General features: G+C 46.4%; 1 protein-coding gene and 1 pseudogene across 2 annotated transcripts; one reads left to right on the top strand and one right to left on the bottom strand.

Moving 5' to 3' along the window:
- Positions 1–578: 578 nt before the first annotated feature.
- On the bottom strand, positions 579–687 carry LOC133386343 (5S ribosomal RNA; annotated as a pseudogene).
- A 22,649-nt stretch (positions 688–23,336) lies between these two features.
- On the top strand, positions 23,337–103,875 carry STARD10 (StAR related lipid transfer domain containing 10). Of its 2 annotated transcripts, none has more exons than XM_061629158.1 (6): positions 23,337–24,769; positions 83,372–83,514; positions 85,789–85,892; positions 93,726–93,843; positions 98,071–98,123; positions 101,197–103,875. In XM_061629158.1, exons 1-6 carry the CDS (start codon positions 24,639–24,641, stop codon positions 101,422–101,424), a joined length of 777 nt encoding a protein of 258 aa, XP_061485142.1. In that variant the 5' UTR covers positions 23,337–24,638; the 3' UTR covers positions 101,425–103,875. The 2 variants fall into 2 exon arrangements, with proteins under 2 accessions (XP_061485142.1, XP_061485141.1); XM_061629157.1 differs by having other exon boundaries at positions 23,338–24,769; positions 83,367–83,514.
- The last annotated feature ends 8,631 nt before the right edge of the window (positions 103,876–112,506 follow it).

Here is a 112,506-nt window from a genome sequence, read left to right as displayed (position 1 = left end):
GGCAAAAAGGAGGAGCCTGGGAACTACAGACCAGTCCGCCTGACATCGATCCCTGGGAAAATTCCAGGGCAGATTATAGAGCAGTCACTCTGTTGTTGTATGCCTTCAAGTCAATTACAACTTATTATTTATTTATTTATTTATTTATTCTATTTCTATGCCACCTTTTGTTCAAAAGGCCCTCAAGGTGGCTCACAAAAAAATAAATACAAATACAAAATACACATCAAAAAAGAATATAGTGCACAAAAATTTAAATAACAAAATATTAACATTGTTTTGTTTTGTTTTTTAAGGTTCTTTACAGGCCTAAAGATAATCTGTCCCAAAATGTAGTACTGCCACTTCAAGAATTTTAGTCCTCAAACATTGAGCAGCTGTTGCAAAGGATTCGCTCACCAACATCGGTTTCGTCCACGAAATCATCGTCCATAGACTTGAAGTAGAACTTGTAGTCAGACTGGTTGAGGAGCACCTTGAAGTCAACTTATGGCAACCCTATGAATCTTTTTTGGATATATTCACAGGGTTTTCATGGTAAGAGTTGTTCAGAGGTGGTTTACCATTGCCTTCCTCTAAGCCTACAGTACCTAGTATTCCCAGGGGGTCTCCCATCCAAATACTAACCAGGCTTGAACCTGCTTAGCTTCCGAGATCGGGCATGTTCAGGGTAGTATGGCTGTAGGCTTGAATCAGTCTGTAAGCACCTTGAAAACAATGCAGTGATGACTAGAAGTCATCATGGATTTATCAAGGACAAATCCTGCCAGACTAATCTTATCTCGTTTTTTGATTGGGTAACCTCCCTGGTAGACTGTGGGAATGTTGTGGACATAATATATCTCGACTTCAGCAACGCTTTTGACAAAGGGCCCCATGATATTCTGATTAGCAAGCTAGCTAAATGTGGGCTGGATGGAATAACTATCAGGTGGATCCACAGTTGGCTACAGAATCAAACTCAAAGAGTGCTTATCAATGGTTCCTTCTCAAACTGGATGGAGGTAACAAGCGGGGTACCACAGGGCTCGGTCCTGGGCCCAGTGCTTATCTTGAATACTGCATCCTGTTCTGGACACCACAATTTAAGAAGAATGCAGACAAACTGGAATGGGTTCAGAGGAAGGCAGGCAACGAGGATGATCAGGAGACAGGAAACAAAGCCCTATGAGGAGAGAACTGGGCATGTTTAGCCTTGAGAAGAGATGACTGAGAGCACTCTTCAGGTACTTCTGCCACAATAAATAAATCTGGTAGTCTTTTGGGTGCCATGAGACTCCTTGTGGGGTTTTGATACATTTTTCTCAGGAGTACAACAACCCTGTGAAGAAGGCCGGTTTTCTTATCCTCCACATTGCCGAGATGAGGGGGGTTGCTGAAAGCCATGTAAACAGTTCAAGATGGAGAGGTGAGATTCTAATGGAGGCTTCTCATCTCATGGCTCATGTTCTTCACTCTGCTACACCATCCATCATCTCTCTCTCTCTAGGCCAGCCTTTTCCAACCAGTGTGCCTCCAGATGTTGTTGAACCACAACTCCCATCAGCCTCAGCCAGCATTGCCAATGGTCAGGAAAGATGGGAATTGTGGTCCAACAACATCTGGAGGCACACTGGTTGGGAAAGGCTGCTCTAGCCTTTAGCTCTGTCACTGCTTTCTCACTTTATTCTTTGGCATCACATCTGCCTCTGTCAGATTCCCCCCAGGTGCAAATTAAAGCTGACAGAGACAGCTGCACACACTAATGAGCTGCCTAGATCACAATAACCAGACTGCTTGGAGGGGTGGCGGCAGACCTGGAAAGGCAGAGCAGTATGAAGCAGCCTCTGCCTTGGAGGAGCCAGCTGGGCTGCCACGGAGACAGTGCTGTGCTGGGAGGGTGCATGTGCTTAAAATTCAGGGGAACCCTCCCTGCAAGGCTGAGTCACAGCTGGCAATGAGACAACACATTTTCCTGAAGAGCTGAGCAGAGGAGATTGCAGAGGTGAAGGAGGGATCAGTGTGTGGGGTTGTGTGATGTGCGGGGCGGGCACTTTGCTTTCCTTGCTGTTAGATGTTGCCATTAGAGCTGGCAGTTAAAGCAGTTGCACATGCAGATAAGCACCCCCCACGCTCACCATAAACATGCACAGAAAACCCTTTTGTTTTTTGCAGAATGTATTTAGGTGCCTGAGGGTGAAAATCCAAATGGTACCTCCATGCACCCCCATGCCCCAGGCAGGTCTCCTGGGCAAGCCTCATGCTGTTGTTGTTATGTGCCTTCAAGTTGATTACGACTTATGAATTAGAGACCTCCAATAGCATCTGTCATGAACCACCCTGTTCAGATCTTGTAAGTTCAGGTCTGTGGCTTCCTTGATGGAATCAATCCATCTCTTGTTTGGCCTTCCTCTTTTTCTACTCCCTTCTGTTTTTCCCAGCATTATTGTCTTTTCTAGTGAATCAGGTCTTCTCATGATGTGTCCAAAGTATGATAATCTCAGTTTCATCATTTTAGCTTCTAGTGATAGTTCTGGTTTAATTTGTTCTAACACTCAATTACTTGTCTTTTTTGCAGTCCGTGGTATCCACCAAGCTCTCCTCCAACACCACATTTCAAATGAGTTGATTTTTCTCTTATCCCCTTTTTTCACTGTCCAACTTTCACATCCATACATAGAGATTGGGAATACCATGGTCTGAATGATCCTGACTTTGGTGTTCAGTGATACATCTTTGCATTTGAGGACCTTTTCTAGTTCTCTCACAGCTGCCCTACCCAGTCCTAGCCGCCTTCTAATTTCTTGACTATTGTCTGCATTTTGCTTCATGACTGTGCCGAGGTATTGATAATCCTCGACAAGTTCAATGTCCTCATTGTCAACTGTAAAGTTACATAAATCTTCTGTTATCATTACTTTAGTCTTCTTGACGTTCAGCTGTAGTCCTGCTTTTGTGCTTTCCTCTTGAACTTTCATCAGCATTTGTTTCAAATCATTACTGGTTTCTGCTAGTAGTATGGTATCGTCTGCATATCTTAAATTATTGATATTTCTCCCTCCAATTTTCACACCTCCTTCATCTTGGTCCAATCCAGCTTTCTGTATGATATGTTCTGCGTACAGATTAAACAAATAGGGTGATAAAATACACCCGTCTCACACCCTTTCCAATGGTGAACCAATCGGTTTCTCCATATTCTGTCCTTACAGTAGCCTCTTGCAGCTCCCATTAATTTCTGGAGAGTCCTGGTGGTCCATGCCCCGTGGGTCAGATCAGCTTCCCACAGGATTGTTGTGATGGCCGTGTGCGGCTTTCCAAGGGGATGAGATCAATTCACCGAGGACACTGATAGCTGTTAGTGGTGCTAGGGCTGTGCATGACCTCCACTGTTGGAGTCAGCTGCCGGGAATCCTGAGTGAGGAGAGGAGTGCTCTTGCGCTCAGGTCCTGGTTGCAGGCTTCCCTCTTGGGGAATCAGGTTGCCCTCTGTGAGTCTGACTTAATATCAGGCCACTTCCCATGCCTCTATGCTCCAGCTTCAGAGCTCTTATGCTTGCTGTTGCTGCTAATGGCGGTCACAATCTGTGAGGGGGCTAGATTGTCCAGCCAATTCACATCTGGGTCCCTTGCCTGTGTGTTGAATGACAGGAGCCTTCCATGTCCTAGCACGGTGTGCCTGGAGAAGTTCAGGAAGGTTCCTTACTCAGTGGGAACAGGCCACGTGCTTCAGTTCCAGGGAGTTGGCACTCCTATGCACAATAATGGATATGAAAATGTAAATGTACTGCCTTCAAGTTGATTCTGACTTATGGCGACCCTATGAATAGGGTTTTCATGAGGCTGAGAGACAGTGACTGGCCCAAGGTCACCCAGTGAGCTTCATGGCTATGTGGGGATTCGAACCCTGGTCCCAGGTCGTAGTCCAACACCTTAACCACTACGCCACACTGGCTCTGAATAATGAATATGGAAAATGGACTGCCTTCAAGTCAATCCCGACTTACGGCAACCCTACGAATAGGGTTTTCATGGCAAGCGATATTCAGAGGGGTTTACCATTGCCTTTTTCTGAGGCTGAGAGGCAGGGACTGGCCCAAGGTCACCCAGTGAGCTTCATGGCTGTGTGGGGATTCAAAGCCTGGTCTCCCAGGTCGTAGTCCAACACTGTAACCACTACACCACACTGGTGTATAATGGCTATAGGTAGGCCAAAATAATTTTGAGGACTAACATGAGTCCAGATAATTTTGGTTATCTAGTTCACTAAATATAGGAAGTGAGCAACAATTCTGCCGAGTTCTCGAGTGATAACTTGTAATCCATGGGAATGGGGAAAGCTGCCTTGTACTGAGTCAGACCATTGGTCCATCCAGCTCAGTGCTGCCTACACGGACTGGCAGTGGCTCTCCAGGATTCCAGCCAGGGTCTCTCTCCGCCCTGCCTGGAGATGCCACTGGGGACTGCATGTGAAGCGGATGCTCTGCCACTGAGCGATGGCCCTTCCCCCCCAATTTCCAGGTCAGGTCTGGCTCCATTCTCCAGCATCAGATCCCTTGTTCTCCTTCCTTCTGTGCTGGGGTGGCAGTTGTGGTGTGTCAGGCCCCCACCTGTGGTCACCACCTTGGCACAGTCCCACCTCAGGGTCCTGCTCTCTCTTAACGGTTCTCTCACCGGCTCTAGCAAAGATCTCTCAAGATCCCACTGCTAGGCAGCACCACCAGACACTCCCTGTAAACAATATTGTCTTGAGACTGTGCCTTAGTCTCCTTCTGGTTTATTGATACGTTGTGTCTGGGTGCACTTGCAGGCCTCAACCCCCCCCGTATCTTTGTGCCTATAAAGATTACAGCCCTGGGTTGCTCTGGATACCTGATGATGTTACACCATGCCTCACCGCTGCCACCATTGATACTGTTTCCCAGCCTTGGTATATGCCCTGCCCACCCTTCTGGTCTGTGTAAACCCAGGCAAGGTAAACTAAGAAATATTTATTTATATACACAGGGAATAACAAGATTACTTAAAGGTATAGTCAACAAGCGTGTGGTTTCATAAGTTGTGTTACTCTTTATGTTTCTAGTCGTCAATAACCTGCCTCACTACCCACCTAATCCAATCCACCCTATCCAAAACCAACCCACAGAACCAACCGTCCCAACCCCCTCTCCACTGTCATCCTCTCATTTATACCTTCAGACCCTCAGTGGTGTAACAGCTCTTTTTGACAGGAGCATCACATTGTGCCAGGAGCACGCTGCTGTTGCTTGGATGCTCATCCCTGCCCCTCGCTTTGCATGTGGCTCCCCCGGGACAAAATCAAGATCCCTTTCGGAAGCCTGACCGTTTGGGAGTGCAGTTCCTCCTGATGTGAGCACCACAACTGTGCAATCTCTTACTGCTAGGAGATGCCACTTCATCACATAGCCTGAATAACCTTGAGGGGGCCAATTACTGTCAGAACCCTTGGCCACAAATCCTTTCTCCACAGACCCAACTCTAAGTAAACTGAAATATGTGAGCCCCAAATAAATGTATATTGTTTCTCTATTTAGCCTTTAGTCCCAGGCCATGGTCTGAAGGCACATAAGGCCAGCTCCCTGCTGAGGGTCAGGTCTGGTCAGTGCCTGGATGGGAGACCGCCTGGGAACCGTATGGAAGCCGCCTTGGGTTTCTAGCATGGAAAGAAAGGCGGGGTATAAATGGAATAAATAAACAATAGTTCCTTAACTCTTCCCTCTTCTGTGTTGAATTTTAGATTGTAACCTCCATGGGGCAGAGACATGTCCTTTTGTATTTTGCAAAGCAGAATGCAACAGTGATGGTGCTATATAAACAACAAGGGAAAAGAGGGCCATACATGGAAAAGTTGCCCATCCTTACTCTAGAGCAGGGGGTGGGACTTCCAGTCTCCTCCTCCCAGTAGCCCCTGCAGCTAGCATGGCCAACAGTGAGGGATAATGGGAGTTAGAGTTCTGAAGAGTGAGAGGTTGACCACCCCTGCTCTAGAGTGAGGGTCACCTCCTGGCAGTGTTCTTGTGCCTTTAATAGTTGTGCAATGGGCAGAAATTCAACAGGTGAAATTGTTCCTGAGAAGAGGAGGTGGGGGGGAATTTACTTACTGAGCTTTGACCAGTCACACATCTTATTATAAGGACAGGGGCCTGAGCGGCATGTGTGTGTGTCTTGTGGGGGTCGGGAGATGGTAACCTTAACTGCAGCTGACAAGCCTTCTTCTTGATGAAGAGTTCTGTGTAGCACAAAAGCTCATGTTCTTTTATACCAACCAAAAGCAGTTTAGTAAAAGGCCAGACTTCTCTATTTGGTGTTCATTCTCTGGTGCAAAAGACAACCGGGCCTTGGATTTTATTTAAATTTTTACAACCAACTCTTCATTGTTTGCACAGTCCCAGAATGAGGAACAATATTTAAATACAATGAAAGAATCTGTCAGACTGGGACCTGGGTTCAAATCCCTGCTCGGCCATGAAGCTCACCCAGTGGGACCTTGGGCCAGTCCCTGTCTCTCAGCCTAACCTACCTCACAGGGTTGTAGGGAGGATAAAATTGGGAAGGGAAGAACCATCTTTGGATGCCACCTGGAGCTCTTTGAGGGAAAGGTGGGATGTAAATGCAATAATAAATTAATGAATGAATAAGGAAAGCTCAGTTGTAGAGGATCCACTTTGCACGCAGAAGGTCCCAGGTGCAATTCCCCACAGCATTTCCAGGTAGGGCTGAGAGTGTTTCACACCTGAAACTTTGGACAGCTGCTGCCAGTCAGTGATGATAATACTGAGCTAAATGGACCAACAGCCTGGCTCCACATTCTATGCCCTTCATTCCTGACCACAGGCTTGTTCCTGGCTCCTGGCTTGCTTCAGGCAGCTCCAACACAGCCCAGCCCAGACAGCCCAAAAACTGCTTGGATGAGCTTCGGCCAGTCACTCTCTCTCAGCTTGGCCTACCTTACCAGGCTGGTGTGAGCATAACATGGGCAGAGGAAGGGTGGGATAAAAAGAATAACAAAAGTATTTGCATATGTAAACAAATATTGCAAAAGATACGTGGTCCTGTAGCAAAGGGGAGGGAGGGAGGGAGAGCGCGAGCGCGAGCGCGAGAGCGAGACTGTCAAAGCACAGCAAGATAAAGAGAGAAAATGCCAAGAGAGCCACCTTCGACTCCAGGCATGACTCATCTCTGCAGCCTCAGTGCGCCTCTCTCTTTGTTTCTTTGCCCATCTGCCTCTGTTTACAGAACATGTGGAAATCCAGACACTGTTTCTCCTCCTCCTCCTCCCACACAGACTGCGACAGTGAAACAAATAATGACAAAGACGAGGCTCGCCTTCTCCTCCAGAAGAACCTGAATAGTGCCCATGACCCTGAAGTCTTGGCGGCGTCCCCATCGCCACCAGCACAGTGGCGAGCGCTTGCTCTGCGTGCAAAAGGTCCCCGGTTCAATCCCTCATGGCATCTTGAGGAAGGGCTGGGATTCAGACCCCTGCCTGAAACCCTGGAGAGTTGCTGCTGGTCAGTGCAGAGGCAACGCTGGGTGAGATAGACCAATGGTCTGACTTGGGATAAGGAAGCTTCCTACTTTTCTAGATCAGCATTCAGCCCCTGCCCTTCCAACATGGAGGCAGCCACTTTCCTCATGTTGATCTAATGCTGAAATGAAGAGCATAACAGTTGATGCAGCTTGATGATGGCCTGAGGGATGAGGTGCTTGCAATGATGCGTCCACCAACTTGTCCTCTCGACCCTTGCCCTTCTTGGCTTATTAAAGCTTGCTGAGGGGGTCTGACTGAGTGGATCCAGGGTGTGGTCAATGCATCATTGCGGGAGTGGTTCCAGCCGCCCTAAAAGAGGTGATGATCTCACTGCTCCTGAGAAAGCCTACCCTGGACCCATTGGTTTGTGACAACTACCAGGTGGTTGAGAGTGTTGTGGCACAGCAATTACAAGTACTCTTGGACAAAACAGATTATCTTGACCCATTCCAGTCTGGGTTCAGGCCTGATAATTGCACTGAATCGGCCTTGGTCGCCCTGCTGGATGACCTTTATCATCTCTCTTCATAGGGCTTTGTTTCCAGTCCCCTGATCATCCTTGTTGCGCTCCTCTGAACCTGTTCCAGTTTCTGCATCCTTCTTAAAGTGTGGTGTCCAGAACTGGACGCAGTATTCAAGATGAGGCCTAACCAGTGCTGAATAGAGGGGAACTAGTACTTCACATGATTTGGAAACTATACTTCTGTTAATGCAGCCTAAAATAGCATTTGCCTTTTTTGCAGCCACATCACACTGTTGGCTCATGTTCAGCTTGTGATCAACAACAATCCCAGATCCTTCTCACATGTAGTATTGCTGAGCCAAGTATCCCCCATCTTATAACTGTCCACTTGGTTTTTTTCCCCTAGGTGTAGAACTTTGCACTCATCCCTGTTCAATTTCATTCTGTTGTTTTCAGCCCAATGCTCCAGCCTATCAAGATCCCTTTGAATTTTGATTCTGTCTTCTAAGGTAATTGCCATTCCTCCCAATTTTGTCTCATCTGCAAATTTAAAAAGCATTCCCTGCACCTCCTCATCCAAGTCATTAATGAAAATGTTGAAGAGCACTGGGCCCAGGACCGAGCCCTGTGGTACTCCAGTCGTTACCTCCCCCCAGTTTGAGAAGGAACCATTGATAAGCACTCTTTGAGTACGATTCTGTAGCCAACTGTGGATCCACCTGATAGTTGTTGCATCCAGCCCACATTAAGCTATCTTGCTAATCAGAATATCATAGGGCACTTTGTCAAAAGCGTTGCTGAATTCGAGATATATTACGTCCACAGCATTCCCACAGTCTACCAGAGAGGTTACCCAATCAAATAATGAGATAAGATTAAAAAACAAGATCAGACTAGTCTGGCAGGATTTGTCCTTGATAAATCCATGTTGGCTTCTAGTCATCACTGCATTGTTTTCAAGGTGCTTACAGGGTGGCCGCTTTATCATCTGCTTCTGTTGGCTTGCCCTATTGGCTCGCTCTCTGACAGCTGGCTCAGTTGTATACTCTCTGGACTAGCTGAGGCAGCTTCCTCTGCTCTGCTCTGCTCTGTTAGGCATCGGGAAACAGAATGAAACCCGCAGCACCCACAGCTGCTGCTAGGAGCTCTCAGCAGTTCTCAGGCAGAGGGCCTTCAGTACTAAGCCAGAGAAATTGAAATGTTCTCAGATCCTTTAAAGATTGCCAGGAGAGGCCCTATTCAGTCATTTGAGAGGTAAGAAAGATTTGCCAAATCTACCTTGAAGCGCTGAAGGCTTTGGACTAGGTGGGTTGACTCAGTGTGATACAGTTGTGTATATTCCTGTGTAAAATCAAATAATACTCCAGGCTGGAATGCTTGGATTATAGAATCATAGAATAGTAGAGTTGGAAGGGGCCTCTAAGGCCATGAAGTCCAACCCCTGCTCAATGTAGGAATCCAAATCAAAGCATTCCAGACAGATGGCTGTCCAGCTGCCTCTTGAAGGCTTCCAGGGTCGGAGAGCCCACTACCTCTCTTGATAATTGGTTCCATTGTCGTATTGTTCTAACAGTTAGGAAGGTTTTCTTGATGTCCAGTTGAAATCTGGCTTCCTGCAACTTGAGCCCATTATTCTGTGTCCTGCACTCTGGGATGATCGAGGAGAGATCCTGGCCCTCCTGTGTGACAACCTTTCATGTACTTGAAGAGTGCTATCATATCGCCCCTCAGTCTTCTCTTCTCCAGGCTAAACTTGCCCAGTTCTTTCAGTCTCTCCTCACGGGGCTTTGTTTCCAGTCCCCTGATCATCCTTGTTGCCCTCCTCTGAACCTGTTCCAGTTCAGAGGAACTGGATCGTACTGGATCGATTCCAGGATCATACGTGGCATTTCCCTCTGATGGTGCAAGAGCTGTTGGAGTGTGCGCCCATGAGAGAGCACAACAGACAGACTCAAAGAGGAGAGGGAAACGTACTCTGCACATGCTTCAGATGCATGTGATCTCAGCTTCAAGCAACAGGGTGCATTCTAGAGCAGAGCTCAGGCATCTTGGCCTCAGCTCCAATATAGGCCCATCGAAATCACTGTGTACAAAGACCACGTCCACCTTGGGAACCACAGCCTTCCAGGGTAGCTGGGACCTGGAGGAGGCGTGACTCATCTATCCGTCCATCAGGTGGCGCTGCTGCTCCACACACGTTGGCCTCAACAGAGATGGAAGAGGAATGGTCATGGCACACTGGGTCACTTAGGTGGCATGTCTGACCAAGTGCTACAGTATAAACTTTATACTGAGCCAGGCCCTCTAGCTCAGCATCATCTAAGGTCGCTGGCAGCGGCTCCTCAGGGCTGCGGGCCAGAGTCTCTCCCAGGCCTACCCGGAGATGCCAGGGATTGATCCTGGGACCATCGGATGGACTATCGCTGAGCTATGGCCCTTCCCAAATTGTGAATCATATGAAGAACCTGTTGGAATATGTGGTTCAACTCCAGCTTTCTTGTGGGTTGAGGCTGCATGGGGTTAAAAGGGTAGCTAGAGAGGAGACCTCCTGATGGCTAGGCTAATACTTATCCTTTGATCTCCTGCTGTCTCTCCCTTCCTGCTAGACTGATATGCAGAGGATGTTAACCACATCTGCTGGTCTCCTTCCTCCTTTCTCTTGAGAGGGAGAGCAGACATCTTCTCTTTGTCTCTCCCTCTCCTCCCAGCATGAGGGCAAACGCTAAGCTTAGTGTTTGCAGCTCCATCTTAGCTAGTTAGCTAGATGTAGAACTCTTTCCTATCAAGTACATACTTCCAGAATAAAGTAGTTCTTTCTTATTTTAAAGCTTAAAGTTTCAGTGACTAATTCCAGGGAAGGTGTAATCTTCAGCAAAGATTCAAATACACAAAGCTCACTCAGATGCTCAAATACCTAATTTCTCTACTCTGGGACAGAACCCAGGAACAAAGAATGCAACTTTAGGCCAGGGGTCCCCAAACCTTTCCCCCACATGGACCACTGAAAATAGCTGATGCTCTTGGAGGACCACTTAATTATTTTTCTGACCGTCACAACAATTGTCGTGCGCAGTGCTAGGTGCTGTACATTTTTTAATTATGTTTTTATTCCTTCTTTACTCTCTTATATTGCATTTTATGGCGTGACAATTTGCATCCCATAGAATTCAAACTGTAATACCGTATAAGACATATAGGGAGCAATAACAATACAATTAAAAATCTGTTTGAATATTTAATGCAGACATGCCACAGACCACCTGAATGAAGCTCATGGTCCACTGCTGGGAACCCCTGCCTTAGACCATTGATCCATCCACCTCAATATTGTCTACACCGACTGGCAGCTGCTCTCCAGGGTTTTGAGAACTGTGCAAAGAATGGCCTGTCCTGTAATTTCGGTGCCCCCATTCTGAATCGGTGCTGGAGTAAGTCACTGTGGACCGTTAAGGGCGCTGCAGCTGAAACAGCAAGTTCTCCCAGATAGTCATCTGCTGCTCAGGAGCTATTTTGCACACAACTCTTTTAGCGGCCACCTTCTAACCTGACATGTCTTGTCTCCAGTTTTCTGCTCTCCTTCCAGCAGTATTCAGTGGATGGCATGTCCTTTACCCTGTTAGGCTGCAAGAATGAGATTATTGAGGTTGCAACAGAGCCTAGCCCGCTTCCTCTACTAAGCCTCCAAAGAAACTGAAATCATCATCTAAAAATAATGCCTAATTTTTCTACACAGAAACAGTGCTGTCTGTTGTTGTTATTATTTGATTTATATCCCGCCCTTCCTCCCTGCAGGAGCCCAGGGCGGCAAACAAAAGCACTAAAAACATTAAAACATCATAAAAACAAACTTTAAAACACATTAAAACAAAACATCTTCAAAAACGTTACTTAAAAAGATATAAAAATATCTTCTAATATTAAAAACATTTTTAAAAAGAAAGTCTAAGAACATATTAAAAAGCAATTCCACACAGATGCAGACTAGGAGAGGTCTCAACTTAAAAGGCTTGTTGTCTTCAAAGAGGAAAGAGGAAAGTCTGTTGGATCTTGACTATTGAATTCAGGTTCTGCGCAGGTGCTGAAGGTTTATTGAACAGGGTTATACATACAGCTCCTTGGCAAGGCTCTAATCACAGGCCTGCAGCAAGGTCTCTCCTAGTCCAAAGGAACAGAAAGCAAAGGCAGTGTAGAAAGACTGAGTTGCCCTCAAGAGGATGGTGCAGTTTATTCACTGTGTCTTCACACAACACAGAAACAAAAATATTGCGTAACATTATTTCAGTCACTGCATGTAACATCATCTTTGATGTGAACTTTGTGCACCTGTTCAGGCTGTGCCTCCAGCATGTCTCTTCTTCCCCCCCACCCATTGCAGGCAGAGCTTTGGACCCTTCCTATGCATTTGAATACTGTGTATTAGTCTTCAATAGCGGTAGTACAAATCTGATAAGGAGAGGAATCTCCGACACCAAAAATCATCTGGCACACAATCCTCTCTGGACGTCTCCTGGAAAAGCTCCACAAATGAATGAGATCCCAGGGCACACTTCTCAATTCATGCGGCGCAGATACTTGGAGAAGCACAAAGGCTGTACACAGAATGCACCCTGCTGTAAACAAATGAAAATAAAAAATTGCCCAAGAGCTAGGAAACTTGTGGGAGGGGCAGTTTGTGCATTCTGCAGAGCTGTATGGTAGAGTTCCTCCTGGGGTAGGACTGTACCACTTCAGTTTGCAAGGGTGTGTGTGCCTGCGTGTGTAAACTTGGAATGTAGACCTCCTGTACAAAGGTAAGAGTCAGTTCTGTTGCTCTGCCAAGTTTTGTTATAACCCTCCCTGAGACCTTATGGTCAAGGGCATATAAGGAATCCAAAACATAAGTAAACAAACCAAAGTTTGCCTCTTGCCTGGCCAGAAAGTTGCCCACAGGGGAAGGTGGCCCTCAAGCTAAAAAAAAAAAGGTTCTCCAGCTCTGTGTTAGAGGTTTATACAATGATGCCTGGTGTGCAGAATGTGGCTAGATAAAGTGTTCTCTCCCTCTGTCATAATACTAGATGGGCAATGGACATGAGCCAGAGAAGGAAGTGATTTTTCACATTGTGCATAATTAAGGTATGGATTTTGCTGGCATAGCAGCCACAAGCACAGATGGCTTTCAAAGGGGAACAGGCAAATGCATAGAGCAGGATCAGTCTCGCCGCCTCTATTAGCCATGATAGCAAAATTAAACCACCGAAGACAGCAAGCTACTGAATAATAAAAATAAAAATGATTATGATGATGTGTTGGGGAATAGCAACATGGCTGGCTGGCTACTGTGCTAGGTGGGACTGATCCATCAGATCTCTTCTCTTAGGAAATAAATGGGAGCCTCGGACTGTGGCAAGGATGGGGAACATCTGTGGGGGCCCTCCAGATGTTGCTGGACTCCCAGCTCCCATTGGCCCCAACCAGCATGGCCAATGGTCAGGGATGGTCAGGGGAGCTGAGAGACCAGGAACATCTGGAACGCACCACTTTGGCTACAGGTTTTAAAAAATAACCAGTGTGGCGTAGTGGTTAGAGTGCTGGAGTACGACCTGGGAGACCAGGGTTCAAATCCCCACACAGCCACAAAGCTCCCTGGGTGACCGTGGGCCAGTCACTGCCACTCAGCCTCAAAGGAAGGCAATGGTAATCCCCCTCTGAATACCGCTTACCATGAAAACCCTATTGGTAGGGTCGCCATAACTCGGAATCGACTTGAAGGTAGTCTATGTCCATGTCACAAGTTTGTTAGGCTGTAGTGAAGCTTGTTGGAATCCACGTGGTAAAAGAAATGTCCACCCATCTTCGTGTGGATTTTTGGCAGGGGCACCTGCCTTCTCATGCAGGGTGAGAAACATCTGCCAGTATTCTGCCTGGCTGTTAAAGGCACAACAGTGCTCTGCTGGAGTCCTTTGGGTCTGCTGAATCTGCCGAACTTAGTCAAATCTCTCAGCATTTTCTTGCAGCTCAAAACTGGGGAGGCACTTTGCTAAGGAATCATCAAGGCCAGAACCTGGAACATAAACAACAATGCCTCTGTTTGTGTGCAGAGTGACTTTCAGTACTAAATAACCACAGTTGGTCCCTCTTCTCACTAATACTGCAGAGAGAGAAAGATTAGAAGCCAGGAATTGCAGGCTGGAGGTATCCTTGAGCTCTGGGCACCTCAGCTGTGAGAAACCAATGCTACTGGATAAAGGCCCCGTTGCAGGGCTATGTGCTGCTGGGGGGGGGGGACACGACACACCATGCCCACTCATAGCCAGCCTGCTTGGTATGGTTAGAGGCAATCCTAGGCTCTTGTGCCCAGAGAATTAGCCATGCTGATTGCCTTAATTATCTCTCCAACCTTGCTTGCCTCTCCCAGAACCACAATTAGATGCAGATCCGACAACACATGCAGCACAAGCTATATCGGAAAAGGAGCCAGCCTCTGGGCTGGGAAAAGAAACTCATTATGCCCATCAACATTTTATTAGCTGCAATGACTGCTTGAGAGGCAGTAAACATGCACTGAGGTGTATGTGCGCAAGAGAGTGAGCCTGTGAATCTTTGCAATGTCCCATCACTGATCCATATTTTGATGCAACCAGACCCTTTCCATTTAAGGGTATGTTTGTGTGCCAACCTTGGCTAAGGTTTATGTATATGAATTGGCCTTCCCTGACCTCGTGCCCTCCAGATGTTTTGGACCCCCCAACTTCTAACAGCTCCAGCCAGCACTGATGGGAGTTGTATTCTGAAACATCTGGAGGGCGCCAGGTTGGGGAAGGTTGCGATGAGACATGGAGATAAATAGATATATACGCACACAGCCTTAGGATAGCATAATTTTCTAAACACCAAGCTATGCTTTAACATGCCAGATGCATTGCTGAATTAAGAGCATGAACGCTCTTTTGAGAAATATCCACTGCTACCCAGATTACTGAAAAGATATCTCTGCAGTTATGAAACACTGTTACAACTGGGCAAAATTAAACTGGTGTGTAATTGATTAGCAGCCTGGGGATTTTGCATTGAATGTCTTTCCTTTTTTATAACGAGTGGGGATTGGCCAAGTTTTAGATTAAGTGAGGATTTCATCCAGGATCCTCTTCTGAAGGTCAGGAGTCAAGCGTGGAACATGAGACGCACTACAAAGAAAAAGCTTCTGAGCATGGACAAAATGCACTACCAAGCAAACTGTCCCAGCTGGTCCTAGGGTTGCTCGGTGTCCTGAGGTTCCGAGGATGGTGCCTGAAATCTCAGGGGTGGTGCCTGCCAGAAATCCCCCCTCCTTTTTAAATCCCAACCTGACTGATCTCCAGTGCAGAATTATTTCCATCCCCTGTATTTTCAAATAGATTTGTAAATAATGGCCAACAGAAAGAGAAAGATTCTGAGCCAGGGAGAAGATGCTGGGAAATGGGGATGGTGTGAACTTTAATGGGGGGTGTTACTATGGGTAGAACTTGTCAAAAAATCACCCCTTTTTTGCTTTTTGCTCCCTGTGCTGAGATTTTAACTTGCTCCCCTGAAGAATTGGGGACTAGGACCCTGCAACTTTGGCACAGTCCCTACAACCTGGCAGCCCTCCTTGGCCCCTAACCTAGCAGGGTGGCTGGGCTGCCAGGCCAGACAGGGTGTGGCATTGTAGGTTTGAACCCTGGAACTTCTAAACCACAATAAAACCCAGTGGAAGGAATGAGCTTGTGCAGTTACGGAGCACTGCATCAATCGCAATAGCAAGGTAGATTTCCAGGATAGCCTGTCCATCCCTGCTGGGTAAAGTTTGCCATTCCTCTTGCTGGAGAAATGCCCCCCAAAGCAGCACTCGTGTTGAAAACATCTGGAGGGTGCCAGGGTGGTGAAGGCTGTGTTAACTCTTAGTATATGAACGTACTCTTCCTTGTTTTTGTTTAAATTAGCTGCATTTTTCCCCAAGCAAATGGCTATTTAGGAGCCTGATCGAGCATCCTTAAACATAAGAACATAAGAACATAAGAAGAGCCTGCTGGATCAGGCCAGTGGCCCATCTAGTCCAGCATCCTGTTCTCACAGTGGCCAACCAGGTGCCTGGGGGAAGCCCGCAAGTAGGACCCGAGTGCAAGAACACTCTCCCCTCCTGAGGCTTCCAGCAACTGGTTTTCAGAAGCATGCTGCCTTTGACTAGGGTGGCAGAGCACAGCCATCACGGCTAGTAGCCATTGATAGCCCTGTCCTCCATGAATTTGTCTAATCTTCTTTTAAAGCCATCCAAGCTGGTGGCCATTACTGCATCTTGTGGGAGCAAATTCCATAGTTTAACTATGCACTGAGTAAAGAAGTACTTCCTTTTGTCTGTCCTGAATCTTCCAACATTCAGCTTCTTTGAATGTCCACGAGTTCTAGTATTATGAGAGAGGGAGAAGAACTTTTCTCTATCCACTTTCTCAATGCCATGCATAATTTTATACACTTCTATCATGTCTCCTCTGACCCGCCTTTTCTCTAAACTAAAAAGCCCCAAATGCTGCAACCTTTCCTCGTAAGGGAGTCGCTCCATCCCCTTGATCATTCTGGTTGCCCTCTTCTGAACCTTTTCCAACTCTAGAATATCCTTTTTGAGATGAGGCGGCCAGAACTGTACACAGTATTCCAAATGCGGCCGCACCATAGATTTATACAACGGCATGATGATATCGGCTGTTTTATTTTCAATACCTTTCCTAATTATCGCTAGCATGGAATTTGCCTTTTTCACAGCTGCCGCACACTGGGTCGACAGTTTCATCGTGCTGTCCACTACAACCCCGAGGTCCCTCTCCTGGTCGGTCACCGCCAGTTCAGACCCCATGAGCGTATATGTGAAATTCAGATTTTTTGCTCCAATATGCATAATTTTACACTTGTTTATATTGAATTGCATTTGCCATTTTTCCGCCCATTCACTCAGTTTGGAGAGGTCTTTTTGGAGCTCTTCGCAATCCCTTTTTGTTTTAACAACCCTGAACAATTTAGTGTCGTCAGCAAACTTGGCCACTTCACTGCTCACTCCTAATTCTAGGTCATTAATGAATAAATTGAAAAGTACAGGTCCCAATATATGTGTTAATGTTGTGGTATGAGCAGAGGTGTATTGGACTGATTCTGACTGAGGACATAATATGGTGCAGAACTGCAATTTTCTTCACCCAGGGATCAGGCCTGTATCATCTCGCCATGTTTTCAATCTTTCAGACTTGCAGGAGATGCATTTGGGTATAGTTGGGTGGGGACAGGAAGGAGACCTCAGGGCCAGAAGGCCACTCACCCTTCCCAAAGCCACCATGTCCACCACTGGCCCTACTTCACACCCTCCTCAAGTGGTTTTGGCTGGCTGGAATGTGTGGATGGAAGACAGAGAGGGCGGGGTGTATGTGAGTGCCTGCAGAAACTAGCACATTGTACCGTGGTAAAATTTGAATATGTTGCCCCCCCCAATTTTATCTCTAGCCCCGCCCACCACTGGCATGTGGCCCTCAGAATGTTGCCCAGAAGGGAATGTGGCCCTTGGGCTGACAAAGATTCTCCACTCCTGGTATAGCTTATGCTCAAGTTGTCCATCTTCTAATAATCATAAGTGTGTCCCCCCCTTGTAATGTGTCTGCATGCTCAGCTCATGTTTTGCTGAGGAGGGAGACTATACAGTTCAAGATGGTATTGCTTCAGTGGCTTTGAATTAATGGCTCACTAACTCATCACTTTAGGCCTTTTTCTGCGTGAGGATCTGAGGCGCCCGAAGTAAAGCTGGGATTAGGGATCTCCTGAAGCATCCTGGTAAGGAAGAAAAGGCACTTTCTTCTTGCACAGAGTTGAGGAAAGAGAGCCGGCCTTTCCATAAATAAATACATAAGTGTCCCCGGCTTTAGCTGATTGGCTGGGCTACCTCTTCCCCTTACCTGGCCCTTTGTTTCCTCTGGGCAAATAATCCTTGTCTTTATTATCTACTCTACGACTGCTGAGAGGCAACTAGAAAGAGCCTTTTCCCTCCATCAAGATCAGTGGATTTATGACGGCATCTGCTTTCCTCCTAGCGGAGGCTGCTGGCCCTGATATCAGCGGGGCAGTGAATCCGCTCCAGGATTTAGTCCAGACTTTCAAGGTGTTGGAATTCTATTGAGTTGCATAGCAGAACGGAGAGTATTGAGCGAGCTTACGTGTGTGTGTTTGAATCTTTGCTAAGATTCTACCTTCCCTGCAAATTAGTCAGACAGAGACTTTAAGCTTTAAAATAAGAAATAACTACTTTATTGTGGAAGTACATGCTTGATAGGAAAGAGTCCTATATCTAGCTAACTAGCCATGTTGGAGCAGTCAGCACAGCTCTCAGTGCAGCTCTCATGCTGGTTGAGAGGGAGAGACAAAGGAAAGATGTCTGCTCCCCTCTCGAGAGAGAAGAAGGAACTGGGAAGGCGGGAAGGAACTGGGATCAACATCCTTTGCATATCAGTCTAGCAGGAGGGGGAGAGACTGCAAGGATCAAAGGACAGGTATAGCCTAACAACGAAGAGGTCTCCTCCCTAGCTACCCTTTTTAACCCCATGCAGCCTCAACCCACCAATTTGGAGTTGAACCTCATACATTCCAACACAAGGAGCCGTCCTTGAAAGTTCGGACTAAAACCCGGAGTGGATTCAGTGCTCCACTGAGATTGGAGCCACCAGCCTCTACTGTTTCCTGTACATCCGGGCTGCAGTTCATAACCGGTGATGCCACAATCAATCTCTTTGACCTTAGACTTGAATGGTGCCTCAGGACAGGGATGCCATCAACAACCCCTTTCAACTTTTATCTGTAATTGTGTTTGTAGACCATTTTACAACGGTTTGCAGGCAGGATTTATGTATCCCTGCCATAGAAGACATTTTAATTTGTGGATCTGATCATAATCAATCACGCGCGCACTGTTTCTTGAATGTGCACTGATGCAAGAAAATTCCTCACTATTAGAAAACAATCAAACAGTGTTGACACAACGCTGGCCATGTGGGTCAGCATTGCCAACTTTACAAGAGAAAACAGACTGCTTCTGCTGTTTCTTTCAGCTGAGAAGATAATTGGCAGAGAAAAACATGGAACACAAAGAGGGGGAAAGGGCTGTGGCGTAATGGGAGAGCATCTGATTTGCATGCAGAAGGCCTCTGATTCGATTCCCAATGGCGTCTCCAGGAAGGACTGGGAGAGACTCCTGCCTGAAACCCCGAAGAGCTGCCGCCAGTCAGTGTAGACAGTATTGGCCTAGATGGACCAATGGTCTGACTCAGCAGAAGGTGGCTTCCTAAGTTCCTTTCAGGAAAGGTTGAAGGAAGAAGACTGAGGAAGGGATGGATCCCACTAGGGATGGATAAATCACTCCGTCTACGGACTGTGTCAATTTGCACGTGTTCGTTCATAAACCCATTCCATCCTGATTCTGCATTAATCTGTTCTTTTTAACAACAAAAAAAGTGTACGAAAATGCGTAATTTATCACAAAAATATGTATTTAAACACGTGCTTTATCTCAATGTATGCACTTCTAAATGTATTTTCCTCTGAAGTGGACCACTCTTTTTAAATGCATTTTGTTGCATTATTTTAGCCAAGAACTCTCTAGCAAAATGCAGAGAAGTGCAACATTCAAAAGATGATTGCATCCTGATCCATACCCTAGTCGTCCAGGAGGTGCAAATTAGGTCAGATAGCTTAAAAGGGCAGACCAAACCAAATTCTCCTCCACGTCACACAGAATAGGGCAAAGACTTGCTCTCTGTTGCTTTTCCAGACGGCAGAACTAGATCTAACGTACAGGAGGGGAGATTTTGGTTGAACCTCTTGTTGCAATAGGACAATGGAACCAATTTCCTAGGGAGTAGATCCAGTGGTGGCTGGTGGCTTCACAGCAGTGGGGCAGTGGAATCCACTCCAGGTTTTGGTCCAAACTTTCAAGGAGCTGTACAAGGTGCTCGACTAAAACCTAGAGCGGATTCCACTGCCCCACTTACATGGAGTTACCAGCCGCCAGTGAAGGGGCTGTTCCTCATTATAGGTCTTCAAGCAAAGTCTGGACAGCCATCTGGGGATGTTGAGGATGCTTTCAGCTCTGGATTTTCTATACTGAGCAACAGGTTGGATTAGATGGCCTGTAAGGCCCTTTTCAGTTCTAGGATTCTACAGTCTGGGGTGGGGAAGCTCCAGCCCATTGGCCAATCTTGGTCCAGTATTCCCCAGCCTCCAATAGCTGAGGTACACTAATTTTCCAAAGACAGAGCCCACCCTGCCTGTTTCTGTAAGAGTCCCTGATCTCTGTGTGTGCCATGACTGCAAAGTAGTGACTCATTCAGAGAGATGATGGGCAGCCTCCTCTGAGAATGAGTACTTCTGATGAGTCTCTGTATGAAGACTGATTGAATGCTCAGTGTAGAAGATGGGGCGGGATTACCTGTCTGCAGCAAGAGACCAATGATTAGGGCATAGGGGGGGCAAGGCAGCCTCCTCTAAGGGTGGGGACTAGCACACTGCCTCATCCAAATTAGAACTGCTTCTCAGGTTAGAATCAAGCAGCTGACACACATGTACAGTTCATTGATTTATTTAAGGATTTTACATGCCTGCCTTTTAGGGCAAAGCCCTCCCAAGGCGGCTTGCAAAAATGAGAGTAAACAACATAAAAATATAAAGTGTACAAAACCAAGCTAAAAATAGCAGCAGTCTACAAACCAACCACATAATACTGCAATAATAGCACAATAAAATGCATAAGAAGTTTTAAGGCCTGATGAAACACTGATATAAATGGGGCCAAGCACACCTCTTCTGGGAAAGAGTTCCAAAGATGTGGGGTCACCACTGAAAAGGCCCTGCCCTTATTGCCCACCAGTCTGATGAACTTTGACAGTGGGCTAGCAAGTAGGACAACTTTAAAACCTGAGCAGGACCAGGAAGGCACGGATGGAAAACCAGTTTCCACCTTGGCCTGTTTGCCATGTGGGCTAAAGCCCAGTCATGTCCACCCCCATCTCCCCACAAAGGCAGGCTCTTTCCCCATGGCAGCTCCCTCTCCTACAGGTTATGTGGGATTATCCTGCCAAGCAGTGTAGAATAACCCAGATTATTACTATACAAACAAGTCAGCGTGAGAGAACCAGGTGGGCCACCATGCCAAGGCAACAGCAGAGATTTGGGCAGGAGTTTCCAGCTCAAATTCTGTGTTCCTCTGACACCATAGCACTCCTTGTCATCAAATCCCCAGATGCTGAAAAAAAGAGAGTGTGGATTCAGTTGATGGGTGCCTGCAGAACTAACAAGCACATGTGCAAAACATCATTTAACGAATACAATAAAATGTGTACACACACCTGCATCATCAGACTCCCCCAGGGCGATTTTGACCCATGGAAAATTATTTCCTATCATGAACATGAGAGAATTGTACCCACAAATATTTCCACCCAAAGTAAATGCTTCCCTGTCCCCCAGGAGATCCCACAGAATTCCATGCCACTGGATGGGATTTAAACTGTAACTGTTTTGCCAGCCTGCGTGCTTGCTATATTGCTTTGTTGAAGTGTTTGCCACCCTGGGCTCCTTCAAGAGGAAGGATGGGATATTATTTAATAATAATAATAATAATAATAATAATGATAATGATAATAGCACCCTCTTAGATCAGGCCAGCAGCCCATCTTCTTTAGTGTCCTGTTCTCACAGTGGCCAGCCAGATGACCCCATGGGATTCACACAAGCAGAACCCGAGTGGTCTCTCTGCTTGCAGTTCTCAGCTGCTGGTATTCAGAGGTATACTGCCTCCAACAGTGGAGGTGCGGTATATAGCCACAGTCTACAATGGCTGGTAGCCACTGACAGCCTTTTGTTGTTGTTATGTGCCTTCAAGTCGATTACGACTTATGGCGACCCTGTGAATCAGCGACCTCCAAGAGCATCTGTCATGAACCACCCTGTTTCAGATCTTATAAGTTCAGGTCTGTGGAATCAGTCCTTGTTTGATCTTCCACTTTTTCTACTCCCTTCTGTTTTTCCCGGCATCATTGTCTTTTCTAGTGAATCATGTCTTCTCATTATGTGTCCAAAGTAGGATAACCTCAATTTCATCATTATAGCTTCTAGTGACAGTTCTGGTTTAATTTGTTCTAACACTCAATTACTTGTCTTTTTTGCAGTCCGTGGTATCCGCAAAGCTCTTCTCCAACACCACATTTCAAATGAGTTGATATTTCTCTTATCTGCTCTTTTCACTGTCCAACTTTCACATCCGTACATAGAGATCGGGAATACCATGGTCTGAATGATCCTGCCTTTAGTGTTTAGTGATACATCTTTGCATTTGAGGACCTTTTCTAGTTCTCTCACAGCTGCCCTCCCCAGTCCTAGATTTCTTGAATCCTCCATGAATCTGTCTAATCCTCTTTTAAAGTCACCCAAGTTGGTAGCCGTCGCGACCCATGTGGGAGTGAATTCTATAATTTAGATGTGCCCCATGTGTGATGTCCATATGAGCACATGAGAAGAGCCTGCTGGATCAGGCCAGTGGCCCATCTATCTTGTTCCCGCAGTGGCCAACCAGATGCCCATCTGATACATTTCTGTCATGTTGTCCCCCCCCCTTTTCCCTGCAAACTAAAAAGGCCCATCTCTAAGACAGTGGCTTGGTCACCATGGTAAGGTGGCCCTGTGTCCTACTTCACAGAAGGTGGCCCTGTGTTCCAGGGGTCGTCTAGTCCGCCTCCTGCCTAAAGAGAAGAAGCCTCGAGCAAGGAGCGGAGAGGCCTTGAAGTTGCTCTTCAGCTGTTCGCAGCACCTGGACAGCAGGCCCAGCAGGCGGAGCGGCCATCTGACCATTCTCTCACCCGTGACTAAGGTGAGACTTTCTAGTTAAATTATAGACTTTATTTATGTACATTTGCAGCCATATTGATATTTTATGCAAATGCACACCCTCTCCTGTGGTGATGCTTTTTCTCTCTTTTTTGGAGGGGGGGTAGGTGGACTGCGCCACTGCTGGCTGCTGATCCCACATGTGAAAACAACCACGGAAGGACAACGCGCGAAAAGAAGAGGGAGCATCCACCCTCTTGGGGGAGGCAGAGGGGCTCAGGGGCAGTCCCCAACAGCATCGCCGGCCCGGCCCGGGAGGGGCCGCTGCCGGCCCGTGTAGGCAGCACTGCGCGAGATGGACCCATGCTCTGACTTGCCCCCCGCAGCCTGCCTTGCGGCGTCCGGCCCCTGCCTGCCCGCCCCTCCTCCGCCGGGCCTCCTCTTGCACGTGCCGGGCTGCCTAGGCAAGGAGGCCGCCTGAAGAAGCCCCCTCAAAGGGGTCAGCAAGAGGGCGCACCGGGCCGAGTCCCCCAAGGAGGTTTTGGGGGTGCAACTCTGCCGCTGCCCACCATCCTGGACCAGCCCAAGCCCTGAAAGCGCCGGGCGGAAGAGAGCCGAGCGAAGCCTCCCCCCTCCTCCCTGCCCGAGACCGGGGAAAGGAGGGCCCAGCAGAAGCCTCGGGCGCCCCGGGAGGCGAGTGGCTGCGGCGGCGGCAGGCGAGCGGGCCTGCCACTTTCCTTCTGCCCGCTTGCATCACCGGGGCCCTCCCAGGACGGCCGAGCGGCCGCATCCGTTCCCGGCCCACGAGGTGTGGGGAGGGCTGTGCCGGCCTGCCGGGCGGGGAGGTGGGGGGCCCGGCCGGAGCGAGGGGCCAGCGGCGAGCCTTTGGGGCTGCGCCGCGCTCTCTTGGGAAGGGGCCAGGCGCCTTCTCTGCTCCCCCCCACCTGCTGGGGAGCATCCTCGGAGCTTGCCCCGCACCCCGCGGCCAAGGAGGAGCGCCTGCCCGCCTGCATCTGTGGTTGTCTTCTTCTTCTTCTTCTCCCTTAGGGGGGCAGGAAGGCCGGAGAACTTCCGTGGAGTTGGCGCCCTCCATGCCCAGCCCCTGAGAGGAGGGGAGGACGATTTCAGCGCTTGAGACCGGGGGGGTGGTGGTGGAAGGGAGGGCCAGTGCAAGCCCATTGCCGGAGGAGGAAGCCCTCCCAGCCCTCGCCTACCTCATCTGCCGCACGTCCACCTGCTCCCGCCCAGAGGGTGGCTCTAATTCCGTGACTCACCTGCGCGGCAAGAACGGGTGCCTTCCACAGACACAAGACCTTGGCAGGTGGCCAAAGCCACGCAGCCTTCCCTTCTGAATCTCCGCCGCCTTTGCCGCAAAAAGGAAGAGCTCCATCATTCAGGAGTGCTCTCCGGCTTGCCCTTAAACATTCTACATATCATATCCAGGTCTGTTTTCCGTTGGTAAAAAGAAGCATCTGGCTTTGTCAAGTCTCGTTGCTGTCGCTAACTTCTGTTTCCAGCCTGCACCTGCCTGCCTATAAACCGTCTGGTGTTCCTCGCGTCCCCCCCCCCCCAACAATCCAGGACAAAACCCTTCTTGTTCTTTCATGAGCGTTAGGAGTCAGTCGGACAAGAAAACCTGCCTCTCCAGTTTCGGCCTGGAGACAGAAGTAAGCTCTTGGAGGCTTCAGGCCGCGGACTGTTTTGTCTTGTTTTGCTGAGATACGGTAAAATTTACAGTTTTGGTTGCGCTGTTGTTTCGCCTTTGACACGATGTCCACCCGGGAGAGCGTGCAGATTCCGGATGACCGAGATTTCGACCACTTCCGAACAGAATGCAACTCCGAGGACGGTTGGAGCCTCACGTACAATAAATCCGGGATTGTCGTGTGGATCCAGATCCTCGAGGCGGAGAAGTCCCTGCACAAAATCAAGGTAAGGCAAGTGCCGTGGAGCATGGGAGCGTTGGCTTCACCGGCAACGATGTGCGTTGTCTCTGCATACCACAGGCCACAGCTGGTTTTTTTTATTAGCTTGTTTACTAAGCAAGTTCTGTTTCTCTGTTTCTTCATTTGCCACTTCCAGCCTTCATTATTTGTGTATGCAGGGAACCAGAGGCAATTTTCAGATGTGGCATTTGAGGTGTTTAATGACTGAGTTTGCAGCCCAGAGCAAATATGTCCTGCATAAACCTCATCAACATGAATGGGAAGTGTCCAAGTGTGCAATCTGTGGCCTTGCACCACTCCTGTGTGTTTCAGTGGGCCTTACGTGTTCCCCATGGGTTACACCAACTATGTCAGAATAGCAGTTTGGAGGACTGCCTTGTGTTCCGCCGTGTCACACGCCGATTGAAGCTGTGGCATTTCATTGCGGGCCATCCTCTTAACCTGATATTTGTTTGCCGCCTAAATATCCTTGATAAGTCGTTTCATTAGAAATTTAGCCACACAATTCTATGATACCACCACAAAACGAACCATATCCATAAATAGATTATTATTATTATTATTATTATTAAAGATATTTATACCCCGCCCTTTCTCCAAAGACTCAGGGCGGCTTACAATTAAAACATAGTTAGGCTAAAAACCAAAACAATTAAAATCAAACAAGAATACAATTAAACAGTTAAAAGTACATTAAATCCAAAATAGATTAAAAACAGATAAACGTTATTAATTAAAAGCCCGTCTAAACAAAACAGTCTTCAACTGGGTACGAAAAGACGATAACAAGGGAGCCGTACGAACCTCAGTGGGGAGAGAGTTCCATAATCTAGGGGCAGCCACTGAGAAGGCCCTATGCTGTGTCTGCGCAAGAAAAACTTGCGAAGAAGATGGGATAGAGAGAAGAGTCTCACCAGATGATCTCAAAGGTCGAGCAGGTTCATAAGGGGAGATACGATTAGACAAGTGGCGGCTGAATAACGCACAGAAGAGTAGGAGATACATAGCACTATGGAAGGATATCTTGAACTGGACCAAATTGGTATTGGAATATGTAGATTTTCATGTTTCACAGAATTCTTTGTCAGATAGAAACTGATGAAGACTTCTGAGAAAGTTGAACATTTGCATGCTATTATACCAATAAAGAAGTCAAAACCTTTCCTACTCTGTATCGCTTTCCCTGCATGCATTGATTTTTAATTTTGTATATGCATGTAAAACTGATTATCTTGGTTGTTTATATATTTGAACTTTTAAGTTATCTGAACTCTATCCCTGAGACTCTAGAGAGATTGCAGTACAAACAGAGACACACAAACACATACGCAAGCGGTTGCTAATAAAATCCTCTCTGACTCTGCTGTGAATCAGGAACTTCCTGGTTTAAATCTTGGCTTCTTCCATAAGCTCATGAGATCACCCTCCCTCAATCTCAGCACACACCCCCTTTCAATATGGAGAAAATGATACTGGGCTGCCTTACAGGGTGGTTGTTGTACTACACAGTCAGACTTGCAAAGTGTTCTGAAGACATGAAAGTGTTGTCAGGAGTACGATATTGACTCCTGAAGCACTACAGCTACTTCTCTCCCTTATCAACCCAATAACCCTGCGAGGTAAGCCAGGCAGGGAAAGAGTCCTTTGATCCAGTGAGCGTTCAAGTTCCAAGGGGACTTGAGTCTGGACCTCCCATGTCTGAGGACCACACACTGAGGACTCGATAATAACTAGAGGATGCATTACACTAATTATCCTTTAGGAATGGGAAGTTTATACAGAGACAGACCATTGGTCTATGTAGCTCAATGTTGTCTACACTGACTGGCAGTAGCTCTCCAGGCTTCAGAGAAGGGCTTTTCCCTAGCCCTACTTGGAGATGCCATGGACTGGACTCGGGTCCTTCTGTGTGGAACACAGATGCTTTTCCACTGGGCTTTGCAACTAAACACTGCTCTTTAAGGCTTCTATGTGCCTCATGTACATTTATTTATTTATTTATTACATTTATATATCGCCCCATAGCCGAAGCTCTGTGGGCGGTTTACAGCAATTAAAAACAATAAAAACAAATATACAAATTTTAAAACACAAAAACAATTAAAAAAAACAATTTAATTTTTTTAAAAAAACAATGCACATTTATTATTTTATTTATTTTTTAAAACTTATATACCGCCCAACTAGCAATAGCTCTCTGGGCGGTGAACATAGATACAATAAAATACAATATAATACAAAAACATCAGTCTAAAATCAAATTTCACAATCTAAAAACAGCAAAGGCTAAAATCAAATTACAAACATTACAATCATTAACAAAAAATTAAAATGCCTCGGAGTAGAGAAAGGTTTTAACCTGGCGCCGAAAGGATGATAGTGTCGGCGCCAGGCGAACCTCCTCGGGGAGACTATTCCATAGTTCGGGGGCCACCACTGAGAAGGCCCTTGATCTTGTCACTGCCCTCCGGGCCTCCCTATGAGTCGGGACCCGGAGGAGGGCCTTCGTAGCAGACCGTAGTGTACGAGCCGGTTCATAGCGGGAGAGGCGTTCCGACAGATATTGAGGTCCCGCGCCGTATAAGGCTTTATAGGTTAATACCAACACTTTGAATTTGGCCCGGAAGCGTATTGGAAGCCAGTGCAAGCGGGCCAAAACAGGTGTTATATGGTCAGACCGCTTCGTTCTTGTTAGCAGTCTGGCCGCCTCATTTTGCACCAGCTGTAGCTTCCGAACCGTCTTCAGAGGTAGCCCTACGTAGAGCGCATTGCAGTAATCCAAACGTGAGGTTACCAGAGCATGTACTACTGATGTAAGATCCTCCTTACTCAGGTAGGGACGTAGCTGGGCTACCAATCGAAGTTGGTAGAACGCATTCCGTGCCACCGAGGCTACATGAGCCTCAAGTGATCTTAGTAGTACAACAACCCTATCAGGAAGGCAAGAGATATTTCCTCCCTATTACAGATGAGAGGACTAAGGCATTGGTGTCTTATATCGGGTCACCTCCTGGGTCTAGGTCTGAGGCAAGATTTTAACCAGGGAATTTTATCCAGTGCAGCTTTTCATATAGGGCAGAAACAGTCCCCTGTTCTACCCAAAGGTGCAGGGGCCCTGCTGGCCCCCTCCCCCCCTGTTTACACTGCATTAACATCTTGCAATGCCTCTGGCTGCCCTGGGCTCCTTAATAATAATAATAATAATAATAATAATAATAATAATAATAATAATAATAATAATAATAATAATGATAGAAGGCTCATACTCAGGCTTGGTCAAATCCCCGGAGATCTTTTGCACATCATTCAGATACACGATAGGTTGATTCCCATGTGCATTTCCAATATGGTGGTGGTCAGCTTTTTTGGTCTTGTGAATGCTCTCCCATCTAAAGTACGTCAAGAGCACAGTTCTCCACCACCTCCTGGCTCAACCCACATTTGGAAGATCTTTTACAGCCTGGGGAAGCAGGCAGGTGGGTGAGTGGGGAGTGTTTCTCTCCACACACATCTGAACTGAGCATTCATAAGATCTCTCTCTATGCCAGAGGGGAAAACCAGACTGGAATGAAAAACAGTTGGTATGAACTGACCCAAAGTTTTTTCTGCATTACTGAAGCAAAAGCGTGCAAAGGAGATTCCTTTCTGGCCGGCATGCCAGCCCTTTCTCCTTCTTTATCTGTCTCCTTTTGTCTTGTGTGTCTCAAGCTTTTTAGCAGAGATCCTTTTTACTTAATCACATAAAGAGATGGAGCGGGGCAATCAATTTTCCGAGGCAAAAGCGATGTCTCCATCCCCATTAATGCTGCATGGCACATTGAGGCCAAAGGTCAATTTTTGCCTCCGAGAATTCATCTCTAAGTAGCAAGGATCAATGGTCCTTGCTATTTCCTTCCGTACCTTGCATCCATACAGAAGTATGGCTAAGTGGTGACAGAGAATAGATTGATTCATTGTGGATTTAAAATGTGGATTTGGAAAATGCTTTGAATCGGAACCATCTCTTGAGGATGAGCATCTTAGATCTTGTTAGCCTTGCCAACTGACGGGTGAGGCGGGGGGGGGGAGAAGGATATGGTGTGCCTTTTAACAGTGCTCTGTCTGTAGAAATCTCCAGATGAAGCTTATCGCAGCATGGGAATAAACATGAAGCTTTGTAAACATGAATCTGCCTGTGGAACGTGTGGATATCAAGCCCTTGTTAAAAGCACAGCAGCAGAGGCAATTTGAAAAGCTGGCAACTCTAGCACTCTGTTCTTGATCAGTCTGCCCATGTATCTTGATCCAGGCAAAGAGACGGATTTATTTTCTTCCTTTCTTTTTCTTTTTTAAATATCAAAGTCAAATGTTTTTCTTTTCTGAATTCGTCAAGAGAAATTGCTGTCCTCCAAAAGTCATGCCTGGATGGGGGATATTGTGACGTGTTTCCTCCAGTCAGTCAGTTCATCAGTTTAAGACATTGAAATGAGGGCATGTTTGCAGTGGTAGGTTATGAGGCAGCCAGACAGCTTTTACGATGCCCGGAGCCTCTCTTTCCCTTTAACAGCCCACCGCTTTTCATCTCAACCATTCTCCCTTCTGAGAACTGAGGAGGGGGAAACTTTGTTCCTGAGGAAGGCACAGGGGCGTAAAAGAAGGTGTAGCACCCCTCTGGCTAGTAGATTACTCTTGCCTTACTCGTGGTGGGCATAGCCACAGGGTCAGCACCTGACCTGCTGCAGCCTGGAGTCAGATTTATGAGTGGAGGCTGATGGAGGTCATTAAGAGGGACAGATGTGACTCATGGATAGAAATTATGGGGAGAGCTGCACACCACCCCCATGGCAAGAGCACAGCTCCCATCCATTGCCGGGGAGAGTGTGCAGGAGAACATCCCACTGGAGTCGTGCCCTCAATCTTCATCCAGTTCTAATGTGTAATTTTTATTACCTGTCTGACTTCCCTCCCTCCTTCCTCCGTTCCTTCCTTCTGAGCAGATTTTATTCTGGAATTCACAGTTACCTACATAATTTCTCCTTCGATAGGACTGTTGGGAAGAGCTGCTTTTAAAATAATAATAAAACATTTAAAGAAGGCGACACCCTCCTTGTTTTCTTACAAATATGTGTTCTTTGCACTGGTCTTTTGCTGCCTGGGTTGCCAACTGGCTGGAAAAGTACTTGCCTGGCGTGCTTTTGTGCCTTTAGCAATAGGTTGCTTTGCAGATATCTGCTGCCTGAGCTTTCTAAAGCATAGAGATGAGCTGAATGCCTGCACGTCGTCAAGTGGTTCTTTAATGCATAGCCACAGGGGCTGCTTGAAAAGTTGGCAACCAGAATGGTTTACATATACTGCAAAGTATGTCCCTGCTGTTGCTCTGGCATTTGCCCCTGGCCTGGCGTTAAATTACTGCTGGAAGGTCTAGGGGCAATTTAATGCTATTTCCCCTGGGCTGGTTGAAAGAGCATATGGCAGTTATGCAAGTGAATCCTGCCTTCTAAAAGGAGTGCTCCTGTTCAGGGTTCCCTCCAAGCTGGGGCATTGCTAGAGATACGAAAGCCCAGAGAAAAAAATGGGGGGGGGAGGAGTAATTTTTTTGGTGTTTCTGTTTTTTCCCTTTTAAAAAAAGAGATTTTTTAAAAAAAGATCTGGGTTTTTTCTAGACCCTCATATCTCTAGGCATCTCCCCCTCTCCTGTGTCCAACTTTCTTCCCCAACTCTCAGTCTACAGCAGGTAAGTGGAAATTGGAGGCGAAAGGGGCTTCTCCAGACTGTGGCTATTTTGGGGTGGAATCCAGTTGCATACTGCCAAATTCAAGTAGAGCACTTACAGCTGAGAGCCAGTGTGGTGTAGTGGTTAAGGTGTTGGACTACGACCTGGGAGACCAGGGTTCGAATCCCCACACAGCCATGCAGTGCACTGGGTGACCTTGGGCCAGTCACTGCCTCTCAGCCTCATGAAAACCCTATTCAAGGGTCGCCATAAGTTGGAATCGACTTGAGGGCAGTGCATCTACATCTAGTTACAGCTGAATTGGCGGTCTTGAGCACCAAACCTGCTTCTCTCTCTCTCTCTCTCCGCCTTTCCCCCAATCAGACTTTTTATGAGTAGGAAAGTGACAGGATAATGCACTGCTTTGATACAGTGGCATGTCAGAAGAGCCCTACGGCTGCCGGATCAAGCCAAAGGGGGCCCAGCTAGTCCAGCATCCTGTACTTCTCATGGTGCCCAACCCGATGCCCAGCACTGGAAGCCCATAAGAGCAGGGCCGGAGTGCAATATCTCTTGGGTTCCAGGAGCTGGTATTCCGACGCATCTGCCTCTGACAGTGCAGGTAGAACATTGCCATCGTCATCTGACCTCCCCATAAAGAAACCAGGATGAATGCTCAGTAAACTGGCCAACACACAACCAGAGACAGAGACGAGAGAGAGGGGAGGGTTGTTCCATTCACTTCGGCTCTGGCTCTGCCCCCAGACAGAAAAAAAAGCTCCCCACTCTTTATGCTCAGTCCTCACTGAGTTGGGGTGTTCCCCCCTTGTTCCCTCCCCCTCCCAGGTTTCCTTTTGAAATTCTAATATACAGTATATATATATAGTATTTCTGCAGACCTCGCAATTCTCCTGAGGTTGCTGAGACCCCTCTGTTGTTTCTCAGTGGACCTAATTTGGCTGCAATCCTGTCAGCACTCAGCACCTGAGTGCACTGATAGGAGTAATAAATGGGCATATCCAGCTGTGTTAAACCACATCAAACCACCTAGCCTAGCTTTATCTGCAGCTTTCGAAAGTCCCACACAGAGACATTTCTCCCAGCCCTCCTAAGTGTCTGAAATTTGCCTATTTGCTACCGGGCCAAGTTCAAGGTTCTAGTCTTGGTGTACAAAGCCCTATACATCTCGGGACCAGGATACCTGAAAGACCGTCTTATCCCTTACATACCCAGTCGCTCACTGCGCTCTGCAGGTGAGGGCCTCCTGCAGATACCATCTTATCAGGAGGTCCGTTCTGCACAACATAGGAATTGGGCCTTTAGTGTGGCGGTGGAATTCCCTCCCCTTAAATATTAGACAGGCGCCATCTCTGTTATCTTTTTGGCACCTTTTGAAGACTTTCCTCTTTCAACAAGCCTTTTAAGTTGAGGCCCATCCCAGTCTGCATCTGTGTTGGAATTGCTTTTTAATATGTTCTTAAACCTTCTTTTTAAAAATGTTTTTAATCTTAGAAGATGTTTTGAACACTTTTTTTAAGAAACATTTTTAAAGATGTTTTGCTTTGATGTCTTTTAAAGTTTGTCTTTATGATGTTTTAAAGTTTTTAGTGCTTTTGTTTGCCGCCCTGAGCTCCTGCTGGGAGGAAGGGTGGGATATAAATCAAATAATAAACAAATAAATAAATAAATAAATAAAAATCCTCTAGGACAGGTTTGTTGCATATACACCATGGACTCTGCCACTCTCCTGTCCTTCTGAACAGAAAGAGTTGGCGTCCCTACCTGTCCTGCAAAGCATAATGGGTCAGCTGCCATTTCTCACCCTGGGTCTGACACAGGAATAGTGCTAGTCTGCACTGATGTGACTATGGCTGACCAGCACACAAATGGAGTGTTTTACTGCTAGGTAGACCACTTGCCATTGAAAAGGTATTACGAAGTACATTTCTTCTTGAAAATACATACATATCTCATTTATTCTGTTGACAAAACTTGAGTGTCCTGTTTCTTCGAAATTGTTGCTTTGCTTTTTAGAAGAGGGATGATGAACTTCTCTGGCCCTCTGAATGTTGCTGGATTATAAATCCCATCATCCGTGACTATTGCCCATGCAGGCTCAGGCTGAAGGGAGTTGTAGTCCAAAGGCATCTGGAAGTCTACCGGTTCTCCAAATCTGTCATAGAATATTAAGCTGTTTGCATCAAGAAGGTTGCAGTCAAGTGGATTAGCTATGTGCTTTTGAACCTCTCTTCCCTAGAGGTCTTTAAGGTCTTGAGAAATGAGATGATGCCAGGCAGAGTCCTCAAGAGCTCATGTGCATCCAGGCTCCCCCTGATACTAAAAGGGGCATCTGAAACAACAGCAGCTTGTTGAAAGTGTGTGGTCAGTTTCAAATGCACAAAAAGCAACCAAACTGACTAGACATCTAATGTAACTTCCCTGTGAGAAGGGGTTTTTAGGTTAGAAAAATTGTGCCAGAGGAGAAGGCTATGAGAGAGGAATATAAAACAGTGCATGGTCTAGAGAAAGTGGACAGAGAGGAATCTCTCTTTCATAATGTAGAATTTGGGATCACCGGTTGAAATGGATGGGCAGGAAATTCAGGTCAGGAAAGAGAGAGGGGTTCTTCCCACAGTGCATAGTTACCTTATGGAATGCCCCTGCCTCAGAGTGACAGCCTCTCTTTCATATGATAGAAGTGTATAAATTTAGCATGGCATGGAGAAAGTGCATAGAGAAAAGTTTGTCTCCCTCTTTCACAACATTAGAATTTGTGGACACCTAATGAAGCGGAATGTTGGGATATTCAGGACAGACAGAAGAAAGTACTTCTTCACACAGAGCCAAGTTAAGCTACGGAATTTGCTTCCACAAGGGGCAGTGATGGACACCAACATGGATGGCTTTAAAAGAGGATTAGATAAATTCATGGAGGATAAGGCTACCAGAGGCTGCTAGCCACAATGGCTGTGATCTGCCTCCATAGTCGGAGGTGCTATGCTTCTGAGTACCAGTTGCTGGAAACTGCATAGAGGGGAGAATGGTCTTGCACTCGGGTCCTGCTTGCGGGCTTCCCCTGGGCATCTGGTGGCCACTGTGAGAACAGGATGCTGGAGTAGATGGGCCACTGGCCTGATCCAGCAGGCTCTTCTTATGTTCTTACATGGCTTTAAAGAGGGGTTATATAAATCCATGGAGGAGAAGGAAGAAGAGAGGTCTCTCAGTGGCTACTAGCCATGATGGCATATTGGAGCTTTCACCAACCTGGTGCCCTCCAGCTGTTTTGGAGTGCCTTGCATCAGTCCCAGCTTGCACAGCCATATGATGTTTGGGCTGATGAGAAGTACAGTCCAAAGCAGTCAGAGGTTGGCATATGGAGCCTCGGCATCCGGAGAGGATGTACCACTGAATGCCAGCTATTGGGGGCAAATGGCAGCAGATGGCTGTTGCGCTCAGGTCTGGCTTTCATGGGCTTCCCTTTGGGGCATCTGTTTGGCTACTGATGGAAACACCATGCTGGGCTCGATGGGCCCCCATTTGGCCTGATCCAATGGGAAGGCTCCGCTTGTGTTCTTAAGATCAGGTTGAAAAGTTCCTTCATTAAAGTAACTTTATTTATTTCAATTTTAATCCCACTTTTCCTCTTAGGCAGCATACATGACTCTCTCCTAATTTTATCCTGACAACAACCCTGCGGGGTAGGCTAGGCTGAAAGATACTGGCTGGCCTGGGATCATCCAGGGAGTTTCATGGCTGAGGAAGGATTTGAATCCAAGTCTCCTCAGTCTGAAGTCTGAGACTCTGAAGAATTCAAATGAAGCAGGTTTCGTTTGCTCTTTCCCACTGGCTCCCAGCCCTGAACATATGTTTACCCAGTGGAGACTGGTGGCGGATTCACTGTCCCACTCACATCAGGACCACCAGTCTCCACTGTGTTTACCACCGGCAGAATGTGGTGTATGCTGAATTACGCACATGTGTTTTGGTTAATAGCGGCCTCTTGGTTTTGCAGACTTTGTGCTTGCTTTGAGGTTGGTTGTTTGGATGGCACAATCCATGACGCTCAGAGTTGCCCAACCATTAGGAAGAGGAAGAGGAGGCCCATGTCAGGCAGCAGATGTTGGGGGCACCATCAGTAGTGTAGTGGCAAATTCAGAAGTATGGGGTCCCTTCATGATGGTCGCACCACACCCCCTCACAGCCATGCCCCCAGGATTCAGTCTCTTCTGCAATTACAGAATTATAGAACCAGAATAAAACTGCTATGTGCACTGGCTTCCCCCTGCTGAATCTATCATTCTGGGGGCTAAACGTTGCCAGGAATGTTTTGATTTTAAGAATTCTGAAATGGAGCCAAGTGTGGGACTAGGATTTTGGAGACCAAGGTACTTTGCCATGAAGCTCACTTCTCACTTACCCTAGGAGCCAATCAGCATGAAAAGGGAGGTGCCACCCTGGGCTCCTGCTGGGAGGAAGAGCAGGATATAAATCAAATAATAAATAAATAAATAATAGGTGTGTGTTAGCTACTGAAAAGAGGCTTCTCACAGACTGACTCACCTCCTTTCACTCTTTCTGCAATCAGCATGAAAGACAAGGAAGCATGTTGTTAGCCAAGTGAGAAGACTCTTCTCACTAGCGAACACACTCCCCTTTCATGCTGATTGGCTTGTACATAGAGAGCTCGCTGGGACTGTGCTCCCCCCCAAAAAAGGAGTCTATGACCCCATGCAACCCTAAGTACCATGAAAGGGTTAAAAGGGCAGAAACAAACTGGTTGAATTGATTATTTTGATATTTTGACCAACCAGGAGGGGTGGCATTTAGGTTTCATGCCTTGGGTATTAAAATATCTTGGCCCATCTCTGGCGCTGGTCTCGTGCCACCAGGAAGACTTAGCAGTGACCAGCGCAAACTGAAAAGACAAGTAAGAAGAGGCATGATACAGGCGTATAAAATTATGCACAGTGTAGAGAAAATAGACAGAGAGATAATACTCATAATGTTAGAACTTGAGGAGATTCAATGCAGCTGAATGGTGGAAGATTCAGGGCTGGCAAAAGAAAGGACTTCTTCATACAGCGCGTAGTTAAACTATGGAACTCACTCCCACAAGAGGCAGTGATGGACACCAACATGGATGGCTTTAAAAGAGAATTAGAGAAATTTATGGAAGATAAGGTTATCAGTGGCTACTAGCCATGACGGCTATGTTTATTATTTATTTTATTTATTAATAATATTTATTAGTCGCTTTCCCCCCAAAAAGGAACTCAAAGCAACTTACAAAAACAACGACACTGTACTCGAAGTGGTTTACAACAAAAGCAAACAACACTTACAAAAACAATTTCATAATAAAATTATACAACAGCAGCAATAAAACAACAACTGTTCTCCCTCCACGGCTGAAGGCAGCAAATGCCTCTGAATGCCCGTTGCTGGGGGCTGGCAGGAGGGCAGAGTGCTCCTCAGCATGCTGGACTAGATGGGCCACTGGCCTCATCCAGCAGCCAGTCTCCTCTGATGTAGACATAGAGCTGTCTGAACAAGACCAAGGAGTGAAAGGAGGGAGGGAGTTGGCAGAGAGACTTAGGTGTGGTGGGCAGCAGTCTCTTGGACACCCTCAGCCTAATGATCCCCTGATTCTCGACCACTCAGCCCTTATCTCTTGGCACATTCTCCTTCTTGTGGGAAGCAGAAAGTCTCTTGTCATTTCCTCTTTTTAAGACACGTGTCCTAAGGTGTAACATGTGGGCAAACATTATACAGGAAGAGTCCAGCTGCTTGTTCTCAAGCAGAGCTGGAATGCAGTTTTGCACAAACTCAAAAGTTTGGCAGCATTTCAAAATCTGCACCCCATTTCCTGGCTTTCAAAAGTTTTCAGATAGTGCTTAATAGAGTCTGACGCTGAGGGATTCTTACTTAAGCTCTTTGGTGACTTATGTTCAAGGCAGAAACATGCAGCATTAACTGTCCAAACTAAAATAGTTCTGCACCCCAACCGCTTTCAAACCCCTTAATCTGATGGCCACTTCAGACAGCTTGGCAAGCCTGATCCAGCCCACGGGACATGGGGTCGCCACCTCGTTGCTGTGCTTATTTCGCATCTGGGTTCACTTCACCATGCCCACGTTCAAGCTGTGTTGGCCAAGTCAAAGCACACACCCAAAAGAGATACTGTGTGGGCAAAAATGTTCAGGCAAATTGGTTCTTCAGCTTCTCCAACTGGAGAGAGGCAAAAGGTTGCTCTCCACAGGGTGGCACCTAATTTTCTGCCAGGGTTAACCACCTCTTTTCCAGCTGCACAACAGGCAGAAATTCAACAGATGCACTTTCCCCACACTGCCGGGGTGTGGTGCTTGGAAGCTTCACTTGTTGAACTTCTGCATAACCTGCTGCTGTAAAAGGCAGAGGAGCCCTACCAGAAAAGAAATGTGGCAATTTGAAAGCAGACTCAAGAAAGCCGTTTTGAAAGCAATTCTTTGCAGTCCTAACTAAGACCTGATGAGAACAGGGGGTCTTTTTTTAGAAGCAAGAGCCTCCATTGTGCACTGCTGACAGCTTTCTTTGCCTCAGCATTGACACTTTGCAGATACAAAGCTTCCCACTCTCCACGGGGGAGGAGGTTTTTTAGCTCATTGTTGGATAAATGAAAAGCTTCTATCCGTCTGTGCTGGCGGGTTGACACTTTGCACTGGCACAGGATTCACACTCAAGCAAGAGAGGTTTTGGGTTGCTGTTTCTCCCCCTTTTTTTATTTGAAGAGGAGGAATGCTGTATCTACGTCAGAGGCCCAAATTCAGGCTTCAAAGGAAGGCAGCAAAACAGCGCGACTCAGGCTGTGCAGGACTAGATCTTCTGCAGAGGAGAAGGCCCAGCGTGGTCCTGGGTATGCCTCCAGAGGGAGACGGTTGCTCATCTGCACGTTCTCTCTCGGCATGCGTGTGCCTCTGTTTCCTTTCAAGGCCCTTCTCTCTGCCTGCTCTCAGCATCTGCTGAGCTGTTTTGGTCTGGCTGTGGCTGTGCCAGGATTCAGTGTGAAGGAGCAAATTCAAGTACTGGATTTTGGGTGCCACTGAGGGTGACAGAGTGTGAGAGCAATGGATGGAAAATGAAATTAAGGGCACAATGTGCCGGAGGAAAGTTAACCTGTACAAGCCTTGTGGAAATAAATGGGACCTGCCCAAGTGCACCACGCTGTTACGCAGCTCCAGGGAGTTTGCACAGGAGAACGTCTCCATGGATTGTTGTGCCTTAATCTTCATCCAGTTTTCATGTTAATTTTAGTTCTGTCTGTTGAGTTTCCTTCCTTCCAAACCATCAAACACATTTTTACAACACTTTGTTCAGAAATGTGAACTAATTTTGCTTCTGAAATTAAGAACATGAGAAGAGCCTGCTGGATCAGGCCAGTGGCCCATCTAGTCCAGCATCCTGTTCTCTCAGTGGGCCAACCAGATGCCCCAGTGGGAAACCAGCCACCAGGTCCTGAGTGCAACAGCATTCTCCCCTCCTGTGGTTTCCAACTGCTGGAATTAGGAGGCCCAGCACTGGAAGCAGAACATGGTCATTGTGGCTCTTAGCCATTGATAACCTTTTCCATTTCCATGAATTTGTCTAATCCTGTTTTAAAACCATCCAAGTTGGTGGCCATCATTGCTTCCTGTGGGAGTGAATTCCTTCATTTAACTATGCACTTTTCTCCATAAAAATACTCACTTTCATGCTTTTAAAAATAGGTAATTTAGGACATATTTTCATGTTAACATTACCTATACTAGGAAGAATATATTTGACTCCAGACAGCCACAGCTTGCAGAAAACTGAGGCAGGGTGGTGGTGGAGGAATGCAGGTGGCTGAATCCTAACTTATGTTGTTAGGTGTAAATGCCAGCTTTGTGTCTTTAGATAAAAAAAAAGACCTTATATTTTAAAGATGCTTCAACTTCAATTACCATTTATAACAAGGAAGTTGCCATCCACCTCAAACAGTTGCTGTGAAGTTCAAGATCTATTTTGGAAGATAGAAAGCTGCCTTATGGAGAATCAGACCCTTGTTCCATCTAGCTCAGGAGCTCTAAAAACATCTGGAGGACCTCAGGTTGCCCACCACAAATCTAGCTCAGGATTGCTTACAGCATGGCCTAGTTCACACACAATGCTAAACCACCATTCTTTTAACAAACCATGAGTTAACTACAAGTCCCACAGACGATCAAACAAATTGTAGCTTGTTTCAAGAAAATGTAGCTTGTTTTCCAGATGATCACACCTTTGTGGCTTAACAAGGGTCTGGGGTGAAGGTGGTGAAACAAACCATGATTAAGGAAGGGTGCTGGGTTTGCACATAACACCAAGCCATAGTTAAAACAAACCAACGTTTATAAGCCAACAACAAACCATGGCTTATTGTGCTTTGTCAGCAGCAAACAAACCATAGTTAAGAATTTGAGCAGGGTTCACACGTAACACTAAGCCATAGTTTAACAAATAAACCTTAGTTTAATAAACCATGGCTTAGCATTATGTGGGACCAAAGTAATAGTGTAATAAACCTTAAACAAAACAAAACTATGCAGGTAAGAAGCCAGCAGGGGTGTGGGGGCTTTCCAGTGTTTTTGCACCGCCTGCAGCATGTACGACTATCTGCCTGTTGGACAGAAGTCGTGGGTGTGCTCTCGGTGCAATGAGCTCCTGGCTCTCCGGGAACGACTTCATTTCCTTGAGGCCAAGGTGGCGGACCTGGAAAAGCTGAGAGAGGCAGAGAGGTGTGTGGAGGAGGCCTTCAGGGACGTTATAGCTGTGTCCCACTCCAAGGATGATAGCTCTCCTGCTATCATGGACAACGATGGTCTCGGGGAAGGAGAGCATCCAGCTGAGGAAGAGGGAAACGATCCCTTAGAAGGGACCCATTCCTTGGGGGATGAGCAGCTATCCTCTCGTGCCGAGGATATATCTCCAGGGGGTGGAGGGATCCTTGTAGTGGGTGATTCAATCATTAGGAACATAGACAGTGGGGTGTGTGATGGGCGTGTAGACCGCAAGGTGTTTTGCCTGCCTGGTGCGAAGGTTGCGGATATCGCCCGTCGTTTAGATAGTTTGGTAGACAGTGCTGGGAAGGAGTCAGTGGTCGTGGCGCACGTTGGCACCAACGACATGGGGAAATGCAGCCGTGAGGTCCTGGAAGCAAAATTTAGGTTGCTAGGTAGGATGCTGAAAGCCAGGACCTCCAAGGTGGCTTTCTCTGAAATGCTACCAGTTCCACGCGCAGGACCAGCCAGACAGGCCCAGCTTCGCAGTTTCAATGCGTGGATGAGACGATGGTGTCAGGTGGAAGGGTTCGGATTTGTTAGGCACTGGGGAACATTTTGGGACAAGCCGGGCCTGTACAAAAGGGACGGGCTCCACTTGAACCAGAATGGAACCAGACTGCTGGCACTTAAAATTAAAAAGGTAGCAGAGCAGCTTTTAAACTGACTGAGGGGGGAAACCCGACAGGAGCTGAGAAAGGTCCGTTTCGGAATAAACCTCCCCCCTGGGATAAAAACCAAAGAAATGATGAAATTTTAAAAGGGGTAGGCCTAGAAGTAGGCATTGTGAGAGCAGGGGCACAGGATATAAATTCAGAAGTGCAAAATTACCACAGGCCTAACCACAAGTGCCAAAGACACTTGAAGAGAGACACTGCTTACAAGTGCCTGTACGCTAATGCTAGGAGCCTCCGAACCAAGATGGGAGAACTGGAGTGCTTGGTCTTAGAGAAGAGCATTGATATAGTGAGCATAACGGAGACCTGGTGGAATGGAGAAAACCAGTGGGATACGGTTATCCCTGGATATAAACTATATCGGAAGGACAGGGAAAGACGTATTGGTGGCGGAGTCGCTCTATACGTGAAAGAAGGCATTGAATCCAGCAAGCTCGAAACCCCAAAAGAGGCAGACTCCTCCACAGAATCGTTGTGGGTGGTGATACCGTGCCCCAGGAGGGACTTAATACTGGGAACGATCTATCGTCCCCCTGATCAAAATGCTCAGGGAGACCTTGAGATGAGATATGAAATTGAGGAAGCATCCAAACTAGGAAATGTGGTAGTAATGGGTGACTTCAACTACCCGGACATAGACTGGCTGCATATGTGTTCCAGTCATGACAAAGAAGCAAAGTTTCTAGATATTCTAAATGACTATTCCCTAGACCAGTTGGTCATGGAACCGACCAGAGGGACGGCAACCCTGGACTTAATCCTCAGTGGGGACCGGGACCTGGTGCGAGATGTAAGTGTTGTTGAACCGATTGGGAGCAGTGACCACAGTGCTATTAAATTAAACATACATGTAACTGGCCAATTGCCAAGAAAATCCAACACGGTCACATTTGACTTCAAAAGAGGAAACTTCACAAAAATGAGGGGATTGGTAAAAAGAAAGCTGAAAAACAAAGTCCAGAGGGTCACATCACTCGAAAATGCTTGGAAGTTGTTTAAAAACACTATCTTAGAAGCTCAACTGGAGTGCATACCGCAGATCAGAAAAGGTACCGCCAGGGCCAAGAAGATGCCGGCATGGTTAACGAGCAAAGTCAAGGAAGCTCTTAGAGGCAAAAAGTCTTCCTTCAGAAAATGGAAGTCTTGTCCGAATGAAGAAAATAAAAAGGAACACAAACTCTGGCAAAAGAAATGCAAGAAGACAATAAGGGATGCTAAAAAAGAATTTGAGGAGCACATTGCTAAGAACATAAAAACCAACAACAAAAAATTCTATAAATACATTCAAAGCAGGAGACCATCTAGGGAGACAATTGGACCCTTGGATGATAAGGGAGTCAAAGGTGTACTAAAGAACGATAAGGAGATTGCAGAGAAGCTAAATGAATTCTTTGCATCTGTCTTCACAGTGGAAGATATAGGGCAGATCCCTGAACCTGAACTAACATTTGCAGGAAGGGATTCTGAGGAACTGAGACAAATAGTGGTAACGAGAGAGGAAGTTCTAAGCTTAATGGACAATATAAAAACTGACAAATCACCGGGCCCGGATGGCATCCACCCGAGAGTTCTCAAAGAACTCAAATGTGAAATTGCTGATCTGCTAACTAAAATATGTAACTTCTCCCTCGGGTCCTCCTCCGTGCCTGAGGACTGGAAAGTGGCAAATGTAACGCCAATCTTCAAAAAGGGATCCAGAGGGGATCCCGGAAATTACAGGCCAGTTAGCTTAACTTCTGTCCCTGGAAAACTGGTAGAAAGTATGATTAAAGCTAGATTAACTAAGCACATAGAAGAACAAGCCTTGCTGAAGCAGAGCCAGCATGGCTTCTGCAAGGGAAAGTCCTGTCTCAGTAACCTATTAGAATTCTTTGAGAGTGTCAACAAGCATATAGATAGAGGTGATCCAGTGGACATAGTGTACTTAAGACTTTCAAAAAGCGTTTGACAAGGTACCTCACCAAAGACTTCTGAGGAAGCTTAGCAGTCATGGAATAAGAGGAGAGGTCCTCTTGTGGATAAGGAATTGGTTAAGAAGCAGAAAGCAGAGAGTAGGAATAAACGGACAGTTCTCCCAATGGAGGGCTGTAGAAAGTGGAGTCCCTCAAGGATCGGTATTGGGACCTGTACTTTTCAACTTGTTCATTAATGACCTAGAATTAGGAGTGAGCAGTGAAGTGGCCAAGTTTGCTGACGACACTAAATTGTTCAGGGTTGTTAAAACAGAAAGGGATTGCGAAGAGCTCCAAAAAGACCTCTCCAAACTGAGTGAATGGGCAGAAAAATGGCAAATGCAATTCAATATAAACAAGTGTAAAATTATGCATATTGGAGCAAAAAATCTGAATTTCACATATACGCTCATGGGGTCTGAACTGGCGGTGACCGACCAGGAGAGAGACCTCGGGGATGTAGTGGACAGCACGATGAAAATGTCGACCCAGTGTGCGGCAGTTGTGAAAAAGGCAAATTCCATGCTAGGGATAATTAGGAAAGGTATTGAAAATAAAACAGCCGATATCATAATGCCGTTGTATAAATCTATGGTGCGGCCGCATTTGGAATACTGTGTACAGTTCTGGTCGCCTCATCTCAAAAAGGATATTCTAGAGTTGGAAAAGGTTCAGAAGAGGGCAACCAGAATGATCAAGGGGATGGAGCGACTCCCTTACGAGGAAAGGTTGCAGCATTTGGGGCTTTTTAGTTTAGAGAAAAGGCAGGTCAGAGGAGACATGATAGAAGTGTATAAAATTATGCATGGCATTGAGAAAGTGGATAGAGAAAAGTTCTTCTCCCTCTCTCATAATACTAGAACTCGTGGACATTCAAAGAAGCTGAATGTTGGAAGATTCAGGACAGACAAAAGGAAGTCCTTCTTTACTCAGCGCATAGTTAAACTATGGAATTTGCTTCCACAAGATGCAGTAATGGCCACCAGCTTGGATGGCTTTAAAAGAAGATTAGACAAATTCATGGAGGACAGGGCTATCAATGGCTACTAGCCGTGATGGCTGTGCTCTGCCACCCTAGTCAGAGGCAGCATGCTTCTGAAAACCAGTTGCCGGAAGCCTCAGGAGGGGAGAGTGTTCTTGCACTCGGGTCCTGCTTGCAGGCTTCCCCCGGGCACCTGGTTGGCCACTGTGAGAACAGGATGCTGGACTAGATGGGCCACTGGCCTGATCCAGCAGGCTCTTCTTATGTTCTTATGTTCTTATGAACAATGGTGGGCTCCGTTACTGGCTTCTCTTTTTACCTATATTGACTCTTCAACTATAATTCCTGAAGACTGGGGTATTACTACGATCGTTCCTATATATAAGAAAGGGGCTTCTAACGACCCGGCTAATTATCGCCCAATTAGTCTTATTAATATAATAAGCAAACTATATGCAGCACATCTCACCGCTAAATTAACCAGTTGGATAGAACAGAACAATATTTTAGCAATTGAGCAAGCGGGCTTTCGTTCAAAAAGATCAACAATAGACCATTCCTTAGTACTAAATCATCTAATAGCTCAATATACCAGAAATAAAGGAGGTACTTTTTATACGGCATTTATAGACTTAAAAGCTGCCTTTGATTCAATATCTCGCACACGCCTGTGGACTAAGCTTAATAGCCTGGGAATTGACAGACGTCTACTTATTTTGATTCAAGGTCTATATCAAAATACCTCACTTCAAATTAGATGTAGTACTAAGGGCCATCTTTCTAATCTTATTCCAACAAAGAGAGGGGTCAGACAAGGTTGCGTCTTAGCTCCAAAGCTTTTTAACTTATATATAAATGACATAGTCTTAAATCTAGCCTCAGTTTCCTCACATCCTCCTATGCTAGCTAATAATCCAAGAAATATACTATTATACGCAGATGATGTAGCCCTTTTATCTAGGACACCAATAGACCTAAAGAGATTGCTATTGAAACTTGCTAATTACTGCTCCGCAGAATTTTTAACAATTAACCATCAGAAAACAAAAATCATAGCTTTTACTAGTAAGAGACCTAAACATAGATGGCAAATTGATGGTCAATTAATTGAGCAAGTTCAGTCTTATAAATACCTCGGTCAAGTATTCCAACCTTCGGGAGCACACCTTCTTCATTCCAAAGCAATGATACTCAACGCCCGACGAACTATGAAAATGTTATTGGCATTCTGTTATACTAAAGGTGGGCAATCTTTTTCTCCAGTCCAAAAAATTTTCAATGTCAAAATTATTCCTCAAATGACGTATGGAGTTCAGGCTAATACAATTATGAAATTTCAGGATTTTGAAGTAGTTCAAAATATATTCTTAAGATCGACTTCCGGGAAGGGTGACTTAGCCTGTGCCTGCTCTTGAGACGGGCTCCTGCCTCAAAAGAAGCTTATTCAGATATATCAGTCAGATTTTTTCTTTTTTTGACTGATTAAACTTCTCCCGGGTAGGGAGAAACGAAGAGATTAACCTCAAAGCCTATTTTTGTTGGGACGACCAGATCTCATTAATTTATGGGACGAGGTCCAGCCGACGAAGGTGGGACGGATTTTTAACAACAAGCTCTATCTGGAAAAGCGAACGTTCATCTTATCTTCTAAGAGAGAACGCACTAACAGGCAAGCACCCTTCTTTCTATATTTTTCTTTTACTTGACTTAAATTGTTGCTGTTTAAAAGAGATTTGCCAGATTGATCGGTTTTTGACATCTCACTGGGGAGCCATAACTTCTCTCTGCTACGCACTAATTAATAGCTTATCTCTGTTTTTGTTGCAAAAAGCTGTCCTGGATTTGCATTCTAAAGATATACACAGAAGAGGGATTTCTATTCCAGATTTTTAGTCTGAGACTACTCTCTTTTTGGTCTATTTTATTTTGACGAATCTGTTTTCTGACGACCGCCATTAATTGTTTCGATCCTGGGAACTGCATTTTGTTTACTTAAACATGGAGAGATAAGGCTGTCTGCTCTGTTTATACTGTGATGTCACCAAGTTTGGAGTATTAACCCAATTGTTGCTGAAATAAGAAGTGGTTTTCCTATATTTTTCTTTTAAAATGGCAATTAAGAAAGTGGCTGAGAAGCTGGAAATAACTATGTTTCAGAAAATAATGGATGAGATTGAGATAACGAAACAAAACCTGCGACAGGGTTGTAAGGAGCTGAAAATTGAATTGAGTAAAATGAAGCAGGAGATTAAAGATATAGGGGTCCCTGTGAGAGAGGTGACCCTGGAAGGGGCCCCTGTGAGAGAGGAGACCCCGGAGATTGGAACAAACGTGGAACAGGAAAAAGATTTGGAGTCTATGGACTTTAGAAACAAAATTTATTGTTTGGAGACACAGGAGATTAAAGACATAGGGGTCCTTGTGAGAGAGGAGACCCTGGAGACTGGAACAGGGGTCCCTGTGAGAGAGGAGACCCTGGAGACTGGAACAGGGGTCCCTGTGAGAGAGGAGATCCCGGAGATTGGAACAAACGTGGAACAGGAACAAGATTTGGAGTCTATGGACTTTAGAAATAAAATCTATTGTTTGGAACTCAATGTTATCTCTGAAGAAATTAATGAAGATTCTAGAGATAAAGTTATCAATGGCATGGATAATCTTCTGGACTGGAATGATGTGATGGAGCCCAATATAGAGAAAATCTATGGAATTAACTGCAGCCATGTGACAATGGAAAAACTTTCAAGAGATGACCCAGTGTATTTTGAAAAAAAGAACAGAGATATGATTTTACAGCAGTATTTCAGCAACCTATTCAGAATGGATGGCAAGAAAATATTTGGGATAGAGGTAATTCCCATCAGACTCTTACTATATGACTATGGCTTTGACAGCAAGATTATTATGGAATACTGATAATGGAAGATTGGATACTGAAATTACTGGACTTAATAAGACTACTGAAGATGGAAGATGGAAAATGGAACTAATAGGGATAATAGAACAATGGCTACTGAAATTACTGAACCTAACAGATTCTGATGTGATGGATTAATTGAAATGTTTATTTTGACTATGGTTATGACAACAAGATTATCATAATTAGTAATGAGATGGATTAATCGATATGCTTATCTGGAAAAAAAAAATTGATAGATATATTTCTTAAAGAATTGAAACCTCTCTTTGACTTTTTGTGGAAAGAATAAAGTAATGTTTATGAGATTTGATGATTAAGTAAGATAACTACTGGAGGAAAGTGATTTTATAATATGACTTAAGAGACAGGATTGTTATATATTATAGACTTATAACTGATTTGATCTTTGACAAATGGGAAGTCAATATTTTACTCTTTATTTTTTATTTTTGTTTTTTTTTTCTTTTTTTTCTTTTTGTTTAACTATTTTTGATTTTGTTTTTTGTCTTTGAATGTTTTATGATTTTGTCTTGTATGTTTTATGAAAACCTGAATAAAAATTATTGAAAAAAAAAAAATATATTCTTAAGATCAATAATGGCGACCCCAAAATGTATACCTAACTGTATACTTCATCTTGAGGCTGGTGTTCAAACTATAGAGTCTAAGATTTGGTTTTTGAGAATAACTGTATGGGTAAAACTGATTTTTAATCCAGTAGGTCTATCCCCAGATATTTTAATAGATAATTTTAAGTCGCCTTGGGCGAAATTAATACAAAATAAACTTTTAGAAATAGGTTTTTCGCTTTATACCAACGACTTGGCTTAGAAAATGGTGTAATAAACATACGCCAACGCCTAAAGGATATTGACCGACAGCATCAATTAATGCTTGTTAAAAATCAAAGGTATAATCCTAGAAGTTTTATCCAATGCCATACTTATTGAATTTAAATATTCCCAAATGTCGTAAGGCATTTACTCTGATAAGACTAAATGTTTTACCTTCGGCTCTTCTTGAAGGACGATACGAAGGTTCCTTATGCAGATCGTCATTGTCCCTGCAGGCAAGGTGTGGTAGAAAATAATGTTCATGTTTTATTTTACTGCTCTTTTTATAACGCTGCTAGACAGCAATTTATATTACCCCTTCTATCAAACATAAAGAATAAACCTTGGATCTCTCCGGAAGAATATCTTTTAGAAGATCGATCCCCCAAAATATCATTAGCAGTTGCAAAATTTTCGGTAGTGGCTATAGCTACCAGATGTAAGTTCATCAGCAACTCCTAATACATTTATGAATTTAATAATAGTTTTAAGTATCTATTTAAACATCTACTGAGTGGATAAAACATCTAAGACAAAATTGGAAGAGATAGATTACTGGAATTAATGCATTTTATTTAAAGCCATTTTGTATTGATGTATATATGCTTGTATTCTATAATTTTCTGTATTAATGTAACAATGGCTAATTGGCCGCAATAATAAAAACTACTACTAGCCCTGTCTGGAGATGTCGGGGATTGAACCTGGGTATAGTTAGAAAACTTAAGTGGAATCAAGGAGGTGCAAGGCCTCGAACAGAATTCCCACCCCACATCCTCTTTGTGTGACTTGTTGTGCAATCCTGCGGTACCATGAGGGGACAACAAGGCCATCTTCTGAGCAACAAAAATAACCAAGAGCAACTGGAATAAATGTTATCTTCTTGACAGATTTCCCTCAAGCCTAGCAGAATTATCCCATTGTTCAAAGAAAGCTTTAGGAAAGTAGCCTGGCTTTCTATGTGTCAGCTAGAAACATGCACACACACGTGGGCACACACACCCCTGATACCCAGACCCCTCCTTTTTCAGGGGAGTTGAGAGAGAAAAAGGGCCTTTTAAAAAGAGGCTTGAGTTGGGGGGGGGGGAATGGCGATCTGAGCTCCAACACGTGTAACAAAGCTCTCAGTGCAGGACGGCTGGGACAGAACCAGGAAGAGATTCTGTGTCTCGGCCCATGCCTTGAAGCAAACAGAGTCCTCTTCCTGATTTTGGGTCAGAGCTCTTCCACACCACTTCAGCTGCATTCCACTGCCCACTCCTAGGCCTAAGATAGGTAATCTGTCCTGCCTGTCACGCTTTATAGTAACAGGGTCCTTGGATCTCCTAAGTTTAATGAATGAGTTAGGATATTAATGATTAAGCTGCCACGCTTAATTTTATTCTCTCAATAAAAGAAAGCTTTGCTTTATTTTGGTTTGGATCTCCATTTCTTGGGTTATATATATATATATATATATATATATATATACACACACACACACACACACCATTTAGGTACACTTCAGGGCAAAGTGCTTGTTTTATCCCTAGCAAAAGACCCCCTCCTCTCAAGGAGGTGTGCTTCATGGGACATGTGGGTGGCAAGTTCACACACTCAGGTTCCCAAGGACACGTGTTGTAACACTTAGCAGCACAGGAATCAGCCACATACTTGGATAGATTCCTTGTCCACCTAGCCCAGAACGTGTCTGCTGCTCTGACTACCAGCAGCTTTCCTGGATTGTCTCAGCCAGAGAAAGGTCTTTTCCATCACCTCCTTCCTGAACTGTGCTATGACCCCTTCTCTCTTTTGCCCTTTACAATTTCTTTTCCTTAAACATCCAGCTGGAGAAAGTGTTCTGTGTAACTTGGAAGCTGGTATGGTTGTGAATGTTGTCAGGCCCAGTGTCATTTTAATTGGCTGTGTGGATTTCCGTTCATCGGTAACCTTTCAAGAACAGCTTCTTTCCCCCTGAATTGTATGTCTACAGCAACACCCCCCCCCGCAAGTCCTTAACGCCAGGGCTGTGCACACAGAATCACTCCTGTGGGCGCTCAGCTCTGCAACTGGTTAGACCAGTTTCTTCTCCTTCTGACTGTGGCCACTTCCTCTTCAGCTAAGGTTTTCACCCATCCTTTACATTTACTGGTTGCATAAAAGACAACAAGCTGCTCCTCTATCTGTGCATGCCTTTGGGAGCGCTGGTGTGTTCCGATGCTCCTGGTGTTATCTGCAGACTGCAGCTACGAAAGAGAAACTGCGCTAGCATCACAGGACTTAGCCTCAGAACCTGATCTCAATGTTGGGACATAGTCCTGGAGTACTGAAGTAACAAAGAGAAGTGACCCTGAACATGCACAAAGTGCCCATTTTCCTCACCACTGCATAATTGCTATGGCTGTTTCATATCTAGGGTTAGGCATAAGTGCTTCTGGAATAAAAGCATTAGGGGTTTTTTAATCTCATTTTTATCTTACCCACCTACCCCTTATTATAAGAAGCTCAGACTGGCATTCATAATCCCCCCCAGCTTGTCTTCACAACAACCCAGCTCAAACTTTGTAGAATTACAAAGGCTTATATGTTAATGCTTTCGGCATTTAGCTTGCATGTAGTCTGAATGGATGCAGAGAATATCAAATATGTTCCCTGATTCTCTCAGGTTTATCATCCTCAAGGCGTGAAGCTAGGGTGGTAGAGGATTTCTAGAAGATAAATTTGTAGATGTGTGAAAAGCTGCCGACTTAAAGAAAAAAATGAATGCAACATTTGGAGAAGTGACAGCTTTTTAGAAGTTTAAATTATTCAGGCTTGGAGTTGCTCAAATCTATGGTGTGACCACATTTAGAATCAGAGGTGTCGTTGTTTGGGGTTGCAGGGCCACTTATGTTTTGGGGAGCAAGGTCCCAGCCAGGTCCATACTTATGAGCCAATCAATCATCATGAAAAGAAATTAGCCACTAAGAAGAGTCCTTGTCCTTTCATGCTGATTGGAGTCAATCAGAGTGAAAGGAGGTGAGTCCGGCACTGAGAATACTCTTCTCAGTAGCTAACACAGGTTCCTCTTTCATGTTAATTGGCTTCTAGGGACATCAGCTGTAGTTGAGCGTGGACCCAGAGATAACACAGAGAGCAAGGGAGACGAGGGGAATGTGGAAAAGGGGTTGTGGTTGTGAGGGGGCCTGGTGTGACTCTCATGAAGGGATCCTACACTTCTGAATTTGCCACTGCATTATTGTTTAGAATATTGTGTACAGTTCTGGTTGCCTCACCTCAAAAAAGGTACTACAGAGTTGGTAAAGGGTTCAGAAAAGGGCAACCAAAATGATCAAGGGGGTGGAGCGACTCCCCTATGAGGAAAGGTTGCAATGTTTAAGGCTTTTTAGTTTAGAGAAAAGGTGAGTAAGAGGTGACACGATAGAAGTGTATAATATTGTGCATGGCATGGAGAGAATGGATAGAGAGAAGATTTTCTTCCTCTCCCATAACATTGGAACCCAGTGGGGCCATCCAATGAAGCTCAACGCTGGAAGAATCGGGACAGACAAAAGAAAGTGCTTCTTCGAGCAGCACAGAGTTAAACTATGAAATTCACTCCCACAAGAGGCAGGGATGGTCAGCAACTTGGATGTCTTTAAAAGAAGATTATAGGCAAATGCATGGAGGATAAGTCTATCAGAGGCTACTAGCCATGATGGCTGTGCTCTGCCACCATAGTCAGACGCAGTATGCTTCCGAATGCCGGTTGCCGGAAGCCGCAGAAGGGGAGAGGGCTCTTTGCACTCAGGTCCTGCTTGTAGGCTTCCCATGAGCGTCTGGTTGGCCACTGTGAGAACAGGATGCTGGACTAGATGGGACCCTTTGGCAGGGCCGGTGCTATCATTAGGCCAACTAGGCAGCCGCCCAGGGCGCAGACCTCAGAGGGGCGCAGTACTGACCTTTCAGGGGCACAGTTTTATACAGATTAGTTTTTTTTAACCCTTGGAAAAATGCAACTAAAATAAATTTAACATTTTCAAGTTTTGTGCTTTTCATTTTTTCTACAAGACACATGTTTTTGCAAATTGAAGTTAGCCATTGGAGGGGTGCAAGTAGTTAGCCTTGCCTAGGGTGCAAAATAGCCTGGCCTTGATCTAGCCTGTTCTTCTTTTGGACTAATGGATCCATCATTGTCATCAGAGGCTCAAGTGGCCTCAGTGCACCAGAGCACCTTTTACCAGCTTATGCTGTGACCTGACTTGCAGGTGGATAGCCTGGTGGCCATGATCCATGGATTTGGAAGGATGGCTGTGAAGTGTTGTTCATGGGGCTGCCTTTGAAGATGGTCTGAAAACTTCAGCTGAGTGTTAACTTTTAGAGGAAGGATGGGATATAGGAATTATTTTTTAATTTTGTTTTATTTCTTAGATTTATTTTCTGCCCCTTTACCATAAGGTCCTAAGGCAGGTTACAACAACAAAATACACAATTATAAAACAAACAAAGCAGTTGTGACCATAAATCAATGAAAGTGTAAAAACAATTAAAAACAATTCCATATATAAAAACAATACAAACCTTTAAAAACAGTTCCATATAGTTGTTGTTGTTATGTGCCTTCAATTTATTTATTTATTTATTTATTTATTTAAGCTTATATACCGCCCGACTAGCAACAGCTCTCTTCAAGTCGATTATGACTTATGGCAACCCTATGAATCAGTGACCTCCAAGAGCATCTGTCATGAACCACCTTGTTCAGAGCTTGTAAGTTCAGGTCTGTGGCTTCCTTTATGGAATCAATCCATCTCTTGTTTGGCTTTCCTCTTTTTCTACTCGCTTCTGTTTTTCCAAGCATTATTGTCTTTTCTAGTGAATCATGTCTTCTCATGATGTGTCCAAAGTATGATAATCTCAGTTTCATCATTTTAGCTTCTAGTGATAGTTCTGGTTTAATTTGTTCTAACACTCAATTACTTGTCTTTTTTGCAGTCCATGGTATGCGCAAAGCTCTCCTCCAACACCACATTTCAAATGAGTTGATTTTTCTCTTATCCGCCTTTTTCACTGTCCAACTTTCACACCCATACATAGAGATTGGGAATACCATGGTCTGAATGATCCTGACGTTGGTGTTCAGTGATACATCTTTGCATTTGAGGACCTTTTCTAGTTCTCTCCTAGCTGCCTGCCCCAGTCCTAGCCTTCTGATTTCTTGACTATTGTCTCCATTTTGGTTAATGACTGTGCCGAGGTATTGATAGTCCTTGACAAGTTCAATGTCCTCATTGTCAACTGTAAAGTTACATAAATCTTTATATACATACATATATACAAACAGTTAAAAATAGTTCCACTACAGATGCGAGCTTGGACAAAGATCTCCCCATAAAAGGCTTGTTGAAAGAGGAAGAATTACTGTTGTTATTGTTTGCTGCAGTAAATAAGAATAAGGACCAAACATTAGGAGTACATCACGCTGGTCGTTTCTCCTTTGCACTGGCTTCTGATTAGTTTCTGAGTCAATGCCAGGAGCTCTTTTTGACCTATAAAACCCCACGTGTCTTGAGTTCTCAGTACCTAACAGAATGACCATAACACAAGAACATTAGAAGAGTCTGGCTGCTAGATCAGGCCAGTGGCCCATCTAGCCCAGCTTCCTGTTCTCAAAGTGGCCAGCCAGATGCCCCAAAGGGAAGCCTGCAAGGAGGACCGGAGCGCAAAGGCAACTTTCCCCTCCTGTGGATTTTAGCAACTGGTATTCAGAAGCATACCGAACATAGTAGAGGCAGAGCCCAGCCATCGTGGCCTGCAGCTATTGATAGCTTTACCCTCCATGAATTTGGCTAATCCTCTTTTAAATCCATCCAAATTGGTGGCCATCACTGCCTCCTGTGAGAGCAAATTGCATAGTTTAATCATATGCTGTTAAACATATGATCCTGAACCTTCCAACATTCAGGTTCGTTGGATGTCCATGAGTTCTAGTGTTATGAGAGAGGGAGAAAAACTGTTCTCTATCCACTTTCTCCATGCCATGCATAATTTTATACACTTTATTTATTTATTATTTGATTTATATCCGGCCCTCCCTCCCGGCAGGAGCCCAGGGCGGCTAACGAAAGCACTAAAAACTTTAAAACATCATAAAAACAAACTTTGAAACACATTAAAACAGAACATCTTTAAAAACATTTCTTAAAAAAAAGAACTATCATGTTGCCTTTAACTCGCCTTTCCTCTATACTAAAAAGCCCCAAATGCTGCAACCTTTCCTTATAGGAGAGTCACTCCATCCCCATGATAATTTGGGTTGCCTTTTTCTGAACCTTTTCCAGCTCTACAACATCCTTTTCAGGTGAGGAAACCAGAACAGTACACAGTATTCCAAATGCGGCCGCACCATAGATTTATATAACGGCAGCATGATATCGGCAGTTTAATTTTTAATACTTTTACTAATGATCCCTAGGATGGAATTTGCCTTTTTTACAGCTCCTGCACACTGGGTTGACATCTTCATTGCACTATCCGCTATGAGCCCGAGGTCTTGTTCCTGGTCAGTCACAGCCAGTTCATACCCCATGAGCGTATATGTGAAATTAAGATTTTTTACTCCAATATGCACAACTTTACACTTGTTTGCACTGAACTGCATTTGCCACTTTACTGTCCATTGACTCAGTATAGAGAGGTCCTTTTGGAGCTCTTTGCCATGCCTTTTTGTTTTAATAACCATGACCAATTAAGTGTCATCAGCAGTGATACATCAGCAGTGCCTCTTTCCTTATGCATCCTAAGGTCCACAGGGCCCCTCTCTGGGAGCTCCCCTCTGTCTGAAGTTCAGAGGATGGCCATTAGAGAGAAGTCCCTTTTGGTGGTGGCCCCCCAGTGATGGAATGCTCTCTCTAGAGAAGCCTGCCTGACACCCACATTCCTGTCCTTTAGTCACTAGGCTAAGGCTTTTCTTTTCTCCCATGCCTCTTAAGATCTGGCTCACGTCCCTGTGGTATTGATGGGGTAGATTGAATAAATCTATTTAAGGATGGGCACTTTCCGTACAGTAGTATTTTATTGTGTTGGTTTTGAATCTGTGTTTTTTGTGCTGGTTCCATTCTTAATCTAATTGTGGCTTTTAATTGTAGCATATGGTTTTATTGCTCTGCCTTTTTGCACTTGGACAGCACCAAATACATTCTTTTATGAGACTTCTCATAAACATAATAAATGAATGAATTCAGTGAAAGAGACAACAAAGCGCGCACAAAGGGTTTGGGTTTTTTTGCTGTTGTTGTTTAAGCACCTGCCATTCACCTTGTCCCCTCACCCCACTCCACCCCACCCCTGTCCATTTCTCCCTGCATATATTCTTGACATATCACAGAACGCAATCTAACCCTTAAAGGTGTTGGCAGGAAACCAGCTCTGGAAACAGATGATAGCCTGGATCATCTTGGTATTAAATGACACGTTTCACGTATGAGACTCGGTGTGTTAGTTAATGTTTAAACAACCACTCTGATCTGCTTCCAAATAACAGGAGCTGAGTCCTGACTGACATGAAGACTGGGAGGTGGGTAGTGATGTCATGCCAGTCCCTATTATTATGGGATACATAGGAAGGTATGATTCACATCTCCTAAGTAGGCTGTCACTCCTTTGTAGCAAGCTGAGAAGGGTGTGCTCCTGAACCCACTTCCCATGTCGAAAGGAGACTTGCACATCATCCAGTCCAACCCTTTGCTGAATGCAGTAATCTTGTAGGTAAATGTTCCTGTCAGACAACTATTCAGCTTTTGCTTTCCCCTCCAGTAAAAGGGAACTCACTGTCTGCTCCATGGTCAAATAGGAACAGTGGAGAAATTTGATTCAGTTCGCATTTAAATCCGAATCTATCAAATTCATACTTTCAGAAAGAGTAAGAGAACTGAAACGCAGCCTTCCTTTGAAATTCGCACTTTACAAATTTTGCAGAGTAGTTTTCCAGCCAAGCAGTATGTACAAGAAGGCATATATTAGGGAAAGTGTGTGCATGTTACCTGCGAAAATAACATATAAAATGCATTGTAAGGAAAATTGCTTGCAAAAGTTTGTATATTAGTCAAAACTGCATACAACAATATGTTTATTAGGGGACATTTGTACTAAACTGCTGACGAATTTCATGAGGATTTTCTTTTAAATGCAAATTGTTTTAGAAATGTGGAAAACTGAATTTAAGGTTGTGAAAAGGAGAAACGTAGAGAACTGACATGGCCAGATTTGTCCATCCCTCCTGCCAAATACCTTTTACCATTAGGAAGTTTCTTCTCCTCTGTAGCCAAAATCTGCTTACTGGAAGTTTCCACCTATTTGTTTTCGCCCTCTCCTCTGGGCAACAGAGGACAGGCCTGCTCAACTTTCCAGGTGGCAGCACTTCGATATCTGAAGGCAGCTGTCATGTCTCCCCTTAATATTCAGTTCCCCAGGATAAACATACCCAGCTCTTCCAACCATTCCTCCTTGTAGGACTTGGTTTCCAGGCCCCTCACCAACCTGGCTGCCCTCCTCCATTTTCTGTCTACTGACTAGAGGATGATTTCCTGCACTTGTTGTGTGATGTCCCAAGAGAGGCAGCATTTTCCAGAAAAAGCCTTGAGCCAAAGCCATAGGGAAGATGATCAGAATGGTGATGTTGGAAGGGAAATTGACAGGTTCTTGAAACAATGAGGACTAGGCACTTAAAAAAAATGTGATTGCTTGTTTGTATACCACACTTTATATCCCACCTTTCCGTAAAACTGGGATCAGGAACCTCCAGCCTGTGGGCCAAATACGGCTCTCCGGGCTTCTCTTTCTGGCCCTAGGATGCTCCCCTGGCTTCACTGGCACTGCCGTGTGACTTCCGAGGGTGCCTTTGCCTGTCTGGAATGGACCCTTCCATTGAGGTACTGACTCTTGCCTGCCTGCCTGCAGGATAGAGGTGTGTGTGTGTGTGTAGGTATGTAGAGAAACCTCTTTCATGGCTAGAATGGAAACTATTTATTTATTTTTTTATTTGAGCTATTTCTATACCGCTTAATATATACATAGAGAGAGACGCTCTGTGGCGCAGAGTGGTAAGCGGTGGTAATGCAGCCGGAGCTCTGCTCATGGCTGGAGTTCGATTCCGACGGAAGGAGGAAGTCGAATCTCCGGTAAAAGGGGTCGAGGTCCACTCAGCCTTCCATCCATCCGTGGTCGGTAAAATGAGTACCCGGCATATGCTGGGGGGTAAAGAAAGTCCAGGGAAGGAACTGGCAATCCCACCCCATATATACGGCCTGCCTAGTAAAGCATCGCAAGACATCACCCTAAGAGTTGGAAACGACTCGCACTATAAGTGCGGGGACAACTTTTATATATATATATATAAATCTCAGTGGTGTACAGCAAATATACAATAAACTACAGCAAATATACAATAAAACCAAAATACAAATGAATACATAATACAAATTAACAAATAAATATTAAGACACTTGCCTTGCACTTCTCCACTCAACATCTCTCACCCTCCTGGCTCTCACCCAGGGTCCAACACACACAAAATGGAAATGGGCTGCCTTCAAGTCGATCCTGACTTATGGCGACCCTATGAATAGGGTTTTCATGGTAAGCAGTGTTCAGAGGGGGTTCACCATTGCCTCCCTCTGAGGCTGAGAGGCGGTGACTGGCCCAAGGTCGCCCAGTGAGCTTCATGGCTGTGTGGGGATTCGAACCCTGGTCTCCCAGGTTGTAGTCCAACACCTTAACCCAGCCTTTCCCAACCAGTGTGCCTCCAGATGTTGGACCACAACTCCCATCTTCCTGACCATTGGCAATGCTGGCTGAGGCTGATGGGAGTTGTGGTCCAACAACATCTGGCAGCACACTGGTTGGGAAAGGCTGCCTTAACCACTACACCACATAAATTGCCCCCAAAGTCTTACAAGCTTCCCAGGGATCCGAAAGATGGCGAAGTAAACTACTAAACTACTACGAGAACAAAACTGAGAGTCACAGCCATGGCCCTGCCCACCCCTGGCACGAGACCCCCAGGAAATGTGGCTCTTGGGGGGGAAGTTCCCCACCTTTGCTATAAAACTGCCTTTCTCAGCCTTTGGGTCCGCAGATGTTGCTGGACTGCACCTCCCATCAGCCCCTGCAGCCAGCATGGCCAATGGCCGGGAAGATGGGCACTGCAGCTCAGCAACATGTGGGGATGAAAAGGCTGCAATAAAATATTCAAGGAGGCTTTTGATAGGACACAAATAATCATGGTTTGATTTGCTAAAATCCAAAGAAAGCCACCTGAAAGACTGCAATAGCATAAAAGCATATTAAGGCTCCAACCCTATGCACACTTACCTGGGAGTAGGGATGTGTTAGAATCCCACCCAATTTGGATCTGGTACAGAATTTTCCATAAATTTGCTTATTTCTCGATGGTTGTAGATTGGATTTTTATGCAGTCATTTTCCGCGGCTATTTTTGAAAACTTTTTTTAAAAAACCCTCTAAAATATTAAGACATTAAGAACACTAATTTTATTGATGCTTCCCTTCATTTATCAATATTTTAAACTTATCAGTGTTTCCTTTAACATTTTGGATGCTCTGTTCATAGGGTTTTCGTGGCAAGAGATATTCAGAGGTGGTTTACCATTGCCTTCCCCTTCAACATTGTCGATATGAAATTTTTTTGTGAGGGAAAAAATGGATCGATGACAGCAGCAGCTGGCAGACAGATAACAAGCTTGAATCGATAGCAGCCTGTTAGGTCGACGGAATGCTTTCAAACCAGCACCCAGAGGTTCCCATTCCTACCTGGGAGTAAGTCCATCTGTGTTCAGTGGGGCTTATTTCTGTGTAGGCGTGCATGGGATTGCATCAGGAATGGAACTCCACAAAAGCTCTCTGGAATACGGACTCTCAAAAAGCTGCATATTTCTCTTATCTCAGAATGGATCTTTTTTCTTTTTCTTTTTTGTACCTCTTGTTACACCTTAACCTTCAGCAAAAAATAAGGGTTGGGAGAAAGAGCCGGTGGGATGCCTTCCCTTCCCTGATGCCATGGATCAAATAAATACGTCCTGAACTTTTCCCCTTTCCTCCTGCCCCACCTGATCATTTTCATGCAAGGTTTCTCACCGAACCTGTTTTTCTGCATCCTCTCGTTGGTTGGAATGTTGAGGTGCCCCCAAAAGCATCCCATTGTGAATGAACAGATGACTTATCTAAATGCAAATCCACCCCCCACCCCCAGCCCCCCAAAAGCTCAAGGAAGTACAGTGAATATTATGAACAGATGCTTGCACACTACAAATATAATCACTCTGCTGTGAGTCCTTGAGCACAAGTCACTGGGAAGTTCTCCTGTGCAGCTCCCACTACTTTCAGTGAGGCTTGTGCAGGAGACCCTCCTGGTGGATCGTGCTCTTTGTTTGTTAGATTTGTATCCCGCCCAGGAGGAGCCCAGGGCAGCAAACGAAAGCACTTAAAACACTCTAGGAAACATCATAAAAACAGACTTTAAAATATATTGTAACAAAACATCCTTAAAAGCAGATTAAAACAAAACAACATTGCTGTAAACCGCCCAGAATGCTTCGGCTATGGGGCGGTATATAAATGTAATAAATAAATGAATAAATAAATCTTTAAAAACATCTTTTTAATAAAAAAAAGCTTTAAAAACATATTAAAAAGCAGTTCCAACACAGACACACTTTAATTAGTGGGAGGGATTTTTCCATCTGAATCTTCCATCTCAAGCAGCAAAATGTCCTGCCAAAAGAAGCACTGATGGATAGCCACCTACTTGGAGGATTAGACAGATTCATGGGGGAGTTCCTCAAGAGTGCCAAGGTCAGTTAAAATGAAAGAGATGTTTTTTGTTATCAGACAGGAACTGTTTATTGAAGCCCAAAGCCTTTTGGGTCTGAATGACCCTTTTCCAAGGGCAGCCTGTAACACATGAAGCATTGCAAGATTACTAAAACATAAAAACACAAAGCTTCCTGCATTTAAGATATAAAACATTTCCAAATTGCTTAAAATATGCAATAACAAAAATATCCAGCTAGTGCAAAACGCTGAGCGCTCAAACACAATTCAAAACTTAAAAGGAACAACCATAAATGTTTTATAACATGCAAACAAAATTATTTACCTTAGGCAAAACGTGTAATTCAACCTCCTTTTGTAGACTCAGGGCAAAGCAACCAGGAGCTTCTGACTTCATGAAATTATTGACAGTACAATGAAGCATACTCTTACCCTGGACTTCAGGAAAGCCAATTTTAATAAACTCAGAACAATAGCGTAAGGTTCTTGCACTCAGGTCCTGCTTGTGGGCTTCCCCCAGGCACCTGGTTGGCCACTGTGAGAACAGGATGCTGGACTAGATGGGCCACTGGCCTGATCCAGCAGGCTCTTCTTATGTTCTTATGTCCATGGCAACCAACCCTAATGAGAAAGAGAGTCCAAGATGGGTGGGAGTTTCTAAAAGAGGACATTCTAAAGGTACAGCGACAAACAATTCCAACAAGGAAAAAAGGTGGAAGACAGCCAAAGATGCACCCCTTAGGACTGGCTGCTATGAGCCACAGGTAGGGGAGGCTACTATTACTGTGAAACAGCCAGTCTTTAAGACCACGTTCACACCAGACATTGGCTGTAAGCACACTAGTCGCCAGATGAAAGTGTTTCCATGAGCCACACCTGGAGGGGGAACGGCGGGTTGATCTGCTGATCAGTTGCAAAATCTCTTAGAAGCAATTTTTAAAAACTGCAGTGTGCGGCAGCTGTGAAAAAGGCAAATTCCATGCTAGCGATAATTAGGAAAGGTATTGAAAATAAAACAGCCGATATCATAATGCCGTTGTATAAATCTATGGTGCGGCCGCATTTGGAATACTGTGTACAGTTCTGGTCGCCTCATCTCAAAAAGGATATTCTAGAGTTGGAAAAGGTTCAGAAGAGGGCAACCAGAATGATCAAGGGGATGGAGCGACTCCCTTACGAGGAAAGGTTGCAGCATTTGGGGCTTTTTAGTTTAGAGAAAAGGCGGGTCAGAGGAGACATGATAGAAGTGTATCAAATTATGCATGGCATTGAGAAAGTGGATAGAGAAAAGTTCTTCTCCCTCTCTCATAATACTAGAACTCGTGGACATTCAAAGAAGCTGAATGTTGGAAGATTCAGGACAGACAAAAGGAAGTACTTCTTTACTCAGCGCATAGTTAAACTATGGAATTTGCTCCCACAAGATGCAGTAATGGCCACCAGCTTGGACGGCTTTAAAAGAAGATTAGACAAATTCATGGAGGACAGGGCTATCGATGGCTACTAGCCATGATGGCTGTGCTCTGCCACCCTAGTCAGAGGCAGCATGCTTCTGAAAACCAGTTGCCGGAAGCCTCATGAGGGGAGAGTGTTCTTGCACTCGGGTCCTGCTTGCGGGCTTCCCCCAGGCACCTGGTTGGCCACTGTGAGAACAGGATGCTGGACTAGATGGGCCACTGGCCTGATCCAGCAGGCTCTTCTTATGTTATGTTCTTATGCAATCAAGCTGCTCTCACCAGGGTTTACAATAAAAAGGGGTGGAGTTTTGACTAGTGTTGTGTGCTCCATTTTCAGAAGAGAGAGGTGGAGAAGCACTGAAATTGCGAGTGAAACAGGGAGTGTGTTTCTACCCATTTATTCCATTTTAAACAGGCATGGTTTCCCCCAAAGAATCCTGGGCTGTAGTTTGTGAAGGGTGAGTGGTTGGGAGACCTCCATTCCCCTCATGGCGCTCCATTTCCCAGAATTCTGTGGGAAGAGGGGCTGACAAACCACTCTGGCCATCGGAGCTCTGTCAGGGGAAAAGGAGTCTCCTAATAACTCAGCACCTTTCACAAACTACAGTTCCCAGGATTCTTTGGGGGAAGCCATGATTGTTTAAAGCGGAATGAATGTCTGGCATAGATGTGGATTCCTTGTGTGCGTAAATGCAAATAAGGGTTGTTTTGTACATCTTGAGATCTCATCTAGGACATGCCAGTGCTTTTTAATGCTAGTGCAAACATCTCTGTTCACCTGATTAAACACTGGGCTACAAAGAAGCCTATCTTGCAAGCAACAAATTCTGGTAACCAAGATGACTCTTTTGGTTTTCATTGAGATCTCCTTTTCCTCTGTCTCTGGAACTCTTGCTGGATAACTTCTGTTACATAGATATGTATGAAGAATCGAAGCTTCTCATTCAAAATCTGACACCAATGGCTACTACCCAGGATGCCTGTGCTCTGACTCCACGGTCAAAGCTAGTGTGATTTTGAATAGCGGTTTCTGAAAACAGGAGGGGAGACTGTCTTGCGCCGAGGTCCTGCTTTTGGACTTCCTATTGGGGCATCTGGTGATGCTGGACTGGATGGGCCACTGGCCTGATGCAGGAGGCTATTCTTATGTTCCTGGATGGTTTTAAAAGGGAGTTAGACAAATTAATGGAGGAGAAGGCTATCAATGGCTACTAGCCATGATTGCAATGTACTGCCTCCTGCATCGCTGTGATTCCCAGATGTGGAGATCGCTGTTATGCTCAGGTCCTGCTTTTATGGGCTTCCCGAAAGAAGGATCAGGTTGCCCGTCGTGAGAACAGGATGCTGGACTGTATGGGCCGCCTTTGGCCTGATCTGGCAGGGCTTACATTTTTGGGATGCTTTGAAAACTTGGAGAGGATTGCAGAAGGAAAGTCTGGCCCGTGTGAACTCCATTGTACAGTTCTTCCATGCATCTGTTCTGAGTGTGGAGGCAGCGGGCGTTCCTATGTTAGCCAGCAGGCCGGCCCAAGAACTGACAGCTGCAAAGTTTGGCAAGTAGCCACAGGCACTTTGGGAAGAGCTCCTCAGTGTTTTGCAATTCTGTACTTTGTGGTTTGACTGTCTTGCACGCCCTGTCTTTCTTCCATCCATGTGGTTATTGGTGGCGAACTTTAAACATGAAGCCCACATCTGTAATTAAACTAAATTGACCGTCATTCTGAAAGTCAGGAGCCTTTCCTGATTCTCCTCCTTGTTGCAGTGAAAGCGAGGGAAGGCAGCAAAAAACTGCTCTGTACAGCAAAGGGCGGGAGAGGAAGAGGAACCGGCCCAGTTCGACTTCGTGCTTTGCAGATTCGGTGTTTGGAGATCTTAGCTAAGGGCCATTGCTCAGAATAGGAACACTGGAAACTGCTTTATATTAAGTCAGGTGCATTGGTCCATGCATGTATTCTCTGACTGTCAGCAGCTCTCCAGGATTCAGGCAGGAGTCTCTCCCTGCCCTACCTGGAAATGCCAGGCAATGGACCCTTCCCATTTTCCTTTGGAAGGCTCCCAGGCTCAGTCCCTGGCATCTTCAGGGAAAGGGAGACCAGGTAGGTGGCTGCGAATGTCCCTTTTCCCTGTATAATACCCTCACCGAGCTGGTGCTCTCCAGATGTTTCATGCTACGACTCCCACCATCCCTTGCAAGCAGAGCTGTATGATGCTGAGAGTGATGGGAGCACAGCTGTGCTGGCTAGGGCTGGTGGGAATAATGATGACAATAATGATGATAATAATAATAATACAGATTTGTTAATCGCTTGTTACCCAAAGATCTCCGAGTGACTTACAACATTGTTAAAAACACCAATAAATGTATTATACCCTAAAAACCAAACAAGGAAAACAGCAGCAACCCTCACAACAACCACGCTTGGGCAGCTCACTAATAGCAAACAGTATCACTTCAGTCTATCAAAAGTCTGGGGAAAAAGAGAAGATTTTTCTGGCATCGTAAAGTTGTTAATGAACGAGCCAGGCAGATCTCACCGGGGAGTGCAGTTGTAGTCCTGGAGGGCACCTGCTTGACGAAGGCTGCCTTAAGTGGTCAGGCAACTTACCTGTCCTGAAAGGGACGGGGTTTGGATCAGAACATGATGCAGTTGAGGCATGTGGTTTGCTGGCATGATCGAGCCTGGGCAAAGACAGATCGATGGCAGGGGTTCGGAAATGGGCCCACTGACTGGTCAGACAGTTTGCAGACATTGAGGGAGATGCAGTCTGGGCTTCTAGAATCAACTCCGATTTCCCTTCTCAAACCCCAAGATTCTTGAGTTGGAGCCAGATGCAAAATACTCTTAAAGATCAAGGTGCCTCCGAGCGCATGTTCAGCCCAGGGATATGTTGTCAGTACCAGAACTGAGTATCATAGTCCTGTCTCCTACAAATCTACCCCTGGTCACCCCTCCTGCTACATTTCTTCTTAATTTCAGCTGCCTAATATGGAAGGGGGAAAAGCCTTTGAAGTAACTGAGAGCCAGAATCCTGGCTGATCTCCTGCAGATCACTTGGAGATCTACCAGTAGTTCTTGATCTTCCATCTGCTCACCTCTAGGGGGTGGAATAGGAATAGGAGCTGTGAACCTGACCCTTTTGGGGGAATGGCTGCTGCTCAGTGCTGTGCATGTAGAAGGTCCCAGCTTCAGTTGGCTGACAGACAACCCTGTCTGAAACCCTGGAGAGCTCCTGCCAGTCAGTGCAGACAATATTGTGCTATGCAGGCCAATTTGTCTTGGTCTAAGGCAGCTTCCTCTGTGCCCATGACATTTTTTTTGGTCTACCTTTGCTAATCCTGCAAGGAGCCCCTCTTGTAGCCAGGCCACGATGGTGAGACCTGCCTCTTCGGAATCACGCACAGAGCTTTGTGATAGATTGCGGCGCTCTGTAGATTGCCAGCACGGCAGAGCATGTGGTTGAGATCCAGAAATGGAGATCTGCCGGTTGCAGCTGATAATAGTGGGCTCAGTGTTCGGCAGAAGCCGGCTTCCCAAGGGCAAGCCACTTTTGGGGATTTTACATTTCACAACTTCTGCCCTAGGTCTAGTGTCTGATTGGGGGCAGGGTGGCTCACTGGAAAGATACTCATTCAGACAGCCTTGCAAAAGCTTCCTAAACTGGTAAGGATGACTCTGTGTTCCATTGTGGCCAACTTGGATGGCTTTAAAAGAGGGTTGGACAAATTCTACTACTTTGGCTACTAGCCACGATGGCTATGTTCTGCCACTGTCGGAAGCGGTATGCCTCTGAATGCCAGTCTCTGGGATCACAGGTGAGGAGAGTGCTGTTGCCCTCAGTGCTTCCTTCTGGCCTTCCCATAATGGGTATCTGGTGGGCCACTGTGAGAACAAGATGCTGGCCTGGATTTGCCCTGATCCAGAAGCCAGGGTCTCCTTATGTTTGTTGCAGATGGTTGTTTTAATGATTTCTTGTATGAAGTCGGCCTGTGCTCCTGACTGGAGGAACGGCAGGGTATAAAAGCATAAATCAAACAAATAAATTTCCCCCCCTTAGATCTCAAATCCCCCCCCCCGGGTTTTCATAGACTGAGAGCCAGTGTGGCATAGTGGTTAAGGTGCTGGACTACACCCTGGGAGACCAGGGTTCAAATCCCCACACAGCCATGAAGCTCCCTGGGTGACCTTGGGCCAGTCACTGCCTCTCAGCCTCAGAGGGAGGCAATGCTGAACCTCCTCTGAATTCCGCTTACCATGAAAACCCCGTTCATAGGGTCGCCATAAGTTGGAATCGACTTGAAGGCAGTCCATTCCATTCCATTTGATAGACTAAGATGATACTGTTGTTGTTGTTGTTAGGGTCTGCCAAAACGTCCTGCGGCTGTTGTCTTTTTGTTTTGTTTTCACAGTATATTTATTTGTTTGTGTTTTTAACAGTGTTGTAAGTCACTTGGAGACCTTCAGGTAACAAGGGACAAATAAATCAAATAAATAACAGCAACAAGAAGCTCCGAAGCTGGAGGTGCTTATGCAGCCCTCTTTAAATGTGGGAACACGAAGCATCTTAATGATTTCGCTTTTAGTTTCCATGTAAGAAACTCATCAGGACAAATGCATTATGTCAGTTTACAAACTGACTGTTAAGGCCTTCACCCTGAGATGTCTAGCAGAGGAGGTTTTGCAAACCTTGGCTGCAAACACACTTACTAAGGAGTAAGCTGCATTGAGCTCTGTGGGACTTACTTCTAAGCAAATATGCCGAGGACTGGATTGTTTATCTCAGTGCTCTACCATTGAGCTATGGCCTGAAAATTGGTGCCTGTCACTGACATGCCTGAGTCCCTGCCGTCTCTTGCTTGCTGGCTTTCCCCACATCCTCCTCTCCCAGCTTGATAGGGAGAGTCAATATTGACTTGTGCCTGCCTGTTGGATTGTGCGCCTTTTCAGATCTGTGGCATTGGCCAGGGGCGGGCACAGAAGCATCCCCTCCCCGCCATTTGGCACTGTGGGTCTGGCTTGCTCTTTCCAGCCCCGGGGCAGATGGGAGAGGAAGAGGAGAAGGTGACCCAAAGGGGATGATGGCAGCCCAAGCCGTACTGCTGGCTCTTCATCCGCAGAGCCCGCTTTGTCGGCTTGTGGTTTGGAAGCAGACGGTGGCATTGCACCAGCCGGAGTTCAGGCTGGTTCCTCCAGTGTGCTTTGCCAAGCCTTGAGCTCCGCAGGCTTGGGACAGTCCGAGGGCTGCATTCCATTCTGGGTAACCTTCCGGGGGGCCACATGCCAGAGGTCGGCGGGGTCAGAGGCAAAACAATGACGTTTTTGCCTTTGCCCAACCCCGCTTGTGTCTCCTGGGTGTCAAGGGCCAGCTAAAGATCACCCCACAGTGAGTGGCTCAGGGGTGACGTGCCCTGCCACCTGTGCAGCCATGGGCAAGCTGCAGAGTCCCAAGGAGCCCAGTTGCCCCCCAGCTGGCAGTTGCGGACAAGGCAGGGGCTGGCTTGTGCAGCGGTGGCAAGCTGAGCAGGCCCTGGCCAGCTGCGGAGGACTAGCCTCAGAGGGAGGCGATGGGAAACCTCCTCTGAGTACTGCTTACTATGAAATCCCTATTCGTAGGGTCCCCATAAGTCGGGATCGACTTGAAGGCAGTCCATTTCCATTTCTACGCACCCTTCCACACCTTTCCCCGTTCTCTATCCAGCCAAGCAAGACATATTGTCAGAGCTCAAGGACGCATTCGAGCCAGGCCAAAATATTTGGGGTGTGAAGCATGGCCACTGAGAGGTCTGGCCTGGGGGGAGTGGGGGTGGTCTGTGGAGAGTCCCAAGGGCCAGATAGGGAGGCCTTTAGGGCTGCATTTGGCCCCCGTGGCTGAGGCTCCCTACTCGTGCTCTGAAGGATGAGCCAGCCCTTGGCACGGTGTAGTGGGTCAGTCTCCACTTGTCATAACGCAAGATGGCGACACGATGGAGTGCCGGCTTCAGTGTGCCCTCATCTAGCCCCCGCCTGCCTGCCTGCCAGTCCAGTGGGTGGCTTTGCCTTTCCTTGACTCTGGCGCCATCTACCCTCGATCTCCCAGCCTTCTGACCTACACACACTGTGCTTTAAATCCCTCTTACATCACTTTGGCAGTCATGGCTTCCCCCAAAGAATCCTGGGAAGTGTAGTTTGTTAAGGGTGCTGGGAACCGCAGCTCTGTGTGTGCAGCTCTCAGCACCCTTGGCAAGCTGTAGTTCCCAGGGTTCTTGGAGGGGGAGCTGTGGCTGTTAAATCAGAGGGCTTTACATGGATGGGGTGGATGGCCGGGATCTCTTCTCGATCGTCCCAGAGTGCAGGACACAGAATAATGGGCTCAAGTTGCAGGAAGACAGATTTCGACTGGACATCAGGAAAAACGTCCTAACTATTAGAGCCATACGACAATGGAACCAATGACCTAGAGAAGTAGTGGACTCTCCGACACTGGAGGCATTCAGGAGGCAGCTGGACAGCCATCTGTCGGGAATGCTTTGATTTGGATTCCTGCATTGAGCAGGGGGCTGGACTTGATGGCCTTATCGGCCCCTTCCAACTGTACTATTCTATGATTCACCCCCAACAGTCCCAATGGACACCAGCCACCACTGGTTATTGTGCCCATTTCTGCTTTACCCATTTTCAAGCCTTTATTTGCAGTCTTAAGGACTAGAAATGTATTCTTTAAAAGAAAAGAAGGAGGCCAAATGGAACGGAGATCCTGACAGCCATCTGTCGGGAATGCTTTGATTTGGATTCCTGCATTGAGCAGGGGGTTGGACTTGATGGCCTTGTAGGCCCCTTCCAACTCTACGATTCTATGATTCTATCTGTGAGATGCGAAATGTTCAACCCTAGCCTCATATCTCCTCCCCTGCGGAGCAACACAGACACAGACACGATTTGATTCTGTTTGGGGTCTGGATCCTGCACTGGGCTTGCAGAAAGAAAAGGGTTTAAAACAGAAGAGATGTTAAAAATTGTATTAGAAGGAAACCGTCAAGTGGGGGCTCTTCAGTTCCCTGCCAGGAGCTGCTGAGCAAATGATGAAGCCAAGAAGCCATTTCTGTAGCTCCTCACAGCTCTCATGAAGCAAGATGCAATTACCTGTGCTCGAATTGGATCAAGGTGCCAACGCTTCCTCTCTCTCAGAGCATAAAAATAGCAGCCGAGTGTGGCACGACCGTGCACAGCTCCTGTGATGGTGTTCCCTGAATCCGTCGCAGCTGCTCTCTGCATTGCCATGCGCTGCTGGTGACTCTCCCCCTCCCCCTCTGCAACTTTGGAGCCAGAACTGTTCTCTCCTGCTCAGGCCTTTGCTTGCAAGCAATCCTGCGGTTTCTGCCGCAGCCAGAAATGGCCCAAGACATTTCTTTGCTATTTTGCTGTTTCTTTGCAGAGAACCCCCACCCCACCCCCACTCACATTGGTGATAAATGATATTCCAACATCTGCTTCGCAAGGAAGAGTGGGAGGGCGCTTCACCTTGCCTAGCAGTAGGGCCGGCCCTGATGATGGCACCTCCGGCAAGGGTCTATTGCTGACACATTCCTGGCAATGGGGAAGGGCCACTGTGGCGCAGTGGCTGAGTGCCTGCTTTGCATGCAAAGGGCTGCAGGTTCAATCCCCGATGGCATCATCTCCAGGCAAGGATGGGAACGTCCCATACCTGAGACCTTGGGGAACTGCTGCCTGTTGGTGTAGGCAATACTGAGCTCAATGGGCCAATGGTCTGCGTCGGGATGCGGCAGCGTCCTGTGTTCCTGTGGGTGAGGGTGAACATGACTGACGAAGGCCTCACTTACGTGGTCATGAGACTGCTTTCAGCTGACTGAGCTGGGCCAGTGGTCCGTCTAGTCCGATCCGACTGGCAAAGGTTGCCACACAGAGGAGGGCTGGGATCTCTTCTCGATCGGCCTTTTAGGCTCCTTCCAACTCTATGATTCTAGTAGTCTTTCATTCTAAGTGCACTTACTAGTTGACTTTACATCCGATGCTAAAAATGGCTCTTTTCCTCTGCAGTGTGGCCAGCTGTGTAGTTTGGGAGCCCTGCGGTTGTCCTGACTTGGCTACCACAGCCGTGCTGCTTGTTGCTCTCCTCCTCCCCACCCGCCTGTTAGTCCTTGTGTGACAGCAAGTGCATGGAGAGAGGTAGCAATTATACAGGCAGAAACACCAATCCAGGATGCATTGCATGGGTCCCGCCGGAGTGCCGTGTGCCCGCTTTGCCCTTCCTCTTGTTTCCCTCTTGATTCCTCACTTCTTTCTGCTCCCAGTTTAGCTCTGCGTTCTTCATTCCCTAGAAAGGGCTCAGGCTATGGCTTTGGTGAGTCTCTGGAGCAGCCTTCGCCAACCTGGTGCCCTCCAGATGTTGCTGGACTATAGTCATACTGGTGGGGACTGTTGGGAATTGTAGTCCAGCAACGTCTGGAGGGCACTGGGTTGGCAAAAGCTGCTGCAGAGGAAGGGAGCAGTTGAAGTAGCAGACCAGGAGACTTCCAATGACTTCAGTGACAGAGTATTCAAAACACCTGGGAAAAGATTTTTGATAGGAGGTGACCTTGGGAGGAATTGAAGGGATGAGAGCTGAGCCTTTTGGGAGTGTGGAGGGCAGCTCTGTTGTGGCCGGGCTCCAAAATTAGGTGAGACTTATGATTCAATGTGAAGCCGTCAGCCACCGCCAAGGAAACATCTCTGTCCAATATGTTGCAGCTTGACAAGAAAGTAGCTTTTAATTATCGTCATCAAAACCTTCTATCCCCCCCCCCAAAAAAACCCATAAAATTATTATAGTGCTTTAAGGGGGCCTAGAAGTTTATTTATTTATTATTAGATTTACATCCCACCCTTCCTCCCAGCAGGAGCCCAGGGCGGCAAACAAAAGCACTAAAAACACTTTAAAACATCATAAAAACAGACATTAAAATACATTAAAACAAAACAACTTTAAAAACATTTTTTAAAAAAGCTTTGAAGACATTTTTTTAACAAAGGTTAAAAAACGTATTGGTTTTTTTTAAAAAAAGGTTTAAAAGCATATTAAAAAGCAATTTCAACACAGAGGTCATCACATACATCATCACAACAGCCCAGTAAGAGAGACTGTGGGTTGCACCTCCCTACAGGACAAGAAGGGATAGGGCAGTCTAAATCCCTGCCTGATTCCTCCCCGAACCAGTTTTGGCATGTGGTTTGAATGCACCACGGGCAGCTGTGGACCTGCTCTCATGCTGAGTTGGCTCAGGAGTGCTGAGGAGGCCTTCAAGAGGCAACTGGACAGCCATCTGTCGGGAATGCTTTGATTTGGATCCCTGCATTGAGCAGGGGGGTGGACTTGATGGCCTTGTAGGCCCCTTCCAACTCTACCATTCTATGATTCTAGGAGAGCTGGCCATGGATTCGTTTTTACTTCTTTGCTGTGGTTCAGTGGCTTATTGGATTTCCCCCATTCTCACATGGGTCAAATAGCGTCCTTGCAAAAGAACTGCCAGAAAGGGGAAGGGGCTTTGTAGCTCAGTGGCAGAGCCCCTGCCTCGCATGCAGAAGGCCCCAGGTTCAGTCCCCAATGGTGTCTCCAGGTAGGCCTGGGAATGAGACTATCTGCCTGGAGAGCTGCTGCCAGTCAGTGTAGGCAGTGCTGAGCTGGATGGGTCCCTACGCTCCTATGAAGAGGCTTCCACACACTGTTTTTATGCTATGGTGTGAACTCTTTGTGTGCAAGTGGCGCTGTGCACTGTGGGAGGTGAGCAGGGCAGGCCCAGGATGCTTTCTAGCCAGGGGAAATCCAGCGTACTTTATACACCGGAAGACAGGCAACTGCTTTCTACTGAGTCAGACCCACTGGCCTATCTAGCTCAGTGTTGTCTGCACAGACTGGCAGAGGCTCTCCAGGGTTTCAGGCAAGCGCTACCTGGAGATGCCGTTGGGGACTGAACTGGGACCTTCTACATTCAAGGCAGATGCCCCCCCACAGAGCTGCAGCTCTTTCCCCTTCTAAGTACAGGAGACATCAAAGGTGGGGACTGTGCTGCCCTCCCCAGTGACAAGTAGTTCCCTCTCCCCCCTTGTTGAGCCCCTCTTGCTAATCCAAGGAAAGGCACTTTTCACATGATGCGGAATCATTTTTTTCTTCCTTGTCGTCAATATTGGAGTAGACCTATTTAAATATAGAAAGGGATGCACTAATTTGGACGTTGAGGCAGAAAGGTGCCTCTGCGCATGTTGTGAGTGCTAAATGCAAGTTCAGTAGGAATAGGACACAAGGGATTTGCGAATCCTAATCAAGGGATTTCATTTTGCACTGCGGAGTTAGTCATTCCAAGGTGGCACAAAGGCTTTGCCGTTCTCATCCAGGAGTGTTTCGCTTCTGACACTGAAGATGGTTTGGTGTTGTTCCCCCTGCCCCAAACGCACTTTCCCCCATCAGTGCCCACAACAATAATTTCCTGCTGCCGCCGCCAAGTCCTCCCCTGTGTCACTGGCTCTGTCTACCCCAAATAATGGCATGGTGTCCATTCAGCCCAAAAGGCGAAATCTCTGGAATGCACCTTTTGTAGTAGGACTGGGTGTTTTCAAAAATATCTGGAAGGGAGAGAGATTTGTGCCTTCCAGGAGCTTACCGTCTGGCTCAGTCGAGGAAGCAGAGAAATACGTTTGACTGAAGTGACGGGGGAGTGTAGATGACCCGGTTTCCAGCCTGGCTGTTGAAGTCAAGATTACATCTCTCCTCGGGGAGAACAAACAGTGCTACGCGATCTGTGGCATAATGAAAACAAATGCAGGTTATTCCCAGATGAGTTTTGGGAGCTGGCAAGAAAATATAGGTTGCTTTTATGCGGCATAATGGCAGATAAGCTGTCGGTGTTTTGTGAGCGTAGTGCAGCAAGCAGCTCCGTGGCAGAAAGAAAACTGGCTGCCTTTTCTAAGATCAAAGTGAATGCTCCTTGGAAGAGATCAAATAGCAAAATGTAAATAGATGGAAATATATTCCAGGCCGCTCCATGGCCTAATTGGCATGCAGCAGCTGGGCCTGGCTTCAAAGGCAGCTGTGGGGATCCCCAGTCCTGGAAGCTTTGGTGACCCCGAGGCCAAGCGTTTGGCGCAAACCAAGCCAAGCAGAATGGATGGCTCTTCAAAGAGGCACTTGGAAATGTCCATAGCCCGTTGGGGAACAGAGCGGAGCAGATAATGAGGTTAATGTAGGGATCTGTTATAAGCACATCCTGAAAACATGGGCAGATCCGTGACTGCTCAGGCAAAACCTAGGAGAGACTATGAACCAGATCAAACACAGATGAGAAGATGGTCCTCGCAACAAATGTTTGGGATTTGACAGCATATTTGCAAAACTTCTCGGCTGAGCCCGACTTGCTTGGCTAGGAACAGCAGCCTAGAAACGCAGTCCTGCAGTCTGGCTGCACAAGCAAGATCGTCACAAACCAACTTCTTGGGCTGTGCATGGGGGCAGCAAAAAAATGTCAGGTCTCTGCCCCAATACAATCGCAATCTAAATCTCAGCAGGGGGGACGGGTAAAGGGAGGAGGACGGGGTGACTGTGTGCAACCCTTCCCCAGATTTTGCACTGGCCACATCTAGAGCCATCCATATTTGCTGTTGTGCTTGCAACTGCCATAAAAGGCACCCCTTTGCCCCCACCGTTGAAAGCTCTCTTATGGGTTCTTTGGGGACGTTGTGCACGTGGCACGGGTCTCCTTCCTTCCCGGGGTCCATGCTGCTGAAAGGGCTGTTGTAGCTGAGCTGGCATGATGCTCTGTGCCACAGGTGGCAGGTGTCCGATCAAGGGGCGGACAAATGTAGCTGAGGGCACGGGGGGCACAATCCACTGGGAAATCCTCCTGCACAGCCTCCATGGCAAAGAAGAGGGGCTGCTGCAGATCAGTTAGTCGGGAAGCGGTGCCATTTCGATGCTTTGTGCCCTTCTTCTTCTCTGCCACAGCAACCCCCTCCCCCCCGCCACACCTTCCCACCCGTTCTGGCCCAGCTGCTGTTGCGTCTCTCTCTCTCCCCTCCACCAGAAAGTGTGACTTCTTTCTCTGAATCTCATTTTGTCACAGTCAGCCCAGATGCTGCTTGCTGGAAGATCTCGCTGCATGGCTGATCAATGGGCTCCCAACCCCACCCCGCCAAACACGCATGCACGCACACACACACACACACCTTGCTATCAAGCATGCCAAACTTTCCTGCAGTCACCTTTGCTCAGAGATGCCTGTTTGGCTCAGCACACTCTCTGGAGCAGGGAACAATGCTAGAACAACACAGGAAGCCACCTTGTACTGAGTCAAGCCATTGTTCCATTTAGCTGAGTATTGTCTGTGCTGACTGGCAGTGGCTCTCCAAAGTCTCAGAAATCTTTACCCAGCCCTAGCTGGCGATGCCATTGGGGATTGAATCTGGGGCCTTCTGCATGAGACACAGATGCTCTACCACTGACCTATGATGGCCCTACCTCTGTTACTTTTCTCTACTTCTTTTGATGCAGAATGGTGTTAGCCTTTTTAGCTGCTGCATCACACTGCTGGCTGCTGTTGAGCATGAGCTGGTGTACAAGGATGAATCTGCTACTTTGAATTCCTTGTAGAAAGGATTGGAAAACAGTGTAGTTGTAATAATAATGATGATAAATAACCAGAGCTTGGCAAAGTTACTTTTTTGAACGACAACTCCCATCAGCCCAATCCAGTGGCCATGCTGGCTGGGGCTGATGGGAGCTGTAGTTTAAAAAAGTAACTTTTCCAAGCTCTGTAAGCAACCAAATACCCTGCAATACAGTTTTTCAGATACTTGAACAATCCTTCTTTATGCTTTTCAACAGCCATCTCTGATCCCATCCAATATTTCTTCACTGGCTTTCTTTTTATCTAGTGTGCAGTTTCTCTTTTTGTTGAGCAACAAGGACAGAAAGGAAAGCTAATTAAAAACACATTAATAAAGTTGGGGAGGAACAAAAAGGTCTGCTGCAATAATCCTTTGAGCCTGGAAAGGATAAACACCCACTGTCTATTACCCAATGGTCTGAGGGCCTTGCTGTCCTTGCTGCATTTGAACACGTGTCTTTTAAATGTCACCTTCATGTGGATGCCTATCTGGACATTTGGATGGCGTGTAATTGATTTATATGTTTAAACTGAGATGGCTGTAGCAATGGTTACTGGATTTTTAATGTGAGCCGATGGTTCCTCCCCTCTCAGCTTTCTCTCACTTTTCCCCCCATCCTTGTTTCCCCCCCCTTCTCTTCATTAAATTTTAAAAGAAGAATAGAAAAGGAGGTCTGGTGCAAAGTACGATGGGGCATCCTGTAAGAAAGGGCGGGTCGGTCCATGATACGTCTCCAAGGGAATGGAAAGGGAGGAAAGCAAGATGAAAAACCTGGATATAATCACATAAAACAAATTAAAGGAGGAGAGAAAATGCAGAGAAGTATGTTAACCTGAAAAGGAAAGAGAGGAGAGTGGCCAGTCTGTGGAGTCAGGCAGGAGACAGTGTAATGATAGCCTGGCGAAATTATACACTCGATCATCACCAGCATGTGGACCATCCATCCCCAGCCTGGCACGCTCCAGAGGTTTTGGATGGTCAACTCCCAGCAGCCCCAGAATTATATTGCTGTGCTGGCTGGGGGTGATGAGAGCTGCAGTGCAAAACCTCTGAAGCATGGCAGGCTGGAGAAGGCGGACGATGTGGCCCTATTGAAGTAGGCCACCACAGTGGGCCTCCACAGGCTTAGTGCGTCCTGCCTGACTCCAGTGATGATGGTGGTGGTGGTGATTCTTCAGCGGTCTATACAGAGTTTGTTAAAACATTTGGTGTCATTATGGGCCCGTCCATACGACTGTATAATCTGCAGTGCTATAGCTTTGTGTCCTCATTAATTCACCATCGTCCATGTGATGTTGCAAGCTAGCATGGACTTTCATTTTCAGAAATCCGCATTAGGAATACCACCAAAACCCCAATATGCTTCCCTAAACTGATAATCGATCGAATTAATGTCCATGTGGTCGGACGCAATGCTGCAGACATTCCTGCAATAGGCGGTCCATGGGCAGTCCTCTGTCATATGCTAGGTCCCCTGTCTCCTTTCTGTGCTCTTCTGAAAAAGTCTGCAAAAAGCAAATGACCATTATGGACCAATCTCTGAAAAGGGGTGGATTTAGGGGAGTGGCCAATGCTAAAACAATTTAGACCGAAACCCCCCTCCCCCACATGTATGGATGCTTGATAATCGGGTTTTCACAATAATCTGTCCACAAACAGGACATGTATGGATCTCGAGGCCAGCAACCGAATATGGCACATGAGGATTTTGCAGTCAGGTATGGATGGGCCCTTGATTTGCAGTCATAGGCTAATGAATCCAGAGTGCTGCCACTTAGTGGGACAGTGTCAGGAAGCAACTCTGGAAACTCCTGACTGCCTAAATACAACTTGTGGGTTCAGAGTAGACGTGTTGAAATTAATAGACATGGTTAACTTAAGTTCATACATTTTAGTGGGTCCACTAGTTGAATACAACTGTGTGTGTGTGGCTGAATACACACCATATATTCCCATCCACTCCCCAAAGAATCCTGGGAAGTGTATTTTTGTTAAGGTGGCTGGGAATTGTAGCTCTGTGAGGGGTAAAAAACATTTCCCAGGATTCTTTGCCTGGGGGGAGGTGCTTTAAATGTATGGTGTGTACTGTCTCTGTATGTGCACAGAAAGGATGGAATGGATTTCTTTCTGAAACTTCTCAAGGTTCTCTCCTGCGAATGGTGAACTCAAATATTCTCTGGAGATATGTATTTGTGTATGTTGGAACATTTGCTGAACAGTCTCCAAGTATTTTATATCTGCGTCTGACATCTGATGACATTTCATTTCAGTTGTTGATATTTTACAGTTCATAGTCAGCAGTTTGCTCCTGTAGCCATGTTGGTGCGATTATGTGGGTGGCTTTCCGAGTTGGGGCTAAAAAGGGAAGCATCATTTTATCAACTGCTGCATGGGAAAATGCTCTCAGCTGGGGCAGATTTGGAGCCCCCCACCAGACTTCAGCACTGGATCTCTTTTTGGTCTCTGCAGCATTTGCAGGATCCCTTGGTGACTCCATCCCCAGGAAAGAAGTGCCCTTCTGGCATCCATTCAGTGGACGTGTTGACAGCCCTCAGTGGGACTTTGTGCAGTCCTTGGACATACAGCATACCACGTGGGGAAATGCTACGTTTAATGAGAATATCTGACAATTTGGTCATGCTGGATATGGTTGGAGGCCCTTCTTCAAGCACCCTAAGTGGAAGAGGGTGTGGGGGTTTCCAGAGTAGCCAGCAATGGATCAATATTTGCAGAAGACTTAAAAAAACAAAAACACGCCAGTGCAAACATTGCAGTGATGGTCAACAGATGAAAGTTTGAGACCTTTCCATTTCCCTTCAGCATGCATGAGACCACAAACCTGGGGTGCTTTGAGACTGTCACTGTTTTTGGGTGGGGTCTAGTCACTTACTGGCAAATTCAGGTTGCTCAGTTAGACTTGATTTGCAGGTCTTGTGCAACAAACCTGGCTCTCAAAACCGGACTTTTTACAATAAGGAACATGACGGGGAAATGCATGGGTAAGTGTGGGACAACATTTGCTTTGTGCAAGGTCATCTAATCTCCCTCCCAACAAAAACCCATCTGCACTTAAAGCAGCATCATACCACTTTAAACAGTCATGGCTTCCCCCAGAGAATCCTGGGGACTGTAGTTTGTTAAGGCTGATGAGAGTCTTAGGAGACTCCCCTATTCCACTCACAGTGCTACAATTCTCAGAGTGATTTTAGCAATCAATCCCTCTTCCCAGGGAACTCGGAATTGTAGCTCTGAGGGGAATAGGGGGATCGCCTAACACCACCCAGCACCCTTAGCAGACTACAGTTCCCAGGATTCTTGAGTGGGGGAAGCCATGACTGCTGAAAGTGTGCTTTAAATGTATAATGGAAATGGGGCCAAATCAGGATGGATGCTCAATAAACAGCTGAGGTTGCCTAACCTCCCTGCAAATTTTGTGCAAGCAAATAAGGATGAAAGCTCAATAAGCAGGAAATGACCTACAAGTGGTCCTAGTTTCACATCCTAAATGAGAATTTTACATACCAATATAGAAAGTTCCCTGCTGTTGAGTCAGACCAGCACCGCATATCTGTTCTGGCTAGTAGTTTTCTCCCGGAGCAGCTTTCACCCACCTGGTGCCCTCCAGAGGTTGTGAGTCTACAACTCCCATCTAGGGTTGCCAGGTTCAATCCCTGAGACTGATCCTGTATCTTTAGGAGAAGAGAAAGTCAGCCGAGTGCAGGTGTTCTTGAAACCCTGTAATGGGCAAAACCACAAGGTGGAATTCTCCCTTCCCTCTGCATAACTGTTAAAGAGACAGAAGACCTCTTGGAGGCCGGGCCTGGCAACCAAGAGGTCTTCTGTATCTTTAAAAGTTGTGTAGGGGGAAGAAAGAATTCCACCTTGTGGTTTTTCTCATTACAGCGTTGCAAGAACACCTGCACTTGGCTGACTTTCTCTTCTCCTAAAGATACAGGATCAGTCTCAGGGATTGAACCTGGCAATCCTACTCCCAACAGTTGTGTTGGCTGGGACTGATGGGAATTGCAGTTCCACAAGCTCTGGAGGGTGCCAGGCTGGCGAAGCTGCCTCAGAGTCTCTGGCAGAGAAAGGACTTTCTCATCGCCTGTTTCTTTTTGGAGATGCCAGGAGTAGACCCTGGGATCTTTGGCATGCCATGCAGATGCTCTGCCCCTGAGCTAGGCACTCTTCCTTTCAAGGGCAAGCGTCACTTCCTGTCTAGCAAGTATGACGCATATTAAGTCCGAAGTGTGGGGGAGTGGCACTTTTGTGGGCATCAGGGCAGATGCTTTCCTGGAGCCTGGGGTGGTTTTGGACATGGTCTTTTGTGACAGTCCCCAGAAGTTCAGGCAAGAGAAGCGGGCTGGGGTGTGGGTATAGGCCACAGCCAACCACATAGCAGGATGTTCTGTGCCTGTCCAGCCACACTACAAAGTCCTGCGCCCTGTTCTAATATTTGCACCCGAACCCTTTTCATCACCCCTGACCCCATCCCTCCAAAGGTTTGTGGCCCCGTCCCTCACATAAAAGATCCTTCTCTAGTTTCCTCTGGAATGCATGGAGTGGAAAAATGAGCCCCGTGCCTTTGAAATGGGCACAATTGCAGGGGCTCTGCAATATAGCCGCTGAACAAAAGGCCTGGGCTGTCTTTGAAAGCCAGGTTGCGAGTTCCAGCCTGCCTGCTGTTCCACGCATGAGGAACAGAGCTCTTGTGGGTATCGCTGTACACATCAGGTTACGGGGCGCTGACCTTTCCATTTGGTTGCTGGTTGGGCAGAGACACTTCCTCCTTTGTTCAACAGTCTTTTGGCTAGAGGGCGGCGATAAATGAGTCCACGGTTAGGGGGGTGCTTATGAAATATTTAGCGGCCCAGCTTGTAAGCTGACATAAATGATCGCCCTGATTAATAATGAGAGAGGTTGGAAATGAATCCTCCGACCCACTTTGCCATGAATGCAGCGCTGGCGCATGACAGGCATCCTGTTTTTGCACAAGGAGTCGGTGTGTGCATGTGCGCGTGTGCATGTGTTTATGTGTTTGTGCCGGTGGCGGAAGAGAATGTCCACACTGACAGTCTTTGGCCCTACAGGGTTTCCAACAGGGAACATTCCCAGCCCTATCCTGGGGATCAAACCTGTGACCTACATTCAAACCGAATGCGCTGCCACTGAGACACAGCCCTCCCCTACATTGAGGAACACGGGAAGAGTCCGATCATTGGTCCATCTAGCTGGGGATCGTCTACACTGACTGGCAGCAGCTCTCCAGGGGGTCTCTCGCAGCCTTACCCGGGGACTGAACCTGGAACCTTCTCCAAGCAAAGCAAGCGCTCCACCCCTGGTGTGAGGGCACACCTATGTACAATCCAGCAGGGAGTGCTCCTCTGTGCCCCCCTCATCATTCATTTCATTGGGGCTTGTGCAGGAGAACTTCTTGGTGGGTTGTGCACCTGCCCTGTACGAGGCATGCCCAGCTGCTGCGCTAATCGAATCTAACCTCCAATTAGGATGGAATCAAATTGTTTCCAATCTTGCGGTCCCTACTGCTTGAGTGTAATGTCTGTTTGCAGGCTCCGCATTTCGTCTCCATAGTTTCGGCAAGGTTCACTGCAGCCAAGAGATAATCGTATTCCTGACAAAGATAAAGCAGAACGAGAGAGTTGGTGAGCCAACCAATTAATGCTCTGGATGGTGGAAGCAAGACTGGGGGGGGGGTCGTTTCTCCTGGGTGACAAGGGAAGAGGAGGACAAACGAGGCTACATTGCTGGGGAAATGGTACTTAACAAGGCCTGCTTGGGGGTATTTACCAATGGCCTGCAGTTCAGTGCTTTGCATGCAGAACCAGCTTCAGCTCCCTGCATCATTAGCTAAAAGAATGTCTTTTTCCAGAGTGATACTTGTGTTGCAACAAAAAAAAGCTGTCATTTTAAGACAGATTTCATTATGGTATATGCTATAATAGGTACAGGGCCAGTGCCAGAGGGCGGCCAGGTTAGGCCCTGGCCAAGGGGCCCTGTAGCCCAGAGGGGTCCCTCCTTAGGGTGGGAGGGTAGTGCTCCCATTCTGTGATCTGCAGCGGTGGCGGCTCCTGACCCTGCTGCAGATCGAGGAGAGGGAGTTTCCAGGCAGCCCCGCCCAGGCACCCTCTCACCCAATAAGCCTGCACACATACCCCACCTATCTCTTCCATTGCTGTGAATGTTGTGTGTGCTGCACACGCATGCGTACCATCAACTAAGATGGCAGCAGGGGCTTTCCTAAGGGGGCTGACATCCCCGCTACCATCTTGGTTGTTGGTAGGCATGCACACGGAGTGAGCACGGCATTCACAGCGACACAAGAGGTAGGTGAGACTTGCAGGTGGGTGCCATGGGCCTGGGGCAGGCATGTGCCCAAGGGCCCAGTCAAGCCTGACACCCGCCCTGAATAGGTGCTACAAGACCTGGTGATGTTTAGGTGCAGGAAGCAAGCTTTTGAATAATACAGGATTCTTCTTCATGCCAAGGAAAGGGACTGACACATGCTACCCTGCTAGGGCAGTGAAGACTGGTCTCTTGGGACAGCCCTACCAACCTAAGTCTGCCCTCAGCCAGCCCCCATCTGCCTGCCTTCATTGGAGGCTGGTGGCTCTGTGCCAGTGGGGCAGTGGATTGCAGAAGTTAAATTTTTGATAGAGCTCTTGAAATGCTCAGATTCATCACATTTTGTGCAAACCTTTTGTCTGATCTGTAGTGTCTCTTTGATTAATCTGTGGAGGTCCAATTTTAAAATAGCGAGTGTAATGTATGAATGTGATTCAGTGTGAGCACGTCATGTGTATTTTTTTGGGGGGGGATGAGGCTATTTGGGGCCTGTCTTCAAGTAGTCAAAATGGCCCTCTTTCTTAAAGAGAGGCAGCTTTTTGGCATTGAACTGTAGATTTTACTTGTTCTGTTGAATTGCATTCCTTACCCTACCTTTGGCTGTACAAACAGCCCCTCCCCGTGGTCACAAACAATAATTAAGATACAGTTCAAATCAGTAGTATAAAAGGATCTCGTGCAAACTCTGTAAATAAGAATTGACATAGCATGGCTGTGTTTACATGAAAGCAAGAGTCAGAATACTTTGTGCTTAATTACTTGGAGAAGAATGTAATTTCCCCAGTTAAGGAATGAAAAAATAAATTATATGATTAAGCAATTATGGGTAAATTATGTTGGAACTAAAGGAGGAAGACATAATCTGTTACTGTGAAAATTGGCATTGCTTTATTAAATTACTGGAACAAGGCCTGTATTTCAACTGATATGAATCATATATTTTTTCTTTAGATCATTACTGACAATCCTGGTTACACTTATCTGGGAGTAAGTTCCACCAAACTCATTGGGACTTCCTTGGAAACATATGAACATACAGTAGGAAGTTGCCTTCCTGGTCCATATAGCTCAATATTTGTCTACACAGGCTGACAGTGGCTCTCCGGGGTTTTAGGCAGGGAACTCTCCTGGAGATGCTGCCAGGGACTGAACTAGGTACCTGCTGCATGCAAAGCAGATGTTCTGCCACTGCGCTGCAACCCTTGACCAGGCGCCACTTTTGAGTACCTCTGTAAAGGGTTGTGCTGGTCATGGAAGCGGTCAGTATTCCTGCAATTATCTGTAAGCATTTGGAGAAGGAGTGTAGCTCAGTGGCAGAGCACCTGCCTTGCATGCAGAAGGCCCCCGATTCAATCCTCAGCGTCATCTCCAGGTGGATGGGAATGTCCCCCTGTCTGAAACCCAGGAGAGCCACTGCCAGTCAGTGTAGACAATAGTGAGCTAGATGGACCAGCGGTCTGATTCAATATAAGGCAGATTCCGATGTTCCTTTTATTATTATTATTATTATTAGTATTAGTAGTATTAGTATTGGTATTATTAGTATTATTAATAATAACAACAACAACAACAGTTTGTTTGTTTATTTATTGCATTTGTATACGGCCCCATAGCCGAAGCTGTCTGGGTGGTTTACAATTAAAAACATTAAAAACAAATATACAAATTTAAAAACACATTTTAAAAAAGCAATTTTAAACACACATGCTAAAATGCCTGGGAGAAGAGGAAAATCTTGTTTGTTGTTGTGATTATTGCTCGCCCTTCACACAAAGAGCCCAGCACAGGTCACAACAGTTTAACACACCAGTTTACGTTAGGATTAGGGTGAGATTTCTTTATGTATATTTCCAGTTGTTTCTGTTGCTGAGTTTTAAAATAAATTAAAAGAGCAAACACATTTTTAAAACAGTAAGTATTTAAACCAAATTCTCTCCGCGTGTCTCCAGCAATGGCTTTAAGGCACCTGTATTGAGATGTTTTTGAAATACAGCTGGTTGGCCACCGTGAGATCAGGGTGCTGGACTAGTGGGCCGTTGGTCTGATCTAGCAGGCCCTTCTTATGTTCTTACAGATTTATTTAAATTTAGGTGTTTGCTTAATTAGTTAAAGGGCAGATCATTCAGTAAATGACCCTGCAAATTCTGTCATCGGCTGGTGGCTCTGTTCATCAAAAGCTGGACCCTTTCTTTCAAAACAGGACTTTGAACAAGTTTCTCACAGCTCATTCTGAGAAAGGCAACTTTTTTCAGGTGCGACTGTGTCTTTCATTAAGGCGGGGATGTGGAACCTTTTTCCTATGCAAGGCCATAGGGGACCCATGGGGAAAAACATACTGGGGGTTGGGGGACACACACATAAGCCGAGTTGGCGAGGCTCATTGAACATCGACACCAAATCGAGCCTCCTGTGCCGTCAGCCCAGTCCTCTGGGATGCTCTGCCAACAGAGATTCAGCAGGCGCCTTCTGTTCTGACTTTTAAGCACCTGCTGAAAACCTCTCTGTTCCGCCAGGCTTATGCAGGCAATTAAGATGCTTTTTTCGCAACAGTAGAACTTTACTTTTATTGCATTTTTAATGTTTTTATTGTAAGGTGGTTGTTTTAACTTGTAAACCGCTTTGATGTTTTTAATGAAATAGCGGTACACAAATATATTTATCCACCAATAAGCAGTGGATAGAGCTTGAGCCAGACCTGGCGGTGGACAGGATCAGAGCCATTAACATAGGAAGCTGCCTCTATCATATGCCAAGGATACCCTGGATAAACAGCCCTGTGTTCAGTTCTGGCCAGGTTAAATGGGGCTTTCCTAACCCCTTCCTTCCATCTCTCTGGCCTCCCCATTTTCTATTTTTTTACCTCTCCCTTTGTTTCTCCATTTGTGTGCGCAAGCATATGTACATACATCAGTGGCTCACTGATTCCCCACCCCAGATAAAGACAAGGCCAGCTTTTTCCATGCAGGCTTCTCCATAAAGGGACCACCAACTTGCATTCCACACCCTCAACTCTCTCTCTCTCTCTCTCTCTCTCTCTCTCTCTCTCTCTCTCTCTCTCTCTCTCTCTCACACACACACACACACACACACACACACACACACACACACACACACACACACACACACACACACACACACACACACACACACACACACACAGAGAGACCCATCTGCACTATATATTTAAAGCAGTATCATTCCACTTTACTAATGGCTTCTCCCAAAGAATCCTGGGAACTGTAGTTTGTTAAGGATGTTGAAAATTGTTAGGAGACCCCCCCCTTTCCCTTCTTAGGGCTACAATTCCCCGAGTTCCCTGGGAAGAGGGATTGATTGTTAAACCATTCTGGGGAAGAGGGGTCTCCTAAGAACTCTCATTGTTGTTGTTATGTGCCTTCAAGTTGATTGCCACTCATGGCGACCCTATGAATCAGCGATCTCCAACAGTATCTGTCGTGAACCACCCTGTTCAGATCTAGTAAGTTCAGGTCTGTGGCTTCCTTGATGGAATCTATCCATCTCTTGTTTGGCCTTCCTCTTTTTCTACTCCCTTCTGTTTTTCCCAGCGTTATTGTCTTTTCTAGTGAATCATGTCTTCTCATGATGTGTCCAAAGTATGATAACCCCAGTTTCATCATTTTAGCTTCTAGTGACAGTTCTGGTTTAATTTGTTCTAACACCCAATTATTTGTCTTTTTCACAATCCATGATATGCACAAAGCTCTCCTCCAACACCACATTTCAAATGAGTTGATTTTTATCTTATCTCAGCACCCTTAAAAACTACAATCCCCAGAATTCTTTGGGGGAAGCCAATGCTGTTTAAAGTGCTATGATGCTGCTTTGATTGTAAAGATGGAGCCACATTCTCTCTCTCTCTCTCTCTCTCTCTCTCTCACACACACACACACACACACACACACACACACACACAAACACAAACACACACACCCCTTCAGGGCTTGCTATGAGGCAGACCCCAATTCGCTTGACCACAGAATGGCAGTCTGGGGAATGGTGAAGGGAGGCTCAGGATAGCAGTGCGATGCTGCCGCCCACATAAAATTAGGCTGTGGGAAGGGATGGGTCGCAGCTCAGTGGCGGATCATCTTTCTTGCGTCAGACGGCCCCAGGTTAAGTCCAACCACTAACATCTCCGAGTAGGCTGGGAGAGTCCCCTGTATGAAACCCCAGAGATCCACTGCCAGTCACAGTAGACAATACTGAGCTAGGCAGACCAGTGGCCTGATTCCCTAAAAAGCGGCTTCCTGTGTGTCCCGTGTCCCACAGATTCCCCACTCCAGCTTTAAAGAGATTCTGAGATGTTTGTGTTGCAAGCCTCTGTGTAACATCTGAGAGAGAGCTGTGCTGAACACCGCGGGACTCACTTTTCTGAGCAAACACACTCGTAAGTGGCTTGCGCTGCGAATCGGTTTCTGACTCCCTGTTTCTCTCCAGTGCAGGATGGACTGCAAGGATGTCTCTGCAGAAACCCTCTACGATGTGCTGCACGACATCGAATACAGGAAAAAATGGGACACAAACGTCATCGAGACCTTTGACATTGGCAAGCTGACCGTCAACGCTGATGTGGGATACTATTCCTGTGAGAAGCAAGGGAAGGAGGGGCTGCAGGATAAGATCTAGGACGGCCTTCCCCAATCTGGTGCCCTCCAGATGTTTTGGACTACAACTTCCATCAGCCCCAGCCAGCTATGCTATCAGTTGTTGTCCAAACCATCCGGAGGGCACCAGGTTGGCATCAACTGGTCTGGACTCCCCACCAGTCCCTCTGAAACTTTGGCCACGTTCACATGAACAGTGGCAGTGTGTGCGTGTGTGTGTGTGTGTGTGCCTCACATCTGCCCATCTACACCTTGGGGGTGATGCTGGCAGCCATATACTGAGAGGTACTTTTCCAAGAGAGCCAGTGTGGTATAGTGGTTAAGGTGGTGGACTAGGACCTGGGAGACCAGGGTTCGAATCCCCACCCAGCCACAAAGCTCACTGGTTGACCTTGGGCCAGTCACTGCCTCTCAGCCTCAGAGGGAGGCAATGGGAACCCCCCTCTGAATACCGCTTACCATGAAAACCCTGTTCATAGGGTCGCCATAAGTCAGGATCGACTTGAAGGCAGTCCATTTCTTTTCTTTTACTTTTCCATGCTTTCTCTGGCACCCCTTGAGTAAGGTGGCTGCAAATCTTTACTTCCTTTTATTTTTTTAAATACATTTTGACCCTACCTTTCAATTAAAAAACAAGGCTTCTTTAGATTTAAAACCCATGAGACAAACAAACCTGCAAAACCATGGCAATTAGCACCATTAAACCTTACAGAATGGTACTCCTCTGAGGCTACCACCTTGCTGAAGCTAAGGATGCCTAGGTCTGGTCTGTGCCTGGATGGGAGACTGCCTGGGAACCAAATATGTGCTCCGCTTTGGGTTCCATGACAGAAGAAAGACGGAGATGAATGCCAGAAGATGAAACAAAAATAATCATTGCAAGGTTGCAGCATTCCTGGCTTTTTAGTTTAGAGAAAAGGCGAGTCAGAGGCGACATGATAGAAATGTATAAAATTTTGCATTGCATGGAGAGAGTGGGTAGAGGGAAGTTTTTCTCCCTCTCTCTCCGCACTAGAACTCATGACCATCCAATGATGCTGTACAGCCATCATGCTTTGGTTTGGATTCCTGCAGTGAGCAGGGGGTTGGACTTGTAGGCCCCTCCCAACTCTACTATTCTTTGAAGCTGAATGTTGGAAGATTCAGGACAGACAAAAGGAAGTCCTTCTTCACACAGTGCATAGACTCTGCAGCTCAGCTTTTAAATGTGGGCTTGATACATGTTCTCCATGCATCTGGCCCAGGTTTTGTGATACACTGGACCCCTGTGCAATGCCTGTTCCTTTTGGGCAGAGGGGCTCTCCTCTCTCTGGGCCCCATCTGCCAGACTCCCCCCATGCCAGGGACCAGAGGCAAGTTGGGCTTTGCTGGGGCTGCCAGCGGTTGAGGTCCCAAAATAGCTGGAGGGCATCAGGTTGAGGAAGGCTGGTCTCAGTGAGCCTGGTCTCAATGGTCTGGCTTGATTTCAGGCCAGTGTCATAAGCTCAGTGGTGACCAAATTCTGCCCCATTGCCACGTGACTGAACTGCCTCTGCCCAGGCCCCAAACCTCAGGATAAGTCCCCGGATGCCCAGTTAGGGTTGGCCGTTTTGCTGCTGCAAACTCACCTGGCTGCTTCTGCAGGTTTAATTTCAAGCGTTTAAATCGGGGCAGAGAATCTTTTGTTTTCAGCCCAAGGGCCGCATTCCCTTCTGGACAGCCTTCCAGAGGCCACGTGCCATTCTTTCTCCTTCATCCAGACAATCAAGGGGCATAATGAAGGTTCAAGGGCAAGTCCCAGTCAGGCAAAAACACTCCGGGTGTGGCGCAGCGCCAGTGAGGGGCGTGGTACCTGGGGAGAGTTCTGAGGGCTTGATAGAGAGGGCTGGGGGCCGTGTTTGGGCTTCCCTGGTTCTGAAGCTCCCCACCCCTGATTTAAACGAATTAGCGTATCATACGAGCAACATCCTTTATTCTCAGTGCAGTGACAGTTCTTCCTTCCTAACCCTCTGCCAGCCCTAGCGTGGCTGTCTTTGCCTGCTCCGCACGCCCCCTTGCAGGCTCTTTCTGCTGCTGGTGCAACTAAAGACCCAACATGGCCATTTTGGGCAGAAGGGAGTGAGTGATGCCTTCTTTGTGGCTCCCAGCAACCATCCCTGAGACAAGGTGGGGCAGTGAAGGAAATATTTGCAGCAGCAAGGTTGGGGCTTGGTGCACTCCATAGTTCCCTTCCTGTGTTCCTGAGTTGCCTTTTCTTCCTTCCCCATTTCTGGCAGGGAAGTGCCCGAAACCCTTGAAGAACCGCGATGTCATCACGCTCCGTTCCTGGCTTCCCATGGGCAGTGACTACATCATCATGAACTACTCCGTCAAACATCCCGTGAGTGGCAAACTTTTCTAGGGAGGGGGAAGCGAGGGGGTGTGCGATGCGCCCTGTAGGTGTGTACTAGAGGCACACATGCTATGAAAATTCTGTAACTGAGCTTGGGCAGGGGACATATTCTAGGAAAAATCTAAGCAGGAAGGATTTCCCTTTGAGATGATTTAATACTGGGGTCTCCAACAGGGTGCTCGTGGACACCATGGCACCATCAGACACCCCCGTGGGTGCCTGCTATGGTCCCCCCTTACACATTGTTACTTCTTTATTATTTAATTGAGTTTTTTGGGGCATCTTGAGATGTTTGCCTGGATGGGTTGCCTGCCCTTTTTTTCTCCTATGAAATGGGTATTTTGCAGTGGTCATGACAGTTTCTTAGATTTCCATAGAAAGGTTTGGGGCTGTAGATTTAGTATGACGTAAAACCATTTTCCCTTGCCTCTCCAATGCAAGAAGGATTACAAACAATTTTTAAAACATACAAACCGGTTCAATCAAAAACTTCAGGGGATGTGAATGTTTCAACCATCCAGAGGAGATTCTACTCTGAATGCACAAGACAGAAATTGGGTCCACTCAGCTACGCTCTTTTCCTCATTACATTTTCCACTCTATGAGCTGTCCTCTGCCAAATGGACAGATAACCATTTCGTGTTTCCTGTTTGAAAGATATTGAGTGGGTCTGACTGTTCCCAATTCTCTCAGAGGCCTACTGGGATAACTGGTTCAGGTAGGTTCTGTTGGTGGGCTCTTGTTGGGTCCATATCAGGTGTCTTGGAGTAGTCTTAGTACGAAGGAACATGGGTGATGCCACCCCAATTTCAGTGATCATGGGTAGAGGGAGGTATAGCCATGGGGAGGTGGTGAATTACCATAGAAGATGAGGGCAAGGCTATCTATGGCTTGTTCCTCACTTCCACTCCTCTCATGGACGGGTTCCTTGTTGCTAATCTGCTGCGGCCACTGGCCTACGTGTGCTGTTGTTTAATGCCAGATCGGTACACAATAAGACCACACTTAGGTGCCGATTTGGTGTGCATTACTGAGACCTGGGTGGGTGAGCTGGGAGGAGTTGATCTGACCCAACTTTGCCCACCTGGATACTCGGTGCAGCACCAGCACAGGCTACAGGGACCGGGGGGGGGGGAGTTGTTGTAGTCTACAGAACTTCCGTCTCTGTCACCAGGAAACCACTCTGACTTGGAGCTGGCTGTGAGGGCCTGCCCCTGGTGTTGGGCCGAGGAGACAGTAAACTAGGGTTGCTGCTGGTGTGCTGTCCACTCTGCTGCCCGACAGCTTCTCTAACTGAGCTGGCGGAGGACGTCTCAGCTGTGGTGTTGGAGAAGCCCAGAACGATAGTGCTGGGAGATTTCAATGTCCATGCTGAGGCTGCTCCTGGTGATCTGGCTCGGGACTTCATGGCCTCCATGACGACCATGGGGCTGTCTCAAGTTGTCACCGGCCCAACGCATAGGGCAGGACACACCCTCGACTTGGTTTTTGCTCCAGATGGAGGAAGGGGTGGTCTGAAGATAGGGGGGGTGGATGTCACCTCATTGTCATGGTCAGACCACTTCCTGGTGAAGTTTAGATTTATGGCTCCGATCCTTCCCTGCAGGGGTGGTGGACAGATTAAAATGGTCCGCCCCCGGAGACTAATGGAATCCACTGGATTCCTGAATGCCCTGGCGGAGTTCCCAGTCGATAGAGCAGGTGACGCTGTTGAAGCCCTTGTCACACTGTGGAACAGCAAGGCGCGTTGGGCTCTTGACATGGTTGCCCCCGGGTGCCCTCTCTGGCATTGTGGAGCCCAGTTTGCACCTTGGTACACCAGTGAGTTAAGGGCAATGAAAGAGGTTGGACAATGCTTAGAGTGCAAGTGGTGAAAGACCTGCTGTGTGGCACATCAGGCATGAGTAAAACATCATAACTGTGCCTACTGTGTGGTGGTGAGGGCGGCAAAGACGGCCCACTTCTCCATTGCATCCTCAAATAGCCATCCAGTGGAGCTTTTCCGTATTGTCAGGGGTCTGTTGACATCAGCTCCAGGAAATGGAGTTTTAGACCCTTCAGAGGCCCACTGTGAATTGTTTGCAAGGCACTTTGAGGGTAAAGTTGCTCGCCTCCGTAGCAGTCTTTTTTTTTTTTTTTAAATAATTTTTATTCAAATTTTTCAAAAGACAAAGTCAAAAAACATAACAATACAACAACAAAAATAAAAATAAAATAGTTGACTTCCGATTTGTCGCAGATCAGCTATAAGTATATAATATACATCAATCCTGTCCCTTAATATATACATACAGGATCACTTTTCTCCATAGGCTATCTTAGTTAATCGTCAAATCCCAATGTCATCATTTTATTTTGATCTTTCAACAAAAAGTCTAAGAGAGGCTTCCATTCCTTAAGAAATGTATCTGTCGATTTTTCTCTAAGTAAACATGTCAATTTATCCATCTCTACTAAGTCCATTAATTTCAATAGCCATTCTTCCGTTGTTGGTGTTGATTCCATTTTCCACTTTTGTGCATATAATAATCTTGCTGCCGTAATCATATATAATATTATTCTTCCATATTTCTTTTCTATTTGTTTATCCATAAAACCCAATAAAAAATATTTTTATTTTGACTGAATATTTATCTTTAGAATTTTTTGCATCATCCTACCTATCTGTGCCCAAAATGATTTTGCCTTTTTACACAGCCACCACATATGATAAAATGATCCTTCTTGTTGTTTACATTTCCAACAAACATTAGAAACATTACTATACATTTTTGACAACTTTTCTGGAGTCATGTACCAACGGTACATCATTTTATAGAAATTTTCTTTAAGATTATAGCCCACTTCTCTGCCTCCATTGCATCCTCAAGTAGCCATCCAGTGGAGCTTTTCCGTATTGTCAGGGGTCTGTTGACATCAGCTCCAGGAAATGGAGTTTTAGACCCTTCAGAGGCCCACTGTGAATTGTTTGCAAGGCACTTTGAGGGTAAAGTTGCTCGCCTCCGTAGCAGTCTTTTTTTTTTTTTTTAAATAATTTTTATTCAAATTTTTCAAAAGACAAAGTCAAAAAACATAACAATACAACAAAAAAAATAAAAATAAAATAGTTGACTTCCGATTTGTCGCAGATCAGCTATAAGTATATAATATACATCAAACCTGTCCCTTAATATATACATACAGGATCACTTTTCTCCATAGGCTGTCTTAGTTAATCGTCAAATCCCAATATCATCATTTTATTTTGTTCTTTCAACAAAAAGTCTAAGAGAGGCTTCCATTCCTTAAGAAATGTGTCTGTCAATTTTTCTCTAAGTAAGCATGTCAATTTATCCATTTCTACTAAGTCCATTAATTTCAATAGCCATTCTTCCGTTGTTGGTGTTGATTCCATTTTCCACTTTTGTGCATATAATAATCTTGCTGCCGTAATCATATATAATATTATTCTTCCATATTTCTTTTCTATTTGTTTATCCATAAAACCCAATAAAAAATATTTTTATTTTGACTGAATATTTATCTTTAGAATTTTTTGCATCATCCTACCTATCTGTGCCCAAAATGATTTTGCCTTTTTACACAGCCACCACATATGATAAAATGATCCTTCTTGTTGTTTACATTTCCAACAAACATTAGAAACATTACTATACATTTTTGACAACTTTTCTGGAGTCATGTACCAACGGTACATCATTTTATAGAAATTTTCTTTAAGATTATAGCCCACTTCTCTGCCTCCATTGCATCCTCAAGTAGCCATCCAGTGGAGCTTTTCCGTATTGTCAGGGGTCTGTTGACATCAGCTCCAGGAAATGGAGTTTTAGACCCTTCAGAGGCCCACTGTGAATTGTTTGCAAGGCACTTTGAGGGTAAAGTTGCTCGCCTCCGTAGCAGTCTTTTTTTTTTTTTTTAAATAATTTTTATTCAAATTTTTCAAAAGACAAAGTCAAAAAACATAACAATACAACAAAAAAAATAAAAATAAAATAGTTGACTTCCGATTTGTCGCAGATCAGCTATAAGTATATAATATACATCAAACCTGTCCCTTAATATATACATACAGGATCACTTTTCTCCATAGGCTGTCTTAGTTAATCGTCAAATCCCAATATCATCATTTTATTTTGTTCTTTCAACAAAAAGTCTAAGAGAGGCTTCCATTCCTTAAGAAATGTGTCTGTCGATTTTTCTCTAAGTAAGCATGTCAATTTATCCATCTCTACTAAGTCCATTAATTTCAATAGCCATTCTTCCGTTGTTGGTGTTGATTCCATTTTCCACTTTTGTGCATATAATAATCTTGCTGCCGTAATCATATATAATATTATTCTTCCATATTTCTTTTCTATTTGTTTATCCATAAAACCCAATAAAAAATATTTTTATTTTGACTGAATATTTATCTTTAGAATTTTTTGCATCATCCTACCTATCTGTGCCCAAAATGATTTTGCCTTTTTACACAGCCACCACATATGATAAAATGATCCTTCTTGTTGTTTACATTTCCAACAAACATTAGAAACATTACTATACATTTTTGACAACTTTTCTGGAGTCATGTACCAACGGTACATCATTTTATAGAAATTTTCTTTAAGATTATAGCCCACTTCTCTGCCTCCATTGCATTCTCAAGTAGCCATCCAGTGGAGCTTTTCCGTATTGTCAGGGGTCTGTTGACATCAGCTCCAGGAAATGGAGTTTTAGACCCTTCAGAGGCCCACTGTGAATTGTTTGCAAGGCACTTTGAGGGTAAAGTTGCTCGCCTCCGTAGCAGTCTTTTTTTTTTTTTTTAAATAATTTTTATTCAAATTTTTCAAAAGACAAAGTCAAAAAACATAACAATACAACAAAAAAAATAAAAATAAAATAGTTGACTTCCGATTTGTCGCAGATCAGCTATAAGTATATAATATACATCAAACCTGTCCCTTAATATATACATACAGGATCACTTTTCTCCATAGGCTGTCTTAGTTAATCGTCAAATCCCAATATCATCATTTTATTTTGTTCTTTCAACAAAAAGTCTAAGAGAGGCTTCCATTCCTTAAGAAATGTGTCTGTCGATTTTTCTCTAAGTAAGCATGTCAATTTATCCATTTCTACTAAGTCCATTAATTTCAATAGCCATTCTTCCGTTGTTGGTGTTGATTCCATTTTCCACTTTTGTGCATATAATAATCTTGCTGCCGTAATCATATATAATATTATTCTTCCATATTTCTTTTCTATTTGTTTATCCATAAAACCCAATAAAATATTTTTATTTTGACTGAATATTTATCTTTAGAATTTTTTGCATCATCCTACCTATCTGTGCCCAAAATGATTTTGCCTTTTTACACAGCCACCACATATGATAAAATGATCCTTCTTGTTGTTTACATTTCCAACAAACATTAGAAACATTACTATACATTTTTGACAACTTTTCTGGAGTCATGTACCAACGGTACATCATTTTATAGAAATTTTCTTTAAGATTATAGCCCACTTCTCTGCCTCCATTGCATCCTCAAGTAGCCATCCAGTGGAGCTTTTCCTTATTGTCAGGGGTCTGTTGACATCAACTCCAGGAAATGGAGTTTTAGACCCTTCAGAGGTGCACTGTGAATTGTTTGCAAGGCACTTTGAGGGTAAAGTTGCTCGCCTCCGTAGCAGTCTTGATGCCCCATCCACATCTACTGCAGGCCCCAGTGGAGTGTCCAGTGCACCGTCTGCTGCAACTTCTTGGGAACGGTTTCAGTTGATGCGGCCTGATGACGTAGACAAGGTGCTTGCAATGATGCATCCAGCAACATGTGCTTTCGACCCTTGCCCTTCTTGGCTTATTAAAGCTTGCTAAGGGGATTTGATTGAGTGGATCCAGGGTGTGGTCAACACATCGTTGCGGGAGGGAGTGGTTCCAGCCACACTGAAACAGGCAGAGATTCGACCGCTCCTGGAGAAGCCCACCTGGACTCATTGGTTTGGGACAACTACTGCCCAGTTGCAAATACCCACTTCTTAGGGAAGGTGATTGAGAGGGCTGTGGCGCAGCAATTGCAAGTACTCCTGGATGGAATAGATTATCTTGACCCATTCCAGTCTGGGTTCCAGGCTGGTTATGGACAGAATTGGCCTTGGTCGCCCTGATGGATGACCTTTATCGGGAGAACGATGCAGGGAGTGCGACCCTGTTATTCTTACTTGATCTCTCCGTGGCTTTTGATACCATTGACCATGGTTTCCTTCAGGGCTGACTTGGTGAGATGGGTATCGGAGGCACTGTTTTACAGTGGTTCTGATCCTATCTCCAAGGTCATTTTCAGAGAACAGCATTGGGGGATTGTCTTTCTGCCCCCTGGCAGTTGTGCTGTGGGGTTCTGCAGGGTACCATCTTGTCCCTCATGCTGTTTAACATCTATATGAAGCCCTTGGGAGCGGTCATCAGGAGATTTGGGGCAAGGTGTCAGCAGTACGGTGATGATACCCAGCTCTATTTCTCTGTAACATCTGAATCGGGAGAGGCCGTGCAAGCCCTGGACCACTGCCTGGACTCGGTGGTGAGCTGGATGAGGACCAATAAACTGAGCCTGAATCCTAGAAAGATGGAGGTACTGTGGGTTCATGGTTCATGTGTTCGGATAATTGGTTGATTACCTGCTTTGGATGGGGTCGTACTCCCTCTGAAAGAGCAGGTTCATAGTCTGGGGGTGCTCTTGGATCCATCTTTGTCGCTAGAGGCCCAGGTGACCTCAGTGGCTAGGAGTGCCTTTTACCAGCTTCAGTTGGTAAGACAGTTGCGGTCGTTTCTGGACTGGGATAGCTGACCACTGTTGTCCATGCACTGGTAACGTCCAGGCTGGATTCCTGTGATGCGCTCTATGTGGGGTTGCCCTTGAGGTTGGTCCAGAAGCTGCAACTGGTGCAAAATGCGGCGGCGAGACTGCTCGCTGGGGCAGGGTGTCGCCAACATGTCACCCTGCTGCTGAAAGAATTGCATTGGCTTCCCATTTGCTACCGGGCCAAGTTCAAGGTTCTAGTCTTGGTGTACAAAGCCCTATACATCTCGGGACCAGGATACCTGAAAGACCGTCTTATCCCTTATATACCCAGTCGCTCACTGCGCTCTGCAGGTGAGGGCCTCCTGCAGATACCATCTTATCAGGAGGTCCGTTCTGCACAACATAGGAAATGGACCTTTAGTGTTTTGACACCTATGCTGTGGAATTCCCTCCCCTTAAATATTAGGCAAGCGCCATCTCTGATATCTTTTCGGCGCATTTTGAAGACCTTCCTTTTTCAGCAAGCCTTTTAAGTAGAGACTTTGTACCAGTCTGTGTCTGCGTTGGAATTGCTTTTTTAAGATCTTTTTAAAGCTTTTTTTTAAAAAGATGTTTTTAAATCTTAAAAAAATACTTTTAAATATATTTTGTTTTAATACATTTTAAAGTCTGTTTTTATGATGTTTTAGAGTGTTATATATATGGCTGGGGCTAATGGGAGTTGAAATCCAAAACAGCTGGAGGGCACCAGTTGGCAAAGGATGCCCTAGAGAGAGTCGTGCTGAGGCTTATTTCTGCCCCAAAGCAATCCCCGCATTTTGATCTAGATGTGGTGCTTCCTCATCTCAGGCTGGGGGGGAATGAGTGTTAAAACAGCCCCCTCCCTGCATCCATCCCCTAAATTAGCACCGGCTTGGCTCTTTAAATTTGGAGGGAGAAGCTCCCCATTGGTGATTTTGGAACACCAACAGTGGCAGATTTGGCTGGATTCCAGCAGATTTTCAATTCCCCTTGTCTTTTCCCCCCCTTTCCTTTTCAGAAATACCCCCCTAGGAAAGACATGGTGAGAGCAGTCTCCATTCAGACTGGCTACCTGATTCAGGGGAAAGGAGCAAAGAACTGCAGCCTCACCTACCTGGCTCAGGTAGACCCCAAAGGTAAAGTTCCACATACGCTCCATTGCATGCAGGATCCTAAAGAGGCATGCTTCCGCTTATGACCTCCAGGGAAATTGATCAGGGCATAAGAATCCTAGACCTTTCCCAAATGAAGATCATAAGAAGCAAGAGGCTGCCCCCTCCCTCATTCGCTGTTTTCTGTGGTTTATTTATTAATTAATTAATAAGCCTTTATAAACCACTTAATATTTTAAAAATCTCTATAGCAGAGTGGCTTGATTAAGACAATTGTCTCTTTCTGTTCTTGAGAATTTTTAACACTTTTGTTTCAAAAATAAATTACTAGGTTTCCAGCCCTCATGGTTTCAGCAAAATGCCTGTATAAATGTGGGCAGTTTCAATGAAAGGCCAGCAAGGTTCTAAAGCAGGGGTGGGGAACCTTTTTGGCCTGGTGGGCCAGATCTTTTCTCTCCCCCTCACACTGCAGGCCTACTTTGACAAGTGGGCGCGGGCCAGCTATGCATCAATCATCTGATGTCATTATGACTTCACGTGACTGATAAGTGGGCAGTGCTGACCACCTGCCAAAGTTGGTCAGCATGGGTGGGGGAAGGGTCTGCTTTGCCAGGATGTTCCCTGCAGCAGCACTGAACAGGACTGAACTTTCCACTGACCAGCTGATGAGCAAAGGGTTTAACCCTGCCGGCTGCAGAGGTCTTCTTTGTCAGAACTTTCTGCACAAGGAATGCACAGCTGGTAACAAGTGGATGTGGTTTGGGCAAAAATGGCCTCGCAGGCCAAATTGGATCCCCTGAGGGGGTCAAGACAGGCCTGCGGGCTGGAGATCCCTCGCCCATTCTAGACAGTGCCTCAGCCCTCATGTGCATGCGTGTCCTTCTGCCCTGACTCACCATTTCCTTTGTCCCTCAATAACTTTTCAAGCTCTAATTTGGGGATTTTATTTTAAAGCAAAGGCGTGCGACTTGTGTGTGATTTTTGGAAGAACAGTTCAGAATGTCCCAATATTTGGGTCCCCCGGTCCCCCCCCCCCAAGTGACAGCATCTGCAACTTCCCATCACGCTCTCTGCTCAATGGAACGGCTACCTTGTGTTGCCTTATTTTCATGCAGTATTTATCTGCAGTTTTGGGGTTGTTGCTCCAAATACATCTCCTGCTTTTGGCTGCCGCTGTGGCAGCTACAGATGCCAGGGCTGCTTCTGGGTAGGGCCGCTTCAGCCAAAAAAGAAAAGGTGATGGCACCAGCAGTCGCTGGGTGGTCACGCACACAAGGCTGGCTATGGCTGGGCAGCCTGTAATTTGACATTTATGAACCATTCCTTGAACTTATCATAGAATCCTAGAATAGTAGAGTTGGAAGGGGCCTATAAGGCCATCAAGTCCAACCCCCTGCTCAATGCAGGAATCCAAATCAAAGCATTCCCGACAGATGGCTGTCCAGCTGCCCCTTGAATGCCTCCAGTGTCGGAGAGCTCACCACCTCTCTAGGTACTTGGTTCCATTGTCATATGGCTCCTTAACTGTTAGGAAGTTTCTCCTGATGTCCAGCTGAAATCTGGCTTCCTGCAACTTAAGCCCATTACTCCTAAAAACCAGTTGAACATTTCGCAACACCAATACTGTTTTTAGAAAGTAGTTTAAAATAATTGGAAAACCAGATGATGACGATGAGAGATATTGTTAGTCTAAACTTCTCCTTCCTGACTCCCTGGCAATAAAGATGAACAAAAATGTAGAATTATTTCTCTCTGCATGTGTATACGCACACACACACGCACACACACGCACATGCACACACACGCACACACACACACGCACATGCAGTAGGTAAAAGCTCAAATTATGCAAAAAGTTTTTTTGCATACTTTATTCTGTGCTCAGAATTTAGGGTTTGTAGTTGGAGAATTGTTCAGATTATTTTTAGCAAAGCAGGAGGAGGAGGCAGAGATGCAAGAGCGCCTTTCCCTGCAGTGTCTGCCATCCAGAAAACCCTCTCTCTTGCTTTACCACTAATCAGCTGTGCTTGAGTCTGAAGGCATCTTTTTCATTTTGACCTCTTAATGGACATGGAGTCTGGCCGAGCTGCCGAGATAGCTGTGGTGTCCGTTGAGGCCCTGTGCAGTTCTGCAGCACTGACTGTGCTAAGCACTGGTGATTTATGAGGGGAATTTGCAAGCGGTAAAGCTGGTCAGATTTGGGAGTGATCCTTTTTTTAGTATTTTAAGCATAAAATCCAGCCGTGCAGAGAATTTCTGCCAGCTTCAGAGAATAAGTATAGTTGGAAAAGGTGAAGAGGTTTAATGAAAAAATGCCACAAAGATGACCTCTCACATGAACAAGTACTGTGAGGTCTGGGACTCTGTTGGTTCTCAAACTGCAGATAAATACCAGGTGCTGGAATCACCACATAAGTGAGCAATGGGGGCTTGTCTGTCCACAGCCAATGATTTTCACTACTAGGCTCTGGAACCTCCCGTTGGATTCGCATCAACATTTGAAAGGCAATATTTGGACAGGCTGATTAGTACAAGAGTGGTTCCCAAACTTTCCCCCCCCTTGAAAATTGTTGAGGGTTTTGGCAGACCACTTAACGATTTTCCTGCCCATTGTAGCCATTGCAATGCACCGTGCTAGAAGCTGTGTGATTTTTAATTGCAATTTTACAGACACGCCACAGACAACCTGACTGAAACTTGTGGGCCACGGGTGGTCTGAAGACCACAGTTTGGGAACCTCCGTTTTAAAATACGTCTGTGTATCTTTGGGCTCATAAAAACAGTGCAGGCGAGGAGCCCTGTTCAGGCAGGCCCGGGGTCCTTCTAGCCTAGCGCTTCTGCATTCAACAAGGAGCAGCTAGATGCCTCTGGGTGCTCACAGGCAGGGCATGGTATGTGGCCGGTCCTATGAGGGAAGGTTGAAGGAGCCGGTTCTTCTCCCTGCCTTCCCAGAAGAGGCTGGCCACCATGAGGACAGGAAGCTGGACTAGATGGGGCTTTGACCTGATCCAGAGGGCTATTCTTATGTTCTTATGGATTGTCTGATGAAATCTTGGAAGACGAAGGTGAAGCAATGCCGCACAAGAATACTTCAGTTACTTTCCAGCGGAGTGCAAACAATGTGCTATCTTCTCTAGTGGCTCAGAAAAAGCAAGCCAGGGGAGGACATAGTACAGTTGTATAAAATTATGCATGGAGTGGGGAAAGTGGATAATCCAGTGGGGGTCTTGTGAGCTTCCCACAGGTGACTAGTTGGCCACTGTGAGAACAGGAAGCAGGACTAGATGAGACCCCTTTGGTCTGATCCAGCAGCCAGGCTCTTCTTATCATCATCCAATGAAGCTGAATCTTGGGGGGGGGGAATCGGGGCAGACAACAGGAAGTCCTTCACACAGGACGTAGTTAAACTATGGAGTTCGCTCCCACAACAGGCAGCGACAGCCACAAGCCTGGATGGCTTTAAAGTGGGATGAGACAAATCCATGGAGGAGAAGGCTCTCGAAGGCTTCTACCTGTGATGGCTGTTTTCTACCCCTGCTTTTGGAAGCAGCATACCTCTGAATATCAGTTGCTAGGGATCAGAAGTGAGGAGAGCACTGCTGTTGCGCTCAGGTCCTCCTTGCGGCCTTCTCTTGGGGACATCTGGTTGATTGTTCTCAGGAATGGATGCTGGACTACATTGGCCTGATCCATCGGGGGGGGGCTCTTCTTATGTTTAACTCTCATCAGCCCCCACCAGGACGGCCACGCTGCCAGGGTCTGATGGAAGTTGGAGTACAACATTTGGAGAATCAGAATCGTAGAGTTGGAAGGGGCTTACAAGGCCATTGAGTCCAACCCCCTGCTCAATGCAGGGATCCAAATCCAAGCATTCCCGACAGATGGCTGTGGCCCTGCTTGTGGGCTACCCAGAAGAGGCCTCTGCTTGGCCGCCGTCAGGACAGGACGCTGGATGAGATGACTAGATGGGCCTTTGGTCTGCTCTAGCAGCCAGGCCCCTCCAATGGTCTAGAAAGGGTGCAAACAAACCATTCTCTTTTATGCTGTGATTTCGACTGAGGTTTTTGTACCTTTCTTTTGGGAGTCAGGTATGTAAACCAAGTGTTTAAAACCACAGATGTGGATGCCAATCCTCTGGGGCTGAGTTCCCCTCACGCCTGCATTTTATGCACCTTAGTTTGCTTGCTTTTTGAGTGGGTTGCTGTCTTCTTGGGAGGAGCTGTCACATTTTTTATGCTTTCTCCACTTCAGGTTCTTTGCCAAAGTGGGTGGTGAACAAGTCCTCTCAGTTCCTGGCTCCAAAGGTAAGTCAAGAGTACCTCATCTTCCTCTTCCTCCAACCAGGTGCCTGTTGCCGGGTTTCACTGGTAGCTTCGGTTGCCAGCACCACCCTTGAGGTTTCCTGTGGAGCGGATACGGATGTGAGCGCTTGCTGGTAACCCAAAGGGGAAAATGCATTTCCTGGAGGTCACATGAGGCTGCCCAGGCTCCAAAAGGATCTGGCAGAGCTCCCTCGGCCCCTCTGGCTAAGCTCATTTTCAACATGGGAAAAGCCACTGAGGGCTCGTTCAGACGACCAGTTTGTTGAGCATTCGTTCTGATTTGCTTGTGGGGTTCTTCCTCGCCGTCCCGTGACTTATGTGTGGAAGGGCCCTGGCTCAGTGGGGGAGCGTCTGCTTTGCATCCCCAACAGCATCTCCAGGTAGGGCTGGGAGAGACTCCCTGCCTAAGGCCCTGGAGAGCCTCTGCCAGTCAGTGTAGACAGTACTGAGCTAGATGGACCAATGGCCTGACTGAGTAGAAGGCAGCTGTCCTGTGCGCCTGTAGTTTTCACTCCAGAGTTTTCTCTGTGACTTTCCTAACTGCAAAAAAACCTGTTTCCTTTTTTTTTTAAAGTGAATTTGTTGCGGTGGGGCAACAGAGCCCTTCAACTCAACTGTGCAAACCAAAAATTCCTGGAATCCCTCCTACGCAATGCTGGCAGTCATAGAATCATAGAATAGTAGAGTTGGAAGGGGCCTATAAGGCCATCCAGTCCAACCCCCTGCTCAATGCAGGAATCCAAATCAAAGCATTCCCGACAGATGGCTGTCCAGCTGCCTCTTGAATGCCTGCAGTGTTGGAGAGCTCACTATCTCTCCAGGTCATTGGTTCCATTGTTGTATGGCTCTAACAGTTAGGAAGTTTTTCCTGATGTCCAGTCGAAATCTGGCTTCCTGCCACTGGAGCCCATTATTCCGTGTCCTGCACTCTGGGACGATTGAGAAGAGATCCTGGCCCTCCTCTATGTGGCAACCTTTCGTGTACTTGAAGAGTGCTGTCATATCTCCCCTCAGTCTTCTCTTCTCCAGGCTAAACATGCCCAGTTCTTTCAGTTTCTCCTCATAGGGCTTTGTTTCCAGTCCCCTGATCATCCTTGTTGCCCTCCTCTGAACCTGTTCCAGTTTGTCTGCATCCTTCTTGAAGTCCGGAATTGGATGCAGTCTGGAGGTGCCCTGAGGTGCACCTTTTGCCTCTCATTTCCACATGCCCATTCCTTCCAGATGAGTCTCCTTGTGGTGAGACTGGGATTTCATCTCACCATTATTTATTTATTTATTTATTCAACTTTATACCGCCCGACTAGCAATAGCTCTCTGGGCGGTGAACACAAGTACAATAAAATCACACAGTACAATACAACAGAGCATATAAAAACAACACAAACTAAAATCAATTACAACATATTTAAAACTGAATTAACTTAAATTGAAATTAACTTAAATTGAGATTAAAAGGCCTCGGAGAAGAGGAAGGTTTTAACTTGGCGCCGAAGGATAATAGTGTCGGCGCCAAGCGCACCTCCTCGGGGAGACTATTCCACAATTCGGGGGCCACCACTGAGAAGGCCCTAGATCTTGTCACCACCCTCCGGGCCTCCTTATGAGTCGGGACCCGGAGGAGGGCCTTCGTAGAAGACCGTAGTGTACGGGCCGGTTCATACTGGGAGAGGCGTTCCGACAGGTCCCGCGCTGTATAGGGCTTTATAGGTCAGTACCAACACTTTGAATCTGGCCTGGAAGCATATTGGGAGCCATTAGCAGTTGGGTGGTCCCGTCCCCCCCAGCCTTAGCTGTCAGGAGAATCGTGACCCCAGGACTATGTATCGTGTTCTTCTGCCTTTTGTTGAAAACTGTCAAGAAACGAATAAGATTCAAAGGCAGTTTCTGTTTCCATACATCCCCGACCCGCCTGCGTTTGTGTGGCTCTTTGCATCTCTACGCTTCCAGGCAGCTGGATGTGAGGGAGGCATTGAGGCTGTCCTCTTCCAATGTCAACATCCACAGAGAATACCTGAGTGCATCATGGTCTCCAGTGACATGCTCAGGTCATCTCTGTTGCCGTGTAATGTCCTTTTGCTATGAGCCCATCGCTTGATTAATTAGCTCTGTTGCTGAGGTGTCACATTAAACCTTCAGCCCACAATGGCATTGGAGACTAACCCACGTCAGCAAATGTAATGATACTTCCACTTAATTAAAAACCCCAGAACTGAAAGAGAGAGGGAGTCGTCATTCTTTGTGAGCATATCAGTTTTCCAGAGGTAGAAAGAGTTTGAACACTTGTAGGGTTGCTGCCCAGCAAGAAGGCTTGTTATGGAATTGCATTTTATTTTATCACCCTTTTTTCCTCATAGGAAAGAAAACAGGTGCCACCAGCTCTGTGGTTGTGCTTTGAAAATCAGTATTAGTTGTAAGATTCGGAAGGTTGTGTGGTGGTGAAATAGACAGCCTCAGGAGTGCAGCCCCACAAAATTCGTCTCGCCCTTGCAGGAGAAGCCCAACGTGTCCGTGTGTCTTGGGGAAAGCAGAACCCCAGCAGGACTGGAACTCAGTCCCCTGCTCAGGGCTGGTCTATCACAAGGGCCCAGCAGGCCAGATTGCCCTTCAGTGCAGTGAGAGAGCCAAGAATGCTTTGATTTGGATTCCTGCATTGCTCAGGGGGTTGGACTCGATGGCCTTATAGGCCCCTTCCAACTCTACTGTTCTATGATTCTATGATCAGGAAAAACTTCCTAACTGTTAGAGCCATGCGACAATGGAACCAATTACCTAGAGAGCTCGTGGACTCTCCGACACTGGAGGCCTTCAAGAGGCAGCTGGACATCCACCTGTCGGGAATGCTTTGATTTGGATTCCTGCATTGAGCAGGGGGCTGGACTTGATGGCCTTAGAGGCCCCTTCCAACTCTACTATTCTATGATTCTATGACTCCTCTCTCTGCCTCCATACGCAAAGGCGCTCCCACAGGAGCCGGAACGTGGCAGCCTTGGGCCTTTGGTGACCAGTCCCCTTTTCCCCCTTCAGCCTTGACTGGTTTCTGCTTTCCTCTCTCTAGGCAATGAAGAAGATGTACAAGGCTTGCTTAAAATATCCCGACTGGAAGCAGAAACACAACCCACATTTCAAACCGTGGCTGTACCCGGAGCAGAACGCCCTGGGCAGTGTGGCGCTCTCAGACCTGGCCATCCAGCATGCCGACTCCCTCGAGAACATAGACGAAAGCAGCCTCTCTGAGACCAAAGACGACCGGGGCGAAGGCAGCGACGAGGACAGCGTCAACTAAGCGGGCCATGCATCACTGACTTGTGTCTCCACTACATTCACACACCGGGGCTTCTTTTTGTCTGTGTAACCCAGCCCTTGCCAATCTGGTGCCCTCTACCTGTGCTGGCTGGGGCCGGCGAGAGTTGCAGTCCAAAACAGTTGGAGGGCACCAAGTTGGTAAAGGATGGTGTAACCAATGCAGTTGGGGGGGGGTCAGGAAAAAAACAACCCTCCACATCATTCTCAAATACACACATGGTGTCAGGGGATGAACTGAAGGATTCATCTCTACTTATAGTCTTAGCTTCCTGGTGCTCTTGTCTAAAGCAGCCCTCTCCAACCTGGTGCCCTCTCCAGGTGTTTTGGACGGCAACTCCCATCAGGGCCACCCTGGGCGGCCTTTCCATGAGGGGGTTGATGGGAGCTATAGTCCAAAACATTTGTTTTGTAATAAAATGTAATAAAATAAATAAATAAATAAATAAATTTGGAGGGGGCACCAGGTTGGAGAGGGCTGGTCTAAAAGCTGGGAAAGGGCAGTGGAAATGGCCTCTTTCTTCAAGGGCAGAGAGCTGACTTTTGCAAATAAAGGTAACTGCCGTGAAATTCTTCTCCACTCACTATTCTGAGATCTGTGGCTGTCTGTCTAGCCCACGAATAGCCAACGTGGTGCCCTCTGGATATTTTGGACTGCAACGGCCCTCATCCCTGACCACAGGCAATCTTGGCAGTGGCTAATGGGAGCTGTAGTCCATCACTTCTGGAGGTTGGGGAAGGCTTACTGAGCCACACATGTGCTCCCTTGAGCCCCTTTCAAACGTCACTTCCTGCAGTTGGCATCTTTCTTTAGATGGGGAGGGAGGCGGGAAAGGTGAAACCTTTATGTAGTCTTTCTCAACCTGTGGCCCTCTAGATGTTTTGGACGACCACTCCCATCAGCCCCAGCATCTTATGCCTGTGCTGCCTGGGGCTGGTGGGAGTCGTAGTCCACAGCAACCGGAGGCCACTAGGTTGACAAAACCCACATTTTATTAAAGTAAGTATCAGCAGGATGAACCCTTGGGGACAAACCACACGAGCCACAGCCTCAGGTGACATATCTGCTGCTGGCCTGGGCCACTCCAGACGGCAGCTGGGTGTGCATTGGGCTGAGAGTCTCAAATGTTTGGTTGCTTCACCATTTTATTTTTTTAAAAAAACACAACTCACTGCCACCGTACCCAGGGAGAAGACAAAGAAACCTCCCAGCTGTGCCAGTTTGGCTCTAACTTCCTTGTGTTTGTGTGCTGCCCTCTGAGTAGGGTTGCCTTTGCATAAACACAGGGGAACTCCAAACTTCTGGTGCCTTCAGGGCCCCAATCCTCTGGTTTGCTTCTGGAATGATTCACTGGATCATTTTTAACTTGTCAGTTTCAGCTGGGGAACATTCCTTGTGGAGTTAAAGGGTGGGTAGGTTTAATGAGAGGGCCCAGAGCCCTCTGTGCATGCTCGAAGACCTGCAGGCAGGGCAAGAACCCCCTACCCCATGCATTATGCAAGAGATTTCAAGCTGTCAGGCTGGTTTCTGAAACAGCTTCAGAGGTGGACGGGTGGGGCAGCCTTTCCCTTGCCTCGCCTCTTTCCCTGCTGTCTTGACCAACTCTGCACAATGAATTCAAGTAATCTTGCACGCGTCTGCATTTTAATTTCCAAGATTGCCTTTGAATGGGAGGCACTGCAGATGAGATGTCCTGTTCCTTTTAGGTTCTGAGCTGGCAGAACACTCGATCGGTCCATCCATTACGAATGATGGCTGCTACAATCTGTCTCAAGGCGCCTGGCTCCAGATGACCCCCGCCATGCCCTCAGTGTAAATTGAGGCACTGGGTGGGTACATTGTGCTGGACAGCCTGCAGTTCCTCTCCGGGGTGAAGGGAGTGGGGAGAGGCAACTGAAACATTTCCTCTGCCCCACAGAGCTGCCTTTGCACCAACATAGTTCAGACTGGAGGGCCCTGCAGTGGGGGGGGTGGATTAATCCCCCTCCCCCAGACAATTGCTCCCAAAGAGATGTCTGGGGAAACACTATGGACACTCCCAGGCACCTGTACATACGTATCCATCTGGTTCAGTGGCTGCTGTTTTCTCTCTTTCCTGTGTTATTCTGTAATCGTTATTAGAGCTGCCTTGTAAGGGTGTTGGGGAATCTTTTTCAGGGGGGAGTTTCTGCTCTGGGGGGGCACAGTTGCTTCTGGGACCAGGAATCTCCTCCAGGCTTTGTCTCTCTGGCCTCTTGTTGTCCTTCTCTACATGATCCGTACATGTCTGGAAGCCTGAAGCCCCCTCTGGCCTCAAATCTGGGGTTTGAAGACTGTTTTTATTTTAGGGGGGGCTTCCCTGAAGCCCCTTTTGCATTTCAGGGGGAGCAGAAAAAGAACAAGAGATTTCATACCTTGTTATTGGAGCCGTTTGTTTCAAAATAAAAGGAATTCAAGCAAGCCGGGTGTCTGGGAGTCTTCTCAGTTTTGCATCTGAAGCTACGATGGTTGAAACAGGCTTTGGTCCTGGTGACCAGCAGGCAGTCATGTTGCTCAATGCTCTGCTAGTTGCAGCGTGCTTTGTCCTTCTGAGTTAAGAGAGGAAGCATGCTTCAACCCCAAGAGGTTGGCTTTTTCGGCTATGAAAGTGTATAAATCATCCATCCTCAGTGGAGAATTCCCACCCCCCACGTTGTGTATGTGCACCCTAGTTCCAAATACGCCTCCTTTTTTGGAAGGACACCAGCTCCAAGCAGCGGCTCATGCAGAGACCAACAGGCATCCTCTGCTGGAAGGCAAATCGTTGTACGATACCAGGGGAAGGGAACCTGAGGCCCCCAGGGGCCAAATCCGGCCCTTCAAGCCTCTCCATATGGCCCTCACTGGCCCAGCTTCACACCCCAAATATTTTTGCCTGGCTGGAATGTGTCTGTGAACTCTGATAATGCCCCTTGCTTGCCTAGAAAGGGGAGTGTGAGTACTGTACAAAGGTAAAAGTTACATTTGTTGCTCCGCCCACTTTTCCTATAGCCCTGGCATGTGGCCCTCAGAAGATTGCCAAGAAGGGACTGTGGCCTCAGGAACGTTCCTTCCAGTTCCACACCTTTGCGTCGAGAGAGCGAAAGATCCAGTCACATGACAGATGGCAGAATTGAAGCACCTCCAGCTGAAGCTGCTTGGGGAAGACCATGTCAGAGCAGTGACATACAGGGGTGCAGCGGCCATCCTACCTTGAATAGTGACTTTGGGCTCCCCAAAGCTTTCAGTTGTTGAATTCACATCTTGTGACATACCAAATGTTCTCTCGCAAGGCAGCCATGTGCCCTAGAATACTGGGGAGCATCACTGGTCTAACCATTTGCCACCTCTGTGGAGTCAAGTGAGGCTTCTTGCATCTCTCTTCTGTTCTCTCCTGAAGACAGGGCAGAGCACAGAGGCTCCTAAGAGAGGCGGACACACACAGCATCTGCCTCTCCACTTGAGCTATGCTGAGATTAGAATTAGTTCTTTGCTGGTAGTGCACCCTATATCTGTTTTCCTGTTTTTTACACCTGTATCGTACTTTGGATACATAATGAGAAGACAGGATTCACTAGAAAATACCATCATGCTGGGAAAAACACAAGGGGGCAGAAAAAGAGGAAGGCCAAACGAGATGGATTGATTCCATAAAGGAAGCCTCAGACCTGACCTTACAAGATCTGAACAGGGTGGTTCATGACAGATGCTCTTGGACATTGCTCATTTGTAGGGTTGCCATAAGTCGTGACTGACTTGAAGGAACATAACAACAACAAATGGCTCCTGACTTTTATAGGCTTATTCACCCAGGATGCTTCAGAAACCAATTCCTAAAGATGTCCAGTGTTCCTTGGAAGATAAAGTTTCAAACTTACAGGTTACACAGAACTTGGTGAAATCATTTGCATACCCCTGGCCTTGGGCTAGGAGAGGCTTGAAAGCTTTGGCCAACCCTGGTCCACAAAGTTGGGCATCAGCAAAATGATTAGGAGGTTACCAAAGGGTTTTAGTTGAGGATGATTTCCTCCTCTGCCAACGAAATAACCTTGTGGGATGCTGGGGCCCAGAACAATGACCCATTCTCTAATCAGAGTGAAAACATGTTTGGGAAACGTAGACAGAACCCAACACACATATAAAACAACCCACAGTGAAATAAATAATGCAGCCTTTCCAAAGACTGAGAGCCAGTGTAGCCTAGTGGTTAGAGTGCTGGGCTACAGCCTGGGAGACCGGGGTTCGAATCCCCACATAGCCATGAAGCTCACTGGGTGACCTTGGGCCAGTCCCTGCCTTTCAGCCTCATGAAAACCCTATTCATAGAGTCGCCATAAGTTGGGATTGACTTGAAGGCAGTACATTTACATCCCCCCCCCCCTCGCAAGGACTGAACACTTGGCTGCCACTTGCAGCAGCATCTAGAAATATGTTTGTGTAGGAAGCAGCGCCACCTGCTGCCTCCTTTCACTATCATAGCGTTTATGCAAAAATAAAAATTCCAAAGCTTATATTAGGGCGATACCTTTGTTGCAAGGATGGGGAACATTTTTGGCTCGGTGGATCAGACTGCTATCTGTCCCCACCCCAACAGGGCAGCTCTGACAGGAGGATAGCCCATTTGTCAATTACCTGACATCATTATGAAGTCAATTGACAAGTGGATTGTCCCATCCATCCTTCAAAGGCCTTGCAAGGCGCTTCCCATGTGACAGTCCACCGGTTGTTAGGCATTTGGGAACTGTTGTGCAAGGGACTCTGCCAGGCCTATGCGCATCAAAGCACTGAGCATAGGGCTGGCAATGCAGCTTTCTGCAGAGATTGGCTGCGTGTGCAAGTTCCCCATGGGGAACTCGGCTGCACAGCTGATCAAGCAGGGTTGATGTCACTGCTCTCAGGTCCTGCTTTCAAGCTTCCCATAATGGGCTTCTGGTTGGCCACTGTGAGAACAGGATGCTGGACTAGGTGGGCCACTGGCCTCATCCAGCAGGCTCTTCTAATGTTCTTATGCCAAGTAAAATATCAGAAAAGTGTACAGGCTTTTGAGTTCTGCAGAACTCTTCATCAAGCTACAATAAGTGTTGAAAACTACAATGGGGGGGAGATATTGCTGCCCTGGGCTCCTGCTGGGAGGAAGGGCAGGATCTAAATCAAATAATTAATAAATAAATATTGGCTGCTGTCCATGCCATCTGCATCAGTATCTGGTACGGAATTTGAGATAAGGCAAGATCTTAAGATGCTGGGGGGGAGGAGGTAGCAGTAGACATTCAAATAAGGCCTTTGAGGTGCCCTAGAGGTATCAGGTTGCACCCAGGCCTCTTGGGAAGGAGAAACACTCTTTATTCATGAAATCCACCTACCCAGGAACCTGAGTCTTCCACCTATGGATATGGGCATGTTTAGCCTGGAGAAGAGAAGACTGAGTGGAGATGTGATAGCACTCTTCAAGTACATGAACCGTTTATTTTATTTATTTATTTATTAAACTTGTATACCGCCCCATAGCCGAAGCTCTCTGGGCGGTTTACAATAACTAAAAACAAATACAATTTAAAATCCATCTTTTTAAAAACAATTTAAAACACAAAAAATTTAAAACAATATAGGTTGTCACATAGAGGAGGGCCAGGATCTCTTCTAGATTGTCCCAGAGTGCAGGACACGGAATAATGGGCTTAAGTTGCAGGAAGCCAGATTTCGGCTGGACATCAGGAAAAACTTCCTAACTGTTAGAGCCATACGACAATGGAACCAATTACCTAGGGAGGTGGTGGGCTCTCCGACACTGGAGGCCTTCAAGAGACAGCTGGACAGCCATCTGTCGGGAATCATTTGATTTGGATTCCTGCATTGTGCAGGGGGCTGACTTGATAGCCTTATAGGCCCCTTCCAACTCTACTATTCTATGAGAGAGGCAGAACTGAGTAGAAGCTGAGGAGTAGTCCATTATGTGTTCCTCCTTCCCAGGAGTCTCAGGTGCAACCTGAAACCTGCATAGCACCTCACAGAGCCTTATGTGAATGCCTGCTAGCTACCTTCTCTCTCCAAACCATCTTCTTCCCAGATGCAGATCTGAATGGCTTGAATTTTAGCAAATCCCCCTGCCCTGGGGAACTCAAAAGCTTGCACACTATTTTGGTTGGTCTAATGAAACTATATTCCTAATATGGATTTTGGAAATCATATTTTCAGTTCACGACAGATTTTTGCTGGATGTTTCCCCACATATGGCAAGATACAATCTGTCCACAAGGTGGCACCCTTAGAAGGCCCTTACAAGAATTTCAGGGGGAAGTCTGAGGTCAGAGTGACACAAATAGAAATCCTGTCCACGAACAGCTAGCTCTTTATGGAGCTTAAACAGCACCATCCACGCATGGAAGGGATGTGTCAGCTGGCTGAGTGAAACTCCCAAGGTTTGCAGAAATACAACAAATATTCAGCAGGGTGGGGTGAATCCTGAGGAAGGTGAAGGCATCCCAGTATTTTTAGTGGCAACAGAATGCTAAGTATCTCTTGGGGAGCAGGTGGGAAGGGGCAGAAAAGGGGAGGAGGGGGAATGGAATGGAGTAGCCTGAAAAGGGGCATGGCTGGCTGGCTAGCTGGTTGGAGCCTCAAACAGGAGTACTTCACGTGGCAACGATTTTGTGGCAGGTCCACACAAATATAAAAACTACACCCTTAGCAAAGATATAATGCCAATAACAAATATTGAATGGGCTTTCACTTATTATGTGCTGTGCAAAGGCTTCTGAGGAAGCTTAGCAGTCATGGAATAAGAGGAGAGGTCCTCTTGTGGATAAGAAATTGGTTAAGAAGCAGAAAACAGAGAGTAGGAATAAACGGACAGTTCTCCCAATGGAGGGCTGTAGAAAGTGGAGTCCCTCAAGGATCGGTATTGGGACCTGTACTTTTCAACTTGTTCATTAATGACCTAGAATTAGGAGTGAGCAGTGAAGTGGCCAAGTTTGCTGATGACACTAAATTGTTCAGGGTTGTTAAAACAAAAAGGGATTGCGAAGAGCTCTAAAAAGACCTCTCCAAACTGAGTGAATGGGCAGAAAAATGGCAAATGCAATTCAATATAAACAAGTGTAAAATTATGCATATTGGAGCAAAAAATCTGAATTTCACATATACGCTCATGGGGTCTGAACTGGCGGTGACCGACCAGGAGAGAGACCTCGGGGTTGTAGTGGACAGCATGATGAAAATGTCGACCCAGTGTGCGGCAGCTGTGAAAAAGGCAAATTCCATGCTAGGGATAATTAGGAAAGGTATTGAAAATAAAACAGCCGATATCATAATGCCATTGTATAAATCTATGGTGCGGCCGCATTTGGAATACTGTGTACAGTTCTGGTCGCCTCATCTCAAAAAGGATATTCTAGAGTTGGAAAAGGTTCAGAAGAGGGCAACCAGAATGATCAAGGGGATGGAGCGACTCCCTTACGAGGAAAGGTTGCAGCATTTGGGGCTTTTTAGTTTAGAGAAAAGGCGGGTCAGAGGAGACATGATAGAAGTGTATCAAATTATGCATGGCATTGAGAAAGTGGATAGAGAAAAGTTCTTCTCCCTCTCTCATAATACTAGAACTCGTGGACATTCAAAGAAGCTGAATGTTGGAAGATTCAGGACAGACAAAAGGAAGTACTTCTTTACTCAGCGCATAGTTAAACTATGGAATTTGCTCCCACAAGATGCAGTAATGGCCACCAGCTTGGACGGCTTTAAAAGATTAGACAAATTCATGGAGGACAGGGCTATCAATGGCTACTAGCCATGATGGCTGTGCTCTGCGACCCTAGTCAGAGGCAGCATGCTTCTGAAAACCAGTTGCCGGAAGCCTCAGGAGGGGAGAGTGTTCTTGCACTCGGGTCCTGCTTGCAGGCACCTGGTTGGCCACTGTGAGAACAGGATGCTGGACTAGATGGGCCGCTGGCCTGATCCAGCAGGCTCTTCTTATGTTCTTATGTTTAAGAGGCAGAGAAGCTCAGTACGTGTAGCTGATGTCTCTCTCTGTGTGCAGAATTTGAAGCAGTGGTGCATATAAGCACATGATGGTACCAACTTGGCATGTAGAATATCCCCTCGTGGCCCCTGGGGGCCAGAAATATAAAATTCTAGTGTTTGGGATCTCTGGAGCAGCTGTGGCCAACAGGTGCCCTCGAGATGTTTTGCATCGCAACTTTTGTAGTCGAAAACACCTGGAGGGCACCGGATTGGCCTAGCATGTTGTGACATTTAGGATGGAAACGCATGGAAAAACACACAGAATGGAAGATGGTTGACGTTGCCTCTCCTGCTCTGGTGTCCCACGTGACCTTCTTTCCTTTGGACAATGAGCCTCTGGTCCTACTGAAGCCCACCCCCGCCCCCGCCCTTTCCTTGTCATCTGCACCAGGTTGCAAAGCTACAGAACTGGGTTGAATCCAACAGATGGGAGATTTTATTCATCTCTCTCTTTGTCTCCTAAGTAAATACTCCCTTTTTAAAATTCCTCCCACACATGCACGGCACATGAATCTTGCTTGGCAAAAACAGCCGATATCATAATGCCGTTGTATAAATCTATGGTGCGACCGCATTTGGAATACTGTGTACAGTTCTGGTCGCCTCATCTCAAAAAAGATATTATAGAGTTGGAAAAGGTTCAGAAGAGGGCAACCAGAATGATCAAGGGGATGGAGCGACTCCCTTACGAGGAAAGGTTGCAGCATTTGAGGCTTTTTAGTTTAGAGAAAAGGCGGGTCAGAGGAGACATGATAGAAGTGTATAAAATTATGCATGGCATTGAGAAAGTGGATAGAGAAAAGTTCTTCTCCCTCTCTCATAATACTAGAACTCGTGGACATTCAAAGAAGCTGAATGTTGGAAGATTCAGGACAGACAAAAGGAAGTACTTCTTTACTCAGCGCATAGTTAAACTATGGAATTTGCTCCCACAAGATGCAGTAATGGCCACCAGCTTGGATGGCTTTAAAAGAAGATTAGACAAATTCATGGAGGACAGGGCTATCAATGGCTACTAGCCATGATGGCTGTGCTCTGCCACCCTAGTCAGAGGCAGCATGCTTCTGAAAACCAGTTGCCGGAAGCCTCAGGAGGGGAGAGTGTTCTTGCACTCGGGTCCTGCTTGCGGGCTTCCCCCAGGCACCTGGTTGGCCACTGTGAGAACAGGATGCTGGACTAGATGGGCCACTGGCCTGATCCAGCAGGCTCTTCTTATGTTCTTATGTTCTTAAAAGAGAAATCCATTATCATCTTGAGGTTCTGCTCTGCCCCTCCCCCCTTTCCAATTGCCCACTTCTTAGGAAGAGGAACAGTTGTAAGCCAGTGATTCAGGCAGACCTTCGAAAAGTTGGATTGGGCTGATGGGAGTTGTAGTTCAAAAAAGTAACTTTTCCAAGGCCTGGATTCAGGGGCACACTGTTGGGCCTCTGGAGCCCGTGGCACTTGCCCAAGCGAAAGCAGGGCCCAGAGGTGTAGGGAGGCCATGGAGGAGAAGATGGAGAAGGCTTCTGATGCTGAGTCACCACGGCGGCACCAGCTGCTGCTGTGGCTGAGTCATACTTTTGTTGCCTTAGGACCATCACCATGGTACCGGGATGCCACCTTCATTTATTGGCTTGTTTGTTTGTTTATACACTGTATAGGCAGCCTTAGAATCAAAATTCTCTGGGTGGCTGACAGGGATTTCCAACAGGGGCTGCAGTGCCTTGTGGCCAACTCTCCAGGGTTTAAGTGCCAATGGTGGGTGTGGCCAAGACAAAAAATGGGTGTGGCTACAAACACACACTCTCCGTCTCCAGCAGGTAGGCTTCAAAAAAGCATTTTAGCCTGAGGAGTGATCATCTCGGGGCCCTTTGGGAGGAATGGCATCCAACAAGCAGACAAATGAATAAATCCTGGAGATTTGCAACAGATTTGGGCAGAGAGGGTTAACCCTTCACTCTCTAGCTCCACTCTCCAGGAAGATTAACCCCCCCCCCCACACACAACTATTAGGTTTGAAAACAGCCTTCCATAGGAGCCCATAGAAAGAGCTTCCCTACCAACCCTAGCTGTGTCACAGGGGCGTTTTCAGTGTGTGGACGGTGTCCTATCACATGGGGAGGGTTAAACCTTCCCTTCCCAGCTGCAACCCCCCCTCCCCAATCAGTGGCAGCTGGGCCATGGGGAGAGGAGGGCCCTGCCCCACCTATCTCACTCTGTGCTCAGCCAGCCCCAACCTGCCTGCCTTCATACTTACAATCAGTCCCAAGGAGATAACCCTGGTGATCAGTCTCAGCGTTGCCCTTGTAGATCCCTCAGAAAAGAGGATGGGGAGGAAATTAGAATTAGTTGGCCCTGCCTGTCATTGGCCCTGGTTCTGCCTACGGATGGGCCTCCTGTCTTCTGCCCTACGGGTCCCTATGGGCACCAGCCACCATTGCCTTCAACAGCTCTGCAGCGCAGCCAAGATGGCAAAAGGCCTCTTTTCAAGCCAAATTGCTGTGTGGAGGGAGGGACAAGGAGGGGGTGCTGCAGGCTGGATGAGGACTCCCCCCCGGGGAGGGGGGCACAGGGGCCAGCAGTTCTCCATTCCAAAATAAAAATAAATGGCAGCTAAGACACTGTTGTGATCTTTTATTAGGTTCTCATTAATACTGATTTCTGTTGTTTTTAAATACTGCATGGTGTTTTGTTTTTATTTTGGAAGTCCCCTGGAGGATTTCATTGTTGGGTGACTGTCCATATAGATTCAACAAATGAATAAAGAAACACTTTAAAAAATCACTTTAAAACAGAGAACAGAAGGGAAAGAGATTTTGCAGCATGATAAAAATGCACAGAGCTAAAACAGGTATAAAAACCACAGTATTGGGAAAGTAAAAAGATCTTGGCTTTGTGGTAAAAGGACGCTGAAGGAGGTGCCAGGCGAGACTCTCTGGAGAAAGTATTATACAAATGAGGGGCCACTGTTGTTGTTGTTATTATTATTATTATTAAATTTTATTTATACCCCGCCTTTCGGCCAAAGGCCCTCAAGGTGGCTTACAAGAAATATAAACACAGGTATAA

Source organism: Rhineura floridana, chromosome 5, assembly GCF_030035675.1.
Source record: "Rhineura floridana isolate rRhiFlo1 chromosome 5, rRhiFlo1.hap2, whole genome shotgun sequence".
NCBI classification, from domain to species: Eukaryota; Metazoa; Chordata; class Lepidosauria; order Squamata; family Rhineuridae; genus Rhineura; species Rhineura floridana.
This window is presented reverse-complemented; position numbering and strand designations above follow the sequence as displayed.

Bases quoted from the DNA above. Each gene is read 5' to 3' on its own strand.
- STARD10 (XM_061629157.1), top strand. From the start codon at position 24,608: ATGTCCACCCGGGAGAGCGTGCAGATTCCGGATGACCGAGATTTCGAC. The intron at 83,515-85,788 runs GTGAGAAGCAAG...CATTTCTGGCAG, and splicing joins TGATGTGGGATACTATTCCT to GGAAGTGCCCGAAACCCTTG. The intron at 93,844-98,070 runs GTAAAGTTCCAC...TCTCCACTTCAG, and splicing joins GGCTCAGGTAGACCCCAAAG to GTTCTTTGCCAAAGTGGGTG.